General features: G+C 39.0%; 4 protein-coding genes and 1 long non-coding RNA gene across 6 annotated transcripts in view; 2 read left to right on the top strand and 3 right to left on the bottom strand.

The window, feature by feature from the left end:
- Positions 1–28736: 28736 nt before the first annotated feature.
- HSPA12A (heat shock protein family A (Hsp70) member 12A) lies at positions 28737–81704 on the top strand. Of its 2 annotated transcripts, XM_050335439.1 has the most exons (13): positions 28760–28897; positions 40138–40291; positions 42123–42208; positions 44190–44317; positions 50578–50764; positions 51671–51775; positions 53426–53542; positions 68833–69004; positions 71898–71984; positions 72554–72658; positions 73264–73522; positions 75156–75259; positions 76709–81704. In XM_050335439.1, the coding sequence occupies exons 2-13, from the start codon at positions 40276–40278 to the stop codon at positions 77341–77343; spliced, it is 2001 nt and encodes a 666-aa protein (XP_050191396.1). In that variant the 5' UTR covers positions 28760–28897; positions 40138–40275; the 3' UTR covers positions 77344–81704. The 2 variants fall into 2 exon arrangements, with proteins under 2 accessions (XP_050191386.1, XP_050191396.1); XM_050335429.1 differs by lacking the exon at positions 40138–40291 and having other exon boundaries at positions 28737–28897.
- A 1568-nt stretch (positions 81705–83272) lies between these two features.
- LOC126652079 (uncharacterized) lies at positions 83273–98073 on the top strand. Its single transcript, XR_007631869.1, has 5 exons — positions 83273–83512; positions 84570–84704; positions 87914–88056; positions 93461–93602; positions 97270–98073. It is a non-coding gene; the product is annotated as an uncharacterized LOC126652079 (long non-coding RNA).
- Positions 93121–106630, bottom strand: LOC126652071 (pancreatic triacylglycerol lipase-like). The gene is made up of 12 exons (XM_050338617.1): positions 106582–106630; positions 105670–105824; positions 105093–105218; positions 102794–102928; positions 101700–101808; positions 100483–100602; positions 100105–100224; positions 98544–98662; positions 97303–97432; positions 96227–96338; positions 94407–94574; positions 93121–93236 (listed from the first exon to the last, which is right to left on the bottom strand). The coding sequence occupies exons 1-12, from the start codon at positions 106628–106630 to the stop codon at positions 93173–93175; spliced, it is 1407 nt and encodes a 468-aa protein (XP_050194574.1). The 3' UTR covers positions 93121–93172.
- Positions 106631–109906: 3276 nt separating this feature from the next.
- LOC126653258 (pancreatic lipase-related protein 2-like) lies at positions 109907–121615 on the bottom strand. Its single transcript, XM_050340807.1, has 13 exons — positions 121571–121615; positions 120869–120917; positions 119897–120051; positions 118320–118445; positions 116690–116824; positions 114834–114942; positions 114122–114238; positions 113919–114041; positions 112942–113060; positions 112086–112215; positions 111700–111811; positions 110998–111165; positions 109907–109970 (listed from the first exon to the last, which is right to left on the bottom strand). Exons 1-13 carry the CDS (start codon positions 121613–121615, stop codon positions 109907–109909), a joined length of 1452 nt encoding a protein of 483 aa, XP_050196764.1.
- A 12545-nt stretch (positions 121616–134160) lies between these two features.
- Positions 134161–144179, bottom strand: part of LOC126653257 (pancreatic lipase-related protein 2-like) — a 15714-nt gene continuing 5695 nt past the window's right edge. Inside the window, 9 exon segments of the mRNA XM_050340806.1 lie at positions 134161–134247; positions 134249–134260; positions 134833–134898; positions 135664–135826; positions 137466–137577; positions 138940–139069; positions 140584–140699; positions 142888–143010; positions 143100–143219. Of these exon segments, the coding sequence (XP_050196763.1) occupies positions 134161–134247; positions 134249–134260; positions 134833–134898; positions 135664–135826; positions 137466–137577; positions 138940–139069; positions 140584–140699; positions 142888–143010; positions 143100–143219 (929 nt within the window).

Genomic DNA, 144179 nt, shown 5'->3' with positions numbered 1-144179 from the left:
ATAAAATTCATGCTCAAGCTGAGAATATCTGTTGCAGAAGTTTAGTTATTTCCTTTCTTTGTGACCAGCTAGTTCACGTGTGTATTGTTCTGAGGACTTCTTTCATTATTCTTATTGATTGTTGTAATTTTTCCATATTTTTTAACAGAGGAAGAATAAGCCCCTTTCTCAAAGTGTTTTGTATATGAATCTTCAAGAAAATTACGGCTGATTTACTTGGTCTGACCAACAGCAGGAAGAAAAACTGTGCGCAGATAGGAAGAATTCTGCTCCTGTTCAGAAATCTGCACTGATCAGATCCATTGCTCTTGCTGTCACAAGGTAGATCTGAATTCATACCTGCTTTAGACTACAGCTGTCACTTAGCAGTAGTCGTGACCTTGGAGATACAGTATGTGTCAGCAGTCCTTCCTGATCTTACTGACTTAGAGGAAGGTAATGCCAGTCACCGTCTTAGTAAGAGTCTTTTTAATTCTTCTGCAGTTTAGGGCAGGAGCAAACTGTGAGGCCTGACCACTGACCCACGAATCCAGTGAAGATTCACCCACTGACCTGCACTTAGCAGTGATTCAAGGCTTTAATGATTCTTTATTTTTCCACTCTTTTCATGTTTTCAATATTTTATTTCTATTTTCATATTGTATCACTAGAATCCATCTGTTAAAGCTAAATACAGTGACATGAGGTCTGAAAAGGTCAGGAGCAGAACAGATTTCTTTCTTCCAGATGGAAGCTTTAAAACAACAGGGAATAATTACTTATAAATGCAAGAATGGTCAGGTAACTGATCGGATTTTATCTGCCTGATCCTTGCATGATGCGAGTAGAAGATCGACCTGTCCCTGAACTCTCTTGGCAGCTTCACGGAATGACTTAAACGAGATCAGCTAAAACGATTATACTGGATGGGTTTTAATGATTAGTCAAACCAATTTATCAGCTTGTTTCTCATTGGTACTTTCATTCCACCACGATACACTGGCTGACTTCATGGACTGGCTGCATCTCGTTGATAAAACAGTTTAAAATTTTGGAGGTACAGCTTTTGAGTTTAATTGATAAGTCACTTCATAAAATACCTCTGCATGTGACATGCATGTTGTGATATATCAGCAGTAAGCAGTCATCGAGTTAACCTGCTGGAATTCTTGACTTCTTACGAGTGATTTTTTGGCAATGTTATGTTAAAATCTTAGAACACTAACACCAAAACAGGCCTTCCAGACCTTCTGAGCTCACAAAACTATCTGTTGTAGTAAAGACAGAATTAAATAGGGAAAGTCTGTAATAAAATGAGTCTAAACATTCCCACTCTGATTTTGAGTATCTGGAAAAATGAGAATGAAAAGCCCAGAGTGCTTTACTGTGTTCATCTAAACTTTAGGAGGTCTGTTGAGGAAAGAGGATATTCCAGCTGAACATAATAGAGCAAATTCCACAGTGATTAGAGACTGTGATGTCTAATTAATTAGCTTTTGTGGTAGTTAATTAAGTGGTCAAGAGTAGTATATGAGGCAATAAAGTCTGCTTCTAGCATTTAGCAGAGCTAAAGATTATTTAAAGGGTTCTGATAGTGATGTAATTCTATTGTACTTGAATAGAAACATATTCATTTATATGTTTTAAGACTTGTAATGTTTTTAATCATGAGAAAAACAGGTAAGCCCATGGAAAGATCTTGTAGTAAATATTTGGGCAAATTATTATCTGTAGACCCATCTAATAAATTATTCTCAGATGTTCGTCCCTAGGATTTAAAAATCTAATTCCCATCAGTAAAATGGGCAGGCAGGAAAAAAAAAAAAATTGCATCTTAAAAACAAAGATGGAATTTTCTGTTATTTTTAGTAGTTTCATGTTTTTAATATTTATCTATTTATTTAGTAACCAGGCTTATCTTTAGGATTGCTTCTGTGATTTCTGAATAAAAAATTCCAGCTTTTTTTTAGTGATTCCCCGATGTTTAACCAATAGAAGTTATCTCCAGGACTTTTGTAAGTTTGCTTGGGATATCATGTCAAATCCTTGAGAAAACTTTTAAAGTTCTTGCATATATGCAGTAAGCTGAAAACACTGAATATTACTGGTAACAATTTAGATGGCTCTGTTAACTATTCATGGATGACTAGCCACCCCTCGGATTTTATTTTTGTGGAATCACAGCGTGAACACCGAATAACTTACTGCAAGGGCCATCTTACTTGGCATCAGGACTGGCTACAGATAAACAATTCTGGCATCTAAGTTCAGTCTCCTGGTGATTAAAGGAAAAGAAGGACATTCTGACTTAGGTGTTCTTCATCCTTAAACCTCCTGAGGACAGCCAGGTCAGATACCTAAGGCCCCTGCTGTCTCTGGAAGGATCACTCCCATGCAGAACAGACTGCAGCAGTGTTTAGTGCCTTCCCGTTTGAACCCACGTGAAGTGTTGCCAGAACCACAGCCCACACGAGATGCTGTAATGTTGGAGTGTTTGACTGGGTTGCCCATCCAGTGGCACACTTGGGTCCTGCAGAGACAGAAGTGAGAGAGAAGAAAAAACAGGATGAGGTGAGTGGAAGGAGCAAAGCGAGTGTCCCTCATGCTGCAGTGAGTTGTGTGGAATGAGTAAGTGCTAATAGGTGATACCAACCCTGTGCCTTTTCCATACAAACACTTTCCCAAATATGTACGCCTTTTCCATTTCTATGTCCAATACAGAAACTACACAATGTTCCCTTTTCACTTATCTTTTTATTGAGACCTTCTGCAGCTTGTGGTAATAAATTTCTTTTCTTTCTTCTTTTTCTATTATTCACACTTAGAGGCTTGTAGTGTATCTCCAAACCTTTCTGATAGATTCCATAGAGAAGAAAATGGTTTGGGGAAAAAATCTTTGAATGTGTTTTTTGAAAAATATTAGGACTAAAGCTACCTTAAAACTCCCTGCAGGTTTAATGAGAGTGCCTGTTAAATTTTCTGGGTATGGAAGAATAATTTGCTAAACAAAATCCCTGCAATCATACCTTAGTTGCTTATCTTCTTTATCGTTTTAACTTAAGAATAAATGAAAAATTGATCTGTATGGTCACTGAAACATTAAATTGTCTTATCTGTCACTTGTTCAGCGTCGGCTTTTTAAAAGGGAAAACAACAATCACAATCAGTAGTTTCTCAGTGCCTAGAAGAAAATAGAAGCTATAAATGGACAGATGAATTATGTGCTTCCAGTGGTTTTCAAGGGAAGCATTTACTGAGGGAGAAAATTGTTTTAATCTTATAACAACTAAGGAGTGCAGAGTTTGTAAAAACATGGAACACCTACACATAAATTTAATTTTTGTTGCATAGGAACATATACAAAGTAGCTTTCACCAAAATGGCGGGGAAAGCTCTTTCATTGTTTGGTATGCTATTTTATATCTTTAACAAATCTCTGTGAAGCAGTCAGGGAAACCTAAACACAGCAAGTTATTTGAGTGTTCAATCTTGACAGTATCAAAAAAAACCCAAATCACGAATCTTTTTTTAAAATGGAAATAAAAATATAAAATTATGTGGAGTATATCTTTTCTTTCCATATTTTTAAATGGTGGAGGAAATGAATAAGAGGAAGCTAGAATCAATCTCAGACAAAGAGCAGCCTCTGCATTCTTTTCATTTCCTTGTCCCGTGTTTATTTCTAGATTTTGCTTAGGATTCACTGAAGCAAAATACAGAGTTACAAACCTGCCAGTAGGAGACATTCATCTCCTCTTTCATTGATTAATTACTCCTGGCCATTAGAGCACCCTTTTTCTCCTTTTTATTTTCTTGTCCATCTGTTTTACATTCAATAACAGAATGAAACAAAAAAAAATTGGGGAAGGAAAAATCAGAAACTTTCAAGAATGGAATTGTTTATTTTCTCTTGGCAAAACTGAGTAAATAAAGTACTGGATATAAAAATAAATTAATGAAATTAATGAAAACAGAAAGGTAATATCTGAATCCTTTGTCATGATGACAAGATAGTAAGAATCAGAATCTGATCCTTGAAATTTGGTTTTTAACTGCAAATCTAGAAGCCAGGTCAGGCTAAATAGAGATACCTTTTTATCACCATTCTAATGTACTGCCCATTGTTATAATGAGATTTTCTTATGGCTGCCTTTTGTGCAGGTGTGGTAGAACTGTTTACTAGGAATTCTGGGGGAGAGGGGAGAAGATTGTTGAGGACTGGAAGTCAGGCTGTTCCTTTGTTTTTACTTCCAACGTGTGCAGAGCTGGGAACACAAAGGCAACCTGATATTTAAAACACAAACTTTTGCACAAGGTGGCTTATCTGCCAAATGCTTCCAATGACATTTTCCTTTGTAAGTGAAAGCACGGGGATGCAATACTCAAAGCTGAGTAATGCATGGGAAATGTATGAGAAATGTAGATCCCATTCCTTCTTCCAGTGATGTTGAAATAGATGTGTAAGATCAACTAAGGGTAGGGCCCTGAGCAAAACTTAAGAAAGGAGAGGCGGCTTTGCTCTGGACAATTTAAGATTTCCTAAGCTCTTCTTGTACACATTACAACTTTATGTACAGACAAAAGGCTAAGCAAGTTTCCACCTGTTTCTGCTTTATTTTGGTGGAGCCGCATTGTGGAAGGTGTGTAAGACTCCACTAGTACAATAACTTTGAAGATAGAATCCAGTTTCTTGGGCTAGTGAAATAATTATAGCAAAAGCCATTTGTAGCTGGTGGTAGCACATTTAAGAGTATTTGTGTTGTTCCAAAGGCAGTAAGTGGAATATTATGGGTGAAAAGTGGCAAATAAACTCAAGAAGTTACGGAGCAGGAAAGCTGAAGTCCTTGGGTGAAAACTGCTAACTGGGGATTCAGACCCTGTGTGGAATTCTGACAGCTGCTTTTTACTCTTGAATGGCTGGATTCATTTGTCCACAGGAAAAAAAAAAGAAAGGTGAACAATATCTCCAGGGGATAATTTTTATTTCACTTTTATCAGAAATAGCATGACAATGCTACAGCTAGAGAGGAAAATGCTTAGATAAAGCAGATAAGACATTACATTCTGCAGAGCAGTATTGTCGATAAGCTCCTGTAGAAGGTTAAGCCTGGTGCTAACTAATGTCTCCTCTGAATACTCATACAGTTTTCTCACACACTGAGGGGGTTATTGATACACCCACCTGTCTTTGAAACATATTCTGAATTCTTGAAGTATTTGACTCTTAATTTTTATTCTTCTCTATATTACATTGCCACTGCTTACTACCTTATATGGTGGAGAGCAAACTTACACATCCCATCTAAAAGGCTTTTTACCACGAATTAGTATTTTTAAATTTTAAACAGAATGTCTGCTGGGGATTTATCCACTGTTAAATATAATAACATTATTATTTTAATTGTATTTGATTACTTGGGATAGAGTGGCCTGTATATTGTTTCTTATGTTTTTGGGGGGTTTTTTGTGTTTAGTTTTTTTTTTTTTTGGTGTGTTTGTGTTTGCAGCTCTAAATGAAATGAAATTTAAAAAAAAAAAAGCACAAGGAAGATTTTCCAGCCTAGCAGATGTTTAGGGTTCAGTACATAAAGAATAAATGCAAGTGTACATTACTAATTGAGAGTTAGGCAATGTAACAGGAATGACCAATCTTTAAGATCAGAAGTCTCCCTTCCATGTGAGGACTGTGATTTTCGAGTATGATGAAAGATTTGATGCCTTAATGAACAGATGCCTATGTTCCAACAAATATGACACCCTAAACTGCTTGTGGTTTTCAATGGAGATTCTGCCAAAGGGAATTCTGTCAAATAAATAAGATCCTAATGATTATAAAGATACGGTCTATCTAATTTTTTCCTTGACCTTATTTTACTGGCTTTTTGGGCTGTATTTTTGAGGAAAATTGTTAAATTCTGCTAAGTTATTATGCCTCTGTTTATGCAGTGCTATTCCTGGGTTTATGGAAATCTCACAGAGGATCATGTGCATCAGTGGAAGCCTTCTGTATCCATCAGTATGGAATAAATGGTACACAAGACCATGTGCAAGTTACCTGCATAAAGGTATTTCTCAGTTCTTGATCTTCCTTGTCACAGTATTAAAGGTGATGAAAAATCAGGCCAGAGAAAGAAATGTCAGGAATAAACAAAATTTTTGTTAACGTGCTTGTCGATGAAATACAGTGGGAAGGTTAACAATGAGAAGAATTAAACATGTGGAAGAATCTAGAAAATCAAAGTTTAGAACTGCAGCCTTGAGGCTTTAAATATGTCAGTCACTGGCCTTCTCTGCTGAGAGCAGCTAAAATGTTTACAGTGCTTTTTTTGGGTGGATGACATTTAAAACCTCAGCAATGAAATACTTGCCTTTTTCATTCTAAGTAACTGCATACAAACGCATATTTATGAAATGTAATTTTTGATTGCCACAAAGACTCATAAGTAGGCATAAATCAGTTCACAGGTGTTACCTTCACCATAACTACTTCTTTATTGCCTTTATATTCTGTAAATCAAGAAGTCAAAAAAAAACCAGAATGCATGTTGTTGTCTTTATGTTTCCAATAGCTGACCAATAATAGCATATAAGTGAAGCTGGGGTCAGCAAAAGGTTTCTTGTGGAAATAGTAGCCAGATCTCTGAGTTCTCATCATATCTCTTTCTCCTGCAGAAACTTCATGAGAAAGCTAAGCCTATGAATACAGTGTCTGGTCTTCAGACATGAGAGTCCATGTGCTGGGGCACAGGTTCCTGTACAAGGTTAGGTGATAAGCATATGTCCAGTCATTAAAGAGCTGAATCCTGAAGCACATAGGCTTAAAGAGAGCACGCCTTCTAGCAGGGCTGCTGGCAGCACTGGGTCCTGCTAAAGAGCACATTCCCCAGCTGCAGTGCCAGGACTGTGACCTTTCTTTTGCTCCTTGACCCACACACCAGATGCAGCTGGCCAGATAATCACAGAGCAGACTGACCACCTGCATCTGATGTGTGGGATCCAAAAGTGAGAGAGAAGCCACGGTACTGCCACGTAAAAATGTGCAATGCTGGCAGGGCCAGAGTGGGATACAAAAGAATGAGTCAGTGCATGAGGCTTGACAGGTCTGCTTTATAGCACAGCTGGGGATTCACCAGATCCCACAGCACAGGGAGCGGGAAGGGAAGTGCTCTGTGTGCTGCCAATTCACCCTCTTTGCAGAACAATCCTTAGAAGTCTGTTTCTGCATGCATAACTTACCAGCCTACCTAATGAGGTTTGCGCCGGGACCACCACTGCTAAGTTTGTCTTACAGATAGTGTGGAAAGCACTTTAGCTTAAGAAAACATGATTTTTAGCCTCCTCCCAGATTTTTAGCCTCTATTTATTTCATAGAGAGCTCTTGTTAAGCATTCAGGTTTTGAGTCAATGTCATCAAAGCTACATGTTTTGACAGGTTCTCTCCTGTGTGTGTGTATGGGGAAAGGTTCTTCATGTACGTCCTAAGTTGAGGGATATAATTTGAACAGAGAAAATTATGGTTCATAAAGTGCTCTTGTTAGGTGACATGACTATGCTTAGTCCACTGCAGGACAGGCTACACAGAGAAATGCATATTTCCATACAAATTACAGTATACTGCAGCCAAGAGATCAATTAGAATGTCTGCGACCAAGAACTCTCAAGTGTCTCCATTCACTCTGCCATTCAAAGGAGACAGAAATGCGTTCAATTGGTGTAAAGAATTTGAACTCTTTCAGGGAATGTGTGGAGACTGCCGCAAAGTGGCATTCCCTGTGGGGTGGGACTTGCAGATTCTGTGAGATCCAGCAGGGAATTTTAAGGGTTCTGTAACCTAACATTTTGTCTCCTGTTGAGAGAAAAATTGCAGAATCTGCTGAATATTGTGGAAAGAATATTGGTCAAATATAACTGACGATGCCAGCTCTCTCGTGTTGCAGCAGCCAACTTGATCGTGTCTAATCTGTGCTGTATTTTGTTTGAAAGGATCTCAAAGGATTTTGCAAGCTATGTTGCAGATACAACATGAGAGTGCCTGGTGTTGACAGGCAGGTCTTTTGGAATGAAACATCACAGGAATAAAAGGTCATACCTGTTTACCTATGTATAGTCACAGTTCACACTGTGAAAAATCGGGAAAATCAGGTTTAAAAAACCTTTAAAATTTAGCAGTTTATATTTTCAGAGTGGCAGAATATGATATTATCTACTCTTTTGATAAGTGTGTCAAGATATTCATTTGACCAGATGCTATCAAAAACTGTGTTTAGCAATTCAAAGTGCCTACCTTTCATCAAGATGAACTAAGATCCCTCCCTTTGACTGGAACTGTAAATTTAATTCTCACTCAAGTCAATGAAAAAGTTCCCATTAACTTCAGTAACACAGCAACAGAATGCATCCCAGCTTTCTCAGCTTTCATTCAATAGAAGTCCTTACCAAATGAAGAAACTTAATAGAATTTGAAAGTTAAAAACTTAAAAATACCTATAATAATAATTTCTGCATAATAGTTATATACAAGTCGAATAATATTATAGGCAATTTCTACTTTAAATAGTGCAGCATTCATATACATTATAATTTTCTTTAAATATACCATTCCTGTAGTATTTTTTTATTTTCTTCACTGAATAATTTGAAATATATTTGCTGTGTTTTACGCAAAAATGCTCCTCCCAGCAGTTAGTGAAGGTTTTTTTCCAAGGCTAGCTTCTCCCATTTAAAAATATTCTTTAACTGTAGGAAAGATGTTAAACTTAAAAGAGAACGTTAATTCAGAGGCAGGATTTTCTTCCTTCATGATTTTTAAAGGTTTCCCCAGACAAAGGATTGATAAAAGTCTCAGAAATTGTTGAGAAGGGCAGAGTTTGCAGGTGTTTCCTTTGGATCCAAATTTTCAGATGATCTTTTTATACTTTTCCTGTCCCAAAAGTTTAATAATATTTTAGGATGCCTCTTCTTGCTCATTCTGGTATCTGTTTACAAAAGAGCTATTCTTAATGATTGCACAACTTGCTGGGTGTCCAATTTTGAACAATCTTTGGCATAAAGGATATGAAAGCTCTTTTCTGGCAGGAACCGGCTCTGGTTCAATATTAAATATGGGTTTGAGGTGAGTTCAGACTAAAATTCTCAGAAGCAAATTGTTTAGCAGCTCAGACAATCAGCTGGGGTCAGAATCTTCACTTTTCACTGCAGACCTTTCATGCTGCAAAAAAATCTTAAAATCTTAGACGAGTTGTGAGATGATTTTCCTGAAGGAGTGCAGTGTGTGGTGGGCTGGGATACAGGGCATAGGAGCAGATGGGTGGTCAGAGCTCCCAGAGCCCAGGGAGCTCAGGGGCTTGGGTGGGCAGCCATCCCCCAGAGTTAAGGTGCGTAGTAACCCCTCAGATTTACCCAGGAGGTGGTGAATGCAGGGTGTATTAGCTTAGTGTACTCACCTGCCTCCTGTTACATGGATGTGGTGCATGCACTGCTGATTTTAGCCTGTTTTCAGTGCCCTGGAGCTTTGCCATCCCCTCCCCACGGCTGTCCGGGCTCGGCTCCAGGGACCCACTCACCATACAAAGCAACAGGACGCCCTCCTCTGGATTGCTGTGTCCAGTTGCATGTCCTTCCCACACCAAATGGAACATAAACATCAAAATAAGGGAGGTGGGAAGGATGAGGGTCTGTAAAAGACTTCTTTATAAACTGGATTTTCTGGAACATAATGGAAAATTATGTAGTACAGTCTATGTACAGTATATGGCATAACGTATTGACCAGTCTGGGGGATATTCCAGTTATCTGTCCTCCCAGTATGACAGCTGTAAATAAAGGGAAACTGAAAATATAAAGGTAATGAATCTGTGTATGTTTTATATACATAAAGTAATGCATATAGATGAGTTTTACAAGTTCGTGTATAGAAGTGCCAGAAACAAAGCAAATTTGATTTTTTATTAACTGTATATCAGAAAAATATTTTTTAATATGGTCCAGGATATAATGTATTTGCAAAAGTTATTGAGTCAGGAAGACCTTTTTTCATGGAGATACGATAACAAATATCTGTCGTGAGCTTTGAATGCTAAATAATTGGAATGAGCTTTGAATGCTATCTTCTCCAAGCAAGTTGTTTATTTGACAGTAACAACTTAGAGGTCCCTTAGAGGTGCTGCTGCAATCCTCGTGAATAAACATAAAGACAGCCTTTTAAAACAAGCTGTTGCTTGTTCACTGCGCAGTAACAGTTATGGGTGACAACCTGTGACAGCCTACCCTCTCAAAGTCATAGTCTTAAAAAGTACCACACCAGGGTGATACAGAACACCAGCAGTGGTCCTCAGGGCTCTATTCTATGGCCAGTTCTGTTCAATATATTCATCAATGATCTGGATGTAGAGGTGGAATCCACTGTGAGTAAGTTTCCTGATGATACCCAGCTGGGAAGAGCTGTTGACACTCTTGAGGGAAAAGATGCTTTGAAGAGGGATCTTGATAGCTTGGAGCATTGGGCAGTGATTAATAGGTTGAAATGTAACAAGTCCAAATCCTGTGTTCTGCACCTAGGATGGAGTAATGCCAGGCACAAGTATAAACTGGGAGAAGAGTGGGTAGAGAACAGCCCTGCAAAAAGGGATCTGGGAGTGTTGGTTCAGTATGAGCTGCAGCAGGTTCAGCATGAGTCAGCAGTGTGTCCTGGCAGCCCAGAGGGCAAACCCCTCCCTGGGGTGGATCAAACAGTACAACAGCTGATCAAAGGAGGGGGCAATCCTCCTATGTTCAGTGCTGGCATGACCTCACTGTGAATACTGTGCAGCTCTGGGCCCCACAGCCTAAGAGTGATGTGAAGAGCCCTGAATTTGTCCAGAGGAGGGAAACAAAGCTGGTGGATGGAATGGAAGGAATGTCCTTTCAGGAGGAGTGGGTAAGGATTCTGAGCTTGTCCAGTTTGGAGAAAGGAGTCTGAGGGACAAAACATTGTTCTGTGCAGCTTCCTGAGGAGGGGACAGAGAGAAGGAGGTGCTGAGCTCTTCTCCTTGGGATCCAGTAATAGGATGTGTGGTAGTTGTTGAAAGCTGCACCAGTTTTAGACTGGATATTAGGAAGCCTTTCTTTATGGAATGGGTGGTCAAACACTGGAACAAGCTTTCTAAGCAGGTGGTTGATGGTCCAAGCCTGCCAGTGTTTTAGAGGCATTTGGAAAATGTCCTTAATCCCGTGCTTTAACTTCTGGTCAGCCCTGAAGTGGTCAGGCAATCAGACTAGACGATTGTTGTATGCCCCTTCCAACTGAAATATTCTATTCTATTCTATTCTATTCTATTCTATTCTATTCTATTCTATTCTATTCTATTCTATTCTATTCTATTCTATTCTATTCTATTCTATTCCATTCCATTCCATTCCATCCCATCCCATCCCATCCCATCCCATCCCATCCCATCCCATCCCATCCCATCCTCCTAGATAAAGTGCTGCCTACAGCTGTTGACTTTCCTGGACAGCAATGACTTCCTAGCACTATGAGAGCAGATAAATTTTTTTTAAAGCAGGATTAGTTTTTAAAAGGATTATTCAAAGAACCCACACATTTTGTATTAATTGAAGTAAATGGAAGGATGCCAGTGGTCTGCCTTAGAAACAGTCCACTAATAAAGTAAAGCAAGTGAAATACAGTTCATTTTGAATAATGTTACTGTATATTTTTAGTTCTTCTACTCTGAACAGGAAATCAAATTATTTGTTCCCTTTAAAAAAACCCCAACTTTTAATAAATATCCTTCAAGCATGAAGTACATTATTAGCATAATAGAAATTAAAACTATGAAAGATCTGTAAAAACATCCCAGTATTCAATCACTTGCCGCTGATACCCTGAACCACACGATGGCAGTGTGTTGTTGGATAAAGACAAGGAGTCTCCTAAACTGGTCTGAAAACCAACTTCACAGCTTATTCTTTTACCTAGGGTTACAGAAACTTTTGTCTTATAGGCTCATCGAATAGGTCTTCTTGTCTTATAGGCATCGAATCCCAATTTTAGCTCAAGGAGGATTTTCTTGAGGATCTTTGAAAAACAACACAATCTTCTGTCCAATAAATCCTAGAGCATAAGAGTGACTTGAAAAAGTGACAGCTTTGTCTCAGTTTCAGTCTCCATGACCTTGTGAACAGTAGATCATCTTTGGATGCTAAATATAACTCCATGTTTCCACTCCTGCTGAAGCCATTTATTTAGTGAGAATTGGATTCGTCTTATAATTATGCACAGCAAAGAAGGATCACAATTCTAATGTGTTTTGTAAGAAGCACTACAGAATGGCCTTGGAAGGGTAACTTGCAAAAGTCTGGGTCGATGTGTGTGACTCCCTTTAAAAGTTGGGCACTCTGGTTTCATCAGTGGCCTCTCTTGACGTGGAGAAAGAGGCAGCAATTAACTCCCTGACAGATAAGGGGAAATGGACTGTCTGAGCGCTTGGAGTCTGATCTTTCCTCAGTGTCAATTAGTGGTAACTGCTAAACTGAATTTCTTGGAAGCTAAGATTTTGTACATGACCTTTTGCCTTGGTCATTAACTGCCCAGTCAAACACCTTCTGCATTGGTCTTGGTCGTTCCTTTAAAGCAAAAGAAAAGGAATGGGGGAGACTGATACTGCAAAATTGCTTTATCCAATTTATTTGTTTGGTCTAAAATATTCTTGTTGATACTCCACAGCATAGTTTTAAAAAAATTTCAAAACAAATTAAGCAAAATGTGTGACAGGGTTTTCAGTGGGAGACAGCTCATCCCTCCCTCTTCTCAAATTTGTTGAAACTCAATTTTCTTCCAATGAGCAGTAAAGGAGAGCCCCAGTGTGGTTTGATAGCAGAGTTCTGCTAGCTTAGAAGCAAAGCAAACTCCAGATTTAGGACTCCTTCCCTTCCCCTGAAGAGTTCTGAATGGAGAACTGTTACAGCTTAAGACCTGCTGAATCTTATTTATTACACCAAACGGTGAGAGGGGCTGTGTCTGAGGAAACCAAAATGGTCATTTTGGCTGAGATTTTAAAGGTGGGTAAAATGTTTGATCTTTATATTCTGTTGGCTTTTGTAGCCTAGCTTTCTTTAGGAGCTGTAGAAAAATCCCAGCTTTGTGGCTTTACAATTATGCTGCCACAGACATTAATTGAAGAACTTGCACAGGTGCAGCCAGTGTAAGCTCTATGTGCAGTGCCTTACAGTGAACACTGAGGGCTGATTTCCAGCCAGTGGGAGATTAGCTGTGCAGCAGACAAGGTCACCGAGTCCATGAGTTGCTTGGGCCATGCCTTTTCTTGAGAGTGCCTTAGGGACAGGCTGCAGCCTGGATGGGCAGTTGACAGCAGCCACCCACTTCTATCTCTGAATTATTTCCTAAGTCACATAATCTGTTCATAACATCAGATTTACAATTTTAAAATACTTTCTACTATTTAGTGTAAACATTACTTTTCCTCTTTCCATCCCATTACAGGTTTTTTAACAGTAAACAATTATTTCCCTCACTGCTGTGAGTCTGACCCCATATTCCTCAGATTATGCCAAAGGTGGGTAACACTGGCTACACCCACGTTGGTTAGCTGCTGCCTTCTGAAGGTAATTAAATATGTACTACCCAAGCACCTTAATGATTTTCACTCTTCTCTGAGTCCCCTCCAATTTCCCATTAGGCTTTGTTACAGTGATAAATATTAATAAAAAAGATATAATCCTGTTTCTCAATTTCCGAGTCATCTTAATGTAGCTCAAGACAAACCATAGTTATCACAAAGGGAACAGAAGGTCCAGCAAGAGATTAAAAGAGCAGCATGATTCTGAATAAGCTGTAAACTTTAAAAAAAAAAGAAACAGAAGGGCTGCTAAGAAACAAGTTAAGGAGCCAACTAGAGAAACACCAGTACTAATGTGTTTCTTAGCATTAAAATGACATTAAGAATTTTCAACAAGCTAAATCTAAGGGATAGTTAATAACATATGCAAACCATCTATGTGAGAAAAGTAAGGGCAAGGCATATTTAACTGATGATTCCAGCAATGATGTTTCCGCAGAGATTTTCCAAAAGAAGGTTAGAAGTTGGGGCTCATCTGTGCCTATGCTTTTGAAATCTTTTCTGTATGAAAAGACAACAGGGAACTGTCGATATATGTCTTAAATTATGTTTCTTTATGTGCCTGTTTATATGTTAGATACAAGAGATCTTTTGGGTCAGTTTTTCCCACTGATGTGCAGCTGGAGACTATTCAGTGACTACAGTTATTTGAGAATTCTTTGCTCTTTGACTGGTCAGAGTTTGCAGGTGAACCCCTTTCTGGTACATTTCTGAGCTGACATTAGTGCTCTAACCAGCAAGGTGAACAGTTTCAGTGACATGATGTATCTGTGTCCTTTTTTTTTTTTAATCCCCAAGATACTAGAGACTACTGGGGTGTGTAATTAGGACATCAGATTTGAATTACTATCAGAAGCAAGGAAACAATCAAGATTTAGCATAAGAAAGGACAAACACAATTAAATAAAAACTGTATGTCACAAGGTAACAATTCTATATTTTGTGGTAGCATTTCAATTTAAAGTTCTACTATATTTTGCCTTCTAGGACATGTCTGACTTCTTTGACATGTTTGCACTGCTAAACCTAATTCCAGTCTCCTGACACAGTTCCAACAGAGCTGTTGTACAATATTAAAAAGAGAAGAAGAGATGAATAATTAAAGTAAAAACTATATAATTTAAAATTTAAGCTAGTCAATAAAATCCAGAAATGAAGATGTCAGGGCAGCTGCCCATCTGTGAGATTGCTGCCTCTGAATCCTGGACACCTTTGGTTCACATGGCATGTTGTTCAGCTACTGCAACCGCCCAGTTAGATAGAGTGTGGGAACTCACTGTATTTGCTTGGACCTAAGTAAAGGTGACTCCTGTCTGCACAAAAGTAGAATCATAGAATCAGATGGGCTGGAAAGGACCTCTGAGATCATCAAGTCCAACCCTTGATCCAGTACTTCAGAAATACCTGGGACATTCTTCAGAAACAAAGACATTACTGGTATCATCCTTGATTTTGTTTACACACCTGAGCCTCTTTCTGTGCTAACTGGTGAGTGGCTGCCAAGTGTGACGGTGGTAAGTGTGCACTGCAGGGCAGATGATGGTCTCAGCACTTTACCAGCCGTCTTCTCTTTGGGAGTGTTCTGCTTCACCATTTGATATTTTTGTAGCATGTCTTTTCTTCAGTTTCTTGGATTACTTAGCATGTTCACAACTATTTGGGATTCCTTCTGATTAAAGACCTTTTGTAGATGTTGGATTTAAGTTTCTCTCTTCTGCCTTTGAACACTACCTGGTGAACCTAATCAGGCAGAGTTGTCTGTCAACAGAGATTTGTCCTACAGTTGGTTGGGAGTCCTATGGGTCCAAGCCCAATATTAAAAATCTCTTGTTATATGGAAAATATCTCTAAATCACTCGGAAAAAAAGCACTGTGAACCCTATTTGGCTTTTATACACCTTACATAACAGTATGAATTAAGTACAGTATTCCAGGTGAGAGTATCATGTTGAACACAGCACTGTATCTGAGATACAAATTTTTAATTTGGTTCTGTACTTCTTGACTTTTGCTTATTTCTTGATAGCTGCTGAATGTTGTACTTGCCAGTGACAGAAAGCTTTTTTGTGGGATTCATTTGGAATTTAGCAGTATGTACAGGATATTCAAATGATTCTTCCATAAGCTGCTTCGCATTTGTTTTCCTTGTGCACTGTTGTGACATTGTTGCTAATCTAAAATGTAATCTTTCTGCATTACCAGTTTCTGATTTTAGATATACATTACCTTTCACAGTGCTGTTGGTCTAAAGCACTGTCTTTGTGTTTCTGTAACACTGGAAATAGTACAATGAGCTGGCTTCAGATTTACACTGTTGGAATTGTAAGCAGAACTTGATTGATTTCCTCCATGACGTTAAGCTTGAATATCAGCTTGGCTGAAGGAAAAAGGTCACATCAAAGGACACTAATTAATCAGTTGGAACATTGCCATTTAGCTATGCAGAAAGCACTGGCTGTGTGTTTCTGCAGCTTCTGTCATAACACTTTTTTTTGGTATGTCGTATGCCATGCATGGAGATGCCTGACAGCAGATCCAGTGAGAATAACACTGAAAAGGCGGGAATATTTTTGTCAGTGATCAAGTTCTTATAGGTTTTGCAGAGACCAGTGAAAGAAACCTCTAGGCATCTTCATTTGTACCTGAAAAGGTAAACTAAGGATACAAATTTATTGTAAAATTCAGGCCTTGGGGCAAAGAGTCACTTTTTGTTGCTTTAGTGAAATGCAGGGGCACAATCTCAGACTTATGTTCTCTCAGATCAGTTTAGCTTTTCATTCAGATTTTTGTTTATCGTTCTTGCATTTAGGGTTTGTGTGTGATTTTGTTAATGTTTTTAAGATGTGTTCAGTTCATAGCCAATGTGTTGGCAATTGTGGGTTTGGATCTGGAGAGGCAAATCAAGAGGATGTTTATCCAAAAATGCTACTGATTCAGGTTTGCCGGTCAACTCAAAGACTATGTATGATTGTTTTGTAAGGAGCTGATTTCCATTTTGTTCTTGCCTGAGTATGTTTAACATCCATTGGCTTAAAAGAGGGTCATGCAAGGTTGTTGAGGGACAAAACAAGCACTGCACAAACAAAATAGATAATGAGAGTGGATTTCTGAAGATGATATTGTGCCATTCTGAAGACGTCCTTGGCTGTTCCAGAATGCTTAGATAGCAACAACCGCCAGGAATGCTTTTATCATCTGTGTTTGCCCAAGAGTCTGCAACCTTTCCTTTCAGAGGTTCGCCTTACACGGTTTTCTGTGCCTCTGTCACCTCCTGAGTAGATTAGTGTAGTACATGGTATCTTGAGTAACACGCTACAGTCATTGGCAACTTTGGCTGCTGTGGAAAGTGGTTGCTGTCTTATTTAAAGAGAATGATTCAAGTGTTCAAAGTCCTGAAGAATTTGTATTCTGCATGATTTTAAAGTCATCTGCCTGAATGACTTCTAACCGCAGAAGCTGATATAAGAGTACGCTGTAAGAGTACAGGCTTAGAGCTTCGTGTCCCTCCTTTCCCTACTTTGAACCTTGAGGGAGATGGATACGAGGAGTTAGGGAACTCTGAGCCAATGGGCATGTGTTTAACGTGCGCCTTTTGAGTTTTTTATTAGAGTGTAATATTTTTCTGTTTTCATAGATTTTCCTGCAGAAATTACTGATTTCAGTAGGAAGGAGCAAGGAACCTCTACTGGGGAAATTTGGCAAAGAATTTAATTTGGGCCTTTTTAGCAGGGTTTTCTAGGTTTGTAGGTTTGTGGGGGTGGAATGCCTGTTGATTTGTGGGAATGGCTATCAGGGAAGCAAGCAGGAAGTTGTGGCACACTTTTTGTCTTATACTGCAGAAGTACCTGCCTTAGGTCCCCCTTGGTTATTTGTTTAAATCCACATTTGGCTTCAGCTTTGCCTCGTTAGTCTATTTCATTTAGACCTATAAATTAAATCTGATACCTGCACAGTACTGGAGTGTGTATTTCAGATTATGTTACACTGGAGGATGGAGCAGTGGAGACAGCCTGGGAAGCAGTTGCCACAAACAAAGATACTGGGCAGAAATGCATCCCTCCATGGATTCATACTATTACACCTCTTTTCATATTCAAAGAAATGGGTGTCTCACATTGACACTAACAAACTCTTCTAAATTCTTAATAGATTTTGTGTTTTAGAGAGAGTTTAGGAGATCTTTACCTTAAAGATTTGAAATTTTTAATGCTTTCCAGACTGATTTGCTTGGGTTTGGTGTGTGTGTGTTTTTTGTAGTTTCTTTGGTGGGTTTTGTTGTTGTTGTTGTTGTTGAAGGTTGCGTGTGAGTCTTTGGTTGGTTGGTTGTTTTTTTTGTGGCAAGTGACATTAGTCACATGAAGATATTTAGAAGACCTCTTGCTGTGATAAAAAGAAATTCAGCTGGTGCAGGCCTAGACCTTAAAAGGTATTTGAACACTTCAGTCCCTGACACTGCCTGTCTCCAGTGAGCTTTGTAGTTACATGGAGTCCTCAGGTCCAGGATTCCCTCAAGCAAGTTATAGGGAAGAGTTAGGTAACCCAGAGCAGTCCCACATATGTCAGCTGTTTGGAGAGAAACTTTTCCTAGCCAAGACAGGAACTTCAAGAACTGTGATGAGACTAAGATGGTCTTTGAGGAAGCAGATGCTTCCATTGGGATTCCTAAATGCTTGTGGTTTTTCTTCTAGAATTAGGGTTGCGTCTAAATCGTCACCATGAGTGTGTGAACGAGAGACATAAAGGAAGTGGTAGATATGCCTGCAGAATGCTGGTATGTTCTCACTGTGATTTGGAAAGGTTCTGAACCTCCATATCTTGACTGCAAGAGAAAGTTCAAGTCTCTTTGTTAGAACATCAGAACACCTGTTTGAAAGCAGGGAAAGACAGGCATGTTTCTCTGCCACGTATACACATCTGGACAGCTAATCCCCTTTTTGGCTTAGGTATCTGAAAGGATCAGAAAGCAGTGGCAGTGAAAACACAGCAAGTCCTACATCCAAAATCCTGCTTCAGTTCCTGAGGCATCACCTGGAGCTGAAACTGCAATTTATTAGCTGTGAAAGAATATGAGCATCTGCCAGTTGGCAGTAACTCAGGTACCTACAGACTCAGAAATATGTTACAGTAGGACATTGGGAAAGCAGTGGACCCTGACTGGTGAACAAGGGAACCTAGAAAGAGACCAGTCCATCCCTCTTATTTAGTGCATCTGCTCAGCTGTACCAGTTTAGAAGGGCCAGCCACATATAAAAGACACATTACAAACAAGAGAGCCTGTAATGACAAGATTTAGCAGTGGATTGAAAGGAATAATGATTGCAAGTACTCATCTAAAATTGTATTTTTGTCTATAAACTTTACCACATTGATAGGAAATTATGGTATTTGTCCACTTAAAACTTGTTCACACATAACATACAAGATTTCAAATATAAGTACAACTGCTTCCCTTCATTGTCTGTGATATACCTGTATGTTTTCAGTCACTCAAAATCCTTGAAATTTCAAATGCCTGTAGGAAGACACAGTTTTAAGAGAAATACCTCAAGGCAAACCTAATTTTCTTTCCAGCAAAAATCTTTGTAATTGCTAACAGATTATAAAATCTTGCAAACACATGGGTACACAGAAACATCTATTACAGAGGAATACACTTGTGCCAGTAATGTTGTCAAAGGACCTAGAAATGGAGATCACTTTAGAGGTGGCTTTGAAAAGCATTTTTGCATGTATCTCCTGTGATTTTCACTAGGGATTAGGTGACTGTGAATTTGAAAATCAAGATAGGCATCCAGCTATATCTGAGTACTCTGAATGCTCTTTCTGATGTTCGGCAGCTGCATGTCAGAGAAAGCAGGAGTAAGTTAGGCTCTTTGAAAATCTAAAATTAACCATTCAGAATTAGTGAGTGCTTCTGAACTGTTGTTGTCCCCACTGTAAATACTGAGGGATACGGAACCCTCACAATTCCCATGCAGTGCTATGGAAAATGAGTTATGGATGCCTGTGAAAAAATTACTTTATAACCCCTTGTTTAAGTTACCTGAAGTACAAAATTGAGATGATGAGAACTGAGTATGTTGCTTTTGTATAGATTACATATTCAGCATTGAAAAGTTTGAATAAGGAAGGGTGACTATAAATAGTTATTCGTGGCAATATTGGGATTGCTTACATGTCCATTGTCTGCATGATCTGTTTATAACGGGGAATATAATTTTAAATTAACATCATTCCAAGCCCATTTATCTGCAGAAAGTACCCCTCAGATCTTGCATGGGTGAACAGGATAATGTATTTGATACAAGCACCCTATTTTCCCTGTAGCTATATACATCATTTCATGTCTTATTAACATAACCTATCTACAATGAAGTTTATAGGCTTTGACAGATAGTACCTCGGGTGAGAAAGAGGACGACAGAGAAAATTTCCTTTTACAAAGTCAGTCCTTCTAAATCTGTTTTCGGGCAGCTTGACACCAAAGACTATAAACATAGTCTGGAATCCGAAACCTTTTCTGCAATGACCTTGTTTTTGAAAATACTCTTCTTATCTCCTCATGCTTATTCTTCTCTCAGCCATCACTCCTTGCTATAAATTCCTCACCATGTGTTCCTTCTGTTTCTTGAGCAGTATCTCAATTTTTTTGTTTACTACCCATTTTTGTTTAAGTCATGCAATCTGAAGACCTACTTTATGCTAGTACCAGAATTATGTTAGTCAACCATTTGATTTGATACAGACTTATCGTCTCTGCTTGTTCCTTTTCCATTTCTTTGGAAGAAGGCTATTCCAGGAGGAGGACTTCTCCTGCATTGAGCACTGCATTAAATTATAATTTAATGGTGGTAGTTTTGTACATTTAAATTTAAAATTGCCCATTCTTTATAGTAATAAAAGAAGGCCACTACTTTCTAAATAATAGAGCAGTCATATGCAAGCTTAAGGCAAAGGACTGAAAATAAAAACTCAGCCAAAAATACAGTCCCTTGGAAGACAGATGTCAAATAGATTTGAAGAGTATTTTCACACATATTTCACTATTTATAAACATTGTCAAGCATTTCTTTCCATAAGAAATGTTGTGCTGCCATTCTAAACAAACCAAATGCAGTTTCCTGTGGTGATGATTTTTTTACCCTGCCCATATGACACACATTTTCTGCAGAATAGATTTAAAGAAGCCTCTACATTTACTTTCATTGCCCTGTGTTTCGAAGTCAGGAGATGTTGGGTGGACAAAGATCATCTGAGGTGTGACCGCAATAAACTCAGTGCATTTGCTCTGTTTGGGTTTCCAAATGTCCTTACTGAGATCTGCTGGTGTTGCAAGATTCTGAAAGCATTCCAGTCCCCTTTTCAGCATTTCTGTCTTTTGTTGTTGTTGTTGTCGTTGTTTTTTAAATCCAAACTCCTACTGGGGAGCAGCCTTCTTAAAACATTTGACTCCAGATTCTGTGACAGTCATTGCAGTGCTGTAGACAATCCCAGTTTCTGTGAAACAGCACAGGTGAATGAAGTGCTGGCTAAAGAATATCTATCTGTATTAGAAATATTGGCATATGTTACATGCTTTATTATACAGTTCCCAGACACCAAGGCAGCTATCACCTCACCTCAGTACTTTGGCACCTGGTTTAAAATTATTACAAGCAATGGGAGATTTTCCATTGTTTTGTCAAGACTTTGGATCCAGCTGAAAGGATCCAAAGGGTTTGCCATAATGTCTTAAATGCAAAAAGGCATGGAGTATTTTTGTGGTCAGTGAAAATCCTGGTTTTATAAGACACACATGCATACCCAGAATACTAAAATAATAATCTGTGTCTTTTTCTAAATGGTAATCTTCACCAAGAAATAAAACTCATATCTTCTATTGTAGTTAATGGGGTCAGTGTTATGTGATTCTTCTTTTGTCAATGAAAAAACAAATTAAGGTGATTTCATTATGTTTCTTCAAGGAATTAAGTCATCATCTTTCTGGTAGTTAAGTTTAAGAAAGTGGCAACATTTAAAGGATCATTAGTTTTTCTCCTGAGCAAATTCTTGGTTTATTGAATTACCAGATTTGAGCAGTTTAATAATAATTTAGGCTAAACACCTAGAGGAATGTCAACAACATCTTTTCTGCTGGCAAAGCTGACTAAAATAATAAATCTTTATTGAAAATACCACTAGCAAATCCAAGGGATGCAATAAGAGAAAGGATGTTTCTTGGATTGTATGTGCCAGTTTAAAGATTTTGGTGCAGTTTGTTGAATTTGAATTAGAATGGAAAAATAAAGGACTTCTCCAATACACAGTTTTATGCTTCATCAAAGCAAGATTTGAATCATGGTCTCTGATTAAAATTACATTTTAAGTCAGTAGAGCTCTGCTATCTTTTGTGTTCTCTTTTTATTATTGAATTCTGAAGTCAAAGACAAAATGTATTCATGTTTACATTTGTGTAAATACAGGAAATGGCTTATTTTTGCATCCATTTTTGGATAGCTGTTGTAATTAATTCAGAATTCATTTATAGAAGCTAAATACATTGCCTGTTTCAGTGATATGAATCTTCTAAGATGAACTGCTTTTCTTTAAAATAGTCGTGTCTTTGTTCCATGACTGTTGGATTGTTACTTATTATATAATTTTACTTCTTACTTACTTGCTACTCATGGTATTCCCTCAGCTTTTCAGGAATAATATGACTTATTGATTCATAGTCTTTATTTTAGCATACTATACTCCATGTTTAGAAATTGTAAAAAACTGGTATTGATGTCTTTCTTCAGAGAGATTTTAAAACAACTGATAGAATAGTATAATCATATGGATTTTGCATCCCTTTAGTGATTAGTGGGAAAAAAATTATCAGAGGGCTCACATAACCTGTGGTGAGATAAATTAGACATTGAGTGGAAAACTTCCTCTGTTCATTTGGGATATTCTGTACTTTCATTTATATGTGTGTGCCCTCATTAAAGATTCCAAAAATAGAGCATATGATATTAAAAAAGTAATGTACAGAGAGGAGTGGCACATCAAGATTTGGAGAAAATGTTGGCGATGCTCATAACACCATTAATTTCTGACATTTTAAGCAAAAGTAAATAAATGACTCACAGTGGTGACTGACTGATGATTTAGCCTTTTAATTTTTACAAATGTATTAGTTATTTGAATTTTCTCAAATGTTTTGTAAGGACATACTTCCACCAGTGGATTAATGCTAAAATATCTATTTCTACTATGTCTAGGAGCATATCTATTTTTCTTTCCTCTGTGTGATTTACTATGCTAATTCTAACCATGATCAGATAAATGGTACCATTTGATGTTCTAAATTTAAATTTCTATCAAATATTCTTTTTAAAAATAGTTATGCTCTGAAAAAGATCTAGCATCACTTATATTTGAGGATTTATGTTTCATGAGCATTTCAAAGACATATATATGCAAAACATCTTTTATAACAGTTTAGCCTTTTCTTTTTGGATAATATTCTTAGAAGTAATAATCAAATCATATAATGTTCATATATATGAAATGCTAAAGGTTGTAAAACCTATCAAAATATATTTGTAATGTTAAAATCATTTTCAGTATTCACCAGGCACTTCTTAAGAGGGTTAGAGGGGTTTTGCTTATTCTTTATTTCCCTTCAAAATGTAAACTGTCCCAGTCCTGCTGCATTGTTAAATGTCAGGCGGAAGTTGGAGGTAAGTGGAATTCATTAAGATTTACTCCGGTAAGTAATGAATTTGTCCAGCCTTATACAGATTCCTCTCTATGCTGGAAGCAGTTTCTTATAAAACCGATATTGTTATTTCTCATTTACTCTGAGTTTGCTCATCTGCATTTATTCAGTTAGCCTTTAAACTTCTTATATTCCTCTGTACATGTGTATCTCAGTGTAACCACTTCTAACCCCTAGAGATAGAGGGTGAGATGCATGACATATAATGTGCATCATAGTTTCCACTCTTCCAATTTATTCTGTACTAATCTGGAGGATCTGGGTAACATTTTAATTATATTTGGATATTCACCCCACAGTTTCTTAAATATTTTAGGGGAAAAAAAACCAAACAAACCCAAAACCATTAACCTGATATGTTCCTACAGGAAATACAAATGTCTGTTTCCTGTGAGTAATCAATCTGTGGAAATTGCATATAATACTAGTTTCAGATTTTCCCCTTAGACACAATTTGTTTTGAGTATCATGGCAATCATGTGTTGCTTATCTTTCAGTATTCTGTCTTTTCTTTCTAGTATTTAATTGGACCAGAGGAAGCTTCAGAAAGCAATTAGGTAGGAGTTTAGTAACTGTCATATGTTGTGTGGATTTCTGTGATGACATTTTTATCTATCACAGGTGCACAGTTAGAGAATGTACTCACTATGTATTCCTATGTCACTTACCTGCTAATTTTCTGACTCCTTTCTCCTTTACTTGGGCAAATTCAGTATTCTTGAGCTGGTACAGGATGATTTTAAGGGACAGAATTATAACTTGCTCTGCAAATAACAGCGCAATTTTGCTAATGCTATATAATTCAGTGAAGCAGTCTGCAAAGCACGGGTATGAGCAATAACACCTAAACATGCCACCTGGGGGGTACAGCGTGTTCTCTAGAGCAGAGGTCGTTTGAAAAAGGCAGGCAAAACTTTGCAGAATTTTGTCCTACCCAACTGTAGTTCCTTGTTTTTAGAGGTGGCTTGAGCCATTTGCCACATTTATTGACTTCACTGGGAGCCAACGTACTCATCACTTATTTGAGCAATGTGTATGTCCACAGGAACGATGGAATAAAATCAAGTTTATTGTTTGATGCATACAGAGCTTTGTTTCTTTAGAAATGATAAGAAATGTGTGTTGAAACAAGGCAGTATGGATGCACAATCTGGTTGATATTTTAAAAATGCCTTGACAGAATAGCATTTTTTACCATATATAGTTGGGTGCATATTTGGAGAATAACAGATGATGGTATGATCATGTTAAGTTATATAATACATCCGTTTCTTCTTGGGGTTTGTTTGTTTGTGGTTTGTGTTTCTTTGGCTTTGTTCTGCTTTTAAGACACCCAGAGTAGAGGAAGGGCAATGAATTTAAGGAGAAAAGGTGTTCAGGACATACAACATGAGTGGGAACTCTTTGGGACTGAATTTATGTTTTAATCCTGTGCACACAGCAGCTACACATTCCATTTTGATCCATGAGAAGACTCTAGAACATGTATATGATGGGAGTGCTGGACACACACAAACAGTGTAAGCAGTGCTGAGGGCTGTCATAATTGAAAGTACTCTCCAAATGAGTTAGTGTGTTGCCAGAGATTTGTGAGCACCAGAGCCACACTTCCACTGTCCCCAGTGCAGCAGTTTTGCTGAAAAACCATCCTGCTGTGAAATGCTGGAGAACTCTATGCCAGCAGTGTTCCCAGAGGGATACACTTTAAACAGATGCCAGGATATCAGGAATGAGAAATGTATAAAAGACAGGTGAAAATTATATAACCTGTTCCTTTTTAAGAAATCCTTCGTATTCCTATGTGCACAATAAGCTTCTTTATTGAAAGGCTGTGACAGTGATTAATAGTTTTTCATTCTTCTTATCTTTACAGAGACTTCTTGAGTATCAAAATAAAAGGCTGCTTTTAGGAAAGGGGAAGATAAAAACTGCATCTAGGATAACAGATTGCCAGTTGACTCCGTAATGAAAATAATTTTTAAGTTTTTTAGCACATGAACCAATAAGCAGAGCTGGAGAAGGTTAAGTGCTGTAAGCTGAAAAACTGTACAGCTGAAATGAAGGAGGAGACTGCAATAACAGTTATGCAGGGGACAAACAGAACCCGGGTATTGCATGTTTAACGATGCTCCAGAAACTACATAGGAGGAAACTTTGATTGTAAGAAACAATCTAGGAATTTTAATTGGGCAGTTAAACATAGTGCTTTATGAGGCATTCTTCATAATCTTGCATGCTGTCTCATAATCTTGCTGTCCAGACGCAAGGCATGCTTACCTGCTTTCTAATCTTTTGTTTTAAACGTGATGTAGTTTTTAAAGACACAACTCTCCCTGGTACCAGAATTGGGCTGCATATTGGGCTTCAGCGGTGCACTGTGATACTGTCTGTACATCGTACTGCCAAGTGCACTGAAAGCAATATTCAAATGCCTGTATTTCCTCCAGATCTCTGAGCCTCATGTTTCCAGCTCACTGATTCTCCGTGCTGCCCCATCAGTGCCTCACTTAGACCCTCAGACTCGTAAGTAAGAAGCACATAGCTCTTTTCACTGACTAGCCACAGTTTTCTGTAGCTCTCACAACGTGCTGGTATGGCCCTGAAAGGGCACTCTGGTGATCTTCAGTTCTCTCATGAAATTTTGATTGATGCTGATGGATAACACGTATGTGGTACCCCTGCTAAAATCAGAGCTAGGTTAGGCAGCTACTGCTCTTGTACTGTCAGTGTCTGCCATGTGTCTGAATCTGTTGTGTGATGAATTGAATGGTTTGAGGCTACAGCTTTCTGGGGATCACCTAGGCTGCAGATGCAAAATACAGTATATTAAATCACTTCTTGATTGTGCTCGAGGGGTGTTCAGTCCAAAGTAGATGGCTGAGAGGGAACTTAAAGCAGACATCTGCCCCAAGCTACTGCAGAAATCATGCTTTTCCCCATAGTCACAGTAGTACCACAATAACCGGGTTGGTGTTTGAGTTGAACACTGATGGGTGCCTCGGTTGCCTGATGGAATAACACTTTGATGTTTCAGGGTCAAAAAAAGGTTTTCTTTCTGCTACTACTTTCCTGTAGTGTACTAAGCTAGCTGATGTTACTTCACTGAGAAAGAAAAAAATTCTTTCCAGATCCACACTAAAATTGAATCTTGTGTATGGATAAAGCTGAGGTGTTTGTATGAACAGGTGTTCAGAGGATGTAGATGACTTCATTTATTCCATCTTTGTCAAAATCCATCCCTCCATTTTTACATTTTAGTCACTATTTTTAGACTTTTTTCTTTCATATGAAATGTAGGTTTTTTTCATTTCCAGGGGAGAGAGAGACGACAAGGTAAAACTAATGAAATATTTTATTTTTCTACAATTAATATTTATATAATTTTTATCTATATAAAACAAAACTAAATTTAAGGGGCCTTAGTTCTCAATTTTATATTTCAGATCGACAGTCTAATTTTATTTTAAATGCATCTCTTTTCAACATGGTTTTAAAAGGACCTATCATAAAAGGTCTTATTTCTGAAACTAGCTAGTCAGTCACATGCCTTCAAATATTCTCCTTCTGCATTATTCAAAACACCTACAGCTGAGTGTGTAACTTAGGCAACCTGGCCTGATATTGAATAATGCAGTCACTGCCGTGACATTCGGAAAGACGTCTGTACCCAGCAAATGCTATTTTTATGTGTGGTGTCTTGTTGCTTGAGGGATTGTGGAATTAGCCTGCATACAATATTTGTTTTTTCCACAAAGCATATTATTTGTGTATATGTTTATGTATTTCTTGATTGCTTCTTTTCTTTTCCTCTGTCTTAGTTAATCATCTCAATACATGTTTAAAGCCTACCATTAATTGCTATTGAAGCTTTTCATTTGAAGGAAAAGTTTCTGCTATTTAAGTCTCTTGTCAGGAAACCAAGTATTGGAGTTGTTTGGTTTCTTATTTCCGAGGCTGTTTAATGACAGTGTAAATATTCAGCCTGACTCAAAATAGGTAATTAAAGCCAACTCTTGGCCAGATGTTCCCCTTTGTTGCCTGGCGTGGAGCTGAGGGAAGAGCAGGAAGCGGCCATCCCAGTGCACGCTGTCCCACTGCACCGTGGGTGATCCCCATGTTACCAAGTGTCCCAGGGAACCTAAGCTTACAGCTGATGTGAACAGTGGAATGAGCTGCTGCTCCACGGTGCTCCTTCCCTCTCTCCTCCTCAACAGTGTAGAAAATCCCTTTGGGCTGCTGATTTTGGGAGGTGGAGAACTGAATTCAGCTTTTTCCCTGGATGAGACACTTTCAGGGAGAGGTAGTCTTTTTAGTGCGTACCAGGTGAAGGTCTTTGAGAGGAGTCAGATGTGCAGATGTGAAGGAGCTTAGTGCTTTAACTTTTGTGCCACACCTTCTGTCCTCAGAGGCAATAAAACTCACAGGGAACAGAGAAAACGCCATGAGAGCAAGAAACCAGGGACAGAGGGAGGTGCTGAGTAAGCACCTGCAGTGTCTGGCACTTTACTTCAAAATTCCCTAGTCTCCAGGGGTTTCCCAGGGATCCTGCCTTGTGTGAGCAACAGCTTTGGTGAGAGGACTTGGGAGAACTCTGGGTGGATTTTACACTGCAATGAATGTCAGTGACCTCCTGAGCCTAGGAATTATCAAGGTTCGGAGGTTGTGCTTGGAGTTAATGCCTTTATTTATTTCACGTGAATTGCTGGCAGTGCTTTCAAAATGTGACTGGCTGCTGAGGCTGGAAAGCAAAGGAGAAATAGATGATGAAGTATGGGAGGAAAACAGAACTCTTTCTCTGGCTCCAGGATTGTTCATGGGAGGATACCAGCCTTATTTTTATTCTTGTGTTTGTAATGGCCTCTTACATAGTTTGGAAAACTCTTAAACTTAATCACACAGCAGGTGTGTTTCTCTCCCATGTCCTGGAGACAATTAGCTAAAAATCACTGGAAACATCAGGTTCTGGCCTGATGACACTGCAGAACCACATGGAAGAGTTCACTCCAAAGAAAAATGAAAAGAATCCCGTGTTGTAAAAGTCACCCCATAATCCATGACGTCGGGGGACCTGTTAATGATGTCTGACTGTTCAGGTTACCTGTACCTACACACTCCTAACAACCCCACGACGAGCTGTCGGTGTAACCTTCGCAGGCATCCTCACGGCTCCGTCTCCCGCAGGATTCCAGCACCCTTTCCTGGCGCCGAGGGACGAGGGAGGGGCGAGGGAGAGGGGTCTCTTTCCATATCTGTCACCGTGGAGGGGTTTCTGCTTCAGCAGCCGTGAAATCCGCAGCTGTGGCCGGGCAGTCCCTCGGAGCCGCCCCCCGCCGGTCGCTTGTGCGGCTGCGGGCAGGGAGGGGCGGTGCAGCCCCGCAGCCGGCGCGGGAAGCCCGTCAGCGCCGAGCCGGGCGCGCAGCCCTCCCTGGCTCCGCACCGCCCGCAGGAAGGCGCAGCGGGGTGGGGACGGGAGGAAGGAGCGGAGCCTCCCCCGGGCTGGGCAGCGCAGCTCCGGCCCGTGCCATGTCGGAGACGGAGAGCGGAGCTGCAGGTAAGGGGGGAGCGGCGGCGCTGCCCGGCCCCGCTCCGCCGGCCCCGCCGCAATGCAGGAGCGCCGCAGCCCGGCGCGGCCCCGGCGGACCGGGGGAAGCGATCTGGAGCCGGAGGGAGCCCCGTGCGGGGGCGGGGAGACAGCGGACAATGTCCCGGCCCCGCCGGCCGGGCTGTGCCGCGCAGGCAGGGCAGGGCCGCCGGCCCTCGCTCCCCGGCCCGGGGGTGCCCCGCGGGCAGCGCCGGCTGTGGCAGCGGGGCGGGATGGGATGGGATGGGATGGATGGGATGGGAGGCTCCTTGCAGAGCGCACGCCGCGGAACGCCCCCCCCCCCCGCAGCCCCGCGGCTCATCCTCCATCCCGGGCCGTCCCCGGGGAGGCGGTGCAGCAGCGCGGGGGGGTCCAGGTGACAGAACAATGCGGCGGCACCGCCGGGGGGGGCGAGGCGGGCCGGGAGCTCTGCCCGGGGCGCTGCGGCGGGCGCGGCATCCCCGCCGGCTGGGCCTTTGTGGCTTCGTTTACCCCCGCCAGTCCGGGTGCCCCTTTGCCGAGGGAGAAGAGGGAGGGCTTAGAGAGGAGATCAGGGGCTGCTGCTGACATAGAGGCAGCACCCCGCTATAGCGAATAGCCTGGTGCACTGGAAGAGAAAGACCTGGCAGCTGGGTGGGAGAGACAGCGCTTTCTGGGCTGAGCGCCTGAGCATCCCGGCGCATCGTCGGGGACCGGGGAGCTCCCAGCGAGGTGTAGGGGTGGGGGAAGCCCCGAGCGGGGCGTTTTACCACGTTAGCGCGTCTGCACATCTCTGATTTTGCAAACTTTACACTGAGCTGAACCTTGTTTTGCACGAAACAAGGATTTTGTGGGTTTGGTCCGTTTGTGGTTACACTGTGCCTCATAAATATGACACAGCCTTTGCAGTACAGGAGTGGTCTCTCCTTGTGCGGAAAGGGAGGTGGGGGAGGGAAGAGGGTTCCTAGGGTACAAATGACATGGATGAATAACCCTGAGGGAAATGCAGATTCAGCCTGATTTCATTCGAGTTCTCCATCCCTTCTTCCTCACTGTATGCTGCAAAGGTTTGAGGAAACTGTAATGCTAAGCCAAAGGTGCTGGTAGCAATGTATGGGGAAACTTAAAAAGTTGGGTTTGATCAAAATAGTATTTGGGGAACATTTGGAATAACATAGCTTAATTTCAGTGCAAGTGGAGTACAAGAGTAATAAAGTATCCATTGGAAAAAAAGCCAAAAACCAACCAGACTACAATACTTAGAAACTATTTGAGTCTCCAAGATGATCTGCTCTACTGGCTTTTCTCTCTCTCCCTACCCCCACCTAAATGTTCTCTCAGTGCTTCCTAAGTAGAGTCTCTAATATCTGATTTAAAGTAACCTGTGACAATTTTCTAGCATGCAGCTGACAAAGGGAAGAACAGACTGATGGATTCATTTGTCTTTCAAATGACAGGGTATCGTGTGTTTTGTTTTCTGCCAGCTTGCAAGGTTAGTGCAGTGCAATAATGAAATGAAGTAATTTGTGACATAAGGAGAATCTGCACAGAAGGGATTTTGTTAGAAGACTGAAGACCAGTAGTAAAGCAATAATTTGTTATGTCAGAAATCTTTATGTTCTTTCCATGAACTGGAATGCTGAAGCTGTCAGAGGAAAAAAGGCTTCAGGGATAAAACGTGATTTGGTGCGTGTTTTATTGACAGTATCGATGCTGCAATCACTTACCGCAGCACAGTAGAATGCGTAAAGAAATACCTGTGTGTAACATAGCTGAGTGTTGCGTGCAGTGCCTGCTGATCGTCGTTACAGCTTCAGTTAGCACAGCACTGCGGTATCTGCAGCTTGGTTAGTGTGAGCCTGGGTGAAACTGGTCATGCCCAGGAGCTATTGCATGTAAAGCTTCTAATTATACTGACTTCTGTCATTCTAAAGCCGTTGGCTCATGATTGGGTAATGCTGGTTGAGCCAACAAGTTTTCCTTTATGACACCGTCACCCTGTGAGCTTTCAGTCTGAATGTTTAGTTCATTCCCAAGGGACAGCAGTTGGTGATCAACAGAGCTGCCCTGCTCTGTACCTGCAGAGTCTCCCCAACGCTTCAGTCAGCTGTGGTGAGGCCCCAAGAGGTCTCTTGTGTCCAGAGGCGTCTGTAGCTTATGTATTATGGTGTAAGTGGGCTTCATCCTAGCCCACAGGGCGTGACCAGGCTGTCAGTGAAATGCAGCTGTCACAGGTGCTGGAAGAGGTTGCTGCAGCCTCGGGTGTCGGCTCAAGTTAAAGCAGCCTCTGGGAGGCCAGTTCTGTGCAGGAAGACCAGGATGCTGCCTCAGCTATAAAAGACCTGATCCCTGCATGTACATGTCAAGATTTAGGATATGTTTTCCTCTCTAACTGTGTCCCTGGTGGTTGGGGTTATATGGGACTTGACTGGTGTCTTATCTTGTGCTCTTTTCTGCCAAATAGTTCTTTATTTCATTAGAGTTGATGTGACCTGCCATGCCAACTTCTCCTACTGTCATTGGAGTGCTGTTGAAATTTTTTTGGCCCCTCCTGGATGTCATATCTGCTGTTGCAAACTCCTTTTTGCTGTCCTCTGCTATGATTTTGCCTATTCTATCTTTAAATGCACAGAGCAACTTTTCCTTTCTTAAAAATGTTCTTTCTATGTTAAAACCATAGAATTAAAGGATCCCATAATGTCAGTTTTCTGTACCTGAATAGGTTCTGCCGTTTGACGATGGGACGGATGGGATTTCACAAGTATTTGACTTCAAAAAGCACAACATTTATGGTTTTAGAAACTTCTTCCTGTGGCTATGCCTCTAGACATTGTGAAGAAGCAAATGGGCTTTTTTGGATATTTAAAAAACCTGTGCTGACTCTTAGTAAATGATAAGGGAAGATGAAAGGAATGAAAAACAATGCACGCAAACAATGCTACTTTCTGTTAGAAGAATGAGAACAGTCATGACCTTAATTTGGTTGAAGCAACGTGACCTTTTGGGGGAGTTTGCATCTATTCCTTTTTTTATTTTCTCTAAGTAAAGTAAATTTTGGTAATTTCCATATGCAGCTTTAGCGAAATCTTCAGAATATTCTGTCTATCCATAAATTACTTCAGTTCTTACTTATTCATCTTCTGTATGGCACTTGACCCTTTCCTGTTAAAAAGCCTTGGGTAGTGGAAAACAGAAATGGGTGAAACTCCAGGTTGCATCAGTATTGTACATGCCTTTTCAACTGTATGGTGAATGAGAGAATTACCAGGAGGACTTGGAATCTGTTCCAGGAACAAGCTCTGAAGTCCATCGGTCATGATTGTAAATGGTACACTTGCTTCACAGATGTTTTACTGAAGAGTGTGCAGCTGTTTGGTGCTGTAAGGTCACAGGTGTTGGTGTTGAGCTGAGGGAATGCTGCTGCCAAGTACAAACCTCAGTGATCTGAAATGCCTGTGACATATCTGCAGGCTTCATCTTCACTGTGACAAGTGTCGTGGCTCCTGGGTCATTAAATTGAAACTGCCTTTTCTCAGTGACCAGGCAAATTTTTGATCTTAAAAGAACATTCCATAGCTCTCATTACTCAAAAATATCTCAGCTCTGGCTCATATGCTGTACTTTTAAGAGTCACAGTGATATGCATTTAAAAATAAACAAATGCAAGTTTTAACTATTGCCATAACTGCTGTTAAAACAGTGACTTTGCAGTGTTTTAAAATTAGTACAGCAGTGGTTAGCTGTGTAAGTAATCAGTATTAAAACAGGAAATTCCTTCAAAGGCTGTCTCAGGGGGATTTGAGAAAGGTTTTCATGTAAATGAAAAGGAAAATGCAGTCAGTTCTAATAAGTAAGCAAATAAATAAATGAAAACACTCTGAATATGAAGGCCAACATTCAGCCTATAAGGCCTTTGTTCTTCACTAAGGACTTGACAAAATGCCCTTACTCAGGACTGCATTGGGGTGTGTCAAGGACATCAGAGAGTGGCTTAGTGAGCTGTGTTGGTGTGCCCTGCCATCAGCACCTTGCGGTCTGCTCCTGGGCCACAGTCACTGGGTACTTGCTGGCCCAAAGCAGGGCCTCTGTCAGGATTGATTTGCAGGTCTCTGGGTGGATCAGTTCTAAAGGCATCTGAATTTGCAAGAACAGGAGACCTGGAGAAGGTTTTTCTTTTAGCTGTTTCTTCTGTCAGTAGTTCTGAGTCAGTCCCTGAGTCAATAATCTCAGACTGTACTCTGCAGATGCAGTTTCTGAGGAACATTGAGAGGGATTTCTAGTAATTGTTATCAGTTGGAGTCCAGAAGAGTGTGTATTATGTGAATGTAGTTCCATAATAGCCATTGCATGTCATCTGAGGAGGTAATCCACTTCCTATCTATGAAGAAAATCTGTTTCTGTTGTGGGAACCCGCCCAACTGGCATTAGTTTCCTTGGGGAAGAGAGCAGAGATAAATTATTCTCCCTGTGCTACTTTCTTATCCCATAAGGATATCTGGAAATGCTGCTTCAATTTGTTTGTTTCTGGATATGTTTCATGTTCTAAGTGTAGTTCAGGACCAGTGTCTAGGATTGAAGCAGTTTCTCTCCAAGGGTTTTGCAGTCCTAAGCACTCTGTGTCCCCCTGTCCTGACACAACCTTTCCTTGCGAGGTTCCATGTGTTTGTATCCACACTTTCTCTTTTTCCTGTTCCCTGTGAGGTTGCAAGAGGGAATATTCGGGTGTCTCTTTCCTCATTACAAGGTTTGGGATGTTTATCTTTGTCAAGAGACTATAGAAACACTAAAATAACTGTCATTTAGTACATCCTTGTTTCTTCCTTCTCGTTGTTTGGGAAAGGTGACCATTTGGTCTTGTGGATTTCATCATTGTTTGAGGACTCTCAATGCTTTCTTCACATTTAAAGATCAAAGTAATTGAGGTTAGACTAGGCTGACTAGACCCATTCCCTGGTGCCAAACAGATACAACAAATTTAACATCTTTTTCTCAAGTTTCCATGGATACCTGAGTAGAGCACACGCTGTAATCAGAACGGCAGGGCATGCCATTTACAAAAGCTTTCAGTATTGTCGTTATGGAAGTGCTGCACTCAAAAATCAACCTTTTGTAGTAGCTTTCTTGCTGAATCAACTATGGCCCTGTTATGGTTTTAGCCGCAGGAACTCCTTTGAAGGTTGTGCCATTGGCTTGTCACCATGACAGTGTCACTTTGCAATTGGTTTTCTGGCTGGTCAGTGCTGGTCTCTGTGTGATCTGTGTGCACAGTCGTGGCAGCTCAGAGCGGTAGAAGTGGCACTTCAGTATAAACCTGATGGGTGCTAGTATAAAAAGCTCTGGAAATGGATTTTGGTTGGTGACTGCATGACTTTATGACCTACTCTACAAATAGTAATCATGTATTTTCTTCTTCGCTCATATTTTCCATGAAGCTTTCTTCTAAGCCTGGTAGCTGATGTGTTCTCAAGACTACCAAATAAAAAGAATAAATAAATGCAAACTTACTTTTGATACAGCAATGAGATGTCACTCAAGCTAAATCAGCAGACTATGGTTTCACAGATGACTTTGCTAATGACTTGTCAAATGTGATACAGTTTTTTTCAGTTTAACCACAACTAAAATTCTTTTATTTTCCCATGTTTGAAAAAACTGGGTTCAATAGCCTTGAAGAATATGAAGGGATTTATATATAGCATCACTCATGCTGACTACTGTAAGTAATGGCTATTCTAGTCGCCTGTTCTTTTAACCCTGCCCACCACTATTTTTTTTTTCTTTTCTGTGAATTGGTGAGAGAGGTTTGTTTTTTCTTGTCAGGACTCTACAAATGTATGAATCATTATTTAGCATTCCTGAAGATTGTTAAAATGAAAACAGACATTTTCAAGTATTTTTTCCAATTTATGTTTTAAGAAAAAGGTATCACTGCATTCTTCCAGCTTGATGCAATGCAAGATACTTTGTCAATCTCGGAATGCTTGAAAACTAAATAAACTTTTTGCCTTCTAAGTAAACAAATGCCCCCAAAAGTGTAATTTTTCCTTTGTGCTCTGGAAATGCTGAACAGTGATTCGTGTTCAGTCTTTGAATAATATTTCCTTGAATATCTTGATCTAGAAGGTAAATCCAGGATTATGTTCTTTTTGGGATACATTTGCATCTTGAGATGCTTCTTAAGTAGAGATTTGCAGTAAACCAGGGTTTGATAACTCTGGAATATTTTGATCATGCATTTTAAAAAGAGAAAACAATGAATTAGCCCACTCTCATGTGGGAAATCATGTTTTGTCAAAGGGAGTGATTAATATCACTAGAGTTCTGTTTTATGAGTATGGTCCTGGGAATTAGAGCATAATCTTATTAGTGCCATTCCTGATAACCTTGCAGTGAACCAAGAGGAGGAGGCAGATGATGACAGACATCATGATGAAGGAGAAGCAGCAGGAAACTTTTTCTAGGAAGTATACAGAATTCTATACATCTGTGTTTTGCTTTCTGTTCCTTATGTGTTTCTGGAAGCAACAATGGAGGAGATGAGAGATACAGGAAAGCAGTGCTTGCACTGAGAGAAATAGTACAAGGAAGACTGAAGAAAGCAAGTTCAGAGAAGAGCTTGGTGGAGGAACAGCAGATTAGTGTGTATTAAAGGTATCTGTGGAATATTTAGGAAGATCCTGGAGAATTCTCTTCTACCGCTCTGATTGCCAAATCTGTTATTAACCTACCTTTATCACAATGTGTAGCCTGCTCTTTGTAACTTGTGAACCAGGATCAGTTTTGTCTCTCCTGGTAGTAGTAGAGGGGTGTGGAAGAGCTGGAGTCAAGAAAGAGAGGGATCACCACAAGGCAGCACTGGTGAGTTCCCCAAAGCCCAGGAGCTGGGGTGTGGGCAGGTTTTGAGGAAGCTGGAATCTCATTAGGACTGGGAAGGAAAAGGGAGCTGGCTGATCACAAAAGCTGGAAAGCTCTCAGGTCATTCAAGGTGGAACTGGATTTAAGACTTTACATTGTAGATGGTGAAAGGGTTTAAGGCAGCTGAAGGGCAGACTTAGCTATTGGTAAGGACCTGTCTGAGGCACTACATACCCAGCATGCACAGGAGTGTGATCACTGGTTTAGTCCAGCTTAACAAACACTAGTGAGGTCAAATCAAATGTTAGGTAAAATAGTTCAGCCTACACCCTGTCAAAAAAAAGGGGAAGGAACATAACCCATGTGACATTTTCAGAAAGTTATTGTGAGTTCTTATGTGTTTCTTTCATCTTAATTTAAGTTCACAGAAAATAGGTAGTGTCTTTTGCTTTCCCTTTGCCAGTGAGGTGCAGGAAAATGAATATAGTCCACAGAGTGATTGTTAAAAAACAACTTGTTTTTTAATTCTCTTAACAATAATGGTAAATACTTGACTTAAAAAGCTTGATAGCATAGTGAAAAAGTAATTTCTCTAGTCAAACCGTAATCATGTTGGGAGACAGTATAAAAGCATAAATGGAAAAGGTCAAAGTTGTAATGAAAAACATGTCTTATTCTTAGAATTTTATCCAAAGAATCGGGAGAATATATTTTTTTTTTACTTAGGAAATTACTGTACTCTAATTGGTATCAGTGTAATGAATACCAGCTCTTTAGGGGACCAGATATTATGAAAGGGTATCAGGAAACTTGGATTTGTATCAGAGATTAGCTATGGCCGTATTCATGGAATAGAAGTGTATCACAGTCTTCCAGCAAACCAGCTGGATGCCTATTGGCATTTTAAAACAAAGGACTCTGATTCCATTGATGGCAATAACAGTGGTGCCATTGGATTCAGTAGAAACAGAAGGTTCTTACTTCTGATATGAAATACGGGATCTTTTTATTATGCGTAAGAATGTTTTAAGTGTTTTTATTTTTTTTTTTATTTGCTTCTCTCCATCTCTTTTTTTTGTTGTTCTTTTAAGTATTTTCAAAGGCCATCTCTGTGTTTATAGTAAAATGCTCTAGGTTGTCATGTTACGTTTGGAAGCTCTGACATTTTGTGCTTAATGCAAAGCAAAATCTCAGCAATAGGAAAAGCTGAATAAGGTTTTCTTCATCAGTGCAGCAGTTGCCAGCTAGTAGCAATATGGTAAACCCTTCTTTTCCTCTTGGTGCAAACATCATTAGAAAGCTTTGCTTGTGTCAAAATTATTTGGATGCTCAAAGAGATGTACAATCTTTTGAATGAAAAACAATGGTATCGTTCCATTCTTTTATTGCCTGCTGACTTCTCTATAACCATAGGTTGAGCAGTCATTTTTCTGAAAACAGGTTGAAACTGTTGTCTTGAAACTGATTATCTGGGACTGTAGTGGTCTGTGTTTTTGTGGGTTGGTTTGTTTGTTTGTTTGTTTTTGTTTGTTTTGGGGGTTTTTGTTTGGGTTTTTGTTGTTTGGTTTTTGTTTGGTTTTGGTGGGTTTTTTGTTTGTTTTTTTAGTGTTTACTAAAACTCATTTATCCAGTCCTGAATAGGAATGTGTGGCAGGGGCTTCCAAATATTCAGACTGGTAGTTTTCCAGCTGCCACTAACTGATCTTTCTAGTTAAGAAATGAGCTTGGTCCTGCTCTCTGGATCTATTAGAAAATCAGATTCAGCTAAACATGCAATCAGTGAACTATTCACATTGCATCAACTAAGTTTTTATAAATGTTCTGGGCTTTGCTTCTGCTCTGCATTCTGTGACACTTAAAGGTTAATCCTTTATTGCATTTTGTTCAAATCTACAATGTAGCTGATCATTTACTGAAGAACAGAAAAAGCTAAACTGATTAACCTATTACAGGAAACCACAGAAAGTAAACTCTTGCATGGGTTTAGATGAAAAGAAGGAATAATTTAAATTAAATCTACCAAACCAGCAATTGGAGCTAATGTGATAATGGATATGATTGATTATTAATACAGTATTTGCTGATCTCATAATTTCAACAATTCTGTAATTGTTTAGGAGTTTGCAAATCAGATAGGACCCTCTGAATGTTAAAAAAAAGTCTGAAATGGGAATCTTCTCTGTTTTCCCTTCTGCTTCTGTTCACCTTGAAAATTCACAAGGTGTTATTTGGCAATTGCTTAGGTTAGGACTAGTGTCAGAAATTGTAGAGATGTGCTCAAAGTTATTCTGTAGATGTTTAGTGAAATTACCCAAGCTCCTGATATAGACAGTCAATATTCATATCATAAGTAAATGTAAGAATTTTTATTCAAGAAGTTTGCATTGTATTTAGAAAAGATTATTTTCAATACCGGTGTAAGCGTTCTAAGAGTTACTTTAATTTGAATTCAAGATCAGATTCCTCCATTTAATTTGGTGTGCAAATTGGCAAGGATTAAATGTTTATTTAATGCATATTGTTTAGCTATATGTTCCTTTCATAACATGCAGTTTGACACAGACAGAGATCCTTAGTAAACGTGTGAGATAAAGCTGGAACTTGAGCTGTGTGAAACATCACTTGATTATGTTTTTTCATCACAGAAGCCTTAATAAGTTATTCTGCATTTAAGAACTGTTCCAAATACCATGATACTATCCAGGACAGGCTAGGCATCCTTTTTCTGTTTCATGATTGCAAATCGGGTTCCTTGCAACCCTTTTCCCATTCGCTGGCTTGGAACAGATGATTTTGTTTCCTTCAGACAACCAATCACAGTGCTTTCGAGATAAGAGATTCTTAAATATCCTGGAATATCCATACATTTACTGCTCTTCAGAACACAGCTGTAAAACCTGGTGGCACATGCACTTTTTTTTTCCCCAAGGAAACACTAACTCAACAAAATATGAAAGCTCCCGCATGGGCAAATATATTTTAGCACCTTGCAGTTTAGATAGTGTAGAGAGTATGATGTTACAAATTTCCTAATTTCACTTACTTCTAACAACTGTTTCACTGCGTGGTGAGAAGAAGTCTTGACATTGAATTCAGGGCAATGGGCTTGCAAGCCATTTTCTCTTTGTGCCAACCACTCTGATAAAACACATCTTAACTTTCCAGTATTCCGAACTACACTTATTCATTTATTATCTCTCTGAGAATGTCAGAGCAGAGTGAGAATATCACAATTATGGCTTCCCCAGTTATTGCACATGATTAGTTAGTCATGAAATCAGTTTGGACATCTGCTTTTGCCCACATGATAACAACTCTGTAAAGCCACTCTAACAGTACCTTTGGGTTAAAATTGTACTGTGCTACTTCAGATATTGGAACATTGCCTTCCATGATTTTCCTTGCTTGATCCATCTCTAGGCTGGTGGCACGTAGGATGCATTGTAGGATTATTTTATTTAGGATGGTTTTTGCAGGAGCAGCACTGAACACAGTGCAGAATGGTTATGGGTTTGGAAGGGTTTTTCTCCTCTCTTCTGAAAATACTGGTAAATCACCAAGAGCTTAACCTTCCAGCAGAGTTGAATAGTCGATGAAAATTAGAAAAAAGTTAGCCCTTCCACAATTCCAGCCTTTTATGTGTACATTTTCAAGAGCATTTTGAAACTGAAATGGACAATATATTTCAAAGATTTTTGATGAAAGTATCCAGGTCCATTTTCTGTTTTAAACATTATTTTTTGTGGATCTCTAAACCAGACCTCTTATCTCTGATTAACATTTTTGGACGTGTTAACAAATATTTTTCCACTTAGGAATACAGTGAGTGTCCTTGTATACTTTTTACAGCTCTAGATCATCACAAGTTAAGTAAATAAATTCTTGATAGAACACCACCTAAATTCGCAGTTTCATTGGATGGATATGAATATTGCTCTGGTTATTTAATCACTGCTCTGTGAAATACAAAAAATTGTGTATACTGTCACATAGGATTTTCAGAGTTACCTGTAAAGCTATAAATATCTTCTCAAGGTACACCCAGGCTGATAACTGAAGACAGGATGGAAAATACATCATGGAATGGTTTGGGTTGGAAAGGATCATAAAGATCATCTAGTTATAGCCCCTCTGCCATGGGCAGGGAATCCTTCCACTATCCCAGATTGCTCCAAACCCTGTCCAACCTGGCCCTGTACTCTTCCAGGGATGGCGCAGCCACAACTTCTCTGGGCAGCCTGTGCCAGTGTGTCTTCACCTTAGGAAAGAATTTCTTCCTAATGTCTGGTGGAAATCCCTCTTTCAGAATAAAACCTTTGTTCTTTGTCCTATCACTACATGCCCTTATAAAATGTCTCTCTCTGACTTTTTTGTAGGCCCCCTTTAGGTACTGGAAGGTGCTCTAAGGTCTCCCTAGAGCCCTCTCTCTCAACCTGTCTCCATAGCAGAGGTGCTCCAGCCCTCTGAGGATCTTTGTGGCCTCCTCTGGACCTGCTCCAGCACAACCCTGAAACATGAGTGCGGAAACAGGTAACCAAAAGAATTAGTGACAGGGAGAAACACTGCAAGCACACAGATAGTGATTTGATGTCTGCATTTCTGGTCTTCAAAGTCAGCATCCTTATCAGGGGAAAAGTGCCAACTTCCAAAGATGCTGAGTCAGTACTGTGATGTCCTGGTCTGCTCGGGAAGTACTGGTTCAGGTCCAGTATTCCACTGGAATGACAGCAAGATGCAAAGAATATATATTGTGACCTATTCCTTTATTTTTTTTCTGTGCTGAAATACTGTTCTTCAATTCTAAAGAAAATGATATGTTGATGGTACAATAATTAATATTTTGAGAACAGGAAGAAATGGCACAAAGGAGGCTCATAACAGCATCTGTTCTGAAGATATCTTAATGAACCAAGCAGACACATTTGGCTTGTCACATTTGGCCTGTGACTTTTTGTACTTCACTGCAAGAGGAGTAACAATATACATTCCTAGAGAATTGTGTAGGAAATACAAATATTCTGCTTCGGGAAATGCTTCTGAAAACCAGGCTGAACATGCATGTTATAACTTAAAGAAATAAATGGTATTATAAGAGCGACATTAGGATTTTGAGGAACATTTTTTTTTCCCCCTGTGGGCAGATTATCCTGTAGTTGCCCACTGCAGGGTTTTTGAATTTTCCCTGGGAAACATCACATATTTGATCACCAGGAACAACAGGATTCTTCACTAAATGATTCTAAGGTCTTTGGGAGTAGCGTCTGTGTCATCTTGGAATAAAGCTCTGACTTGCCAGTCACGTTTAGGAATTACATGCTATGCATAAGTGTGTGATATATCTAAATAGGTAATAAAAATACATTGAAATGTATTATTTAATATTTATTATGATTATTAATCTTCTGAGACCTATTACATCATTCTGCTTTACATCTCATTACCTTGTATTCCACAGAAGAGAATTCAGTAAACTCAAGGCTTATATTTGGGGACAGAGGGGTATGAGCATGGACAGAGTGTGTGGTACCATTTCTACCATTTTGATAAACTGTTGCCTTCTTCATAAAAGAACATATATATAAATCCATCTAACACCTCCGTACTTAATTGTTTTAATAAGCTGTTTCCTTTTCTATCATCAATGGTGTAAATACAAGCAATGCATTACGATATTTGTCACTCATTTGGTCTGTTCCTTTAAATGAAGTTTTAGTGTTGTATGCTGGGTAGAAATATTTCTTTGATGACTTGTTAATAATACTTTCCTTTTTCCCATCTGGATTCTGTCCTGCAGTACTATTAACAGCTGCAAGATGTTTCAGTGCAGAGAGTGTATTGAAGAATAAAAACAGAGACAGTATTGGGAAAGTTTCAGAATAAAGGCTCGGGGTGGACTTTTGCAACTTAATTGCAACTTACTCTTCCTGCTTTGTCCAATTGCTGTCAACTGCTCTTTTTCTCTTAAAAGGAGTCTATCTTTTTTGATCTCACAACTTGTGTTTAGTTTCTGCATTCATGCATTTACATCTTGGGCCATTAATGTGAGTATGTAGTGTTTGAGATGCTTGTATCAACTATGATTTGTGAATTTATTTAGGAAGAATTTTTAAATTGTATATGACAATGTAAGAGGGAAAAGAATGGAAGTTAGTCATGAAGGTCAGACAAATATTTTAAAACTGAAACACTAGCTGTGTCTTAGCATGTTGTAAGGGCAAAATATGTATTTTGCCATATGGATGGCAACTGTGGAATTTGCTTTCTTTTTTAGCAGATTTGTTACAATTGGACAACAGTATAGCTGTTTGGAAAGCATATCCTACTCATTCTGCTTACTGACACAGTGTTTGTTTCCTTTCAGATGCAGTTTCCACATCTGCTTACTCATCACCAGCCAAAAGCTTGGGAGACCCTGGAATAACTCCACTGTCTCCTTCACATATTGTGGTAAGAAGTGCACTCTTAACATATACTGTGTGTTGACGTTACTTTCTCTTGCCTGTTTAGTGGGACATAATTTCTTCAGAAAACTGTCACTTTCTCACATAGTGATCCCCTTTATGCTATCCATAGGATTAAGTGAAATTTTGGTCGCACTAGGGTTGGTGACAGAGCTCCCATTCATTTAATTTCATTGTGGTCCTGGTGTTGATGTTTTGTACTTGCTGCATGCTTTTGTATCAAACACAGGGGCTTCTTGATCCTCAGGGTTCCCAAGTTCTGCCCCTATCTTTATCACTGATTTATATAGGCAGACCCTGAAAACTCTCATTTAGAAAAAAGCAGAAGGATATATATGATACTCAACAGTGAAGTCCAAATTCCTAGAGAAAAGAATCTTATCCTATAGATATATACATCTAGAGAGAGAAGCTCAAAATAGAACTGGTTTCATTTCTTAAGGAAAACAGCAACTTCTGTAAGCATTTAGAAGCAAGCAAATGTCCCCTAAAGGTTGTGTGTTTTAATCTCTGGCACATTGTGCTGATTTTGTTGATGAAATCCTGTTAAGTCTCATGTGTTTTTAAGATCATCTGTATGATTTGTAACACAGGAAATGCACAGTCAGACTTCTGCCTTAGCTTTCTGAATCAAGTTCAGAGTTGTGCATGAACCATCTTGAGGATTTCCAGTGTTCTCATAATTTTTTGCTTTTATTCTCTTATTTCTCTATATATTCTAGAACTTGCCATTTTACTTCTGTCATCCTGATTAATTTACATCCTATTTCAGTTACATTTGCTCCTTAAACTCTTTGAGGAAGACATATAAAGAGCATACTGTCCTAGTTGAAAAGCTTTATCAGGAGAATCCAAACAAATCTTTCACGATTTGAGACTGAAACTTATTACTCTTGTTTCTCCCTTTTAAATAACAGGCCTATGGGATATCTTGGCAAAAGTAGGGGCACAGTAGAAATGTGCTGAAAGTAGTAGGCATGAAACTAATGGAGATATGTGGGGAATACGGTGGAACACTGCTCACAGAGTGAGAACGTTTGGCAGTTCCTCTGTAAAAGATAACGACAGTGGCTTCAGTTCTCTTGCCTTGCTAAGTTGTTCATGCTTTAACCCCCATCAGCATGTGGAGAGTAGTTCTTTGATGTTTTTTACTTACTCCTCCTTTATACAGGGTTTAAGTTAGGCAACACCCTCCTGTGGAACAGTACAACTTCTTGTTTATTTACACCATGCTTTATATTAAATCATTATGATTTGAGCCATAATCCTTCCAGCTCTTCTAGTTAGCATTGCTACATTGCCCTTGAGTGTGCTTTTCAGGGATTGCAGGATTACAGGTAAAAGGCAGGAAGGAGGCTTCATTCAAATTCACCATAAGCAGCCAAACAGCTTTCCATGTTGTAGCACAGGCAGGGGGAAAGAATGCATGTAGTGCTTACAAAGTAAGTGTTATGTAAATTCTTCATAAATAAATAATTTTCATGGGATGCAAAGCTTATTGCTGAATTTTGGGTTGTTGTGTCTCTGTTATTTTTAAATAGTAATAGTACCTCATGTTCAAGGTTATCACATAGTTAACTCCTAAAACCACCAAATAAGTCCCAAGTACATCACATGGATGGAAATAAACATATTCTTCAGTTGATCAATTTAAGAAAAAAACCCCAAAAAACAAAAGGACCCCAAAACCACAAGTTTTACAATATAGGATAAGAAGTATTTAAAAAATTAGTATGAAGGAAACTCTTGATCAGAAGGTTATATGTAAAAGGCTCTAGCAAATATGTTGAGTCATTGAATTTCCACTTCCATTGGAATGTGCAGCTTTTTGGTGTCAGCTTTGGTCACAAATGCAACTGTAGGGAAGCTTTTATTTTATATGCATGTCACAGAGAGCAAGAATACTGACGAGTCACAGTAATTCTGATCAGTTACTCAGTGTCTGTTTTGCTTCTGCTGTTTAACAGAAGGACTCTGATGCAGATGATGCTGTAGAACAGTTATTTCTTGTTGTTGTGGCTATTGATTTTGGCACAACATCCAGTGGCTACGCCTACAGCTTCACCAAGGAACCAGAATGTATTCATGTAATGAGGTAAGGGCTGCAATGCAGCATTTAGTTTTGGATTGTGATAACATGGGGTGTCTGCAGTAGCCATAGGTATTTTCTGCAGGAACCTGAAGTGTCTAGATCTGTCTAGAGATAGTGTGAATATTTCTCATGATTATAACTTTTTGTTGCATCTTAATGTATTCTATTTTGCTTTAGTAGTCAGTGGAACCATATCCTCTCTTATTTTGCTGAGTTTACAAGATGACACAAGTGAGAGGAGGGATCAGTGAGTATACAGAATTTTTCAGGGAGCAGAGTTAATTATTAGGTCAGGATACCCTTATCTTGAGATACTGAGAGAAACTACACTTTTACTAAGGGTCATGGCATTTCCCAGGAGTTGCCTATCCCCTGGAATCATGCTTGTGTACAACACTAAGTTACTTTCACCCAGAAACTGGTAGTTTGTTTGACTGGAGCTTTGTAGCGCTAAATTTGAATCCAGTCTGTGGTAATGAACTAGTGATACTGGGAAATAAGCAATCAAAAGGCATGAATGTGAAAATGAAGGTTTAATGTGAAACCTGTTCTGCTTTATATGTATGTAAGGGACAGACTTCAGATGCTTTAAAGTAGGGGGGAGTTGTTTGGTTTTTTTTTTTTAATTAAATTAACGCAATATAAATCAATACGATTGCAAATACAAAATCTATTACAGAAGCTATCTGGAAGGTGTGCCCTGCAAACCATTGTTACACTATTTTATAGTCTTTTTATTAAAAACCTATACAATTCTTATTGAAGTATATTTAAAATTACTGTGTTGTAATAAGACCAAGACAACTTCAGACATCAAGTATGTATGAAAAGCTCAGTCATAGAAACAATGCTGCTGTTACAGCAGTAGTTAATGTTCTGTAATACTGAGAACAAAAGGTCAGAAAGACTAATTTGCAGCAGTCCAGTGTGATATACTGCAATTTTTTTAAGCAAAGATACTGGCTGAATGCAGCTCCCTTAATCTCAGCAGACAGTATTGATTGTGCAGTCAACCTGCACAGTTGGTTTGTGTATGGTTGCAAAATGTTTCTAGTGCAACTGAGGGATTTGAAATACTGTCTAAGGGGAGGTAAATTTCTCAATGGTATTATGCCATCCAGCTGCAAACCACTTGCAGTAGGGACAGCTAATGCTTTCGAGGGCTTTTATGCGTTTCAACCCTCTGGTGTTCCCCGACCAGCACAGGAAGATGGCACGAGGCTGGAAGTCAAAGAACAGGCCGTGTGTTACTGTCTCAGAAAGGTTACAGGGTTGTCAAGCTGAAACCCAAGTTTATCGGTTCTTATTCTCTTTCAACAGCAGTAATTAATTAAAGTTCTCAAAGAAGTTGGATGCAATGAGGGAAGACATCTCCGAAGCTGTACCTGAGCAAGCCTAAAGTGTATATTCTGTGTTGTTTCTATAGTCCCTGTGGAGCTTTTACTATGTGAAATCACTGCCATTTCTGGGGAAGTCCTTTAAGTGCTTTGGACTGAAAATTTTACCTTAGGACCTGATTTTAACGTTGAGTTCACATTACAGACTAGATTCTTCTTCCAGGGTACAGGCATCCTGCGATCGATGGTTGGGATGTTGAAATCTAGGTGCTTTGTGCTCAGCTGAGAATATATTCCTAATCTTAATTGACTTTACTACTTATGGTTCAAAACATGGTATTTTCTTCCTAACACAATAATGGTAGCATGATTGTGATTTCAGAACTGTGTAGTTATTGTACGAGATACTGATATTGAAAGAAATTAAATAAACTACTTCATGATTTTCAACCAGAAGAGAGGAATATTTGGCAGGGGGGTGAATGTATTAGTATTTCCAATAGGTATTTCAAACAACGGAAAATATTTTAATACCAAGAATTATTTCAGTTTTTTTTTAATAAATAAATATGGCTGGCAGGGAGGAATTTTGGGGAAGATATAACTGACTTACCAAATAATGTATGTAATGTTTTTATATATATTTATATATAAATACTCATGAAATAATGAAATTCAATTAAAATAATGGTTTATTTATCAAAATAAGTCTTCAGTAGTTCAGAAGGTATTAAGAGGTTCAAACTCTGTATATAATGAGGCTTACATGTAGGATAATTTATAAATATTTCAGGAGAGTAAATGTAACTTCCCACCCACACTCGAGAATGTTTATGTTAAAATAAAGCATACCACTGATGCATGGTCCTCTGTGCTTCCTAACGTTTTTTCCACCTTTCCCTCCTTAGTGTTGATCCTTTCCAGATACTTAGATTTCTGACTGCCTTTTAACAAAGCTGCTTTTCTGTAAATGTCTCAGGGAAGGATAAGATGGGTTTATTTAGAAGGTTCTACTTTGGAAAAGAGTGAACATAAGGGGCTTTAGCAGTAAGTTTGAGTGTAGTGTCAGCAGCACCATGATTCTAGTCCTGTAATTAGTAGGCAATTAAAGTCATGTTTTTGTGTATGTTTATTTGCTGTGATGTCCAGTACTAAAACAAAAATGAGTTTATAAGTGTTGACCTGACAAAGTTCTTTAAGCATATACTTACCTTTAAATGTATGAGTAGCCTCACTCATGTCAGCATGTGTTTGGAGTTGGGTGTGTTTTTTGATGAACAATGAATGTCTTCACTTGGCTTGCAAACCATTGGTTACTGTTTTATCAGTGTTAGGTACAACTTCACACGTGACAACTCTTGTAATTTCCCCCCAGCTTCTCTTAAAGGTAGTTGTGGTTAACTTCAGATTCTTGTTGCAGATTAGGAGTATGTGTTATGCGCTGTACCTTGACATTGTGAGTAAATGCAATGAACAACCTGGCCAGGAATTCATCACTTCAGTAGACAGGGCAGTGCCAAGGCCATAATGAAAGTTTGCTGCTGTAGAAGGAGTTATTAATGTCTCATTTGGAGGGAATACACGAGCTAGTACACAGTTTTGAAAAACTCCTAGTGATTTATATGCCATTATATGAAGTTACAAATGTTTTGGCTACTGGTTAAATATCAACAAACTGAATGTGAATATTTCACAAATGGAGAAAAATAAATGGAAAAATGCGTGTGGTTGTGAAACAAATTGCAGCCTTTCTTTGGAAGGAGGGAGATAGTCGTCTCTTTTCAGTGTAACTTCCACCTTCAGGTTTTATCTTTTCTTTCTCTTCCCTGGCTTGTAGTTATCGGGAGACACACACTTGCCTTTCTTCTGCATAAACATTCCTAGTGGCATTTATCTGCATTTTGATGATTGCAGTCTTTCATTTCCTTGACTGTTTTGCTGCAGCTCTGGATCAAATTCTCATCACTCTGCACAGATCACTCTTTGGTCTGTCTTTTAGCCAGACTGAAGTGTAAGGAAGGACATTTCTCTAACCTTAGTATAACCTGGTGGCCCTTTCCTCACTAACTTTCTTCATCTCTATTTTCACTTCTAATACACAGTTAAGATGTTGTGTGGATATAAACAGGTCTGTGCTGTTTGTATCACTGTTGGCGTAATCCATCTATATCAGCCTAGAAACGCATATGTCTGCATTTGGGCAAAAATCTACCTTGATTCTGTCTGAATAGCTTTTTTAACTCTGATTCTGCTCTGAGAAAATATCCCCCATATGCATTTAGAGCAATTCTGGCTTGTATAGGTTTATGCTTTTAATAGGTGTTTTATTTTTGTTTTTCTTAAGAGCGTTATTATTATTATTTTACCTGTTTTGGTGCCAAGAAAGAAAACTGCAAATGAAGGTGTTGCAGTCCGAGCTCTACTGACTAGAAGCCCCCACTAACTGGAGTGAGGCCAGAGCTCCACCTGAGAAGATTGCTGCAGCCAGGGCTTGCCATTTATGTACCTTTGCTGCTGCTTCTCTCTAGAAGAGTGTCGCATGGCAATATTTTTAAGTCTCTGATTACAAATGGTTGTCATATTTCGCTTTCTCTTTCCTTATTGCCCTTTCTGTGACTGAACAATAATACAGACTAAGCAATTATCATGTCTAGTTTTCATCAGAAGCTCATCAGGAAGTGAGCATCCAATTCTCTGGGCGGCTTTGAAAATTTCAGCCTGTAACATTGAACATAAATTTATCTTCATTTAAACCGCACCTTAAGCTTACTTATTCCGGAAAGAGAAGATGTGCCTGGCTGTAATGAAAAACAAAGAAGTATTGTTGTTAACCACAGCCTATTTATGGCATTTCCCACCAGTGACTCAGAATGAATCATTAATGAATCCAAGAGAAAATGATATCAGTCTGTCTCCTCTCTGCTTGCAGCGGGTGTGTGGGATTTAACAATCTGGTGAAATAGCAGTGTTTTCTGTTCATAGGTTGTGAGATCCCAGCTTCTTCACGTTGGAACCACATGTTTGCTGTAACACCTACTCAAAGATTTTGGAGTTGACCAAGTGCATTTCTAGCAGCAGGTTAGAGAGAAATGACCTGGAGCAAAGCCCTTGCCAGCTGCTCATAGCTCGGGGGCTGAGTAGTGGAACTAGGGAGGTTTAGGAAAGTTTTTTCAAGTTGATGAAGATGGAAATCATTCCACTCCTCATCATACTGTTTCTGCTTTCAGAGCAGTGGAATTGTGCTCTACACTGAATAAAGTTCAGACATGTTATTCTCTGCTGTCGCTGCTGCTTGTGCAAAAAGGGGCAGATTTTGCTCTGTTGGATCCAGCTGAATGGTCTGAAGGGTTCCCAGCACTTTACAAGATCCTGGTCCTTGTTACTTTGCCAAGTGTCAACCCCTTGGATTGCAGTTTTCCATGTCAGTTTTCTGCCTTGGTCTGGGGGTCAGTTTATTTTCAATGGATTCAACTGTTTTTGAGAGTGAAATGGAAATCATTTTTCTGCATAATCTGCCTATGTCACATAAACAACTACCATAGAGCAAGGCAGCCCTTTTGTGCTTCAGAATAAGGACTTTGGAAGGAGTATATTCTGAAAGTGCTTTTTGCTATCTTTAGAAAAAAGCAATCGACGTGTAGTTTAATAATGAATGCAGTTGCCTGTGTGATCTTAACTTGGCTCCTGTTTGAGCTGTGTTATGATTATGTCTGAGAGCATAAACAGATTTTCTACTGATGCCTTTTTAAGAAAATCTTTTCTGGTAAATGTTTGTTTCTCATACTGAACGTACTTGTATGTGGTGGGGGAGGAACAGTCATGTGAGTTTCTTGTTCTTCCATTCTGCCTTGGGTTGTTTTGTGATGGGAAGTGAGGAGAAGACAGGAATGCTTACAGCTGTCTCTGAGACGACTTTCTTACTGTCTGACCTTATTGTCCTGCCAAGCCCCCCTGCAATTCCTGCTGCTGCTGCTCCCATATTTGAGGTTCTTTTTTATTTTCTTATCTATTCTGTGAAACAAGCTTTGGGTTACATTTGCCTTACTACTTTTATGTCTCTTGGGTATCCTCAAAGATACCTTCACAAACTTGATAAGAGAGGGTAGAAAGGTAAGAGGATAGATTCACGAGTAGTGACAGAAATATTTTGGTACCTTTAAGATACTTGGGGGGTATGCTTAATTTTTGACAGATTAAAACTTTTACAGCGTTTGGGGCATTTAAAACACAAAATTCATCAACTTCAGGTGAGTAGAGAGTGCAATGCAGAGAGGTCAACATCTGCAGGCGTGTCTTCAGAGTTTCAGGTGTACAGGAAATGAGGCACATGGTCAGATGGTATTTGAACTGGCTCACCTTGTTTCAGAGAGTATTCTGTGACAGAAACAGAGATTTGATCAACTTCTCCATAGTGGTGTGCAGATGGCTTGAGCAGGTCCCTAATTCTGAATGGGAAAAATATGCCATACAAGTAAGCATTCATGGAACCTGATAAGAAATTGGATAGCCCAAATTTGCGTTTTTATTGGTTGTGTTCCTGGATAGTTGCCTTTTCTTTTCTGTACAATTTTTATTACATTTGTATGCTTAATTAGAAAATTTTAGTACAAAACTGTTTCCTTTTTAATTGTGTATGTCTTCAGGGAATCTGTATTCTTTTCTGAGTACGATTATGTCCTTAAGAATTAAACAGCTAACCACAAAATGTATTGAATTACTTGAAATGAAGATTGCAGTCCTTTTTTCTTAGGTGGAAATAAATCCATTTGGTTTTGGTATTGCAGGGTTTGAAATTAGTATCTTTGGAGGGAAAAGCAGTCTCTGAAATTTGCCACCACATTGTTTTTCTTGTGCTGCACTTGTTTCTTTTCTGCTACTCCAAACTTGAGCATCACTTACTGAAGCTGTTTCTCATTTTTTGATTAGACGATGGGAAGGTGGAGATCCAGGTGTATCCAACCAGAAGACACCAACCACTATCCTCCTAACTCCAGAAAGAAAGTTTCATAGTTTTGGCTATGCAGCAAGAGATTTCTACCATGACTTGGATCCCACTGAATCGAAGCACTGGTTGTATTTTGAAAAGTTTAAGATGAAACTACATACCACTGGTGTAAGTAATAACCAAGTAGCATTTGCTACTCACATTATTTTCCTCTGAACAATACAAGATCCTCAGATCTAGTCAAGAATTGTCAACTCAGATTGTCAACTAGATGTGAAGCAGCTCCATTTCTAAGTTTAGAGAGTAAACTGAGCAAATGGAACTCTTAGTTGAACATGATTCATTTTGCTTCTCACTGCATTTGGCAACTGTATTTTGCCAGCCTTCTTTCTAAATCTTAGAAGTTCAGTATCTGCTTTGCTTAGATCTGCATGACCTAATTTTTCTGGGTGAAATTCATAGCTGTCTGGGGAGTCTGCATGAGTTGGTTTGTTCTGTAAATCTAGTCAGCAGAAATGGAATGTAAGAGCCATACTGAGTTCTAGCGCAGAAGAGCAAATTCACCCAGAATTTGTTGCCAGAACTGCAAGTGCAAATCATACTGTTAATTTGACGTTATTCCTATTGATTATATTTTTGTCTTTAATCCATTCTAGAGTTTTGGGAATCAGCCAGTACTTTCTCTGGTGAGGTGTTTTCTCGTTTCATGTGATGGTGGGAAGCCAAAAATCTGTGCTTTTAGCTCTTAACTTGGCTTAAATTTCTTGCATATGCAGCTTTGTTGCAATTAATTACAGATACACTTATTGCAATTATTTAATATTTAATACACATTTCTCTCTCTGCCTGCAGTTATCTGTAGACATGGTAAGTGTTTAAAAACAATGTCTAAAATAAGCAGCAATATGTCATGCTCCAGGAAATTCAAGTGATGAGTTAAGTCCTCTTCAGAACAATTTTTTCACTTTTTCCTAACCAGGTGGATAATGAGGATTCGCTTTCTTCAAACGATGGGAATAAATTTCATGTTTACCTTTTTCTTCTAGTAACTTCCTGTTATTTTCTTTCATGTAGAATCTTACCATGGAGACAGACCTGACAGCTTCAAATGGCAAAAAAGTCAAAGCACTTGAGATATTTGCTTATGCTCTGCAATTCTTTAAGGAACAGGCGTTAAAGGTGGGGTAATACTTCCTTATCAAGATCTTCTGTATTTAGAACTGGTATAAATATGAGCTTAACACTTTTAACCTTGCCAAATTTTGACCTCAGTAGTATTTGATGTAAACAAAGCAAGGCAGGTGTAAAAACCCTGGGCAAGCTATGGACTCGAGAAGCTCACAGAAGTCTGAAGTATTATTTTCAATTTTCCATTTGTAATGTTGCAATACTTGTTTCTTTTAATGTTCTACTTGGATCACAAGATTGTTTATTGTGTTTTCTGGTGAAACACGTGGCCCCCAGTAAACTGGTTTTGAGATTTAAAACCTCAGGTAAACAGTCAATTGTGAATTAAGTAAACATTGGCTTCAAACGTGCCACTATAATATCAATGTAAGCATAGCAGTTCCTGGGTCAAGTCAGAATATTCATCCCAGCAAACGTTGTTTATAATAGCCTTGTTGCTAAAAGCTAACCTACCTTTTTGAATGGGTTTAATTTATTTTCTCTGAGGTCTCAGTCTCTTCTTTATGGCTGCAGAGAAACAATCCTACCACTACAATTCAAATGCCTCATCGTTTCAAAGACTTTTTAAAGTATTTTGTAGTTGATTGTGGAGTCACAATGACTCTGAAGCTGTGCACAGAGTGGGGAAATTCTTAGCAAATGTATATGTGGTGGGGTACAATCCCATATATTTACTGTGCTGCCTGTTCAAGGCTACATCCTTTCCTGATGTTAGTAACTAAATCCCTGGCATTTGTGAATAAATCCTGCAACTAATTAGACAAGCAGTGTAAGTGAGCTGTTACTTTGGACTATAATCTGTCCGTTTCTGGTGCTGTGTGCAGTATAAAGGTACTACTTTTCCAACATAGCTTAACTAACACAACACCTCAGCACATACAGAAACATTCTTTTATATTCTAAAGGCCTGTTGTTCACCTTTCTGAACCTTTCTATGTTTGGATGGAGATTTAGATAGGACATATGGTAATAACATTTTACTTGGAACCTTTCCCAAAACATGTCAGTATATCATCTAATTTTCAAATGCAGTACAGACTTCCCTCTTTTTAAGGGAAAAAAAAAAAGGACAGTAAAAGTACTAAAATAGTCTTGAATGTTTGCTTAAAGCAAAATTTTGAAGTAATTTTTTTAAAGGGGGGTTAACTATAACCTCCCCTTCGTAACTGCGTTGTAAAACTTTGATTTAAAGGTAAGTGGTGTATAAAGAAGTAATTGAAAAATCCAGTTTGTAAAACATAATGATCATCAGTGATACTTGGAATATTTTTTCTGTCTATTAATCAAGATGTAAGTGTGAATTCTTCAAGCTAACAGCAAATACCACACTGCAACTAGGAATGTATATAAATGTTCTGTAATACTCTGTACATTGCTGCTTTTGCAAAAACCACATTTTCTACTTCATGTTAGCAGTAAACTTTTCTATAGACCTCCTTGAGAAAGCTTCAACCCTAATCACACTTTTTGGCACAGTAAAGCATTCTTGACAGGTTGGAAGTAATGCTGACTCGTAGCATTGATGGAAAAGGAAGAAAATTGAAAAGAAAGAGTTACTGTTACTGGAACCAGCAGAAAATAGAATTCTCTTATAAAGTAGACCTATCATTTTGCATTCACCTCTATTTTCCTTTTATTTAGGAGCTCAGTGACCAGGGAGGCTCGGACTTTGAAAACACTGAAGTAAGATGGGTTATTACAGTGCCTGCTATTTGGAAACAGCCTGCAAAGCAGTTTATGAGACAAGCTGCCTACAAGGTAATATTACAGGCTGAATGTAGAAATGCCCCTTTAAAGCCCTAGTTGGTAGGCTAAATGATTAACTGTATTTGGGACAATTAGCTCTAGTATAAACTGTATAAATAACAGTTTAGAAACATTGAAAGAGGAGTTAAACTCTATCAAGCAGTAGATTAAGTTATATGTATTCACCTCTTAACTGCCTTTTTCTTTCTATTTACTTTTATATGTTCATGATCCTCACTGTAGGCTGATATTTTAGTCGTCCTGAACAATATATTTGAGCTGAATTCAGTGCACATGGAACAGATGCAGTTTTGAAACCCAAGGGAAAGTTGATTTTAAAATACTGGACGCAGTTTTGTTTTGTTAACTTTCTTTAGGTCATCACAGACTTTTAAAGTAAAAAAGAAAAAAAAAAGAGAGGGAAAGCAAAGAGCCTCCTTGGTGGGACTTTTTTTCCAGTTCCCGTTTTCCCACAGTAGGAATGAAAGGACTCTGAACTGGATAGTCTGGATAGAAAATTACATTCAAATGTTATTTTCATCAGTAAGGGGTTTATCTGCATTTAACTCTTTTTCCCCCAACCATCCCCCTGATATATCCACTTTCCATGTGCATGTCCTTTATTTCAGTTTTGGTTTGTGCCTTTAAGACACGAGATGTGCATTTTCATCAGCATATTCATTTTCAGTTTGGGGTTTTGTTTTGTTTTGGGGGTTTTGTTTTTGTTTGTTTCTTTTTGTTTGGGGTTTTGTTTTGGGGGTTTTTTGTTTGTTTTTTTTGTTTTGGTTTGGTTTTTGCTTTGGTTTTTTTCAATTCTTGGTCAGAGACTTGCATAACGCATTGGCAGCATCTGTGTGATGCACAGTTTGTAAAATATCTATCAGTTCATGAGTAATTTGCAGAGTGGTCCTGGGATGCACCTAGATTTTTCTAACTCTATTTCTATTTCTAATGTTGAGCAACGTTTTTCTTAACAGTCTGTATTGTGGGATTGCTAATGCTAGTACCAGAAGCAAAACACTCTTAAAGTTCTGATGGAAGGACACGGTTGTAGGTAAATCTGAAACACTAGAGACCCATTCATTATTCTGTATATTGTTGTCTGCCTGCTGTCTGTGTGCATGTGTGCTCGTGAAGTGGCAGCTGTGTAAGGAGCAGGGCAGGGTAATGTAGATCTCTTGGCATTTCTCATTTGTGGCACAATGGAATGTTGTTAATTAGTGTCTGTGTCTGTGGTTGTGTCTGTGATTGTGTACTATTATGGGCAAGCTTGATAAATAGCAAGGACTACCAAGGCTTTGAACTCGGGGTGTGTGATCAGCTGCAGGAGAATAAGAGTTTAGGGAAATAATTGATGTTAACTTGACACACGGTTGATTGTTTTTCAAGTAGCGGGATGAAGAAACAAACGCAGAAAACTGAGAATTCTGCATTGCCATTCAGTCTTTCAGATTCCTCTTGGTGGATCCAACACATTCCTCAAACCAGTATGTACAGATGGATCAGAAGTTGCAGCTCTTGTTGCTAGCTATTGGAAGATGCAAGCGTCTTGAAAATGAGCATTTTTGTTGTAAGAGTGATTGACACATCATGTAGAGAAAAGTGTGAAAAGTCAGTGGTAGAAACCCTCTTACTGGAAACACACTGCAGTACAACCAATAGTCTAAGCTGAGAGTTAACTAGTGGGAAATGTTAATGAGCTGTGAAAATCTGCCGAGTAATCTGGGTCAAGTGAGGTAGCTCTAAGAGAGCAAAAGCACTAAGGGCTTCAGTCACTGATTCACAACGTAAAGCCCAGCCTTTCTGGAATGGTTAAGTACTTGTCTAGGCAAAGCTTGTGGAATTAATCAAGTAGGATAAGAAGTGTTGGAGATCTGCTCCTGTGCTCAACATCTATCAGCTTTTGAACAGCCCACAATCTCAGTGCACCTCTGACGTCCCCTCATCTCCGTTTTGCCTTAAACAAAACATTGCTTACCTGGAACTCTTTAATCTGCACAAGGGCTCCTGCATAGTCCCCTTCCAGCTGCTGTGCTGCTTTCTCATCGAATGAATAATCTGGGTGTTCCCTTCAGCTCACAGTTCTTCCTCTCTGTTCCCATCCAGCCTATCCAAATCCTGCTAATTCTGTCTGCATGACAGCTTTTCCTGTCTGTTCATGCTGCTGAGCTTTCATCCAAGCTGTCAGTGATTTTGCATCTTGGTTACTCCAACATTGTTTCTTTGGCTTTTGGCAGCTGTGACGTGGTCTGGTTTGTATCTCTTCAGAATATTGCCGCTAAAGACTTCTGTAGCCTCGCATTTGACAGGGAATCAACCCACATTTGACTCCATCTGTGTCATCTCAGGCATAAGCTGCATGTCCTGGACATGAGTATCTGTATTGCTTATTCATTTTCCTCTCCTGAAGCCCTTTCTAAAATGCTGGTTTTTTCATGCCTACAAAAACTTGACTGTGATTAGTCTACTTATATGGGAAAACTACTTCTCATTGCTTCTTGCTGTTAGTCTGCCTGCCCTGTCTATATTCATCTATTGTGCTTTGTGTATCCTTAACTCTTTTTGTACCTGAGTTATTATTACCTCTTTGAAGCAGGTATTCATTTTTCTCATTTATCTTGCTTTCTGGGGCCTCCTGAGGGACTAAGTCTGGTAGGATGTAGAAAGTTGCATGTCTTCACGGTTTGCTTTGCAGAATCAAAATTGCTTTGTTCCTAAACAACAGGCACTTTTTCCTGTCCCTCGTGCTTAATTTCTGTGTGTCCAGAGATGGTTCTAAAGCTGTGTGACACTTGATAGGGTCTGGTCACAATTGGAGAGAGCTTTGTGGCAAGAGCAGAGTGTCAACTCTGTAGGACCCACTTGGGCTTAAATTTCCTTTCCCAAAACATGTCTGCTGGGATTAGTGTGTGCTGCATCAGTTTTTGTTACATCCTGAGTAAAGATTCTGAGGATTCTTAGTCAGGTTTGCCGTTGTCCTCACCACTAAAATAGAAGGCATCATAAATAGCATTAACTTTTTTTGTTTCTGTGTCCCAGTTGTTCTGTTTCAAATTCTTTGCTTTGGTGTAGTTCTGTCAGAAGTGCTGTATTTGCTAGTATTAGAAAAAAGTCCATTCTCATGAAGAACTCACATTGTGACTAATAAATTCAAATTGCTGATATTTTTTCTTATTTAGAAGTCCTTGTCAGCGTGGTCCAGTTGGAAAGCATGTGGGAGGACTCCACCCTGTTCATGTGGATGGGACCTGCCCTTATTGCTGTCTTTGCAAAGGATGCTAAATGCAACTACCTGCATGGGGCTTGAGGTTTAGACCCCAAAATGAAAGAATGGCTTAGGTCTAGAGGCAAACCACTTCTGCTCTTGAGCATGGCCTGGTAGTTACAGCCTCATCAAAATTACATGTGAACTTGGATCCCACCTCTGTGTTACCTGAGGTCCTACTGACATAAGAAAATTCATTGTTTTGTTAGTTTGTACTACTGATGACAAAAACCTCCACCACTGTGTCCACTAATAGAGAGATGAAACTTTAAAAGTAGTCAGGAACATTTGTATAGAAACCCATTAAATCTAGGTAGGCATGAATAGTTGGTTCAGTATGAGCAGCACTTTTAGCCCCTTATCCAAGTGGGATTCAGGCACTGCAGGTTGTGTATTAGAGGAACACAGGATCCAATACTCTTGGCAGGTTGTTTCTTTTTAGTAAAGACATTCCTCCAGCTCATCTTTCAATACACATTCCTTGGACCCAGTAAGTGCAGAGCAGAATCTGCAGGCTGGAATTCTTTGAACATGCTAATAGGAATAAAGCTTTAAGGAAGAGTTTGGAGTGTGATAGGAATATGGGAATGCAGAAGCTATAAAATAAGGAAGTAAACCATGGCATAACAAATGCACTCAGAGCAGAGTGAAGGAAAGGGAAGGATGTTGCCTTTTCATAAACTTGCCCAAAATACTCTGTAAGCTTGCAAACATCATTCATTTGGGCTACTTCGAGACATTGAGAGTTTTTTTCTTTTTAATATGAACTGTTGATTTTGAAATGGAGTTCTAGAGCCCTAATAAATCTAAAGTAGATTTATCTTTCAGTTACAAATAGCAAATGAAATCATTTGCATGGTAAGCTTGTATAAAGAAGAAGAGAGGTAGTCTAAGTTATAGGCTTAAGTATATGAGCCTGAAATTCCAGAGGCTTTCTTTAACCAGCTCTTATGCTAGATGTTTATGATTGTTTTCGTATCTGTTTTGTCATGGAATGTGCATGATGGGAATTACTTAACACATTGTGTTGGGGTTCACATTACATTACATTGATCAGTAGTATCTTGCTCTGTAGAAACCTTCGAAGAAAAACAAATTTGCTGAAAGATTGATGGGACGGCACCTAAAATTTCTTGCTGATAAAAACATGATGTGAAGTATGTTTGATTTTCAAAAAGATGACTACAAAGACTTAACCAGACTCTAATCTGTGAAGCTGAGCTACACCTACTTCTTCATAAGTCTGTTCTTCGGTACAGAAAACACATGCAACTGAAATTTATTTGTGTAGGGACAGTGTGAGGCTTCTCCTATAAACCACATACAAAGGTGTAAGCAGCACTAGGAAGCTGGTGATTTTTTTTTAAATAGTACTTTTTAATGAGACAGATAAGGCAGAGGTGTGTTAATACATCAACTGCCTTGGTTATTTGTAGCTTCTGGGGGATCTCTTAAGTCTGTGTTTTCACTTTTGTGATATTAAGATCCTTTTAATCATAAGGATTAAAATGTTTATTGAGTGATGTGTTAGGGAGGATTCTGCATCTTGTAGCTGTGTTTAATTAGGAAGGGATAACTAATTGAGGGGTGGAGATTTACAGAGCAGGAAATGTGTACTGATTGGCCTCTGCTTACACGTTTTGGTTACTCAGACAGGTTCACGTGAAAGCAGAGGCAGCTGACAAAGCCATCTGCTAATTTAGTCCTCTATATTTCTATTTGTCCAACTCTGTCACTTGTTGCCACAGGTTGCAACATTTGGAGGTTTTCTCTTTCTTTTGCTATGCACGTAAAATAAAAGGTTTTCATAGCATTCTGTCACAGTGCATCTGTGCTTGTCTTCTAAAGCTTGGAAGCACATTTCACAGGATCTTAGAAATTGCCTGAGAGGTCACTGAAGCCAACAGAAATAACCAAAAATTAGATTCTTCATTCTGCTTGGTGGAAAGAGTGTCTAGATGGGGTTTACCAACCAAAAGAAGGAAATGATGGTCTGCAGGGATGTAAACTACAATCACTAGGGAATGACAGAAATCCACATGGAAATGTTAATTAATGTGGACAAGATCTAAAAGTAGTGTGTTTGATTATTTTAATTAGTTCACAGAAAGGACAATGGTGAAGGATAATAGATAGGTCTAAAAGACATCTTAGATGCCAGTATTAAGTTACAGAGAAAAGAAATACAAGCTGAAATTGGAACTGTAGTGGAAAATATTAAGGCAAAATCAGAAAGCCCAAGATACAGCATAAGATGCAACAAACAGAAAATAGCAAGCATGTAGTTTTCTCTGTGAAAGTCCATTCAGTCAGGCCACTTGTGCCTTTTTAATATAATCAGCCTGAGCCACATGGACCTACAGGGAGGATATTTCAAAATAAAGAAAAGGAGAGAGCCTGACACACTAGAAATGTGAAACTAGACTTAAATAGGAAGAGTCAGGCTTTACTGTTGAGATAACTGATGCATGCCCATGGTACAAAAAAGCATTTCTAGAATATTATAACATGAAAAATTGAAAAGCTTATGAGAATTTAATGGCTTCATTTTTCTAATGCACGCTACTCATGAAACTTGCAAGTAATGCTCTCCTGCACCTTGGGGGATATAATGTAATGCAGCAAAAAATTCTTGGTAATGCCACTTGGAGCTAAGCTTTCATTTGCGGCACAAATGCGATCTGTGGCAACAATCCCTTGGGAATGAGCTGCAGCAACATCACCTTAGTGAAATATGAACTGAATGCCACTGTGGTCCCATCAACTTGTCAAAAACATAACCTCCACCTTACCACGTTATCATTCAGCAATATGTGACTCAGCTTTAGTAATGCTAATTTGGATTTATTTGTGTTCCCACTACCTGAGAAACAAATGGGGGAACGAAAGGGCAGAGGCACAACAAAACAAGAAATTTGGAGGTTTTTTTTTTTTGCAGAGAAAAACGTTGGTAATTTCATAGTCTTGTGGTTGTTCTTACCTAATAAAGGATCCAAGATGCTTCTCCCTAGAAAAACTGTCTCTATTTCTGGGGTTACTTCTGAGACCAAACCATGATAGACTAGATCTGGTGTTTCTAGGTAAGGTCTGCTGTAACTATTGATATTCTTTTATATCTTGCAAATACAAGAAATCCTTTTCTCTCTCATGATGACCCAGAAATCTAGTGCCTTGCCTGTGTGTAACAAGAAATTATCTTTCTTGTAGGCAATTCACAAAAGCTTTTTCGAGAAATAAGCACAGATAAACTGCAGAACCTTCTAGAAATAAGCACCTGAAATATATTCAGGTATATCTTTCCTTATGCTCCACTTTACTTCATAAGGGGGAAAAAAAAAAAAGTTTTATAGGTTTAAAAAAGGAAATTATAATACAAAATCCAGAAGACCTGACAAGTATACAGTCTTGAATAATTCCAAGTTCAGATTAAGGTAAAAGAATAGATTATAAAAATAATCTATAAAGTATAGAAATGCTCAGGTAAAACAATCTGTTCTGTAAGCTGGGTAATAGCAACACCAGGAAAAATAATTTTTTTTTTTTTTCAATGAAGGTTATGTTAAAATTGTAAACTCAACTTGTGCATCCTTGATACATTAAAGTAATTGTTTTCAATATGTTGCATCAATTTTTAAAGTGACTGGTGGCTGATTTTAAGGTTAAAGGACTGCTTAGAGCTGTTGTGCTCTATATGTTTTCAGATTAAAAAGAATGTGCTGTGACAAATGTTTTCTTTTGATCCCAAGACACTTAAACAAAAGTTCTAATTGCAATCCATACAGAAACCTGTGAGGAGGACCTGAATAGCTGCAGGCTTGTAACAGAGACTGGTACTGCTGTCATACTGTCAGACACAATGGGCTCCCTCTCACTGATACACTCAAGGATTTGACATGAAAGTCATAAAGACAAGGGTTGAGAAAGCTTGTAGGTCTTTGGCCTTTGGGAAGGATTTCTGATCTTTCTCAGTGTAGAATACCTGCAACATTTTAGAACCATGGAAGCATTAAGTGGAAGTGCTTGTTGGAGGTTATCTAGTCTGCCCTTCCACCTGAAGCAGGGTTATTGCCAACACCAGCTCAGCAGTGGCTTTGTTTAGCCAAGTTTTAAAAATCTCCAAGGACAGAGAGGCCTGTCTGAGCAGCTGTTCTGGTGCTGCAGCACCTTTTAGTAAAAAGGTTTGTAATACCCAATTTGAACTATAAGAGCTGCAGTATGGGGCTCTTGCCCCTCATTGTACCTCCTGGCGAGACTAAGAGAAGCTGTGTTCTGCTGCCTTTGTAACTACCCTTCAGATAGCTGCAGGCAGCTATTAGACTGCTCCTTGGCCACCAAGACTTTCCCCCACCATAAACCTAATTTTAATTATAAATAAAATGCTAATCTAAACCTCTTGCTCCTTCAACATACACTTTCCATGCACAACTCTGAAATGGGGAGTAGTGTTACTATTAACTGGAATTAATTTATATGTTGTCTGGTGATGTTCACCAAACCAGCGATACAGGTGCAAATATGAGGCACCTTATTATTGTCTATCCTGATTACCTGCAGGTTAGAAGATTTCACCTAAAAACTCCCTTCACAGGAGTTCACAGCTTGTGAGTTCTATTTGAAGTTGGAGCAGCAGTAAGTTCAGGCTAGGTGAAGACTGTGGGAAGGTTGTGAATTTTCTGTGAGTTAGTTACTTTGTACAAGCTTCTGGTATGGGCAAGCCCTGGGAATTCAGGAAGCACTGCAAATCCTACTCTCTGGTATTTTAAAAGCAGGGAAATAGTGTATAAATATATAGTAGCAATATCTACATCCTCATGGCAGAAGGGAAGATATCTGCAGTCTCAAAAGAGAGGTCTCAGGATAATCCCAAAATCCTAAGGCCAGTTTAAACGCTGATTTTTACACTGGGGTTCATCCTTTTATGTCTTTCATGTTACTTAATCATTCATGCTTGTGCAAAGCAAACAAATGAACTATTACAGGGATCTCTTAACTTTTGTGTCCCCTCCCTTAAAATGGTGGCTTTTCCACTTTTCATCTTCCATAGCTTATATACCCCATATCTGCAAAATGAAGTTACTTCTGTTTAACCATAGCCTGAGACTTCATTTATGCTTTCTCAAGCAGTTTTCTCACAGAGAGATGAGTATCTTTGTCTTGTCACTTAATTGTACAGAAGGAGAAACTGACACTGAAGGAATTCTGCAGCTGTGGTAATTATCCACTATTTTCACACTTGTGAAATGCAAAGTATGAGTGGCACCTGATCAGACTAGGATCTGTGCCACAAGCCTAATTTTAACTCATCCAGCAATAATAGTGTGAAAATGTTTGCCTCTATCTATATCTATTATGTATATGCATGTATGTGTAGAAAATGTTGTGTAAGAGAAAGCCAAATGCTCTTGGTTCTGTAAAGCAGAACATGCCTCTATGACATTGTAAATGTCAGATCTTTGCGGTATCACCACCCAAACACGGTGTTGACTGGATTAAAAAAAAAAAAAAAAAAAGTTAGTGTTCAGTTTTTCATCTAGGCTCTTAAATCTGGAGGATAAATTTTTGAGAGGAGGGGAGCACCCAGCTGCTCTTCTTCCTGCCTTTGGCAAACCCAGCCTCTTTGCTGTGGTTACTAAGAGGAATCTTTGAAATTCCTGTTTATTTTGTGGCTGTTCAGCAATTTTAAGCATCTGTCTTTGAACAGATAAGTGGACAGAGATAGCTGGGCTGTCTGACCTCACTGTGTTCTATTTATTCACAATATTTACTGTACTGCAGCACTCTTCATTACTCCATAGTCTAAAGGCAAAGCATTGGTGTATGTGATGGTGTAGTGATTTTCAAACATTCTTTGTGAAGGCCTCTCAAGGCTGAAGATCTAGCAAAACTGCATGCACTGTGCTTTTCCTGCAGTTTTGTGATATCCACTCGCCCCACTCCCGGCCAACTCAGCTCCCCCTCGTGCGCCTCTTTGGGATAGTGCTGAGTCTTTTCCCATGTTGCTCATCTTTCCTGGCGTGCTCTGCCTCTGTAATTAGATCTCAGTTGTTTATTTGTGACATCCCAGTTTGATGGCACAGAACGAGAGAAACTGCTTGCTAGGGAAAAAGGAGGAGGATTAGAGGAGCTCACTTACCAAGGCACTAAGTGGATGGTGTTAACCATGAATCCCTTCACACAATGAAGTGATTAGTTTAAACAGTGTCAGTTGCACAAGGCACTTCATTTCCAACCACTCTTTCGCCTTGCATTCGTTCAGATGAACGCCGTGCTTGCTTCATGCCATCTGCACGGTGCTTAATTTGCAATCATGCCTTTCCTATTGTTACTAATTACAATAAATGTCTTGGAAAATAGCAAAATGTTGATGTTAATTCTCAACTTCTGTTGTTTTGGCTGAATGATATTGTCCTGCCAAGCTTCATTTCCTAATGAACCACGTTATCTTTATGAAGCTATTTCATGGGATCCAATGTTTAAATTTTATTTCACAAATGTGAAATAATTATTTATTAAATTTTATTTCACAAATGTGGCTTTAGTGGTAAAACACATTTGAAAGGTTCTTTCTACCAACCAGAAGAATGGATCGTTGCACTTACCTGGTCTGCAGTGTTGCTTCTGAAGTGACTAAAGTAATGGGTTGGTGAAGGTGAAAAATTGTGAAAGAAGAGTTGGGACCCAGGGCTGTGGTGGAGCTGTGATGTAGCTGTCCCTGCAGCTTCTGCATGTACTGTGTGTCACATTGGAAATGGAAGCTTGCTGTTTGGCCAAGGGTAGCATTTGGCTGGGACACTGAGCTGGAGTTCTGGGGTTATGGAGGGATTTGCTGCCTTATCATGGGTTCCTGTGCAAAGTTAGAGAAGACTCCTTTGTCTCTGTGCCTTGTTTTTCAACCGTGTAATGAGGGTGATTCTTTTGTACATGTTTATCTATTTATTCTATTTATGCTTAATTTTTACCTCTAGAAATGTCCTCTTAATTGTGAATACAGTGCCTACAGCCCTGAGGCAGTACTGAATTAGGTCTTAGATGACTACAAAATATATTAAAGCAGGAAATTAGAATTCATCCCATCAGTTCTTTCAGTCAGCTTTATAACTGAAAGAAACAGGTGCGCTCCAAGTAAGGCATGTCCCTTCTGTTACAAATCAGTGGTCAGGCTTTTTTTTTTTCTTTCCTTTACAAAGATATGTGATGTATCTCTCTGAAAAAAAACTCTTAAGTAGTTTGAAAGAGACGTAAAAGGAAATGTGTACCTTGTCAATGATGGTGTATTTCCTAACATACCGTTTCTTTTGAGGACACTGTGGTGTGATAAATAAAGCCTGATAGAATAACAGCATTCCTGCCTGGCTGTGGAGGACTAAGCTAAATGCTGATTACAGCAGCTTTTAGAGATGGGACCTTTTCATTTAGGCCTACCTGATGGCTTTCACTGCCTTTTAAAGAGGTTCAGACGACGTAGAATATTCTACTATAATGCTGTCTCTAAGGTTATATATGGGGCAGTATTAAAAAAATATAAAGAACATTGCTTTTCTTTGCTGTGCATGTGAGGCTGGGTTTTAAAAGGAGATTTTTAAATCTTTAAATCTGTAGTAATGATGATTCTGCATATGGAATGAGTGAAAATTGTTTAGTTCTCTGGAAGTGCTCAGATTGCTAATACGGAGCTTTGGTTCAGACCTGAGTATTTGCTAATGATGAATTAGGCTAGCACTCAGCAGCTGATGCTGTTCACAGAATCAGGAATGTTTTGTGGTCAGCTGTGGCTCTCCTGGTTGCACATCTGTGGCTATAAAAAAAAAGCTAGTGAGCCAAGTTGAGAATTCACCTACATCTGGATGGTAAAGTTACTAATGCTCCAGTACATGAGACTTTGAAGCACTTTGAGGTTTGTTCTCAATCATGAATCTTGACAAATGGACAGCAATGCACTGGCATGAGCTTACAGACCTGTTTTACTGGAGTGAGTGAAAATATGGGAGTTCTCTTGTCAAAAAATGGAATCCTAGTCCTCAGGCATAGGAACAAAGTTGAATTTTAGCGTAGTTCTCTTTATAGCGTCCTTTGCTTCTTCCAGGTATATAAATGCAGCCATATCCTGCAAATAAATTAATTTTTAAGAATTTTTTTATAATTCCATGATGAATTTTCCACTTTTGTGGTTTTGGAGGAGTGGCTGCTTCCTTCGTGTCTCATAAGTGATCACTGGGTTTATACTGGTAGTAAGTATTGTGGTAGAAGGAAAATCTTCTTAGCAGGCTAAAGTCAAGACACTGCACTATTATAAAGTCTGCTATAATCTGCCCTAGGCAAAAAACAAATTACTGCATCTGTCCCACTGCCAGAATGATCTGTAGAATGTTGAATATCAAGACATTGTTTAGGTCTGTCCTGTTCAGGCCTGTTACCTTGGGAATTTTTGTTCTTAATTACAGTAGTACTTGGGCAGCATGGAGTGAGGCAGATAGAAAGCAGAAAGTGTAAAACACAGCAGATTCCCAAATGTCTACAATTAATATTTTTAACAAATGCATCACTGTTTCTTTGTGTTGCCGCCTGCTGTTTTCCCTCCTCTTTCTCTGCATGCTCAATATTTTTCTCCCATCTGTCCCTTGCTCCTTGGCTGTAATGATAGGACAGATGTACTGCCTCCTAAGTCTTCATCTTAGAGCTTGTATTAAAACAACCTCATTGCTCCATTCCTCCCTAGCATTATGTGTGTGTTCATGTTTCTTTGTCATCTCCCCTTCCTGCATTCTCTCTGTGCTGTGTATGGGTATATATATTAACGGTAATGTGCTGTCTCTCATGGTCTAAGTAGAACTACGACATACATTAGGTGTGAAATATTGATTGCTATATATACATGTACATGTATGTATATACTTATATATAAATATGTAGGTGTGTATGTATATATGTGTATGTGTACATATAAAAACGTGTTGGTTGGCTTGTACCTTTCACTGTAGAAGATTCTTTGTATGGTTTCTATGATGTGAAATAACACATTCTTCATTGTAACTGCCCCTTCAAAGTCTGTAAGAAAAGCTTTTAAGTGAAAAAGCTCTACATATTCTTCATGAGATTCTGTTAGGATCAGCTGTGCTTTGAACTGTTAAAAATTGCCATTTCTGTTGAATGTTTTCCTCAGGAGATATTTTGGGTATGTTAAAATAATGGCTAGAGAGAAAAAGTAGCAAGAATAGCATCTGCTGTACTTGGAGGGTCTGCAACACAGATCTGAGTTCATCCGCTGCAGGTCACCGCCTTCCTCTCCTGACTTGCAGGCTGCAATGTGAAAAGGTCGTGGTACAGACCTGCTGGAGGAGGGAGGAAGCAAATGTTATTGTTAATGGTTTACTGTTTTCTCTTAGCAGAAGCAACCCTGGAAGTTTGTACCAAAATTCCCCCTAGAACAGATGATTTTGCAGTTAATGCAATCTTCCTACTCACCCCCATTGCCCCCCCCACCTCGAGTTAGGAAATACCAGTGCATTCCCTGTGTGTGCAACTCAGGTCTTGTCACCTCTTGCAAATGATCTATGTTCTGACCATTGAATTTTAATATCCTGAGCAACAAACTGTTTTTTCCCTAGTGCAATTTTGTCTTCAGCGCATAGGTTAGACTGAGACTAAGAATTGATTTATCTGTGCTGCTGACACATGCCCAGTACATGGAGCAGGCTGACCGCTCTTAAGTTCATCCATGTTGCTAGGGATTGAAAAAACCTGCTTGCTGCTCAGATTCAGAGCTCTCACAAAACAGGATAATGGATTTAATATAAGTGAAAAGTGCAGCAGGGCAGTAAGGAGCTATTTGTTCTTCAAGCCCTTTTTGGGTAGAGCAACAAATGCTGGCCTTGGAATTTCAGCAAAATTCAGGTTAGACTTTTAGCAAAACTCTCCAAAGGCAGAGACAGTAAAGGGCTGAGATAATCTATGTGCAGAGACCATACATTTTTGGAATTCTTTAGCAGATTAGATAGATGTCTGTCAAGGACCAAGTATTGATCTGTATTTCAAATATTGCTCTGTCCAATGCAACAAATCAAAGCTTCCTGTGTAGAAAAGCTCAAGTGGGGGTAAGTGATGTTGAAGTGAGCTGGTGTGAAACCAGCTCTGCTTGTGCCTACTACATCCAGACTGGTTGGAGAAAAGATTGGGTTTATACTAACGCACGATGCAAGAACTTCATCCCCGGTACAGTTCCAGAGCTTTATCTGAGCCTGTGTCTGCCAACATGCTCACATGCAAGTGCTGTGATGGCAGGAGGCTTTTGCTTGGACCTGTGTGTGATTGATAGTCTTTTTATACACTTTAGAGTTGCTCTGGCTGTTGTGGACCTGTATTTTCCAAAGTTTGATAGTTTGGTTGGAAACATGTACTATTTTTTCAATATGTGTTACAACACAGCTGGTAAGGTTTGATATTCTGTGGTATTTGCACAGTATTTTTCTCCCCAGACATTTGTACTTATTTCAGATCATGCTGATCAGGCCAGTGGATGTAACTAAAGCAGAAGGTTTTCCCCAACAGCAGTAAAAGGTGTAAAGTGACCACAGTCCCAATCATGAGGTGTGCTTTTAAAATAATGAGCAACCATGTTTAGTTTAACTCTCACTTTTTTATTTTGAATTTTATTTGTGGTTGTTTTGCTTTTTTAATTCGCAACAGTGTGGAAGATGCTTTCTGTAAGAATCTATTTATCATGTTTCAGAAGATGGAGAGGGTAAAATGAGTCAGTAAATGTGAAGGACAATTTTGTGTCTCCAAGTCTTACTCTGGTGTTGCTTTTAAACCAGCTTTACTTTGAGTTTCTAGCTGCAGGTGTAAATTAGCCAACGATTCCTACAGCCCCACAACGTAGCTGTATGAAAAAAACCAAATTGTAGCCCAGGTCTGCAGTCTTTCCATGTGAGTTTGCCTTCTTTTGGGGATGCTCTGGAGACACCACAATGTACCTGTATGAATTGAAAGGCTGGAAGACTGAGTGTGGAAGCAGAAACATGTTCATTTTGTTCTGTATTTGCTATCATACTTTAGTACTCGGGCACTTAACTGAAAAATAATAGCAGGTAAACCAAAAGTTGGGCAGAAAGAGCTGAAATGTATTTTCTGTTTTAACATAAAATTGTACTGTAGGCAGAAGTACAGAGGAAAAGAAATGAAAACACAGTTTTGTCAACTGTTGTTTGAATATTTTTCTCCAAGCCCAGCTCTAAGAGTGCACTATGTGGTTACATAAGAACTTGTGGCTTCCTGAAAATCTATGTGTCTGAAGGCTGAAAATCCAGAAAGAAAATAGAAAGAATGGCAAATGTTTATTTTATAATGTGGGATTATTTTTAGGCTTGTTCTCATTACATTTTAGGGAACCTGCCCTGTTGTATTTTGTGTCCTTGAATAAACTGAGCATTTTGAAGATCTTATGAAAGTGAATGTGCTTAAAAGCAATGGATTTTGAAATAGAAAAGGTTGGTTGTAAGTCAGAAGGTGCATTACTGACAAAGCATATTGTATATTGCTGTACAGTTAAACAGTGCAGGAACTTCATTTCGGCAAGGACTATGAATATCTGGGGCATAAAGAAAGGCATACTTAAAATACTGTTGTGAGGAGGAGAGGCCAAAGGTACTCTTTCGTGTCTTAAAAGAGGCTGGGGCCCCTTTTAGCAGGCAAATTGACAGGTTAATGAGGAGCTCAGGTTTTAGGCCATTCATTACAGGTTTCAAAATGATTTCCTTCGTTTCTCCACCTGTCACGTACACAACTGCTTGGTTAGACACTTAGCATGGTAAGTGCATGCATTCTTCCCTGTGACAGCCTGTGAAGTTGTGCTGTACATTGTGGGCAGGACAATTCCCAGATCCAGACCTTTACCACTGGCAACAGCTCCTTTTTGGGTTTGAACTCAAGGGGTGACCTAAACTGAGACCGTGAGCTGGGGAGAACCTTGTTCAAGAGCTGAAAGGGTCTGCTAAGGCTGCGGGACTTCCCACCCCACTTCTCTGATGATTCTCTCTCTCAGGCAGGAATGGCATCTCCTGAAAATCCCGAGCAGTTGATCATTGCCCTGGAACCTGAGGCTGCCTCTATCTACTGCCGAAAGCTCCGCCTGCACCAGATGATAGACCTGAGCAGTAGGGCACCTGTCAATGGCTACAGCCCGAGTGACACTATTGGAACTGGATTTACACAGGGTACTGCTGTTAATTCACTTCTTGAATTCTTACACATAAGTGTACTTTGTGCGTGAGGGCTGTTTTCTTACTCTTTCTTGTTTTTTTTCTCTTGAAATGTTTCAGGCTCTCAGTTTGCTTTTATAAACTGTTTTGCTGTTTGCTGTAGTTAGACTAGTTTAGACATTGATCTAGCAGACATCACAGAATGGTTTGGATTGGAAAGGACTTTAAAAATTGTTTAGTTCAATCCCCGTACCATGGGCAGGGACACCTTCCACTATCCCAGGTTGCTCAGAGCCGCATCCAGCCTTGCCTCGGACACTTGTAGGGATGGGGCATCCATAGCTTCTCTGGACAACCTGTGCCAGGGCCTCCCCACCCTCACAGGAAAGAATTTCTTCCTTGAATTTTAGCATGCAGGCAGCTTCCTTGCTTTGCCTTTTTTTCAGATGTTGTGGCAGTCTTTTAGTATTTTCACAGCAGTATTTATCTGCCTTAATTTAAGTCAGTACTTCACGCTGGATCGTTTTTTAAATTTAATTTGTTGGAAAGAGTTATGTGTTTTGATTAGCTCCATTATTGAAGCAGTGTTAAATAACTGGATCTTCAATGAAACTATTAGTTTTGGCAGATGCTTTTTGATGTCATCTTTATGAAATACCATTAATGACTTTCAACACAGTGGAACACGTGGTATTGGAATATAGCAATTAATTTATCTGCTTGTAGAAGGCCAATGAGATAGGGCACTTCTGATTTATATACTTGGGATCTGTTGCTAGTGTCAGTGTTTGAAGACTGACTTACAATGGGGGACAGGGCTTAGACCACAGTGTAAGTCACTTACCAAAAGATCCTTCATCACCAGAGTTTTTTGAGTTTGGTATCCTGCTGAAGTTGGAGGGAAGTAGGAGAGGAAAAAAAAAATCAACAGCAGTAAGAGTTGATTGCTGCATAATGCACATATTTGGCATCCCTGTGCACTGTAACAATTGCCCTGATATTAACGGTAGTGTGATAGTCTGTCCCAGCACAAATTTCTCAGAAGAATCTGTATTTTATCACATTCGCTAGGTCAAAACAGTAGAGGCAGATGGAAGATTAGGCTAGTGAAGCTATTCCTGCACTTACCAGAGCATTTTTTTCTTTCAGTTAGCAGAATCACTACATCATTCTCTCAAATCCACGCCTCTCCTTGCCAGCTCTTGTCAGATGTGTTCAGTGTTTGGAGGCCCACGCAGAGTACAGGACACAATCTGTTTCCAGGATACAGTCCCTTCAGGGGCCCCTCAGCTTCTGTCCCCCACATTCATGTCCTGAACCATTCCAGTTTCATGTGATTCTACGTTAACTCACTTTCAGACAACACAGGGATTTGCCTCTGGGAAAATAATAGAAGAAAATAATTTCTCTAGATAAGGTTTTGAAGCTGGGCAGAATCTGTCAGATCATGGATTTGTGCTAATGGGCTTTTTCTTGGATGGGGTTAACACTCTCCTTCTTGACTTTGTATGGTAAAAGCTATTGGAGATGAGAAAGGTTTCATGTCAAAATTAATGAAAACAAAGTTTGGAGTGAATTAATTTTGGGATAGAATTAAAATTTCATAAAGGCATGGCAGGCACCCAAGACAAGCTGAGAACAGATTAAGGAGAAAAAACCCTTAACTATAAACAGAGAGAATTACTCCAAGGAACATATTATTGCTGTGAAGTCAAAACAAAAATTTTACTGTTCATAGTAGCCAGGATAAACTTACTTCAGTTGTAGTTAAAGACTGGCTCTTGCATTCACTTCTAGCCCACAGGATTGAAAGAAAGGGCTGCCCTTGAATTTTGTGGGCTCTGTGTCAGGCCTTTCCTTGGACCTAGTGCTTGTTCTATCCTGGAATGCTTCATCATGTGAGCTCACATCGTGCTGTCAAGTCAGTGCAGGGAGGCTGGTGTGGCTTGTCTGCTTCGTGGGGTCTTTATGGGAAGGGGACAGGAGCAGGTGGAACTGCTGGTCTGTTTTCTGGTGATAGGCACTGTAGAAACTGGAAGCAAAATGCATTCTGGATTCGCATGCTGATATTTTCAGAAGGAATTTTCACACATGACTGGATGCCTCTTCTCTGTAGTGTTTTATGAAATGCCTCTGAAGGTGAGTGAAGGATAAACAGAGAATGTGGGGGGTTTTGATCATTTAGTTGTAGAGGTTGATTTAGAAGCATAAGGCAAAGGTTCTCACTACTCTGCTTTCTCTTCACAGACTGTTCTGCATCTCTTAAATGTCTAAGTAGCAATTAAGTCTTGTAAGTTAACTGATTGCTATAAAAGTATGGCTAGATTACTCTGAATTTTTAATTGGTATATATTTTAAATATTATGAGTGTTAGACCTGGTGATCATTGTGTCCTTAAGAAGTTACTAATGTGAGCAGTAGTGCTTTGGCTGCAGAGGCAGACTGATATCCTGATATTCCAAAAGGCAGTGGACTGGGGCTACTGCTGACAGAGGCTGTGATGAGCCAGTCCCCCCCCACCCCACTGCCAGCCTACCCCATGCCAGCCATGCAATCCAGAATATATTAAAAAGCCCCAAGTCAGACCTGTTTATAACTTTCTTATTAGGTTATTAGTATATATTATTTGTTTATATTATTTGTATTAGTTAATTAGTATATATTAACATATATATAATATATATATATTAATATCAAGGAAGATCAGTGTGGCTGAAAAACATTTTTTCTTCTTCCTAGGAGTGATATTCTAATGTTCCTGATTCCAGTGCAGTAATTTTTGTTCATCTGTTTTGTTAAGAAGTGATACATACAGACCTGTCAGCCTGCTTGCATAACCCTGCAATTTATGATACCCACTTCTTCATGCTTTCCTATACTCAATAATTTATTCTCTGTCAACCCCTAGCTAAGGAACACGTGCGTCATAAACGACAGAGTCGTACCTTTATGGTGGAAAACGTCATAGGAGAGATCTGGTCTGAACTGGAGGAAGGTAGTGTCCTTTCTTGAATAAGCATTGCTTTCACTGGTTTTACGTTGCAGGCAAAAATTGTGTTTCTCACAAATGTGCTGAGCACTGCATTGTTCTCACTGTGATTATAAATAGGAAAAGAAAAAAACCACAGGTTCGTGTGCTGCTCTTAGTAACACTGAACTGCAATTCCATATGCTCTAGCAAAATACAGTTTATTAAGGAGATGGTAGAAAACCATCCAGGTTTTAAAATGCATGCAGAATATTTTCCTCAGAATAGGCCTTTAAATATGCCTTTTAAATAGTGTTAATTTAGTAGCCGACTAGAATGTACATAGCAGCACGAGCAGTCCCACTAATTACTTTACAGCTGTGCTAAATCAATAGCTTTTGACAGCTGACTTTTATATTTGTTATCAGTCATTGCATTATATTTACTAGTAAAGATCAAGTCTTCAACATAGGCATTCTGGCTTTCTGTAGGTCATTGTCTCTCATGGTGTTAATGCCCCTGAGCAGCTCTCATTGCAGTGTGCTGGGTAGTAGGACTAATGTAAATACCATTGCCCTCTCCCTTTGGCAAACCAGGGGACCGTTACATCGTTGTTGACAGTGGAGGAGGCACAGTGGATATGACTGTCCATCAGATCAGGCTCCCTGAAGGACACCTGAAGGAGCTGTACAAAGCAACAGGTAATGTCACTTCCATTGCTTGCTTTATGTCATTATATGGTATATTACATATTTTTTTAATATTTTGACTTGTCAGTGAAGGAAATGTATGCCTTTATTACATTTTACTAACAGTTCTCCCTGAAATAAGACCAGCATTCAAAATTAGTATAACCCAGCTGCTGGTCAGCAGACGTGGATGAACCACTTAATGCATCTGATGCTTTTGAATGGCAAATCTCACACTGGTAAGATGATCTCAGGAAACAACTGTAGCAATAAACAACCTAGTAAAAGCAAATGGGAGAATGTATGCAGGCTACTCTTAAATACAAGTCCAACCTACACCTCCTCATGTGAGGGTAAGAAGGCAGTTTGCTTCTAATAAAAATGTTTCTGACTTATAGTGTTAGCTTTACTTTGGCTATGATGATAGAGGAGCAGAAGTGAGGCAAAGGTAAGAGCATGTTATGTATTAGACCAGCTGTTACATTCAGGAAAGACACCTCTTTCTGTAGGCCTTCTCCCTTGAAAGTCCTAATAGTGTTGCTCTGATATGTCTGTGGTCAAGTAGAAGTGTAATAAGCAGTCCAGAATATTAAAACTGTGCTTTGTTTGTGGTACAGGTGGGCCATATGGTTCTCTAGGTGTGGACTATGAATTTGAAAAGCTCCTGTGTAAAATATTTGGAGAAGATTTTATTGAGCAATTTAAGATCAAGCGTCCTGCAGCCTGGGTGGATCTGATGATAGCATTTGAGTCCCGTAAACGGGCAGCAGCTCCAGACAGGACCAACCCACTAAATATCACTCTGCCCTTCTCCTTCATTGATTATTACAAGAAGTTTCGAGGCCACAGCGTAGAACATGCCTTGAGGAAAAGCAAGTAAGTAGACAATTGAAACCAAATAGATGCAGAATTAATTACTGGTAGCAAAGACAAATAATTCAAATATCCTACTTACATATAGCCTGAAAGATAATAGCGTAAAAATGTAATGTAAGGATGAGAAAATGGGATTGCTTCCATTGCAGTTTCTAGAACGAAAAGTTGTGATCAATCTCTTGCAAAAGCTTTTCTGTACAAGACTTGGACTTGTCAGGTATTGCTTTGTATGACTTTAGTTAGGCCACCACTGCATCACTTTCTTGACTTTGACTGTGCATTGTGAGTCCCTTTCATGTTAATTCGGAGCATCAGATCAAAGTCAGAATTTGGTTGCCTAAAAGTTAATTACATAGAACCTTAATTTTTATCAGCCTAGAACAAATCCAAGATCGTGAGATGTGTAAATATGTTCATGGCTTTAGGACAGTTACTAGCAGTATCAGATCACTGGTGAAAACATGTACTACTGCATACAGCTCTGCAAGGGGAAAGCATTCTTCTTTTGAAGTCATGGCAGGCTTTTACCTCTTCTAGTATTTTACCAGTTAGATAATTTGCTCGACAAGTAGGGAGACATAATCCCCTCCAGAGATTTTAATTCATGATTTTCAGTATCAAGAAGTCACCCTAAATTACAAGATTGTGGGCTGCTATAGAAAAGGAAGTGAGAAGAAAGTAGAAATGGGCATTCTGCATCTTTTGAAATTATGTACTACAGGAAACCTGGAGATAATGGCATAAAAGAGAGCGAACAAAAGAACCTGTGAATCCAGGGCAGAATGCTTGAGAGCTGAGAGGGAGCTTAGTTTTTGTGGGTTGCTTCCAACTCAGCATATTTGGTGATTCTGTGAATGTAGTATGCATATAACTTTCAAAAGTTATTGGTAAATGTACTGTAAGCCTAAAGGACTTGAAATCCAGCTAAGAGTCACTTTCTAAATGAGCCTGAGGTTCTGAAATCATTAAAATTTCCCCCTCACAAGACCATCTCTGTTTTATTAATAGTCTTAATGGTGAATCTTATAGGGAATGCTAAAAGTTCCCTTCAAATGAAATGAAATACATTGGATAACAGAATAGAAAGATTATAAAGGTTGACATATAGTGTGCATTAGTGAAAGGGAGATTACTGACTTATACAGATGTGTCTCAGTGATGGAATAACCTAATGCCCGTATTCACTTAATAGATGTTATGCCTCATTAAAAATGTTGTGCCCTCTTCTGCCTCCTGAGGCTTCCAAATTTGCTTGTTTTCCTTGTGTGTTTCCAGTGGCTTTGGCTTGCTACTGCCATAGATGTTGCCCTTCTGGGGATGAATCAGTGCTGTTTCAAATGAGCGAGCCCCAGGTTGACTGCCAGCTGTTTCAGGAAGCAGTTGAGCATTGTTAATGCTGCAAAAGGCAATCAGGCAAAGAAAACAACAATTAGACAAGGAAACTAATAATTCTATCTTGAAATTTTACATTGCTGCGGTTGGTATGGGACTAGGGTGAAGTGGAGCACTTTCTTACAAGCAAAATGCATACAGATCCTGTAAACCCACTCCTTTATGTATTTAGTGTGTCTGATGATTGTTTTACAACTCAGCTGTAACATTTTAATGTTTTTTCCTAACCGTTCTTTTCCAGTGTGGACTTCGTGAAGTGGTCTTCCCAGGGAATGCTGAGGATGAGCCCAGATGCAATGAATGCTCTTTTCAAACCTACAATTGACCAGATTGTTCAGCACCTCAGTACGTATCTGTGTGTAATTCCACTTGCTGGCTTTGTTGAAACAGCAGTTTTTCTTTGCTGTTTCAAAGCAGTAACTGTAATAAAGTCAAACAACCTTCGTAGTGTGTACCAGTTGTGGGCGAGGAATTTAGTTCTGAAACTTGTAGTTGTCTACAAATGAGTTAGGAAAATGATGAGAGGGAGGGACATCTCCTGAACACATACTCCTGCTTAGTTCTAGTAGTAGTTACTGAGTGTGATTCAGTCCTGTTACTGCCTAAGCTTCAATTATTCTATACTTCCAGGGCTGCAAACATTCACAAGATTAAAATGCACCAAGAAACCCAGATCCTGCTTTTCTTTTTCCTGTTTCAAGCAGCAACTTAATAATGCCAGAGGTGTTCACTAATTTCTGCTTTTTCTTGCTATTGAGACCTCCAGTTCATTTCTTCCCAGTGGAAGGACATTTTTGTTCATGAACCTCCAAATCACTGACATCTCTTAAATGTAAATAGTAAATGATGCATCATGGTAAAAGTACTTCCAGGCATGGCTTAAACAGCACTGAATTTATTTATCCAGTAATGGAAAGTGATGTGGGCTTATTGGGAAAATGATTAAGATCTTTGTGGTGGAAGATTGGATTTGTGTCAAGTAGAGTATAATGAATGTACTGAGCAAAGTGTTTCTGTTCTACACATTAAAAAGCACTAGCTGAATCATATTTGGAATGGAATATCTATCGTTGCTCACTACATGTGAGGGATTATTAGGTAAACTACAGAGGTCAGAACTTATATGTGAACAGGGAGGGAGAGGCCTAGAATTACACCAGTTGTGCCATGTAACTCAGTCGTGCTGCCTCAATCATTTTAACTAAGGGTGAACCTACAACTGAACTGCATGATATTCCTGAAAGTAGGGAATATGACTTCTAGCTAAGAGGGAACATCTGTAAAAATGTAAGGAGGTATAACTTCACAGATGGTATTTATTGTGGTTAAGATGTCAGGGTCAGAAATAATAAGTGAACTTAAAATGGGGTGACTTATCTGAAATGTAGTAATGAGTGTGGGAATCAGTTGGGTTTGAGAATGTCTTGCTGATACCTGAAGTGGCAAGATGATGTCTGTTTCCCTATTACCAATAATGTGACTGGCAGGATTTTGTTGCAAGATATGTATGTCTCCCTTTACTGGTAGAAGATAAATAAAAATTCTGGTTTAAAGGCAATTTCAGAAATATTGTATGCTTTGCAGTAAGTGAATTCATAGTGAAATAGAGTATAGTAGAGACTCCAGAAGTGGGAGTAGTGAATGCTGAGAGTGGCAGTGTGGGCATAGATGTGGCGCTTTCAGATCTTGTGCATGTGCATGAAACATTCAGTGCGCTCAGACATTAGGATTTGCATTAGCATTGCCTTGTCACAGTGTATTTTCCCTTATTGAATGGGCTCTGTTTCTGTTCAGGTGAAGTGTTCGACAAGCCAGAAGTGACCAACGTCAAATTTCTGTTCCTGGTGGGTGGCTTTGCCGAATCCCCCTTACTCCAACAAGCTGTGCAGAGTGCTTTTGGTTCAAGATGTCGAGTCATCATTCCTCAGGATGTAGGTCTCACCATCCTCAAAGGAGCTGTTCTCTTTGGCCTAGACCCTGCGGTCATCAAAGTGCGGCGTTCGCCGCTCACCTATGGCGTTGGTGTGCTCAACCGGTTCGTGGAAGGGAAGCACCCACCAGAGAAGCTTCTAGTCAAAGATGGCACACGCTGGTGCACTGATGTCTTTGACAAATTTATCTCAGCCGACCAATCTGTAGCGCTTGGGGAAACTGTGACACGCAGTTACACACCTGCCAAACCTTCCCAGCTGGTAATAGTGATCAATATCTATAGCTCAGAACAAGACAACGTTAGCTTCATCACTGAATCTGGCGTGAAGAAGTGTGGCACCCTTCGCCTGGATCTCACGGGAACTGACGCTTCAGTGCCAAACCGGCGGGAGATCAAAACACTGATGCAGTTTGGGGACACTGAAATCAAAGCCATGGCCATTGATGTTGCGACCTCTAAAAGTGTCAAAGTTGGTATTGATTTCTTAAACTACTAATGGTCCTTTTCCCCACCACAGCCTGTTTGTGAGACTGATCTTCCAGTATTCCATTTTTTGACTTTCATATATCATGTAGTCAAGTTGAATTTCAGCAGGCTATGTGAGAACAGCTAGTACTAAGGTGGGGTAATGTCGTGTTTGTACCCTTTGGCGACCAAAGGCTCCATTTTCAAAGACCCTTACAAAGTTTTGGGAGCTAAAGTCCAGAGGTAGTAAAAGTTCCCAAATTACTCAAGCATGCATAAAGATCTACCTTTATTAAGTAAACACTGATTATTCTTGGGTCTCGAAGGCTAGTTAAAAATATATAAAATTATAATCTCTTTGCCTTGTTGTTGTTCTTCTTCTTCCTCCTCAGAAAAAGTTACTAACCCACATGGTTGTTGTAGGGGGTGTATTTGTGTGGAATATCTGTTTAAATAGCACCATCCTCTGGCAGTGGGAACAAATTAGTAGTATTCTTTTGACTTTACCCGGTGCTTTTGAAATTTAAAGTGTTGAAAATTAATGACTCAAAGAAATGGGAAAAGAAAATCCTCAGAAATCCTTAAAATTACATTTAGGAAGCAGATATATATATATCTCAGAACCTAATATTGATTGCTCCAGTTTGAAAACAAGGCCTTTATTGTCAAAGCTCTCAGAACAAACTGTTAGATTAATTAGCGAGCATTGCCCTCATTATACTTCAGAAGACTATTAAGAGCAAAGCTGTTTCCCATTTGGGTCTTTTAAACTTATTTTTATTAGTTTCCATCTGAAACCACGGAATCACATAACAGTTGAACAGGACATCCATTGACTGTCTGATGCGACCTCTCAGCTCTAAGCAGTATCAGCCAGAATAGGTTGCTTTCTTCAGTTCTGAATATCTCCAGAATGGAGATGCCTAAACTTCATTTGACAACCCTCACTGCAAAAAAGCTTCTTCTTTTGTTTGAAAGGAATATCTGGGGTCTGAATTCGTGAACATTGCCTCTTACACTGGATACCTCTGATAAGTCTGACTGTGTCTTCTTTCCTGTCTGCTGTCAGGCATTTCTACATGTTGCTAAAATTCCCTGAGCCTTCTTGAACCTAACAGCCCCAGCTCTCTCAGCCTCTCCTCACATGGAAGATACCCCAATCCCCTCAGCATCTTCCTGGCCCTTTGCTGCTCTCAGTCCAGTATGTCCACATCTCTTTTGCACTGGGAAGCACAGAACCAGACCCAGTTCTCCAGCTGTGGTCTCACCAGGGCTGAATAAGGGGGAATAATCACGTTCCTTGACCTGCTGACAGGGCTGTTCCCTGTACAGCCCAGGAGGCTGTTGGCATTCTTTGTTGCAAGGGCACGTTGCTGACTCACACTCAGCCTTGTGTCTGCCAAGACCCCGAGGTCTTTTACTGCCACCAAGCTGCTTCTGAGTCCACAGCATATCCTGGTGTATTGGATTATTCCTCCTTCTTCAAGGGATTATTTTTTTTTCCTGTTAATTCTTGTATTGAGATTTGGAAGTACAGCTAGATGATGGCTGTCCAGGAACATTTAAGTGACTTAAAAGAGAGAAGACCATTCAGATTAAAAGTACCATAATATATTTTATGTAGCAGACATTTAAATGGAGTAAAATATATTTCTGTGTTGAGTTGAATGGCCAATAAAGTGGAAGGCAGAAGCCAATATAATGAAACTACAAACAGCATTAAATAAAGCTACGTGGCTTTACATGTCTGTGAGCACAGAACTCTAACACAGGGTAAATGCAATGATGGTCATGGCAGCATCTTGTTTTTCAAATAACAACTTTCTGGAAACATTTTCTTAAGCATGTTCATCTGCAATATTTCTTTTACAACTCAAATAGTTCTTATTTTGCAAAATGCTACGGGTGGAAAACTTCTGAAACCTACATTCTGTATCTGCCATGAACTGACAACTACAGATTCAAATTCAAATCCCACGCCAAATTACCAGATTGGTGCCACCAATCATCCTAAAATGCTTACACTTTCAGAGCATTTATACAGAGCTGCCCAATTACCTGCTGGAATTCATTATGTTTTTGAAACTTTGAAAAATGTTGTTATTAATGAAAACCTTCCTTTCTAATAAGTGGAATATGAGTTAAATCCATTACTGACACTATTGGGAGATTAAAGCTTAATCAATAATTTCACTAATTTATGTTCCACTCCTGCACTTAAGCTTTCTGTGTTTATCCTGCAGTTTTGCCACAGAACTGATCCACTGCATTTTGCCATTGAATTTTCTGTGTCTCCTGCAGAATTCCCTAGTTGAATGGGAAATGTGTTCTGCGTTCAGCTTTAAAATATATATATAAATAAAGGACTAAGGAGAATGCTAAGTCATAGTATCCAGCTGGATACTTTCTGTAATTACAAAGTGTGCTTGCTAGCAGTCGATTTCCTGCTGCCTGCTAAATGCTTTAAAAGCTAAATACTGGGATTTTTTTGTGTGTTGCTTTCCATGGTTTACAAACAAGAGAAACTTTAAGATGAGTTATGAACAATATAATTTTATGTATATACAATATTTAAATATTGTACAGACTCTTTCTTTCTACAGTGCTATTTTCTTGTATAAAAACGCTCTTTGCCTCTGTTGATTTCATTCAGCTGTTAATTTTAAATAACATAGTTTCTCAATCAGCTTCTGTAATTATAGGCTTTTAAAGATGGTAAGATATGAAATGTAAAAAGCTGATCTTACAATAATAGGAAAGAATAGATGGTGTGTCAGAGAATACAACATTCTTCCTGCAGTGCAAGTCATGCCAGTTAAACGCATTGCACAGATGCACTAGTATGATGCTGGGGTTTTCATTTCTTCATTTCAGATGGTGGCCATTCTTTCTCCAGCAGTTTATCATAATAATGGATGAATCCTCCTGTAAAACCAAGTTTAAAATTAGTTTATATGATCTGGATATACAGCTTCTTCACTAGGTTTTTGGGTTTTCTCTAGTTAAAAAACAAACAACCAAAAACAACCGCAAACAAGAAACTACTTTCCAAAGTCAGGCAGCACTCATTATTGCAGCTGCAGGTAAGACCCAGTCTCTCTTTACCACTTCCACCTACCAAAAGACAAAAATCTTTAAAACAGGCTTTGGTGTCTTTGCATGCAGTGTTAAATTGAGTTGGTCCAGTTCTGCACAGATTTGTTTTCAGTGGCCTTAACACAGAATTTGATCTACTAAATGGCTGCCATACCCTCCTCTCCCCTATGACAAGGAGGTGACCTGCAAGATTAGGTGACCCATGATTTTTGTGCTGTTTTCAGCTGTCTGCAGGGAATGCTGCTGGTAGTTCCTGCAGCTCTTCTGAAGCACAGTTCCCTGTACAGCAGTGATTCTCTGCCCTTTGTATTCACTTTTTGTAAGATTCCATTTGGATCCAAGCAGGGGCTTTTTGCTGAAATTACTGCAGCTGTAAAATGTAGTTTGCATATTTTTGCACTTCCTCCTTCAGTCTGATGAGAGCACTATCAAGCTTACCTTTGCAGAGCACTGAACTACTGGACAAACTCCCATCTATCCTTGTTGCCCTCTTTAAGAATGGAAAATTAGCTTGTCTTCCTAAGAAATTAGAATTTTAAGTAGAATATTATGCTGTGGTCTGTAGACTAAAACCCAGTTAAACAACTTTACATTCTAAGAGGCATGTGGATGCCCATTTTGATAAAGGATGGTAGGCTGTAAAATTAATGTGGAATTTACTAGGAAATGCGTAAATTTTAGAATTGTAGTTCTGATACTTTTGCAGGAGGGTCCCTGCACAGCATTTTTTTTGTAGGGGTTGCATATGACATTATGCAACTTAATGTTGGAAAGACAAGGCCTGCTACCCATAGGGAAGGCAGGGATCTTGGCTTAAGTTTTGCTCTGAGCAGCAACTTGCAAGTTTAGGTCCAACTTACTGAACTCTAGGTTAAAGTTTAGCAGCTAATTGTGATGGAATGATTAATTGTGTTAGAATATGATAAATGTGCAGTGATGGTTAGGACAGTTTACATTGGTATGAATATACCAATATTTATATACAGGAGTTTTAATGCATTATTATGAGAAGGCTAATTATATATTGCAGACATTTAATTGCCAAGATAAGCTGCATATTTATGGTATGAAGTGGCTTAAGCGGATGAATAGTATAAAAGTTGTTGGGCATAATGTCACAGTACTCACCTGCTTGAAATAAACTATATTATAAAACCAACCATTGTGGTCTTGTTCACCTCTGTGCAAGATAAATTCAGATTTCACTGATGTTTGGAGCTGTTCACAACTTGTCTGGATTGTATCTTGAGTGTTCTCGTGTCTTCAATCATGTCAAATAAAATACCTTAAAATTAATTTTTCTTTTTGGGTGTCACTATTTTTATGAAAATGGCTATAAAAAGGAATGTAATTCATTATAAAGGTTCACTTGTGTACTCCATTCACTGCTGGTGATCATTCAGCTTCCATCAAAGGCAGTGTAGCTCTGAGTAGGGTGTCTGTTGGAGTTATGACAGACTGACTTTGGGCAATACCAAAAGCAGATCGGGTATCTTCTGGAGTACTGCCCTCAGCCAGAAAATCAAATATAAAATTTGATATATCAAAGAGAATGGTAATCTTTAGGTTTTGTATTATTAAAAGCTGGTTTATTCTTAAAATTGTATTATCGGGCCAATAACTGGGTATATTTGCATGAGAATGTGTCTCCTTATAGATCTGGAAATGTTTAGTAAGGTCCAGCTAGACTGGAAAAAACCTTGCATAACAATTTGTGCAATATTACATTTTTCTGCTAACAGTTGTAGGCTACGTCCCTCTAAAATTCAGCTCTGTTGTCACTGGCTATAGAGAGGATTCAGGGGCTTATGTGACCTTATGTACAATGCAGCTCAGATGCAGAGTGAACTGAAATGTGCAGCAGCCACTACACCCCAACTTCCTCCTGTTTGCTGCAATGAAGATGTTTTACAAGTGCTTTGTTATTATAATTATAAACACCATCCTAATATGTGAGGTACTGTATTTAACTTGTAATGAACTTGATTTCAGCTAAACATTCAATTAATGTTACCAGTACAATGGGAAATATAATTACAGTCTTCAGAGACACGTTGAGAACCAAATTTTGCTTTCAGCGTTCATGCACATTGCTGAAGTTTCCAGCGGAGTTCCACGTATGTGCATTCAGAATTTGGTCCTTTCACTGGACTTCTCTAAATCTCTTGGTTTTCTCATATGAGTGTGTTTATATTTAAAGGTATGGCCCTATCTTGATAGGAGGGATTATGTATAAATTGTTGGTTCTATAAAATCACATAAGCTCTTACTGAAATTTGCAGATGTTATATTCATGTGAATAGCTGTGGAATAAAACAATTTATAAAATAACCTCCCTGACAGCAGCGTCCAACTTCTCTCAGTTTCCAAATAGCTACATTAAGCACCATCCAGACATCTGTCTTAAAGACAATGAATGCAGAGTTCCTTTACTCAGTGTAAAAGCTACATTATTTTCAAGAGATGCAACCTGGATAAATTGGTGAGAGTGCAGATGCTTTGTGTAACTGGGATTCAGGCCTGTTATTTGCCAATTTCATTAGGTACTGATATTGGAAAGCTTGTACTTAATTTTTTTTTTTTTTTGATAATTTCTGTTTTATTAGTTCTCATTCGTGCCTTGCTGTGTTCTAACACAGGGAAACATTTTCGTGGTGGAACTGATGAGAGTCACAGGAAGTTATTGTGCTTTTTGCTTTCAAATTAGAGACCTGAATGTGGGTATTCAAACAAAGCAAGAAATTTCACTGTAACCTGTGCAGTTCACAGAGGCAAAGATCAGTTTCTTGCAACAAAAACTCTCCATCCTTATGCCACATATTAAGTCAAATTAACTGCAAACATTTTTCTGCAAACCAAGAAATTCTGTATTGGCTTTAGTTAACATACAATTGCGTGGATGCTGGCTATAATTTTAAACTAATACCTATTTTCTGATTTTTCAGAGACTATAATTAGGGAAAAGGTTACTAGACACCATATCCCAGGACCTCTGGCTTTGTACCCACAGCAGAAGTTACTGAACTTGGACTACCAAGGGATGGCAAAGAAATGAAGAAGTTGGTAAATTGCAGCCACTGTGATCCTTCTGTCGGTGTCCACAGGTGAGCTGACACAAGCATGGAGAAACAAAAAATACAGTATGAGCTTACTCTGGGGATATTGTGTGCTGCAGCAGAGCCAAGACATAAAAGGAGGACAACACCCTCCTGAGTGTAAGGAAACCAAAAGAACCGGCTTGTAAGCAGGATTTTGAATGGCTAGGACAAATGCATTGGTGTGCTCTGGCAGTAACAAGATCAGGGAAGGTTTCAAAACAGAAAGAAGTGATGAGATTGAGAGCTGTGAATGCAGAGTTCATTAAACCATAGTAATCTAAGGAGTTAGAAAGGTGAGTCTCCCTTTTCTAAGGGCAACAAGGAGTGTTTCCTTCCCTTTGAGGAATAAGCTCCGCACCTCTAGTGGGAACTTCCGTCTGCCATCAGCTGATAAGAGCAGACACCAGACTGAACATATCCTCTTCCTTTGCAGTACAAAGAGCAATCTCAGTGCTTGATGCTTCCCACACACAAACACCCTGCATGCCGTGCCTGTGTATTTGCTAACATACACAAGGTTGCAGTTAAAGCACTGCAGTTCAATGTGTTGTTCAGAGGTTTTGCTTTTCATCTAGTGACAATCATAATAGATTTATTTTCTCAGCCCGTGTCACCCCACCAACACTTTACCTAGATGACAACTGACTCCTAAAAATGAGTGGAGTTGAAATAAGTTAAATGTTAGCAGAGCAGAATCCAGCAAAGATGCTGGTCCTGGATGTTATATGCAGGAGTTCTTGCATATAAGTGTGGTTTTCCACAAACAACATTACAACATCCTTCTTGAGATAATTTTCTCCCTGTGTTCCTTGTGTGAGCAGGGGTCCTGAATGGCAGTACTGTCCGTAGCATGTTGGGAACACACAGCTAGCTGCCTTGAACCTGGAAAAGTCCTTAGTTGTAGAACTCAGTGGTCAGGAGGATAGATATTTTGTCAACTCAGGATAACAAGGTCAGTGTTTCAGTTTGGTATTTGTGTAAGGCAGTTGAAGTTCAGGTAATGAGATTAAGGGTGTTCCAAAAAGTGTTTGAATAATATTGTAGCTCTTTTATTTTGTCTTAGGGGTGAAACACATGCGATTGAAGATCAAAAAGTGCCACACACTTAGCAAGAACGCTAAAGAACTGAGGAGATGTTGAGAAACCACACCAATCACATCCCACGGAAGCATTTTTCATTTCTATCCTTCAGAGTCAGGTAGTATATAGTGTATAGTATATATATTTTCCCCCTTTTTCTTTTCTCTCTCTGTGCAGATACATCCAGTATTTTTACTGACTACAGCTGCAGCTCTGTCAAAGCATCACAGATCCATATAGCTGGAAAGGACCTCAGGCATCAATCATATATCACTGTCCTGCTGCAGAATAGTATTAGTTCTGCCTAAGCTACTCACAACTTTTATTTAGTCTGATTTTAAACCTTCTAACCCTGCAATGGCTCTGCCTGCTTGGGCAGTTGACTTGTGTTTCACAGTCCTCATCTATCTAAAATCTTACATAACGTCAGCTTTGACTCTCTCTGGCTGTCCTACCCCTAGAGAACATGGGGACATTTCATCCCATTCCTGCTTTGACATCTTTTGACATATCTGAAGACTCATTTCATGAATGCCCTAATTCTTTAATTAAACCCCAGGTCTTTCAATCACATTTTATAGACCTGTTATCTTTTTTTTTTATGGCTCTGTTGGCAGTGGATGCTGATTTCTTGTAGTTAGGCATCTTATTGCTGGAAGTAGATTTGGAAACTGATGCCAAAGTTATTCTGTGTGCACACACGTGAAAGGCTTGTGTTGGGTACATCCCACTACAAAACAACCCTGGTGAAGCATCAACAAACAATGAAACGTGATATGGGTAGTTGAGACACATTGTGGTTTTGACTTTTGCAAACAATGATTAAAGGCCTTGTGTGCAAAGTGAAGGGTGCATTTGAATCTTAGGAGCTTGTTACAGCAGTTAATATTGTGTTAACTGGATGTGTTTTTGATAAATTACACCTATGAGGTAACCACAAATCATGGTTATGAAACAGACTACACGTTTTGCACTCACTTTACTTTTAGAATTTGCATGGTTAAAGCATTTTCCTTGAACTCCTATACTGGGGAGGTTTTGATAAACTACTTATGCCTTGCTGACCTGAAATGTGTTAAGCTATATGAAAAATGCTGCAATGAAAAACTTCAGAGTGTGAGAAATCTGTATCTTCATGAATGACTTGTTGGGAAAGCTTAGGCAGGCTAGACTGAGCTTTTTACTCTGAATTTAAAATGCAAGAAAATACTCCAACCACAGAAAATGGGGCTCCACTTTGAGGTTAAAGGCTAATTTAATCCAGTAGTCACCCCTACTTTTGGCTAGGTGTCAACACCTCTGGTCTCCCTTACACTCTCCCTGTCATTAAAATCTCTGGCATCTTCTATGTGGCTGTTATGGAACATCATGTCCTTTGGAAAATGAAGATCTAAATGAAGAGTGTTGGAAGACAGTGCTTTAGACTCTGTCACTTAATAGTTGTTACTTTACTCAAAATTGATGAGTGTGGAAGAATCTCATGACCTCTTGGTAGATTCCCAGTGTTGTAGCACTTACAACTGTATGACTGGTGTGATGCCAACAGTGAATGATGTATCCCTTTCTTCTCTGCTTAACCAAGAGAGAAAGCAGAATTTCTGTGAACAAGAAAACAGTTCAGTGTAGTGCAAACTCTGCATACAAGATTTGTTTCATCTGCCCTATTCTACTCCTCCCAAGGTGTAATTAAGCATTTTTCATGCTGTCTCCATACCCAAAATCCCTCACACGAACAAAGCTTATGGAATTGGTATGAGCATCTTGGCATGCCCAGACAGCCCTAAAATGCCTGGTAGATGTGAATTGTCTGAGGATGCAGTCCTGGCTGGGAGTGAGGGAACAGCTGGACCTGTTCTGGATACCAAAGCAAAGCAAAAACAACTGGTGAAACTCCTCAAATTTACTGAACCTTCAGGGGGCTTTTTGTGTGTTAAGTTATATTCATCTTCCCAGAGTACTATTAGCATATTCACCTACATTGAAATAATTCATTTCCTTGTTATATGCCAGCTCTTAATTTTTTGCTCTTTCAGAATTATTGAAATTTGTGACAAGAGGTAGTGATATGAGGAAATGCTTGGTTTCTGGTTTATTAATCAATTCCATAATATCTCATTCTTCACAAATGCTTTATTTAATAGCACCAATTTCTGCTTTCAGGTCTTGACTTCCCTGATAAGCATTTAAGTTTCAGAATTTTTTAAAATCTTTTAACCTTTATCCCTCTGATTTTTTTTTTCTCAGCCTATAATTTATTATACAGTCTCCTGTCAGAGGAGGAGGTAGACTAGGTGATTTTTACTGTATTGCAAATTATAATTATTATCGTTATTTGCATTAGTAATGGATTCATTCTTATCACTGAAAACAATTCCATTATCCAATCAGACAGTTATCTTCACACTGTCTGTGATCGTATCTTTTCATTAGGCACCTCTTTCTCTGGGGGTCAAAAGGAGAATTATTCTTTAGTTCAGTCACTTTTCTCTTCACTCTTAACATTTTCCTTGTTTAAAAAAAAGTTTTTAATCCCCAACAAGGGTCTGTTGCAACAGAAATATGCTCCTTTCTGCTGCTGTGCTGCCATGCCTTCTGACCCTGCAAAGGATGGCACAGTGGTGCCAGGAGCTGCCCTTCAATGCCCCCTCTGTCACAGGCACCTGAAGAGGGTTTGTAATGCAGGGTTAGTGGGAGGGACTAATTTTCATGACCCAGCAAAGATATTTTAATGCCTTTTGGAATTAAGACAAAGGCTTGAGGATCTACATCTCTCTTAAATGAAGGGCAGAAGCCTTCTTTCCCAAATCCTCTCCGTGTTCTGTGGGAGATGGCCAGTTTGGAGAGGGATAATTGCAGAATGAGGGTGCAGAGGGAGCAAACACAGTCTCCTCACTGACTTCCCACTAAATGTACTGTGCCTCTCCAGGGGTATAAAATGGACATAGGCACTGATTTCCAAACTGCAAGCAAATGGGAGCGGAGAAAGATTGGAGAGAGATGTGAGGTCAGGCCACAGGTGCCCCTGAGGAACTGAGAGCACCTTGGTGAGAGCTGCAGATGGTGGGCAACCTCTTTCACACTTCTCTCCTGATGACTTTTGAGTAAGGAATTAAGGCCAGTGCAGGAAAGGTTGTCAGCCTAAACCAAGAGTTTGTTTTATTTATTGTTAAGCAGTTCCTGTGGAAGCTTCTGTAGTTTGACTCAGGCTGTGGCCAGCAAACAGAGTGCTTTGTGTTGGGAGAAGGAGGGATGGCCTCTGTTCTTCTATCACCTCAGGCAGGAACATACACATTCTTACTTTGTGTTTTTGCATTCCATGTAATGAAGGTGATGACTATATTCCTCCTTAATGAAGACCCTCTTCTAAGCAAGAAATGGTACCACTCTCAAGGCGGGCCTCACTCTCCAAAAAAGATATTCAGGACTCCCAGAGGAATCCAACCTATGGAACTTCACACCCCAAAACTGAGGTACCCAAGCCACCAGTAATGTTCGTTACTGTTATTTTTCATGAGAGCAAGACTTAGGTTATAAAAATTATATGAAAAAATGTAATAATATAAATTATTATGTGAAGAAGTGGATTACTGTAGAGGTTTAGATCCCCTTTTTTTTCCCCTTCACCTCCCTAATTGGTGAGATGTGAAGCCATTGTCTCCTCAATGCAATTAAAGATAAGATTTTTCATAGGATGTGTGCCACAACAATAATTCCATGGGTCACAGCACAAAGAGGGACTTGAATGCAACTTTTGTCTTTGGGTCTCACATAATATATGTCTTCAAGGTGCCAGCAAGTGTAGTAGCCACTCAAATGTTATTGTGTAATTGAATACTACATTTAGACATAATTTAAAGAGTACTTTGCTTCTTGCTTCTGTTTGTATATAGGCACAGTTTAGAAGTAAGTGTCATGTAGATCACTATAAGTATTTTTTCATTCAGGGCTGTGGAAGATCACATCAACCCTCTCCTTTCTTCCTCTGCCCTCTGCTGAAGCCTCCTGTTTTGAACAATTAAGAAAGGGGATACACCTTACACTTTTCTTGTCTTCAGATTTGAGGGGGTTTGCAGAGCTAAAAAAATAAGTACCTGAACTTACATAATTTCTTTGGCAAAAACAGTATTTTTTTCAAGTAAATATCTCTTTTGTCAAAGAGATTTTCCCAGTTTGTATCAGTAACAAGATGTTAACAAATTTAACCTTGTTTTTCACAGTTAAATACAATCATACATAGTATATATTTCTGAAGTATGAGGGCAAAATACCTTAGGATTTACACTCAAATTAAGGCAAGACTAGCCTTCAAGGTATAACATCATAAAATTCTTATTTGCAACCTCTGAGGATGCATCCCAGGAAGTATGGAATTAAATACAAGTACATTGCACTGTCAGCTATGACTGGGTGATGAAAGCTTTAATATGACGAACTAGATCAAAAAACCCCTCAAGAGATTTAGTAAGGAGAATTCATCAATGCCAAATTAAGATACGCTCAAATATTTCTTGAAAGATAGAACCTCATTATCCTACTGATTTATGGAGAAAAGTAATGACTGTGGACAGCATTGTCTAAAGACAACAATGAGCTCTGGTATATCTCAGTAATAATTAGAGTCGCATGAAATCTTCAATTTATTTTTTCTTATTATTCTCAGATTATTTGTAATATAGGAGAAAAATGCATTGCACGTGGTAATCTCAAATGTAATGAAAATACATGGCCCAAGTTGTTCCCATATTTAAAATTCTGATTGCAACACTGCCCACCAACAAAATAATAGTAATTTCTGGCAGGAATTATAAAACCTAAAGCATTTTTCAGCAAATTACTCACTCCATATCCACAATTATAGCCCATTTGTTTTCTTATGCTGATAACAAAAGATACATTTTGAGATCCTCGCTGTGCTACTCTTCCTTTAATAAATAAAGTGAGCTTTTCAAAAGCTACAAAATGATGCAGATAAAAATCAAAACATTCCTACATTTAAAGATTCAATCAAAGACTTGCCATGAATGGTGTGATATTAAAGTTTAAAAAAATAATCAATTTAGTGTGTATTTTTGAACAGGATTTGTCACAAATAGCATTCCCAATAGATAAGAATGATTATATGGTAAAGAGAGTAATTTATATATCTCCAACGTTCTGCTTTTGTCACCAACATCGTTAAGGAATTTGACACATTTGCAGGAGAACAATATATGTCAACTGAAATATATACCAATTAGCCGTAAATGGGACACTGAAATGAATGATGCATGTGCATGCTATACTTACAAGTAATAATATGTGGTTTAAAGTCGCTCGCGTTTTCAAACAAGAATTCTTTTTATGTTGTCATTTAAAATATCTAATATTTCAAAAGGTCAGGAATAAATAGCACCATTAGCATTAAAAGCTAGCTAAAGGGAAAGTAATTTGTTGTTCATTTAACATTGCATTTTATGTAACAGCTTTGTAAAGTGTTGGGGGGGAGATTTTGCTCTGCTAAAACAAGATGACGGTAGCTCCAGTTCGTTATTAAAAGGAGAGTTTTATTATGCTATTGTCAACTTTAATGTCTTGATTCTGTTAGGTGTTTGTTAAAATTACATGGGTTGCTGAAGGGGCTATGGCAAAGGATAATGCCAAGAATGTCGTAACTGTCAAAACAATTGTGTAGGCAAGAATCTGCTTATACCAAGGTAATGGAACAAAAGACAAAGGAGAAACTCTTCTGCAGTGTTAGGAAGTTAATAACCCTGTTGAGGTTTCCTCAGCAGGAGATACTGATATCAGGAAACCAGAGTCTGGAAGAGACAAATAGTGAAGGCAGAAGGAAATAGGAGATGTCATTGGGGTGTGAGGTATATGAAAACCCAGCATCAGATGCTCTCGTGTCTGTGGCTATGTGTTAACCTGCCATTGTTCCTCTCCCTGGAGAGGGTATGTGTGTTCTTCCAAGAACTGGATGATACGAAGGAAATGTGCTGTGTCTGGATCCTCTTCTTCCTGCCCAACTGCAGCCATGTAGAGTCAAGAAAGGCTTTGAAGGAACAATGCAGAGCTGGACTTAGCATAGCCTGGTGCAGGACAAACAATTCATATCCTTGAATTTATTAAGCCTGAGTGTATTATTCTACCACTATAAGGCTGACCACACATGGAAAAAACTGGAGCCAAAATAAGTGTCAGCTTATAAGCATCCTCCTGGACAGCGCAGGCCAGGAAGGAAACACACAAAGAGAACTCTGCTCTGTGCTTGCAGCACTTGCTGCTGCCATGAGGAGCTGCATGGGGAGACAAGCAATGCAAGAAGGGGAATAATCAAGTAATATCATCAGTGTAAGAAACACATGCTGTTTCCTCTTGAAGGAAGTTGGACAAGAAATTGACTTAGCATTTTAATATCCCACACATCTATGACAACAGAGCAAGGGGAGTCTCCTTTAGCATTTCGTATATATATAGATACCATATTAGCCTACCTAGGGTAAGGTTTCAGGGACTTGGAGATCCTGCAGATCAAAATTTGCTCCTGAGGGAGCAAAATTGGGTAGAATCATAGAATAGTTAGGATTGGAATTGACCTTTAAAGGTCATCTAGTCCACCCCTCCTCCCCGCCCCTGAAATGAGCAGGTACAGCTTCAACTAGACCAAGGTGCTCAGAGCCCTGTCCAGCTTGGCTTTGAATGTTTCCAGTGATGGGGCATCTACCACCTCTAAGGCCAACCTGTGCCAGTGTTTTACCATTCTTATAATAAAAACCTTCTTCCTTTTATCTATTCTAAACCAATTAGCACCTTGTAATCTGGGCAAGAGGCACAAGTGCAATTTAGAAAGTTTTTAAACATGAAAGCAATCTTGCACATCTCTGACTAAAACTGAAATTGCTGGAGGATATTATCTTCAGTTTTGTAAAAGCAAGGCACAGTTTGGCTTTTACATAAGGAACTTACTCCAGCTCAGAGCATGCCCACGGATGCTGATGATGGTACCTTTTCTATTCCTTACAGCCCTCATCTCCCTCCAAGAGCTGGCAGAGTGCACTGAATAAAACAGAAACACTATTTTTTTTCTATATTAGAAGAGTAGTGCTCCAACACATAATAAATTAGTTTCAACCTCCACCACTGCCCAGTGAATCTAAAGCCTTGCTGGGAGGTTGATGTCCTTTAGGACAAGATGTTCTGGGGGAGGGGAGGTCAACCAGAAAGGCAGAAAGACCAGAGTACCCCAGTCTGGGGAACCTGAGGAGAAACTGCAGGAAAGGGCCCCAGGACTGTGAGGTCTGTGTAGTGGTAGATCTCCATCAGTTCTGTGGGGATTTTTCTGTGAGGATGGACTTCTGAAAGCAGAGGCAATCCAGCTGGCTTCTCCAGCAGCAGGCTGAGGGAGCTGAGACAGGATTACACAGGGTCAGAAATGACTTTGTGAACTCTTCACACTCGAGCTGAATCTATTTATCAAAAAGCATGGAAAGAACCGATTCTCTCCCTGCATTACCTGTTTTGATCGCATCATCCAGAAATTTTGTTCAAGACCCTACTGAGGGTCAGTATAAGGGATTTCAGGATACTTTGGAGATTGTTATGATTATAAGCATTTCAGTGAAACTTCACTAACATTTGAAATTTTCTATGCAGATTTCTCAAAATTATTCTGTTTAGGTCGTATAAATCCTAGAATAGCTTGAGTTGGAAGGGACCTTGAAGACCATCTAGTTCCAGCCCACCTGCCATGGGCAGGGACACCTTTCACTAGGCAAGGTTGCTCAAAGCCTCATCCAGCCTGGTCTTGAACATTTCCAGGGGTGGAGCATGGTATGAGCTCAGTTCAGCATTAACGCCCCAAAACACATTCCCAATTCTCCATTATGTTGACTGTTCCATCTCTCACAGATAATTAAAATTAAACTTCTGTCCTCATTTTGTAACCACTCACCCTCCCCTCCTATCCCTCTTTCATCTTCATCTCATGCTAATTCTGGGCTTAGCCTTCAGTTTGACTAAGAACATCCTTAATCCACTGCTCCTACTCACAAGCAGATCTGCTTTCTTTTGGTACTGCCCAGGAGCCACTATGCAGATTCTGTTACCTGCCCCCTTTCCTCCCCTGGTTTGAAATTATTTCAAAACATGCTGAAAGCAGGGGAATACTTCAACAGGCTTTGGCTCATTCTCTCCTAAACCTATTCAAAAAATTCTGTCTAAAGAGAGAGATCCACAGATAGAGATATCCACAGATTTAACCTCTGCCTCCCAAACCAGCAAAAAAAAAAAAAAAAAAAAAAAAACTCACCACCAAAAAAAACCAAACAAAAAAAACCAAACCCACCCCCAAAAAATCTCAAACAAAACAACAACAAAAAACCTAACCAACCACCACCACCAAAAAATCTCAAACAAAACAACAACAAAAAACCTAACCAACCACCACCACCAAAAAACCCCAAACCCAAACAAAACAAACAAAAAAACCCAAACAAACAAACAAAAGTACCCCCACATATCACCAGTGTTACAATTGCAGACTCCAATGTTTTCTGCATGAGTAGCTTTTATTGGTAGCAAGGGTTTGGGCATCCTTATGTGCTGTTAGCAAGAAGTAAGAGTTTGAAGAACATCCTCTCTCACTATTTCGGACCCACAGAAACGGTATCTGAAGAAGAAATAAATGCAAGCACCTTGAGTTGTCAACATTTCTTGAGATTATACAAGTGGATTTGTTTTAATATAAGTCAACCTGATTTGTCATTTGACACAAGTGGACAGAACAAACTTTGACCATCTAGGTTTGAAATACTGCTACTGGGGAAGGCATTGATAGACTGTGTCCATTCTGCTTTACTGCCTGCCTTCCTTTAATTTTAGTTTCTTTTACAGTTTTTGTGTAGATGACCACAATTACTTGTACAGAGGCCATGATTCAGTAGAAAAGTGAGTTCTCTTCTACAGGAATACACTTCATCAGTGATGTGCTTTGGTGAATAGAGACTAAAACTGGACCTAGAACCTCTGCTTTAAGGTAAGTTAAAGTGATGTCATAATCACTTCCCTTTGCATGAAATTGTTTTCATCTCCCATGCTATCTTTTAAGTGATGGAATTTCAACTGTGCATCTGTATATGGGTCTAAAACTTATGCTGTACCTCCTGTTCTAGATATCAAATCATGGGGTGGATAAAATAAAATAACTAAACAAGCAAATGAGAGACTTAATTATTAAAAATCCAGGAAAAAACTGGATCAGTAAATCCTACCTCTATAATCTGAACATCCAAGCCATATTCATGAAGTCTAGAACAATCACTTTTAACCTCTTTACCTCAATTTTATATATATAGGCTTTAAGTGCAGGCTCTAAGTATTAGTCCCCATTGGAAGGGTAGGCTTATTGTCACCATCCCCTTTTACCAATCATGACCTCAAGGATCATCCATATCAATAGAATACTTCTGCTGGTCCTAGCTGACTGTGAATCTGACACAAAAATAAGCAGTTCTTGTGGAGCTTGGCAACAGTGATGCTGACAATCCAACCAGCACTAATTTTTCTCACTCAAAGAGTTATACAGGAGGCTTGCTCTTCTAAAGCCTGGAAAGATTTTAGGTTTTTCTTTCAAGCTATTTAAGGTCAAGGGTTGAAGTAGTAGTAATTGAACTATGGATGCACAGTGTCTTGAAAGGAAGGAAATAAAAGATTTTCTTGAGGGTCATTTTCTTTTAATGCTTTAAAGAGCTTTTGTTGTGAAAAGGCTTTCACTCCACTTATAATTTTGTCACCTGTCTTCTCAAGTAACTTTTGAGATTTTCACAATGGCTATACTTACTGTGTTCCATTTTGTCCAGATTCTACTGTGATAGTTGAAGCTCCTAATTTAGGTAAAGTTGGATTAATCCAGTTGTTGTTCCAAAGAAATTTAACCTTTGTAACTTTTCCAACATTAACTTCTGCATCAATGTAGGCTGTGTAAGTGTTGTCTGGTTTGAGGGTTCCCCTGTGAAAAATAACATTTTATGGATGTTAGGCATGCCGGCATTTGCTATTAATTACCAGTCCTCTCATTGGCTTGGCTGTGGTATCAAATGAGTAGAGAGTTAGCAAAGAGACAATGTTTATCATATAATATGGTAAAAACATTGCTGCCAATTTTTCAACTTAATTCATCCCAAATCAGTGTTTTTCAGAGGCAGGTGGGCCTGAAATACTGCAGTCATACCTCACAGTGAGGACCCAGTTAAAGGACAATCCCTATGGAGGTGTAGAGCTCGCTCCCTGTTGCTTATGTTTTTTTGGGGGAAGGGGTTTTTTTGCATATAAATGAAATTTTCATTTAATGTTAGTTAATTTATATGATACAGATGTTGGGTTTGTTTGGGATGGGCAGAAGGTTTATCTACTAGCTGCTCAGCCTGGCTCTTTAGCAGAGATTCCCACACCATGGCCAAGTAACGTGCCCATCTGCTCCTGGGTAACCCTGGTTTATAATCTGACTACTTGCTTCATATTGCACCAACAGAGCAAATTCTAACTGACAGCAGTTTGAGACTGGTAATGGCTTCAGCTACTACATCTCACTGAACATTAGTCAGTACTTCTCCAATCCTTTTCTTTGCTCTCTCTCAGTCCTACACTCTATTTTCTTAAATTTACCCCTGTGTATGAAGTCAGGAGGCATTTGAATGAGTCACCCAGAAGAAACCTCTACAGTATTATCAAGCTTCATGAGAAAGGCAGGACTTTCATTCCTCCCCCTAGCTTTGCACTCACTTATTCATCTGCCTTCAGGTGTTTACTCCCCTCCACAATAAAGGGCTTATGGTAGTGGAAGTAATGAGAGACAGGACAAAATCCATCTGCCTTTTTGTTTCCCTGCTGGATCCACAGTGGTGCCTGGTAGGATACAGCAAGTTTTGCTGGAGAAAAAAAGAAGTTCACATCCAGCAACTGTATTGAAACAGGTCCTACAAAGCTAGAGAGGGCTGGAGTGCATCCTGTACTGCCGGATCTGCAAGACTCATCTCAGGTGAATGCACGGATGCATGTGAACTGGGATCAGCTCATAGCCAACGCCTTCTGCTGGTGTGAGGATGTGAAGTTCTTGGAAAATGGAAGTGACATAGTTATAAGTAAACAAAGCAAAAAAATTAAACCCAAACCTCACATCAAAATGCGTTCTCCGTATTTTTCATAATTTCAAACATTTTAGTTGAAATAAACAAGAAAAATGCAAATAAACAAAACCACAAGAGGCAAGGAAGCAGCTTTAGTGTAAGCAGGAAAGATAGGAGCAACAAAAAGTAGGTTTTTTGTGCAGTAAGTCATATGGTAACTTTAGCTATAAGCAGCTGTGGCAACGACATTTTACAAGCCTGTGAAAGAGAAAAAGATCAGAACTCTGCTAGTGCAGGTCCAGCAAGCCCTTTGTGGAACAGCAAGTAAGCGACACCAAATTCTGACATTTTAAAATCCTGCATTCTAACCTTTTCCCTTCAAGTGTAAACCCAGAGTGAGTGAACTATTGCTACATTTACATCAGAGGTAGAATTTGATCACTAAAAAAAGATCAATTTGAACAGAATTTTCAATTAAAATATTAATTAAATGCTCTAGAAGAGAAGTTTCTTTTCTATTGAATTATTAACTTACTTGGTGATCTGGTACTGCTTTGTGTTCCCATCACTGCCATACAGGGCAACATTGACATATCCTTTTACTTTACTCTTTCCAGAGAGGGTCACAGTTACTTTGTACCTCCAAACTACATGGAAGAAATACAGTAAGTTAGGTTCTACCCAGGGAGAAAAAGTCTCTAAAATATCAAATGCTGGCGTTTTGTCTATCTGTACACAGTAGTTGAAAGCAGAAGATAAAAAACACCAGCGAGTCAGATATGTCATTATGTCCTAATGAGATCAACATCAGAAATGGTAGACATTTGTGTTACTTTCTGGAAAAGGAAGAAGGGAAAATCGGTCCCTAACATAGTAAACACAATATAGATCTGAGCATTTTGAAGGATTTCATACACAGTGACATTGGAAAGAAGGACGTGTGCTAAATCAATACAGAATCTAAGCAGTGTAAAAGAATCCTGAAGCTCAAGGAAAATAATTTTTGTGGGTGGGTGATTTCTTTTAGTGTGCAATAAGCAAAAGCAGCTCAAGAAGACTTGCTTTGTGTTTACAAAGGAGAAGGAAGAACTGTATTTTGAGAGTTGACATTTAGGATAACTAAGGCTGTAAATGAGGTCTTTTGGTCCATCCAGTTCTGAAACCAGGCCAGCTGTGATCAGCTTGCTCTTGGCCTTTGCCAAATGGAGTTTTAAACATCTCCAAAGGCAGAGATTTCCCACCTTCTCTGGACCTCTCTTCCTGCATTTAGCCACTGTCACTGTGACTGTGATTTTCATACTACTTAATAAGAAATTCCCTTGCTGCAACTTGTCTGCTTTGCCTATCCTTCCTTCTCCTTGAACGTTGTAATACAATCCACTAAACCTGTCCGTGACCTTCACTAGACTATGTAGTTTGCCAACAACTTTCTTGTACTGGAGGGCCCCAAAGTGGGCAGTAGTGTTGGAGCAAAATAGGAAAAAGCATGAAGAACTGAAGAGCCCTTGTACTATGTTGAGATTTGTTCATCTGTTAAAATTGATTGTAAAGTAGGTAAATTAAATTTTTTTTTACAAGAATTAGATAACAAAGGAAGGAATCAAAACTCACGAGGAAAATCCCTGGCCTCTCCAGTATTCAGGTAAAGCTTGATGAAGTCCTTTGTAAATTTCCCTTTGAATTTATCTGCATAGTGACCCATATTTGGGCATCCTTCTTGCGGGCATGGAAAACATTTTCCCTAGTGAAAACAAATATATCTATTAATAACATTGTCCAGCCAGCCAAGAACAAAAAATTAGTCACAGGATGTATTTTTAATATACCCCACCTAACTGGCCCTGTATCACAGCAACAGATTTCAAGTAACCCTTTCTACGACTTAAGAAAGATCATGTGAGCTAGCCAGCTTTCTCAAGTGCTCTGATTTTTCAGGGCTCTGTGTTGCTTCTTGGGCCATTTAGCTCAATCCAGACACATCAGTGCCAATCTTGAGAAGTCTTGAACTGGAGCAGGGAGAAGAGGTGTCCTTTCCAGCAACTGATGAGAAAGAAAGGTGTCTCTTTATAGCTTCAGGTTGGGTCAAGAAAGGCTTTGTCTTGGAAACAAACCTCGATTTTGTCGTGAAAGCAGCTTTCTAGTGTGGTGACAGAAGCAGGTGGTCACCTTCTCCCAAAGCAATCTGAGAAGTGTAATCTCTGTCACCTGCTAGAACGTGTAAAGGTCGATCTAAACACTATGCAAGTTTATACCTCTGTCTGTGCTACTTGTAGGGTATGATGAGCCTGTCACCTTCCTGCTACTCTTAGGCTGTAATTCTTTGTCTCCAAGTCTGGGACAGGGAAGGGCTTCCTGACCTTGTCCGTCAAGCATTGCTTTGTCCCTGGAGCCATCTTCAGTCACCAAAGGGCTATAGGTTATCACATATTATTTTACTTCTTGTTCTAAACCCAAGAAACTTAAGCTGTGTTTGAAAGCTTACCTGCTACAGTGTGGGATCACAGTTCTTGCAGCTTGATAGATACATTTGGCCACTGCAAGGACAGCCTGTTCTCTTTACTTCTTTCCAATTTGATGCAGAAGAGCAGGCCTGGGGAAGCCACACAGGCTCCAGTAGTACTTCAGGGCTGCCATATCAGCGCAAAACCAAGTACGCCCCTGTTCTGTTACTGCCTTCTACTTTTACCCATGTCATCTGCACAAGCTGTAATACTTTTGGACATCTGACACCTACTTCTCTTACAGATACATTCATTGGGTGCAAGCTAGCATAAATAAATTGAATTTCAGATGCATAGATAAGAGCCACTATTTTCAATAAGGTGCATCCTGAAGCTCTGAGAGATACTTACTGATTGAAAAAGATCATATGAAGCACAAGGATATCCTAAAAAGCCATTAGGGTAGATGATACTGTCCGAGTAATACTTGTAACTCCGCAAATGATTGCAAGCCACAAAGTCCCGGGTTCCTGTGAAGAGATGCTTCCAGGTTAGTTCTTCCTTTCTGTTACCGTTCTAGGAAAGATACCAGGACAGCCCTTGCCATTTGATTGGGATGCATCATTCCTCCTCAAAAGCCTTAACACAGTTCTTGGAGCATCAAACATAAAGTTGGAAACTTACTTTTGGTGAATTGATGCCCTAAGGAATATCACTGACTCAACAGGTATAAAATGCAAACTTGAAATGCTTTGTGGAGACTGTGCAGCTCAGCGCAGTCCTTGCCCCCCCAAACCCACTTATTCGTGCAATGTGACCGAGTTTAACAATAGAAATGAGAACTGCATGAAGCATGTCTTTTGTAGGCAACAGTTGCATTACCATAACAAAAGAAAACCAAAAGAAAAGTATTTAACAGTGAACTTCCTAAGGCAATGTTGATTTGCCCCAGCTGAGGACTTCAAAACAAAATTATTATTATTTGGGGGGTGCTTAAGAAAGGAGACTGCTAAGATTAAAATAACGAATATATTTTTCTTTGTGTTGCCTTTATTTTCCTATCTTTAGGTTAAAAAGAAGATCATATACAATGCAGGTATCTCTTTGTGCTTTCATTCCCCACTATTAATAACAAGTTTACTCCATAAAAAAAAAAAAAAAAAAGAGAGAAAGAGAAGTAATGCCACCAGCTGCATTTAATAAAAGCTAGAGTAAAAGGCTAGTTATCACAAATCAGTTCATGGATTCCCAGAGTTTAAGATATTTGCAGTAGTGTAAGAAAGAGCTCAGATAATATACTGAAAAATCTCCACAGCAGAAATCTTCCAGGTTTTTTTTGTGGTTTGTTTTTTTTTTTTTTTAACATGCAATTTAAGTAGATAAACACAGAACCTTTGTAATAACTCAGAGATTTTATTAGAGCCATATAAAACAACAAAGAACAGTGTATTTGAGCAGCTGCATGCCAATCGTTTCTTAGCTGGCTAGAAGTAGACACAATGACATCACTTCAGTGGAACTCAGATTGTAATCAGTAACTTAAAAAAGAATTAAATCAGTTATTCTATCTCAGAAGAAGAATTGCAGCTGAAGATACATTAACAGGAGTAGCTGTGAACATCATTGCCCTACTCCACCAGTGTGCTGCTGAGCAACTAGACACAAAGTGCAATGTGTGCTACAGGCCTTTCTAAATTTTTTTGGCATGGTTCCAGTAACTTCTGTTTCTGCTATTAGATACTTTAGAGGAGATATATTTTGCAGAGGCAAACCCTTTGTCTTGTTTATTTTTTAATCAGCTCTGAAAAACTGTGTGTTTTGAGCCTATTTATAGTTTTGCTGTGCTCTGCAGCTGCCATTGCCAGTGGACACACCAAGAGCTAATGAAAAATACCTGAGTTAGAGAAAGTTAAGTGGCTAAACCGTGACAGGTGATATACCCATGATGTTATAATGTAATCAACATGCTTACCTTCCCAGATGCCATCAAGATCTACAATCTGTGAGACAGGGTTCTTCCCACACCCTGGCATTTGCTCGCCTCCATTTGGATAAAAGTCGATATGTCCTATTGCTGGGGTTATGCCAAAACCTGAAGGATTTAAAATGTTGGTAAGCATGCTTTAAATTAACATTGTCTCATACCTATAGCTGCTGGCTTCAAGTTTGTTTGTGCGTGGTGTTTTAGGAGCTGTTAGTGACCAGTATGGTGTATTTGTTCTGTGTCTGTGACTTAGCACAACAGTCTTAATGAACAATTAGAATACTTAAGTGCTATAGGGCGTAAATTCAGTACATATTTCAGACAAATACATAATTCAGTATTAATACAGTAGAGCTGAATGCTCACCTAAGTTGGGGATTGTGGGAGCTGAGTCCGTGTGAATAATGTCAACAAAGTCTGCATCAGATTTATCCAGTCTGACTTCAGTTGGAGTGCCTTGAAAATAAGGTTGAGCAGGGTCCAATCCTGAATGAAAAAGACTAGTGTTATGTATAGATAAAGAGAAGTAGATGTAAAGGTATTTTACGTAACACTGATTGGTGATATGTAATGATTATCACATATACAGTTGCTTAGGGTTCCTCATATCTAAGTAATATAGGCATTAATGAAATGATGATGTGTGCTTTCTCCTACCAAGTGGCTTTTCTTCCAGGAATTCAAAAGGGTTACCTTTGTGAAACCTGTTAAATTTTTCTCATTTATATATTTACATCAATATGGAATCCCAACCCTTGGAAATATATATATATTTTTTTTTTTAATTTAATTGAACTTCCCTTTAATAATGTTGCTCAATCTGAGGTTGCTGTGTCTGCATCCCATATAACTGGTTTCTAAAGCACCTTGCTTGAGAGTACTCAAAGAGGAATTTCAGCTGATAGCACCCCATATGCTTGAAGGTGTTGAAACCTGCCTGCCTACTTCTGGCTCCAGTCAGATTTTGGGAAAATCATCTGGTTTTGAAATGATGATCTTTGCTTTTGAGCCCAGCAGAAAATAGAATTAATTTGCTTCCCAAATTGCTGCAGCAATTTCAGGAGCTTGCAAAGTCTTGTAAATTGCAGTTTTTGCCAACTTATACTTGCATCTCTTCTTGTCCCTGGGCAACACATTAGGGTTTACTTTTAAACTGACTTTTGTAGACTATTAGTCCAAGGTTCGTCAAGCCTGAAATCCCTGACAAAAAGTAACCAATTGAAAAGGGTTGTGTTAATAATATCCAAAATTACCTTTTATAAAAGGTCACTCTGCTTAACGCACAACACCCTTGGTGCTGCCTGTGTGATGAATAAGGAGATCAAACCTGTAGCTTTAACCTCTGGAAGGGTTGAACATGTTAGAAAATTTCCTTTGCTGTGTAACACATGTGCAAGCAAAATATTCATCCTGCTGACTGTTTTCCCACGCTTATCGGGGCACTGCTCCTTGGTGTACTATGAGAAGAGGCTGAGTTCTATTATAGTATTTAAATTACCTTGAGTATCCTGCAACCCATGGATAAAACCAGAAGAGAAAATGAGCAGCAATGTTTTGTTTGGTGGCTGAAGTCACTGACTTACCAGTTATTCTTCCAATCCCCGGCCTCCTCCTGCCAGCCTCACCAGCAGCATGTGCTCCAAGGCTGTGCCCAATTATGTGGACATCAGCCGGAGAGTATCCGTATTCATTCTGGGAAAACAGCAATAAAGAAAAATTGCTACATCTGTTTTCATCAGCAACAAGGAAGACTAAAAAGGGGTTGGAAAAACTAGTTCTAATTTGACAGCTGACTCCTCTTCTATAACGAACTCTTACAGGATTTCAGCATCTGTTTGCCAGTTATTTATGTCCAATACATAGATTTTTCAAAACTCCTTATTCAGGTGCTCCCCACCTTTAGAGGCTGTTATAACTCTAGACAGTTCTGTCCAGAGAGGCTCTGTATCTGTTTCACATTCTACACCTGTTAAGATTCACAGAATGCTTATCTGGCTTGCAAGAATCAGCCAGGGAGGAACTCCTGCACATGGCAGGTTGGGCACCATGTGCAGCTGGAGGAGAACATGAGAGGAGAGATGCCTTCAGCCTTTTTGGACAGTAACTCAGTAGCTGCAATGGAGATGTAGAGAGTGAGACGTGGGTCAGAGCACCCCTAGACCCAGCGTGCTCTCTCTTTTCAGTAATTTACAGTTATTTTTTGGGAAATGTGTGTTGAAAGCAATTAGAATAAAAGAAGGCTTCACACCAAGCATCACTTCCATGTGAAGCTGCCTACAAAAGTGGGCATGTGGAACCTCCTGTAGAGTTGGGTACTGTACATTGTGGCTTTCCCTGGTGGGTCCTACTTGTCCCCAGCCACTGTTGCTCCCTGAGAGCAGTTGTCCTCCAGCCTCTGCTGACTGGCAGCTTATTTTCTGGCATTTTTATGAGCTCCTTAGTAGGCTTAGGTAGGTTCTGTCTCCATGACGAAGCAGTTTGCTGTGTTCATTATTTCTGCCTGGCTTTACTGTGGGAATGTCTTGTGGAACTTCCTAGGTTGTCTAGAACAGTTCTTTAAAGAAAAGGTCTGCTTTCAGCACAACTGAAATGATCGTGGAGTAGAAGACAACATTTTATGCTGCCTACATCCACATTCATGTTCTAGTACCATATTTCTTTCAAAGAAGGCTCTTACCATAAGAACATCTACAAAATAAGCGATTTCAGCACCAACAACACGGATGTTGTTCGATGCCTGGGTGTACTGACATCTTGCACCTCTCTTCCAGTTTACACAGATGCAGTTCACATCTTCCACAGTAAGCATCCTCTGTTTTGGAAAACAAGAGTAAAACCCATGGTAAATACAATATGGAATCGATTCATGTTGCTCATTACAGCTTAACTCATAAATTTTGTGTGAACTTGTGTAAGAACCTTTTAAGAACTAAACCTGTAGTATGTGGTGTGGTCATGCCTGCTCACAGTGGGGTGTGTGCTCACACAAGGCTGAAATAGGGTGATGTGCTGTAGAAATGCCTTTGCCACAATCATTTCAAATGCCTATAGAAATATTTTTTACGGAAGGGAAAACAATATCAATAGTGATACTTTTAATTTTTATTTTCAATCAAAATTTGTATGTAACACTAAGAGCTCTACTTATGTACTGATTCACTTCAGTGATTTAAAAATACTTCTTTAATTAAAATTGAATTGGAACTTATATTTTTGATTATAAAAATCAACAGTCTTTTTCTGATGGAGATTTTTAAAAAAGAGACTGTGTTTTTATATGAGGGTACATAAACTGATGGTGTCTCTGAATATCCAGATTTATGACTGGAATATATATATATATATATGCAGGCAGATACCTTACTGTCTGCCACAGAACAAGCAGCTTTACTGTTCTCCAGTGAGCTGGATTGTTGGGCTACAAATATTTTGCTTTAGAAGCTTAAGTATATTTATTCTTCTTTGCTTTATGTTCAGGCATTATAAAGCATCCAAAACCAGTTACAACTGGCAAGGGATAAAAAAGGTAATAGAAGTGTCTGTGAACATGTTAGAGGTTGTAAAAATCAATGTGCAGATAGGATTATTGCTTAATGGGAAGGAAAGTAAGTATCAGATACACATAGGAGGGTTGATGTATTCACAATCCCATTTGCTCCACTCTTCCTTAAAAGATTCACTGAGACCAATTTTTTTTTACTAAATATAAATAAATTGGAGTGTTGTGATAAAACATAGACTACCATCGTGGGAAAAAAAAATTAAGGATTTATCTCAAACCTCTACATCCTTGTGAAAATTGATCAAACAGATTCAAGGCACTATCTGAAGAAAATTGTGAGCTGTCTCATTGATTGTGAAGTTCTAGGAAAAACCTTCTATTTTAAGAGTGGAAAGGGGAAGAGAGAAAAGTATAAAAACATCAATATGCTTCTAATACTGTAAACAGATAATTAACTAACAAATCCAACAATCATTTCTCAGTTTTCATAAAGTGATAATCCACATAGTTGGGTTTTTTTTTCAAGAGAAAGTGACAAATTTAATCTCTTTTTACCTAGTGTCAAAGAAAAGCAGGCAATGGGGATGCAGTAAGTGTGAAATGCCTTGATTTAAGTTTCACATTTTTTCTCATAGTGATCTCACAAGTAAAATAGGAACACATAATTTTAAAAATTTGTAGTTATGTTAATAGTTTTTTGAAAAACGTTATCATCAAAGGGCCATCAAGTGGTATTTTGCTCTGTGCTGTATGATTAGTAGCTTTTATTAGCTGTAGCTGCCACATAAGCATGTTTGAAGGACTTCAGAAAACCACAAGCTGGATTTGCACTTTGTATGGGGACAGGGTTAAGAAATAATTTGTGGAATTAGCAGAAAAATCAATAAAGCAGAGTGCTTTACTACATTCAGTGTTCATAGTAAGTGTTAGATTGAAGGCTTTGTTTGAAATGCTCCCCTTGAGGTCTCTTCTGGATATGCATTTCCACAGCTTTATTGCTTCTGGTAATGGCCAGCCCAAACAGCCCCTGAGCCTCCAACGCCCACACGGCAGCCCAGGCCTTTGTGATAGACTTTCCACATCTAGAAACCTGTTCTTTCTCGGGAGAAATAGGATTCAGTAGCTCTGAGTCTGCAGTTATTTCTGGAATTATCCTAGGTCCTAAGCAGTATCTTGCTCCAGGGTTTGTGTTGTTTTTACCAAGAAAAAGGACACTTATGGAATCAAATCCTGTTGTCACTTACTTCAGTAAAGAACAGAACCTTATATGGATTTTACCTCATGCTTTTTCTCAAGGTGCAAAGCTACATATTTAAGTTGATAACAATTTGAAAATGTCATTTTTTTCCTCCTGCCTTATCACTTCAAATATCATGAGAAAAATTGGTTAGAAACAGAGAAATCAAACAATTTATAGGAATGTGTTTATGAATGCAAAGTAAGGAACTTCACAAGGTCAGGAGGTGGTACATACCTTGCACATGTCTGACAGCCAGTTTTCTTCTCCATTGTCTACAAATCCATGTACAATAAATCTGGTCATCTTGCTTGCATTAAAATTTGAGTTCTCAATTGTTGGCTTGTCAACTGCAGAGACCTCCTACATGAATGTAGATATTAAATTAATGTAGGTAATAAATTAATAAACCTTTAAATTTGCTTTCTGTAAATAGTTTTTCCAAATTGCAAAGACCTGAACTATGGTTATCTGTATAGGTGCTTAAAAGTTATGCAATGTTAAACTCATCTGCAAGCATTCACATGACTATAGTCTAAGGTCTGTATTTTATTCAAACAAGCTTTGACACATATCTTTGAGCAGACACGACTTTACTTTTCAAGTGTTTTCATTTTATCTGTTGGAAAAAAAAAACCCCAAAGATGCTCAGTTTCCAAGTACTTCTCAATAGGGACTCTGCCGAGGAGCTGGAATAGGTTGTCTCTTGAATAAAGTGGAATTTTTAACACTTTTCAGGAACACAGCTGGAGCCTGTGTTTATTTACAATTTTTACATGTGATTTACTAATGTTTAAACTACAACAGTTCTTACTTGAAAGTCAGTAGGATTTTCTCTTGTGTACAGGAGGAAGTGAATGTCTATACTTTCTGGTTTCCAGGGTAACTTATAGACTGGTCTTTCTGTAGTTCCAGACCATGGCACATCATCTGTGAAGCATCCAAGCCTTTCATAGCAAACTTCTTTGCCTGTAGCATTAAGATCAGATCAATAATACGTGAATGAGCAGAGAAGAGGAGCAGTTAGTCAGAACTCACAGCATCACTTTTCTGGGAGTCTCTTGGTTCCTTTTTACAGAAAGCAAAGACCAGAAGTTGCCCCCTTCCTAGATCTTTAGAGGCTACAGTTTGCCCTAAGGAAAGAAGCCACCCTGTTGCTCATCAAGTAAGTCTTCAGCAGAGTTCCTCTGTGGTATCCTGTCTCAAACCTTGGGTATCTTTCCCCGGCTGTTGCTTGTCCTAAAGCAAACACAGATGGAGAGTTTCTCATAATACCAAGCCAAGGTATTGCAAATAATCAGCAATAAATTGAGACTGTGCTGAACAGCTGACTGCACACGAGATTCTGTCATACTACACAAGCCAGTGTCTTCTGCTGAATATAAAATGATATCCTCATTAGACTGCCTCCACTCCCTGTCCCTGGCTTTTTCTCCATTTCCATCACTGAGAGGAGTACAAGAAATAATTCCCTAGGCATGGTAGAACAATAGCTTTGTTCTGACATGGGAAACATCAGCATTTCTTGCTCATTCCTAGGGTAGAATTTCTGGAGTGGAGAAGAGGAAAGACAACATGCACATGCACTCATCTCACCATTCTTGTATGGGAAAGTGAGCCATCTAACCTCAATCAGGAAGCCTTAAAACACCATGTTGTAGAATAATACCTCACAAAGTATAGCAGCATAGAAAGGCAATATAAATACTAACACCTAAATGCTTACCTTCTGTTGCGCTGAGGAGAAATAGGGCCAGTATCCAAATTCCAAGCATCTGGAACAGTAGAAAAAGGAAGTAGAAAAAGAAGCAGGTAGGATTTGCTAACCCACTTGATTAGCAATCGCACATAGCTTTCTGATGCTGAATTTTCTCAAGGTGAACAGGGTGCTGTGTCTGTCTTCTCTGCAGTATCTATGACTGCTGTGTATGCAAGACAAGCATGAGTCAGCTTTGTGTTTGCTTGCTTCACTAGAGATTGGGGGATCATAAATATACTAAAGCATAGCTTAAATCCAGAGGGGTTTTTGTCCTGTTGAGGCTGCATTTTGTTTTTTTCTAATTAGACGTAGAGGAGCTACTTTAGAATTATCGTGAGGAGTAGCATAATGCGGGCTGCAATTCCCCTTTATACTGTGGTGTCGTGAGAAGTCAAAAACCTGCCAAAGTAAAAGAAAAAAACCCAAATCTGAACTACTTACCATGCAGCCTCAAAGGTCCATGTAGTAATGTGCAAACTTTGCAAGTACTTTTTATACTCTGCTTTATCCTTGGAAATGTTCCTAGAAAGATAGGGATATTTATTTCAGATTACAACTCAGCTGAAAAGCAACTTTAATGATTGGTTTCTCTGAAAACTCCAAAACCTGCGGATATAGATTTCTTGAATTAGTGTGCTGGAGCCCAGAATAGGATTGAAGCTCCAGAGGTAGGATAATTCCTAGGCAGCAACGCATCAGGAGCGGGACATCAAAGAGAATTATATGTATCTGTTTGTCTTGTCTTGGCTGGGAAGGCCTTTATTTTTAGTGTTGTGTAGTTGGGACTACTGGGGAGCTACTGGGAGAGTTAATAGGGAGCCATACTGGTTTTTTGTCTCCTTCCTTGCCCTGCGTCAAGTGACTTCAGACGGGGAATGCTCCTGTGTTTCTGGGTCTTTTATGCTCCATTCCTGACATATCAGCTCGATTTGTCAAACTCAATTTGCAAAACTTGTTAATGTTTGGTTGGTATATTCTTTTCATAGTGAAAGAGCCTGATCTTCTCCTAGTATCCCTTTAATTTCTTTGTTGAAATGAGTAAGTGTAGAAGGACAGTTATCCGATCTTTGGATCCGTTCTATACTACCTGTGTAACCCAAGTTTTGAGAAAGCCCTTCTCTGAGGGATGAACTGAGAGCAAACACAGTGGAAAACTGTACAAATAACACAAAATTCCCACACACACTGGGACATGGCTGGTTTATATAGGAATGCTACAGAGCTCAGTAGGTTGTTCTATTAGATACATCAACTAAAAGGTGATATATAGCCTGTAGAAATGAACAGGACTAGGTCTGGGAACCCCCTGGACCTGTTTATTTTTAGGAGAAGGCTGTAAGTGAACTCAGGAAGAAATGAGATCTAAGCTAACTCCACTTAGAAAGCTTTGTCAGCTTGGCTATGCTTTGTGGCTTTATGACCATATATGTTTGCAGAGCTGATGTTCCCTAATCTCCACCCCTGGGAATGACCAAATGGATACCAGCTGTGTGTATAGGTGTTACACTGCTATCACCTGTGCTAGTGGAATTAAGTTTTTTAAACAGTAGTGAAATTTTATTTTTTACTAAAATATCACCTTTGCTACTGATTTAGAGCTTAGTGCTCCCATCTTTAATTGGAGTAGCATTTTAGTTTGTAAATATGTTCATATCAGTGATACAGGAGAATCAGTACATGACTTAGTGCACTGACAAGTTTTAACACTTGTTCAAAATGAGAGGGGAACAGTCTTTCCCATTTAATTTAAGAGCTGGTGGAAAAGATTTGAGTTGGGATTTCATCAGAGCTAGTCTGCTGCTCTTATTCAACATTGTAATAATACACGTCAAACAGCATAAATAGGATTTCAGCTCCTTCTGGAAGAATGGGCAGGACTGGGATGCATGTCCCTCTGTCTGATGCAGGCTGCTCTTTGCCTGGAGGAGCTCTTCGGGTCCTTGGGGCCTCACAGTCAGAAGCTTTGGAAGAAGGATGGCGTTTGAAAAAGAAAGCAATAAATTAAGGCATAGCTATGTTTATGCAATCCTGAAGAAGCTGTGGTCTGGAATAGGAAGTATACAGAGGAAAGGACTGGATTTGTGGAGTTGCAGGCTGCTCTGGCTCTCTCCTGGGACACAGCATGGTGCTTCCCAGCATTGTGCACGTTTTCCTCGCCATGTGTCAAGTCTCCAGGAGACTTGCAGTACTTGGGGCTGCAGGTTTGTCTGACTGAACCTCAGACTTGAGGCTTTAGTCAGGGATATAATATAGGTTTTTTAGGGGGTTTTGTTTGTTTGTTTGGGATTTTGTTTATTTTTAATATTTCATTCATATGTTTATACTCAGAAATATCTTATTATGGTATTTCTATCCCTATTTCTAAGAAGTTTATATGCCTAAGTACTTGTACATCATTTGTCAAACATGGGGAAATGAGAGTGAATAAATTATTAACTCTTTCTTCCTGTTCATTAACTTGGAATTTGGGTTTTATACTTTGAAAAATATCCACTGCCTCGGTTTCTTAAAGCTCCAGGAGCTTTGTTTTCAGAGCAGTAATGTTCATTTAAATGGGAACAGTCAATGCGAGGTTTTGCAAAGCCCTGGAGTTACTCAGTGTTTCTCTGTGGGACTGTCAGCGGGCACAGCAAAGGCTCGTGTCCAAAACTGCACAGCAGCCGGGAGCTGGGCGTCAGTGGTTACCTTCTGCCCTGGTGGGGAGCGCTTCGCTTTTACTATCTGTTGCTTCCATGCATGTGCTGGGTACAAAGGACTGTGCTGACCTGCTGCAGGAACGTCCTGGTCTTGTTCTGCTCCTGCCTCATCCCAGAGTGTCTTCTGAGGACAGTGTTCTTGTGTGGGGCTGGAAACCTTTGAGCAGCAGCAGAGGCTGCAGAGAGGGGGTGTTTAGGACCATTCTCAGCCTCAGGGGTATTCTGAGGACACGTGCTACCTTGAGAGTGTTTAATGATTTGCCAGGTTTTCTATCTATCAGTGTGGTGGGACTCAGGTCTTTTCTTGGGGCACTGGCAGAGCAAGACTGTGCAGTGTCATAAGTGGATTTTAGCATGTGTGATTTCTAGTTTCTCCCATAGTTACAAGCACAATGAACTTGTTTCAAACATGAAAAACATTGGCAAGTGTGTTTGCAAAGAACTGGGAAAAAAAAAAAAAAACCAACAAAGGAAGCAACGGACTATTTTTTTTCATTTATTTTTTTTAAACTTTGCTTTAGTTGCCTTATGTACTAACATTTCCATGCACAGGGCTGAGGGTTTGCTCAGCTGCTGTATACAGAACTTGGTGACCTCTAGCAAGGTGTAAGTAACTGGGGAACTCCGTATGCCACAGTTCCATGGCCACAATAAGTTGACCTGAGAAGAAAAAATATCTTGAATCAAGATTTATTTATCTATTTTCACCCAATGAAAAATGAAAGGGCGTCAGCTGTCACCTTGAGGGTTATTAGTTAACTCATAATCCCACTTAAGCCTTCCTAAATGCCTGTTGTACAGAGTATTAGCATCTGCATATTAACAGTACCAAGGTGAATGTCCTTCTTTCAGGGACCAGCTGTAAAATTTAAGTTTTAATATATTAATAAAATTAATCTCTAGATTCACAAATATAGAACTCTAGATAAAAGTCAGAAAGGTGGGTTGTTAAGCTCCCTTTATTTAGGCTTTGTGTTAACTAGATTGCCTCAAAGTTCTGCAGCTTTTTGGGTTTTAGGAGCTCATACTCAAAGGGATTTCATCAGCCTCTCACAATAATCCATGACAATGCCAAACTATAGTTTTTCTCCTAATATCTAACCAATATTTCTTCTCTTGTGAAATACATTAATTAAATCTTGACCTAAACTCAGTGGATATTTGGAATAGTTGATGGTGACCCTTTACAGATGGCTTAGGCCTATGTTTCTGTCCTCCTCTAGAGGTTTTTCTTTATTGAGGAACACACTTCCTTCAGCTGCTCTAAAGTTTTCTAAATCTTTTGCTGTTTTTCCAAACTGCATCTATGTGCATTTTTTCCTGAAGTATACTCTCCAAACGTGAAAATGACCCCACTTCTGGTTACAGTCTTACCCCAGTTATTCCCAATAGAATAAATACTTCTTGGATCTTCTATATAATAATTCTGATAATGCACTTGGGAATGAGGTTTGCTTTATCTTGGTTTGTAATTGTAAATTATTGTACATTATTCACTGCTGTATTCTATTCCAAACAATTATTCCCTGGTGCCTACTCAAACATTTGATTTTCTGTCCAAAGTGTAACAACTTGTCCTTGTAATTACTGAAGTTCACATTGTTGAATGCAAACCACGTGTCCAATTCAAGACCATTTTTCAATCTTGCATCCCATCCCTTCTGACATGTAAAAAGGATATACTTACCTCTGTCCATCCTTTCCGTGCACTATATTGACTGTTTCTGCTCCTAGTCTTGTCCAGAGCAGAGAAAATATGGCTTTATTCCAGAGAAACTCAATTTTTGTAGTATTTTTGGGGTTAATTTCAACATCAAGATATTTTGTGTAGACTTCATCTTGAGTGAGGTCTCCACTAGAAACAGAATGAAGACAGCAACGTTAAGTTTGACAGTTCAGAGATTACTGAATCAAATTACATTCTTCACAAATTTTCAGGTTTTCCCTTTGTTAGAACAGAAATTTGCATTTTTATTGTTCTTTAACTGGACACAGGACCAGGGCTCTGGGGTGTTATGCTCCTGAACAAGGAGAGGATGAAAACTAGTACTGAACACTTGAACAGGGGCCTGTGGCAGGAGACCACAGGGAGATGACAAGAGTGAAACTAGAGCTGTCGCCCATGCCTGTGTGTGTCAGGTTTGCAGGTATCACTGCAGAGAGAGCTGCAGGTGAGCTGGAGCTCAGAAATACAGAGCTGATGGAAATAGAAGTGCCTTCGATTTCCTTTTCACAACCATCCATCTGCCCTCATGGTTCTTACTTCTGATGTTAAGGAGAATGTTTGCAATGCAGGATAAATGTTCACACTGCTTAAATATGTGGAAAATATGTATACCAATTAGGTTAGGAGCATTAAATGCTATAGAGAAATATTAATTTAACTTACTTGGCAATTTCATATTCTTTCGTGTGCCCCTCTGTGTCATGGAAAACTAGGTTTATGTCTCCCCTTGTTTTCTTTACACCGGACAGTTTTATAAATATTTTTTGTCTCCAAGCTGCGTAAATAAAAGCAAAAATAAATCTAGATTCTTATTGCTATGAGCGATTTAAAAATGCTAGTATACCAGGAAGTTATTTTTTTCCTAACTAACTGGAATTCATTCCTCTTAAGAAATGGAAGACTTCTGAGCTTGAATTTTGATAACTAATGTAGCATTTTTTGTCAGAGGTATTAGCAGTTGTTCATAGAAGCAACACAGGTGCATGGCTGTAAGTCACATTAATGCTTTTCAAACAGCTGGACAACTGTAACAAACCTTCTCCACTCACCAGCAAAAGGTTCATCTGCTGCTGTATTTAAAAAATACTTTTGGTTTTCCCTCTTCAATTTCTCAGGGAATCTGTCAGCGTAGTGCCCCATCATTGGACATCCCTCGGGCGGACATGGGAAACAGTCTCCCTAGGGAAAAGAAGAGCATCAGTTAATGAGTCTTTTTTCATCCTAGCTCTGATGAAATTAAGGCTCAAGATGCTGTTCTGATCTTGCAAAGCTGTGGCAGTGCTGTATATTGTCCCAATTTATCACCAAAACCTGATAAACTTGTTTTAGATAATGGCTCCTGCACCCAGGAGGGTGTAGAATGACCAGATTTGATATCTGTGTATGATAATGGTCTGAAATTCATTAGTTCAAATATTTTTCAGTTGGGTTCTAGTTCAAAATATAAGCTAATTTTACCCTCCTAGTGGAAGAGAACTTGCCCACATTCACATTGCAATATCATATGGGAGAAAATAAATAGAGCATCATTCATAAGTGCACTAATTTAGGTGCTCTAATCTGTGTCCAATTAGAGGACAATCAAGGATTCTGGAGGCTCCAAATGTCTCTTCTTCCAGACAGGAATTAGTAGGATAGATATATTTAACCTATGTACCCTTTGCATAAAGGTTTGGGGTGATAATTCCATGGGGTTTAATCTTTTTCCCACATTTTTGTTGACATCATCTATGCTTCAGGATTCATTTTCAAGAGTGGAATAGCTTATGGGAACTACTGTGTGCTGTGCTTCCTCCTACCCAACCACACCATGGGACAGCAGCCACCAGCATCGAAGTGGTGCCTGGCCCAGAGTCCTGGGTTATTTTCTTTACCCCTCACACAGTCCTGAGCTGATATACTTACTTCCTCAAAGGATTTGTACGTTTCACAGGGATATGCAAGGTATCCGGTGGGATAGAGGATACTTTCAAAATAATACTCGTGGCTGCGTGAGTGATGGCACCCCCCAAAGATTGTAGCATCTGTTGGAAAAAAGCTTATGATCATGAGTGAAACAGCCTCCTGTTATCTTGTATAGGAGTTGCACTTGTCTCACCATGGAAACAGCTGACACATAGAATGGAACAGCAGCGTAGTCTTGTATTCTTTTGTCTGAATTTGCACATTTCTGTGTTTTATCTGGAGAATTGTGTGCCATTACCTCAAGATTTCAAGAGAGATGGGTTGGTCTGCCATGATGTAACAGTCCCCTCTAAGAATACACTCACACACACACACACATATATATATATATTTGAGATGTCACAGCAAGATGATGACATTTTTAAAGGCTTAATAGAACATGGAAAATCCAGCATTCTTCTGCCAACCTGTCCAAAGCTTCTGAAATCAGAGAAGTTTCAGGGAGAGAGTTGAGGCATATACAGTCCCTGCAAAGGCTGAGTACTCTTGCCTAATTCATGCCTTGTAAGTGCTGGATGCTCTTTATAGCACCTGGAAGATGCGGCAAGAAACCAGAGGTGGTGGTGTCAGGCTGATGATTTGGTCACAACACTGGCCTAACCCAACCTGGAAAACCTCCTACTGGGGTTGTTGGACCTACCCACTCCCTGTTTCCTGCTTTTTTGGGATCTACATCTAATTTCAAATTACAGAAACAAAGCTCAGGCATGAATGATACCTCCTTTCCCTGCAGCGTTCTCTGTGGAGCACTGTTCCGTTCCAGCCTTTATTTCTTATTTCCTTTTTAAATTAGAAGTAAATAGGCAAAAAGAAAGTTTGTTTTGCTGTTTTCTCTCAAAGAGGCAATTATTTTCACAGTTCATGTTTCAGAATTGAGCAAAAATAAAGTACTATGTATGTTGGAAATGTATGTTTACCTGCAATGATAGCTTCAAAATCGCTTTGCTTCATCTCTGGAATTAAATCAGTGCATCCAGGCATCACAGTTCCTCCATTTGGGTAGAAGTCCAGGTGCCCAGTGGTGTTATACATTCCAAGCCCTAAGATGTGCATGTGATGGTGTCAGTGTCTCACTTAGATGCTGCTTTCTGCAAGTACTTACTTACACATGAACACTTACCTGCAGCAGGAAAGTGAGCAGCATTACTGTGAATAACATCAACAAAGTTTGCGTCTGAAGGATCCAGTCTCACCTCAGGAGGAGTACCTTCAAAATAGGGCCCAGCTGGGTCTAAACCTAAAAACCCACAACATTTATTAGTTGAGGGAGGGAGAGAAGTGTTGCACATGTTAATATTTCTTTTGCTCACTTATGGCATGAGGTGTTCAGTTATTGTACAAGGCATGTTCAGTAATGATGTGAATTATAAGCTAAACTGTAAAAAATATGCAGTAGTATGCTTTTGTGAGCCTTTTTGAAAACCTATTCCAACAGGAGTAAAATATTTTTTTCAATAGATTATATAATGGCATATTATCAGTATGAAGGAGGCATTTCATTACCTGTGAGCTTATTACTGTCCTGTAAAGCTTTACAAACAAGTATAACTAAGGATTCTTGCTGCTTTGTCTTTGGGTGGGGCTTGATGTAACTCAGTGAATGATGGTAATGTTACAAACTTGTTAGCTATGTTTGTCCTTCTACTAAAGTCTTCCTCTAAAGAGTTCTTAACCTAAATAGAGAGAGAAGCTGTAATAATTTTCCTTGTTTCTGAGAGGCATAAAGTTTGAATACTGTTATGACACTTGATTCCAGTCTACAGACCAGTGTGTTGCAAGTTTCTTTCCTTTAGACATGTGCTGTTAGCTCTGCATCTCGGTGAACAGCCTACCTGTTATCCGTCCGATGCCTCGGATCCTTCTTCCCGCTTCTCCTGCAGTATGTGCTCCCAGACTGTGGCCAATTAAATGGATTTCGTAAGGGGAGTATCCGAACATTTTCTGATCATTAAAGTGGTGGTGGTGGGAGATAAGAACACAGGCTTTGAATAACAAGCAAAGAAGGTGTCTGGCATTATGGGCCTGTGGGAACATCTAGACTGACTTTCTGCATAGCAGACAGGGTGTGGGTCCCTTGAGTTAATTATCATTTAAATTACACTAAGAATTGATAGAAAAATGATCCAATCTGGAATTTTAAATGCATAGTGATTAAGGATTCACTGCTGTAGTGTTGGCATATGCTTCCCATATTCCACTACCCTTGCTGACAAAAATACAAACCTTATTTGGATCAGTGTCTCATGTCATCTTCCATAACAATGGTCTTGTTTTTTTTCTTTATGTACTCTATCATGAAGCTATTTTTTATCACATATCTATTCTCCACATGCCCACTTAGAATATGTGATCATATCACTGAATAATATTTTCATTGACAAGCTCAGTTGGGGTGATATTCTCCTCTTTACCAAGTGTCACCTGTACAAGACCTGCACTGCTGAGATACTGCAGGTGCTTTTGAAGGTTAAAAGGGAGATTAATCAGTCTGTAGGCTGTACAAAGGGGATAGATTTCATTCAGGGATTTGATGAGTTTTGTAACTATTGGAACCAATAAGTTTGCTAATTGCTTGAGGCTTTTAATTAAGTTTTGTTTCGCAATATATATACCAGAATAAAAGTAGATCAGCAGTATTGGCATGTCTGCCCTTACTGTTAGATGGCAGATTCCTCTGAATACATTTTACTGCAGTGCTTCTGTTTCCGATGCAGTTTAACCTCTCCTGTAGTCAAACTCTAAAAGTTTGTAAAGCAGGGAAAACAAAAGAAAGTCTAAGCACCACCTGTGCATTTTTATAAGGGAAGAAAGGGAGGCCTAGACTGCAAATGGTGCAGCAATAGAGATAGTAAATGAGAAACTGAATCCATCTTCAAATGACCTGGGATTTATGCATAAAGCTCCAGGAGCAAATGTGTGAGGCTAGATATGCGTTTCCTAAGTAGGAACAGTTGATTGTACCCCAGAAGAATCTATAAAAGTGTTCTTTGATTCTCAGGTGCTGCAATTTTGGCACTTCGCTTTGTGGGCTCTGAATTCTTTCTCACAGCACTTTAAAATGAGCACCTCCTGACCAGGATCAATCCATAGCCAGGCAGGTTTCTGATTTTTAGCTGCTCCAAGTACTCATGAGTCTTTCTGAAATCAGTGGAAAATGCTGATACACAAATTTTGTAAGTGAGCGGTTTTGTGCTCTGTTTATAAATGTGAACACCTGCCTTCAGGAACATGAAGTTCAAAACTAGAAGGCAACTCGACAGTTTATTGTGCTTGTAGACTGCAAATATGGCACTATCAAGTGATCCAGCTCCTGCTCATTTTGGTGGTGCTAAGCTGAGATCTTGATGTATTTCTAGCACACGTGTATAATGCTTGCAGAACTTACAAGCTTAACCTGCCTCCTTTCCGTGGAAAGCCTCCTTGTCCGTATCATCGTGTGGAAACGTCGCCACCTACTGGTCCCTAATTAGTTGGCACATCTTCTCGGCCACATTAGCTTAATTTGCGTCTTTTGTAACTGCGAGAAGTCCTGACAGGGCTGACAATTCGTGTAATTAGCTGGATCTCTGCTGCGTGCGCTGTACAGCTCTGCCTGACCGTACTAGACAAGGTTCACACCCAAAGCAGCAGTGTCATAACCCCCCTATAGCCACTGAGGAATTGCAAGAGGTGAAGAGGGTTCTTTTACCTGTAAAGTTGTTATGAAATAAGCAACCTCAGCCCCAATCACCCGGATGTTGTTCACTGCATTGACGTAGGTGCCTTTTGCACCTTCTTTCCAATCCACAGCAATGCAGTTGATGTTTGCCACTTCCAGCAACAGCTGATGTGGGAACACACAAAGTAATTTAAGGAAACAAGTAACAATGACAGATTAAACTTAAATCAGAAAAAGCATTAAAAGGTAACATAATAAAGAAATATCTCATTCTCTATGAAATGGGACTATCACTGTAGCCCATACTAAGCTCAAACACAAATCTTTTTACTAGACAGGATATATTATTCCAGAAAGTATCAATTATGAAAACTGTAATAAAAATATTTTACTTTATACACCATTTTTATGCATATTTGAAATAATTAGGAAAAGCCATACAACTGCACAGTTTTTTCTATGTGCAGTATGTGACTTTCTTTGAGGGAGCTTAACTGAATTGTATAGGAAGTAGACTTATTTATTAAATGCCTTTAAAACTGAGAAAGTCATGTCAGACTGAAAAGATGTGGACTAGAGCAGAAAGGTTCTATTTCAGCAAAGAAAGCTAATTCATTGATTACTTCAGTACTTGGCATGGCTTTACAGAGATCAGTGCTTTTTCCAGTGGAAAAATCATGTCTTAGTCTGCAGTTATAGTTTTCTGTAATTAAAGCTCACTTAAGGCTGAGATTGAATAAGAACTGGAAACAAAAATTATTTTATGTAAAACAGCTAAGGGTGAATGACAAGGAAAAACAGAAGCTTGAAATCATAGTACATCCTGGACTCTCTCCTTTCCTGTAGGGACCATAAGTTTGTAGCGTGGAAAGGCCGAAAGAAATGCTGTTTCTTTTAAACTGAGTAAAAATTGGAAATTTAGTATTCTAGATTAAAAGTTTTCGTAGATTTATGAACAAAAGTAATGCTGCAGATCTGTGACTTAATATTCGGTGGTGTCTTTTTCTAGCTTGTCCTTTTCCCTACCGGTATGAAGGAAGCAGCAACTAGAGTAGATCTTGCTTATCTACCAGAGCCAAGGTACACTCTGCTGGTTTTGTGAGAGCATCCGTATTTCATGTTTGAAATATTTTTTTTCACTGAACTCTGTAATTAAACAAAAAGCAAAAAGTTTGATGGTGGTGCTTTGGTTGTGCTTGGTTGGTTGGTTGGGTTTTTGTTTGTTTTAAAAACTGAATAGTGGTGAACCAGGATAGTATTTATAGACTGAAACTTGAGCTTTACAACTCATGAAGGCCTCTTGACTGAAGGATGGGTCAGTTGCTGTTAATGGGAGCAGCAGTGAATTGGAGGGTCTAAACCAATATTCTGACATGGGTGTAGAAGTTGGCGACACCTGTGTTCACCTTATTGCTTTTATCTGATCTGTAGGGTTTGGGAATGGAAACTCTCTAGAGAAACATCATCTCAGAGATGGCCAAGAAGCCTTGCCTTTGCTGCATCTTCCCAAGTGGGAACATTTTGGTTTTTGTGAAATTTAATTCTTGGTTCATATCTTCTACTACCTAATGAACTGCAAAATGGCAGGTGAATATTAGTGCCTGAAGGATAGTGACAAAGCTACTAGTGCTGATGGAAATCAGAGGATACTGTCTCATACCAAGCACATTTCTACCACCCAGCCTGTTTTTCCAGTGCTGCCAAATCCATGAATGATGAAGGAGGTTTTCCTATGTGAAGAAAAAGATGAGTTTTGGATAGTTGAGCAGTTTATCGCCGAGATCGCCTGTTTTTAAAAAAAAAAAAAAAAAAAATTATCTATTCATATTTTCAAACATTTAAAAAGTTAGGTCATCCCCTCTGCAGGACTGAATTAACTCCTTCGAATGGACAAATGTCTGTGATTTTTGGAACTCAGGGACCCTTGTTTCCAAGGAGTTGTTCCCACGTGGTTTTTGCTGCTTAATGCAGGAAGAACCCCCTTTAATGGAATATGAAGCAATCTAAAAGGGCCACAATGTCGCATGGTGTCTGTTGGCTTGACTTTGGCAAGTTTCTCCAGGGTGCAGCCACCAGCTCCACAATTCCTGCTTCAGCTTGTCCCTTTACTGGCCTGACCTCTGGCTTCAGTGTGCTGCTTTGCATCCAAGCAGCATCCTGTTTGGTCACTAGCTACTCCAGAAAGGCTGGAAGAACTTCATGCAAGAACTGCATGAAGTAGGGCTGAAACTGGTCTTCGCACATTGGTGCAAGATACTTAATTATATATTTTTCTTTGAGAATGATATCTGACTATATGTATTGTTTTCAAACAAATACAGGGGCTGTGATGTGAGCTCAAAGAGTTTGGGTGTGGATGGGCTGTGCCCTAGATCATAGATACACTTCAGTTTAATGTCTGGGAGGTAGTGCAAGAAGTATTTTGGTTTATGTTATCAGCAACAGAGCTACTGAGTAATTTGCTGCGCGTATCTCGTGTGCTCACACGTCCCTGCTCTGCAGATCGTAGAAGTTTGTTGTGTGTTCTCATCCTTACATCATTAGAGTCTCAGTGTGGCAACCAGGATTGCTGTAAGCAAGGATGTCTGCAAGGGCAGTGGTGGCATCATAGCTCTTGATGGAACGTAGTTCAGGGGAATGCCAAACGTCCCTGTACAGCTCAGGGAACACTAGGTTAGGGGGTCTGAAAGGAATTTAGCAGTTTCATAAGCATTTAATGAAGCCATGTGATCCCAGCTACTGATGTTCCAGGTTCCTCCATATTGCTCTGCTCAGTATTTCAGGGCATAAGCAACTTGAGTAATTCTGCTTTTAGAGTGCAGAGAGACAGGTGAGAATGTAAAATCACTCAAATTTCAAGGTGGACTGCAGGTTTAGAAATTGCATAAAATCAGTCACCTTCAGACTTTTATTTTTAAAAGTCACTGTAGCTTCTAGCTCAACTCCCCTTTGAGTCAGCAGTATTTGCTCTCCTATCTGATACTCAGAAGCCTATTTATTTTAATGAGGTTGCAATGTTCCTCAGGGACCTAAATACATGCAAAAGGGAGTCTGCCATAGCCTCTAACATTGTGCAGGAAAATACCAGGAAACTTTTTACACCAAAGTACATTCATTACTATACCTTCAAACTACCTTCTTATTTTGACTTGTTTGCCTACAGTGACTGGCATAGACTTTGTAACAAGCTAACATTTCTAGGTTTAGTCAGTTTTTTATGTTAAAAATAAATGTCACCTGTGAGTTATTTCCTGTATCTCTGGTGTAGAGAGTAAAGCTGATGTTCATATGTTCTGGAGAATCAGGCAAACCTGTCAGAAGTCTCCCTGGTACCCCAGACCAGGGTGGGTCATCTGTAAAACACCCAAGCCTGGGGTAGCAAACTTCTTTACCTAGAGAAAAAGAAATAACTTGTTTGTATGTCCGATTCCCTTATGCTTGGTGATGTATTTGGGACTACAGTCTGAAGAGCAGAAAACTAAGTATTTGATTTTAGGATTAATTTTGAAACTCATTTCCTGAAGTTTGTTCTTGTTTCCTTCATGCATTTTGTCCAAAATGGGTAACACAAGGGGAGCAAAATAATTTGAGGATAAAGCAAGTAAAGACCCAAACCCAATTTTGACACCATTTTCTAGGCTTGTAAAGTATTAGTTCAGTTTCTTTTTGAAAACAGACTTTTAAGAAATGCTTGTTTGAATTGCTTCTGCATGGTTTCTACTCCAAAGCATTGTGTGTCTGCTCACAGGAATGAAGCATATCTAGCCAGTAACCTTGTACTGTGAATGATATGAACATTTCCTTTAAAATAGCATTTTTTTTCTAGATCAAATGGGTCTCATGCTCACTTATCCTTAACTTTCATGTTTTAGTGCTGTTGTGCTAAGCACCCTGTTGCTGATCAGTTCTTTGTACACAACAGTAACATAAGGAGCTTGTGCATTGGCTTGACAGAAGTAGGACACGTGACACTGAATTTCTCTGTGGATTTTCAGCACAGTTATGTCTCTTGTGTTCTTAATAATAACTTGTAAACAAAGCAAAGCCTTTTAGCATTAGTTCTATGAACAGTAATGGATGTTGTCATACAATGACCCGCAAATCATACTACAATTGCAGTGTAAAGGAAAATAACAGTCATCATATCCTATATATCATTTCGTATTAATTCACTTTCTAGTGGTAGTTTTTAAAGATATAATATCTCACCTGCTACTGTGCCAAGGAGATAAAATGCAATAATCCACATTCCAACCACCTAAAGCAAATTGAATACACAGGTTAAGCGCTTTGCTTTGAGTGATTTGTCCTTTTAAAAGGAGTGTAATACAAATAGAAATGCAAAGCCCTGCACCTGAAGAGGAATAACCTCACACACTGGTCTCTACACAGTGGGAACCCATCAGCCAGAAAGAAGCTTTGCAGAAAGAGGCCTGAGGCTCCTGGTGGGCACCAACTGACCACAAGCCAACAACATGTCCAACAACACCCTTTACTGTCCTGGGCTGCTTTAGGAGCAGTGTTGCCAGCAGGATGTGGGAAGTGATCCTTCCTTACCACTCAGTTTTGCTGTTCACTGCATTTCTTGTACAGACAATACTACATGCAGATTGCTGAGGCAATTAACCAGAACTTAAGGTCCTGATTTCCATCCAACTGTGAAGAGAAAGGTCAGAGGTGTAGTACAACACAGGCAGGTAGACCTGTAACTTGTTAAAATCTGCACACTTGGCAGCTTAGTCTCCTCACTACATGAAAGACATTGAGGTGCTGGAGTGATTCCAGAGAAGAGAACGAAGCTGGTGAAGTGGCTGGAGCACGACTCCTATGAGGAGAGGCTAAGGGAGCTGGAGGTTGTTTAGCCTGGAGAAAAGGAGGCTCAGGGGGGACCTTATCACTCCATCCAACTACCTGAAAGGAGGTTGTAGCCAGCTGGGGGTCAGGCTCTTCTCCCATGCAACCAGAGACAGGACAGGGTGAAATGGACTCAAATTGTACGAGGGGAGGTTTAGATAGGATGTTGGGGAAAATTTCTTTACAGAAAGGGCTGTCAACAGGAACAGGATGCCCAGAGAATTGGTGGAGTCACCATCCCTGCAGGGATTTAAAAGATGTGTATATGTGGCACTTAGGGACATGATTTAGTGGTGGACTTGGCAGTGTTAGCTTAAGGATTGAAGATAATGATCTTAAAGGTTTTTTCCATCTGAAACAATTATATGATTCTGTCTTCAAGCTCTTTGGGCTACTTCCAGGGCTGTTTTTATTTATGCACTTTCATATGCCTGACTTTACATAGATTCTTTTCCTCTACACTCCTTTATTTGTCTTTTCAAGGGCAGGAGTTCCATTTATTTCACCTTTCTCCCCTCCCATTTGCCTCATTCATGGTTCTCAAATTCCTCTTCTTCTAGGTGTTTCCTATGGCGTCTTCCTCCTACTTTCAACATACCACTTTTATTTTAAACCAAAAATTTGAGCTGTCACTCTTGGCCACTGGGAAAGCTCATTAGAAATATTAAGAAAAAATGGTAAATGTAGTAGTTATAATCTTGCTGTGTGGGCAACATTCTCCAAGGGATATTTCTACAGATATGAGAAATCTAGAAAAACAGTGCCCCAAAGCTGCTTGACACTACAAAATACTCTCGGAAACAAAGAAGAAACAATTCAGAATTTTACAGAATTTGTCCTTGAAATTTCTGTGACAAATGGCAGACAAGAGGTATATCTGGTCCACCTATGTACTTGGTTTTGGTGGAAGTTGGATTACTTGGTTGTAAAACATGGTTTCCTAACAAAGACAAATGGGATAGGTCAGAGAGTGTGTATCAGCACTCTCTAAAAAACTCTGAAGTCTCTATTTGGAAATAGCTTGTTTATATATTAGGGCAGAGAAGTGAGGATAAATATCTAAGCAGTGAGCAGGAGGTGCAGAGTGCCAAGCTGAGAGGAATTATGAAATTTCCTTGGAAATACAGTTCTGATCCCAATTCTAATTTATCCATTGATATAGTAAACAGAGAAGAAAACAATCTGCTCAAGGAGAGTAGAAATCAGAGAGGAATTCTGACAGTAAGGAGAGAAAGGATCAGGAGTTATTCAAAGCTGCTGGTGAAGGACAAGAACAGAAAACTGTTCACCAAAAGGAGCAGCTCCCTTCAGCTGGAATATCTACCAAGCACTCCCCAGCACCATGATGAGAACCAGATGACAGTGTACCAAAATGACAGAGGATGCAGGACATCAACGGAATTGCAGAGCTCAGGAGAATATGTTTATATTTTATGGACAGCCTTCATACTCAGGAGATGTATAGTCCATGCTGGGAACTACTGCAGGAAGGATAATATAATTTAGTTTCAGACCTAAAATCTAAAATGCAAGTAATGATTTTAAAAAATGAGGGAGATTGTTGACAAATAAGGTGATCAGTAGTTTCTTTTGGAGGATCTTCTTTTGAAGGCAGAAAATTGAAATGGACACATAGCTAGGTTAGTAAAGGAATTAGCAGAAATGTTACTATTAATGTATATAATTTGGATAGAAGACAATTTTTTACTAGGAAGCCTTTTTATATTGATCTATGTTAATGACAAAAAGATTGTAAAGATGTCAAAAAATTATGTCTTTGTAAGAAGAGTTCAGGCAGCATGTAACCTGAAAATTCTTTCACTGGGCATTTAAGAGGCGTTGTGCTGAACAAGAGGAACTGGAATTACTTGTTTAGGAATGTGATCTCAGCCTAGGCAGTATTGCTGGCAAGAGGCTGCTGAACACTTCGCTCAGTTAATATATTCAATGGACAGAAGACATGCACTTCTGAAGCAAAACCAGCACTAAACATTTCTAAATTGCTTTTCAACTCAGGAAAAAAAAAAATTGTAAATATTGATAGACTGACATGCTATTGTATAAAAGTTACACTGGAGTGGTGGTTGTCCTTCACAGTAGGCCACCAAGTTACCTTCAGGACACTGTTGCTCAGTCTGTGATTCATGGGCCACTAGTGCATGGCTTGTGAGATGTGAGAAATTCTGTATAATGACTGTCAACAGTGTACTTTTAAGTCCCACACATGTACCCACACACCTTCCTTAGGACATGCACACAAGCAGACACACGGAGTCTATTAAAGAGAAACAAGCCCAAATCTCAGTTTTCATAATCAGTATTTTAACCTACTAATTTCACTACAATAAATAGGTTTTTAAAAAATTTTGAACAAAATTTATTATTTATCAAATTGCTAAGAATTTTACTCACCATTCTCTTATAACCCTTGTTATTTCCTTCTCTGGTGAGCAGTACCAGGATACAAAATGGCCACTATTTTCTTTAATGAAACTTGGTTAGCTTTATGCTGAAAAAAACTTATAGAAAAGAGATTAAAAACCTGTGGGTAACTTGGTAAAGTGGAAGAAAACAAGAGGACAAAAAAAGGGAAATATTGATAACTGAGAAATATTGGCTAGGAGTCACACAAATTTCGTAAGGAAGATATCAGTGCCAACATGTACACTCATTAGAATTAAGTTATGAATTAAGGATAAATATTTCATGCATGGAAGAATTAAAAAGATGCAATTTTTTTTTGTCTCTTCTTGCCAAAACCAGCTGATATTCACACCAGAAAAAAAACAAGTATTCATGGTGACACTCTGTCCAGACAATAATTCTAAATCTGCTGTAGAACAGCTGCTGAAACTAAATATTCTAAAATCATTGACTTCAGTAACTCATAGCTGAGATCCCTAAAAAAAAAAAAGGCTACCAAAAAAAAACTATTGACAATTTTTTTCTAAGATTTGTAAAAAAATTCCAGATACATGATTTGAAGAAAACTAATATAATAACAGGTTAAAAAAAAAAAAAAGTAGGATGAATGACCTGAGAAATATTAAACCTGAGGAGTTTCAGTCCAGTGTCAGCCTGAGGCAGAAAAATGAAACTCTCCACAGGATACTCAGTCATTAGAGAAAAACTGTAAAAAAGTGTTAAAAGATTAAGTTGTGTAATTGAATTGAGGTACATGACACGGTAAACTGACAGTCTTATAAGAACAACATTTCAAGTCTCATGATACTTGGATTTTGAAAAGGTCTCCTCTGCCACTTGATATTTTGATTAAGGAAGTAAAATTATATACATGCAGCACTACAACAGTTAAGCAGATTAAAATTAAATGCATGGATTAAGTAGATTAAAAATTGAGTAATTATTGCATTTAAGGCTACAGTTGAAAGAACTAGATAGCAGCTCCTGGATTTGCAAATACAGTTCTTTCTATTGTGTTCCATCATATCGTATCAAATCAATCATATCATATATCAATAGTATCTCATGATCAAGCTATGATCATGATTTTTAACTTTTTAACTTAATTTTTTTACCCTATATTTAGTCACTGCTCATGCTGGATCATCAGTGATCAAGGTTTTAGAAAAGGAATTAATTCCTTGCAGTGGCATTACACTGTATGTCAGCTTTCAGTACCTGGTATTGCTGGACATGAGCTCATACTGAAAAAATACTAACATCCTGATTAAGGGTTAGTAAAAAAAGGTACAGGTTATGAGTGTTGAATTAATTTTTGTTGGTGGTGAAAATAAATGCTGTCACACTGTATATCATACTTGGTTCACAGAGGTGAACATTTGAGAAAGCTACAACTGAAAAGGCCTTTGAAGTCTTGCTAACGTATTACTAGTGACTTTTGAAGCATTGTTTGAAGGGAATTTGTTAGTCTTTGTTTCCACACATACAGTTGGGAAAATACTGTTTTCAGTATACATATTGTATTCAATATATAGATGGAACTATTTTTTAAGGAGCACAGAGGTTTCATTGGTGCTGCATGCACATTTCAACAGGCATATTGAAAAAACAGAGAAGACTAAAACAAAGTCTTCTTGCATCATCATGAGAATAGCAAAGAAGTGGAAAGAGGACTTTTTAGTTTAGGGGTGCAAGGGCTCAGAGTGTAAATGTTTTTTCCCCAGCCATACAACCTGAGACCACAAGAGGAGCTGTGATAGTTAGCCAAGCAGCAGTGGTGGAACAAGTAGCCATGGAAAAATGAAATCCAATGTGTTTTCCTGAAATAGCCACAAAGGTGGACGCACTGGGCAAAACATAGCTGGTTTTAATATGGAGTTTTATCTAATTTCCTGTGACAGTGAGAAGTGGCATGGACGAGGGAGTGGACAGTGCCTTCCACTTCCTTGTCATGTGTTTCAAGGAGGCAAAATGGGAAGTTACTGTCTCACCTCAGCAGTCTATGCTGAGGTAGGAAACAGCCTTTGTTTATATCATACAGTGCAAAGCAAGCAGCGTTAGAGCAGAAACAGCCCCTTCAGTGCTGGCTCACTTTCATCTGTTACCAAGGCTAAGCATGGCACCTGCTGTCCCTTTCATCTTATGCTGTCTTCCCAATTTTCAGGTCTGGTTTTCCCCATTCAGTACTGAAATTTAAGTTCTTCACCTTCTGCCAGGTCTTTTTGATTTATTAATTTTTTTTCAATTTTTTCTTGCCTTACCACTCCAATAGTACTTCCTCTATTTCCTGCACCAGCACTGTCCTTAAACAAAGAACATTTTTGCAGTTCTGTCTTTCCACTCTTTTATTTTAGCCTTTTCAATTTTTCAGTAGTATGGCTCAGAGCTCAGTTAAAAGTGTAAAGGCAACACAAGGAAGAAGAACCCATCCAGAATGTAGCATATAAGCCTTGGGTATAGAAGTTGCAGGTTAAATTTCATATTCTCTCAGCAAATTCTTGTAAGGCTTCGACCCTGAGCATTTAGAGAATGCTTGCTAATTGCACACCCAAGTATTGAACGTCACTCAAAATGGTAAAAGAAACTAAGGGAAAAAAATCTACTATAGTACCTTTCGGCCTCATTAAGGAGATCATGTACGTATTTACCCATATGCAAATGCCCGAGAGTAAAATATGATTTTGGGGGTTGTTTTCTTGGAATGTAATTTTGTTGTTCATCTTGTTCTATAGATGTATACAAAGAACACTATCTTTCCTAGGCACAACCCCTGCTCAGGCACACTATTTGTCCAGACTATCAAATACAGAAAACTGGTGTGCACAGCACTGAGCAAAATGCTGGTGATATGGTGTACTAATTCAAGTAGCAGAGCAATTTGCATTGTTAAAAGACCTAATTTAACTTCCAGCTCCTCCCCATGAATAGACCAGAGTAAAGTCCTGATTCTGGATGAAGGCTCTTTGGCTCTGCTTCAATACAAATAAGGATAAATAAGTAAAAGAGCATCTTGGCATTAGCCAGTCTCCTTTCCTGCTTGCTCATCAGCTTGTAGGTACAATGAAGTTCTCCAGGAGGCAACTGGTCTTAACAAATTTAACTTTAGAGAAATCAATTTTGTAACAGATCAAAGATGTTCAGAACCTTTTGTAGATTTTCTTCCTTCAAACCACTCAATATGAGTGGCAAGGCAGGGCTCACACAGGTTGTCTGGTCTGGGTAGTAGAGTTTTCTGAGTGTCAACTGACCTCTTAAACTGAATCTAAAACTGTGGACTAGGGCATTGACCTGAATGACTCAGAATAGGGATGCAAATTATATTCTTGAGGCATTTAATGTGGGAAGTGCTCCAATAAAAGGTTAGTAAGTATTTTGGATGGTGCTGTAATGTTTATACTTTTCAGGTTTTTAGGTCAGTTTCTTAGAAATGGTGAACAATCTAAAGAAACTGTAGGGTAATAAAATAGTAAGTCCTTGTCTTCTTACTGTTCAGTATTTGCTTATATTTCCTAAATAATAGGGTTCTCACCTTGACCTTATACTGGTATTCATACATTCAAATTTACATAGAAAATTATGCTAATTAAATCCTAGTGCAAGCATCATAAAAAACCAAAACAAACCAACAAAAAACATGATTCAGTTTTGGAAAGTGGCAGTGCCAATTCTGAGTAACTATAGGGAGCTTTCAGCTGACTTGTAGGTACCACCTGGCCACTAGTCTGTCTTTCCAGGATGATCTCCACTGTTTGTCTTCATGATTAGGCTGCTTTTAAATTTAGTCAGTGCCAAGACCAGGCCTTTTGCCATTTCTGCAGTGCAGACTAACCCTTGCCAATGACTAGTTCAAGTCTCTGTGTACAGTAGTCTAACACAAAAAGGTCTCCTTTTCAATATCCTTCCACATAACAGCTCTATAATTCTTCCTCATTTCCATTCTCCCTTCAAATTTGCAGTGCTCCTAAGAATGTTTAAATATGTAGCCTATTTTATCCTCCTTTTTCATAACTGCTGTTATTTGTCTTCTCATGCATTTTACCTTAAAAATAAAAAAAAGTCCAGATACCATCTGGAAATACTGTCATTTTGTTCTTCCTTTAAAAACATAGGAATATATTCAGTCTTAAATTACCTTAGCCCCACTGAATCCACCCCATTTTCCTAGCTGCACTATGTTATCACAGCCCAGAAATTCTCATCCCCTACTGGGATTTCCTGGAATTGAAAAGTTTTAAGCCTTGCAGCTGCTGCCAAGGTCTCTGTCTTCTCAGGATCACTCTGAGTTCTGCTGTTTGCTTTTTGCATGTTGACTCAGACCAGACCATTCAGCCTGTCAGTTCTTACAGTCCTCCAGCCCCAAGCAGCAGTTAGTATAGACACTTGCCCCCAAACCCCACCAGTTTTTCAGCCACTTACCACTCTGAATGCAGAAAGGGTTGCTTCTTTGCAGGCTCCGTTCAGTCTGCTCCCTGTCCAATCCTGATTGTTACTGGCCCTTTTCAGTTGGAATCAGTCCCACAACAATAGGTGCAGACCTGCCCACACAGCCTCTGATTATAGGCTTGGTGTGGGTGAGTGAGAACCTTGCTGCTGGATTTAACAGATGTTACCATTTCTTGGCCTTGGTCATATCTAATTCATCAAAATTTTCAGCTCTTGAAGTTTTGTTAGTTTGAAGAAAAGCAAGACGAGTCCATTTGAGCCGTCAGAGGGGTTATTGTACATAATATTCGTAACAGTCATGAAATGCTTTCCTGAGTTACCTGGTTATTGTAAGCTCATGTTACAGGTAATGGACTGACCCACCTCTGCTGGGGAGTTCAGAACAGGAGCTTAATTTCCTTGCTCTGTGTCCCCCTCTAGAAGCCACCAGCTATCTGTTTGATCAATGTCTGATGTACATGCCTTGTTAAAATAAAGTCTTGTACATTTTCATATAATCAAACCTGCTTATTAATTTTTAAACTTTTTTTTATAATTTCTTTTAGAAAGATGGGAGTAAGGAAAAATAGTCTTACAACTTAATGGCAATATAGGTATATGAGCATTTAATAGCTTTTTCTAGTCTTTGGCTTCCCACTACCATTTTGACTAATGATAAGGCCATGTGGGATTCACAAATTATGTATCTCTGTACCAAGCTTTCTTATCACCTGGCATGCTCTGAATATAACTGACATATGGTTACAATATTGTGATCCACTTAGATGAGAGAAATCACAGCCACTTTTCTTCAGAATTGTTTCAGGAGAAGGATAGGATAATGATAATGACATCATTTATCTTTTCATGACTTGTCCATCATGTAAATCTCTGATTATCTTCTGTGCTCTGGAGGCTGTGAGTCACAGCTATGTCAGAACCCAGTTCTTTCAGCACCTGGGCAAGACCTCAAGTCCCTACACTGCTATCTACAGGATGGGTGCTGCCACAATCACCTGCTCAGGCAACTGTCCAGGAGTGACTGTCATCCTTATACAAGGAGTGATTCAAGTGCCTGAGGGTAGGAAGTAACTTGGGCTGAATCTGTGGTTCACACAGGGAGTCAATTTGTGGTCTTGAGATATGTGCATTGCCTGAAAGAAGATATAATTTCAGAAATAACACCTTGTTCTTGTTGGTAAAGTGGTGCAAGACAGTGCCATATACAAAGACAGTCATCAGAAAGAAGTTTCAGAGGAATGTGGAGGGAGCAGTGGCTGGTAAGGTACTGGATCTCTTGTTTAATTGCTGCCTACACTGAAGACATGTATGTAATTTCAGATAAGACAGAACTAAAAAAAAATTTATCAACACACTGGTCTGGGTTCACTGACTGGAAGATGGAAATTCAGCAGCAGTTGTGGCACACGTATCTCCTCAGAACACTGTAGCTCATTAGACAAGTCTGGGGAGAAATGAGTTTGGGGAGCCAGAGAAAAGAGATAAGGAATATAATGTGCCTACATGTGCCCCATTTGTCAGAATTCTGGCACGTGAGTTAAATGGAAAGCAGCCAGTGAAACTGGTGCCTCTATTTATTATGAAACATCTTCAGAAACTGATGGACATCTTTGTGTGGCAGTCAGATCCCTTTTAAATATTTTTAGGGGACCAGGATTGATGGATATGCTCAAATATTTTGCTGTTCTTTCCACAGAATTAGTCTTTGTGTGTCAGTGCTGAAACAGTGCCACTGAGTTTCAATGACAGTGTATTTCAGAGGGAATAACACAGTTGTGCAGATTAAATTAATGTAGGCCAGCATGACAAGCCAGAATTAACAATAAAAATAATCTCTAACCTGTGTTATAGGGTTTTGATGTCTAGCTCCTTTTAGGAATGGTCCATTTTTCTGGGCCCATTTTCATGTCTTAAGAGGAGCAATGGGTTTTTTTGAGCAGGAAGAAAAGTCTGGCAGTTTCCTCTGACAATATGCAAGTGAACCCATCCAGTGGTTGAGAATTATCAAAGACATAAATGCATTTTGGTAGTAGTGGCCTTCGCATAGGTGCGACAAAGAGAATCAAAACACTCACTGAGAATCATGTTCTCCAAAGAAATCTCAGAAACTGTGTTTCAAGTGCAGCAGTACATAAATTCCTGAGGCTTTCACAGAAAGACAAGTGTATAAAATTGTAAACCCAACATTTTTCTCTCTCATTTCAATTTTAGATTGAAGATGGTTAATGAATTTCTTACCTTGGGTGGAGGTCATCTGGAAGCAGCTTTGTGTATTCCATCCCCTTGAGAATTGTTAATATGTATAGACAAAGACCACTCAGCTCCTTGGAGGATCTTACCTGTATTTTCTGAGTGGCAGAGCCATGAATAAAAGACTCTCTCTTGATATTTCTATTGTCTAACTGCAATGTTTTCCTCACTAGTCAGTGAAGAAATTTTATACTGAATAGAGACAGAACCAATTTGCCTTGTGTATCCTTTCCAGTATCACACAACAGTAAAAAAGGGAATATTTACAATCTTCCATAATACATACTGATTGTTAATTAAATCAGTCAAAGTAAGCAAAGATAATGTTAACTATTGGTTTGTAAGCTGGAGACTTATGGAGTAGATGATGAAAGTAACAAAAGGCAGAGAGGAGTCAGTAAGGACAGCCAGACGTTCTTTACAAGTAATGGGCAGAATTAAAGGGAAGAGGGTGAAGTTCATTATTCTAAATGCTTTATGTCCTATTAATGTTAGGATATTAACTCATTTGAAAGAATCAGGTGAAATAAAAGGCACTAACTGTAGATTTGCCTTGGAAATTGAAAGGCAAATGCAAATCATGAATGTGTAGATGGATAAAAGCACGGCTCTGAGAAGCTCTGCACAGCCTAGGGCTCAGAACAAAGCTAGTAATCTAGGACTCCGGACATCTGCATTTGGCCCTAAGCTTTTCTGGCGTCACAAGAAAGGAAAAAATTTTGGGATGGACGGGAGACTGACACCACTGCCAGCCTGCATTTTCACATATTGTTTATGCTTCCGGTGTTGCAAGGCACTCGCCCTATCCAGCCCCGTGGTGGTGAGGAGGGGAGGGAGGTGTGTGTTCCTGCAGCACAGCAACGTGGGCGTGCTCTGTTTGTGCAAGGGCTGGGGATGATGCATGTTCTCTCTGCAAGTTTTTCTACCCTTACTAGTTACAGAGCAGATTACTGGCTCTGTTTTATCTTGGAAATATGCCATAAAAATAGATGTGCGCATGCTATCAGCTTCTGCTTCCTAAGTATTGGAGACAGAATAACTTATAGCAGTTTGGAATCTATTTGAAATTACAAAGTCCCTGATACCATGTTATGATGAAAGAAGAATAAGAGAGCCAAAAGTTTTGTAGTGAGCCCCTTAAGATGGATTTGCTGATAGGTCCGTGATAGACCAATTCTTTACTCTCCCAATGGCAACTCCAACTCCAGTCAGCTTTGGTTTTGGAAGATTACTCAAATGTTGGACATGCACGAAGTTCTTTTGTTTTGCTTGTGTCCCAGGAGCCTGACAAACATGACTGTTAGAGCCAGGAGTTACACAAGAATACCTTGACTACACTAAAGTCTCAGCAAAATTCCTTTCCTAAGTTTTTATTTTACTTTCTATAAACAGACACATACTTGAGAATGGGAGCCTGCTGTAGGAAAAATCAATAAGTTGCACTAACCGAATGGAGTTGGAACTGTAGGTAAATAATTCTGCTATAAAAATATCGAGGAGGAAATGGAAGAGAAGGGAGTGAGGAGACGTCCCTGCAAGAATGGAACTGGGAAAACAGACTTAATCCTAGGCCATGTGATCTTATGCGTGAGGTGGTACATCTCACTTGACATTTTAAAGATGCAATTTAAATTACTCTGAAAGTTGGCCAACCCTGTTGTAAAGACATGAAAGAATTACCTGTTCCAGGTTAGTCAAAGGCAGATTGTCTGATGAAATATCAAACACTTGCATTTTTTTTAGTGGCTTATTAATACAAAGTAATAGTATCCAAAGATTTCATACAAGTAACATTAATAAATGAATTCTAATTTTAAAATACAGAAAGAAACAAGGAAGAAGACTATTTGCTACCAGCAACATACAGCTGATGTCAATGTGGGTTTTTTTCACCTTTAGCTCACAAAAATAAATCTCTTGCTTTGTCTAAAAATATATTAGCAAAGAAATGCAGTGTTAATGTCAACTATACCAAAGAATAAAAATGAAGTCAAGAAATAGCATATCACAAAAATGAAAACAGGACAACACAATGGGAAGAAATTAATGCAATATTTTATTTTTAGATGAAATTATTGGGTGAGAAAATGCATATTTTTAAGTGGTCTAATTATCTGTACCACACCTATAGCACAAGTCATCAGCCCATATGAACTGTCATGTTTTGTCAGAATGTTGTTGAAATCAATAGTTTAAAAATAAACAAATTGAAACTTGTATCTGGAAATGAGTTATTATTCATAAAAATATCAAATTGGTTTTTAGAACTGCAAAAGTAGCACAGTCAAGTATGGAGACAGGAGGGGATGGGCTTTAGGAAATTCTTGAGTTCAAGGGGACATTGCTTCTGCTCTGTGAGAAGCGATGCCCTACATGGCACTGATCACACTCCTGTCTCATGTTATTAAATCCAGTTCTTGGCCCTGCTGAACAATTTTTTGCGATCCTGAGGGAAATATTTACATTTATTTTGCTTCAGTTCCTGACTATAAGAAAGGCAAAACAAGTCTTTCTTTTTCCCCTCTCCGAGTCTCTTTAACTTGTGCAATTGTGGGGCAGAAAACCACACGTGATTTACAGAGGATGTTAAAGATGTTGTAATTACTGGCTGCAGGTATTTCCCAACTGTGTATGAATACAAAATGTTTTGTTTGTCTCCAGGGGAGCATAGAAGAGGGGAGTCCCTTCTTGCTCAAGAAGGGCATCTTGCCAAGGGGTAAAGAAGCATGAATTTCCTGCTGGAGACAATTTCTGAATCCTACCCTGCTCACCTGGAGATGGTAAGGGCACAGAAGCAGTGAGTCTGAGAAGGCAGACAGCTGATTTGTCAAATGTTCTAAGCAAGCTCCTTCAGCAAACTTCACAGAAGGTGACAGGGTTCTGACATCTCAAAATTATTGCTGCATAATTTGAAACACACTTGTTCATCACTAACATTTAGCCTTGGGTGACACATCGTCAATACCTTTTGGTAAACCCCACTGGAAGTATTCTGGAATGTTGTTGTTACGATGGGACAGAACACAGTTGCCCAACATAATTGATAGACATAATTTCTGCACCCAAATGACAAATCTTACATCAGATGTAAAAATTAGTTGAATGTCTTAGGGTAATTAAAAACTCAAAGAATTTTTGTGGGTAGCTTGTGTTGAAACAAAAACAACCTTAGCTTATTTTGGCTGATGCTGATAACTCTGGCTACTCTGGTTTTGTTAATCAGTATAGTCAAAATGCTGACAAATTTGGAGTGGCAATGCTAATGCAAATAATGTAGCTCAAGCCTGAGTTAAGCATCTTCACAAAGGCAAAGTACGGGTGTAAACTTCAGCTTCACTGGTAAAAAAAAATAGTTACATATTGAAGACTGCCAGAAAATTCAAGTTCCTCGATAGTACAAATCAGTTTTGAGAGCATGCCAGCTGACCCAGCGTTCAGCAGAGCTCTCATGAATGAGTTTTTCTCCAGGAAAGGGCAACAATCAAATATTTTGCTGTACCTTAAGCTATCCTGCTCGATGCATGGGAAATTTAATAGTAGAGTTCCTCTGTACAACTTGATACATAATTCCAGCTCCTAAGCAGTCTTTTGGATGTGTTGCTAAAATACAGTTTAAAAGTGTTCCTCAGGGAGGCAGGACATGTCAGATAACATCATTCAAACTCTGCTTATTTTTATATTTAAAATAATTCCACAAACTCCTTACTTGAAGACATAATCTTGCTTGAAGACATAGAAGCAATTAGATGCTTCTAAAAGCATGCAAGTATCTTTTTCCTGAACGAGTAAGTATACACTTTTAATTAATTTTATCTATCTATGCTTCTTTTTTCTCCCCCTAATTTTTTTTTTTTTAATTGCTTCTTTTTGGGTGCTCTTCCTAAGATGATAGGGTTTCAAATGGGAACTGGTAAGGTCTCTTTTTTCCTGTTTTATTATTTTTCCCTTTCACTGTGAAGTGCTTATACTTACTAGTAAGACACATGTTAGCTGTTATTGTAATTACAAATCAAAGGAGTGTAACTTGCCTGTATAGAGAAAAGCTGACAACACTGTCTTGGAAATAGAGCTCATGTAATGGGCTAGACAAACTTTTCAGAATCTACCAAGGGAACCTTGTTAATCGTTTGCTGCTGACTGAAATGTCCTCTTCCAGATGGTGAGTGTTGCCACAGTGGACAACCACGGCATTCCTGGCTCACCCTCAGCAAACTGCCAGGGCTTGCCACATGCTTGGCTGCACGGTCCCACACCCACAGAACACAGACCTGCCAAGGGGGGGAAGAGTTTAAGGAAATATTTGTCAGTACAATGGCCATTTTCTTAGCAGTAGCCTAACAGAATCAATAGAAATCCTCTTCCCTTCATGTCAGGCAAAGCATGAGTTCCAGTAGACTGAGAACATAAAATGTGTGTTATGAAATTATTTTTTTTTTAAAGAATTACTAATTAGTGACTAATTATTAATTTTTAGAATGTGTTTGCCTTTATACCCACACTCCATTAGCATTTTAATTTGGGACAGGAGTGTGTTTTTGAAGGGAATTGCTCATTGTGTTCATGTGACAGAGTGGTGTGGATGCATCAGCTGAGATAGTTTTGGTTAAAACTAAACAAGAGGTGTGCTGCAAAAGTGTGTCTAATGTCCTGCAGATGCCAGTGGGTGCCAGGTTGGAGTCAGCGGAGGGTACCCTGCCCAGGCAAGTATGGTGTCGTACTCTGCAGAGGTGTTTCTGGTGTGCTCTGTCAATAGAGATGTAGGCACATGAAACTGTAATTTAGAAGAAAAACTCCTACATTTCTTACCAGTGCAGGGCTACCGCTCCCCTCTGAATTTCAGATTTGATATCTCTGATTTTTGGAAAGTTTTGCTTTAAGGAACACAATACCATGCAAAGGTGTTTGGTCTTTTTTTCCTTTTCCTTTTTTTTTTCCCCCCCCTTTTTTTTTTTCTTGGCTGGTTGGTTGTCATTCCCCTCCCTCCCCACCTGTATCCCTCCTCACCCACAGATCATTAGGTTGTGTATTTACCTATTTCCATTTTCCCCAGATATTATTGTGACTTCTTCAGCTCCCATGCAACCCCTGTTTATATGACCCAGATGCTTTTTCCAGAGAAACTCAACTTTTGAAATGTCCCCAGAAATTTCTGTATCAATATAGTTCAAGTATGTGTTGCCTGGTTGGAAAGTTCCCCTGCCAAAATAAAAGCACAGAAGTGATGCTCAGTGTTCTACACAAATGAGGGGGAAAAAACTACTACAGTACAGGCAGTAAGGAAGATGAGCTGTGGGATGCTTCAGCTGAGCTTTGAATACTAGTGTTAAAATTTTATTTCTTTTTTTTATAGAGTTACAAATCAGGGAAGTCAGGCAAAATTTTAGCTTAAGGCATGTTCTTAGAGTATGTGTTCCTTGGGGAACATACAGAACTGTTGATGCAAAACCAGATCACACAGATCTGAATCTTCCAACTCTAGCAGTAGCAGATCATGTCTCGGGTCCAGAAACATCAAATGCTGACCTCTCTGCTGACTAGTCATGCAAGCCATGTAGCACATATATACATATATATATATATATGTATTCATAATGCACTTTTCACTTAATCCTTTTTGTAAGAATTAGAAAAGAATGTATCCTTGAAATTTTGGTTGATTTCTTCCTCCACATCAGTATTGCAATTTTTTGGCTTCCCTGAAGCTATTATCGTGGTGCTGAGTCTACCTCATCTCTCCCAAAATTATTTATCCTGAATAGCTGGAGGAAGTTCTGAGGACTAAATGTAATTTTTTCCCCCTTTGGCTGAAGTCTGGAGTAAAGATAGCAGCTAGGCAAATTGGTGAAGGACACAAAGTCTCATTATTAATCTTACCTGAAAAAGCACAGGAAACAACATTCCTGCTTACATAGGGAGATGATCGTGATAGCTACTCAGAGGGACCTATATATGTATGCAAATTACAAAGCTGTTTGAATTCCTGTGCCTTTCAGGATGTAAACACTATATTAGTTAGCACATCCTTTGTCAGTATTGCCATGGTTTATTCTGTAAGTTATTTTTTGAAAATAAGATTCCTTTTTCACATAAATCCAAGTCAAAAAGTTCGGTCAGTGTTTCTGGCTTTGCTCTCAACCACGAAGAAAATTGAAAATTACAGTTTAAATTTGTGCCTTCTGTGGTATCACTGTTCACTATAACAGAACACATATTACATTAACCTAGAAATTATCTGTAAGTGTATTGTTGCAGTTGTGTATTTATAACCAAAAATACTCCTGGTAGAGACCAGTAAGGAGGCTGTTTCAAGCACAGAGGAGGTTGGTTTTACAATTTTAAACTATGTTCCTGCCCAGAGTCTGTTTATTGAGATTTAAATTCACATTTACTGGAAAAATCCAGGTGGAGTGGACAGGAATCCATATTCCAGCACAGTTCATAAGAAAGCTGCAATTCTCTTACTCAAATACTCCCTAGAGGAGGGGGTAATTAAATGACTGTACATCACACAGCTCTTTGTCTTCTCAGAGAACACTGTATCATGTTTGAGTCCAGAAGTAGCCACAGAGCTTTTTGCTCTTGCCCAATTAGCGATGTTAATTAGCCAATTACCATCAATCTCAGAAAACAAAAGAAAATATAGAGCAAGAGAGACCAGCAGACAGATTTTTACCACAATCTGTAGCACAGGGAACTTCAACCACTTACCAGCTACTTTTATTACTAGTGTAAATCGCAGACACAATAGAACAAGATGAGGCATGTAAAAATAGCTATATATATATATGCAATTTGACAACAAAGAGCCTTTTTTCAACAGTCATATTAAACTTACTTGTCAATTGTATATTTTTTCCTGATCCCATTAGTTCCAGTCAAGGCGACATCTATATTTCCCTTCGTGATTTCTGTTGCACATACTTTGACGTGTATCTCTTTTCTCCAGCCTTTGAAAGCAAAATCAAATGGATCATGGTTGTAAGGAAATTTCTTTCTTAATGAAAAAATTTCTTGCACGTTTCAGTGTCTTTCAGAGAAAGGAAAGGATTGCAAAAATGTGCCTATAAGCAAAAAAAAATGTTGTTTTTTTTTTTTTTTAAGGAAAATGTTCCATGTGATTCTGGTAGTTTCAATTTTCTTGACAGTGGCCTAAAATCACTGGTCTAGTCCTTGCCATCCTCCTGAATATGCTGGGTATTTAATCTGTCATGGTCAATGCTGTACTTTTCTCTTCCCCTTGGCCTCACTGGTAATTTTGTAATTTCTTACATTTATCAGCAATTTGAGGGGTTGCATCAGTAGCATGTTAACTTTCAGCTATGCAGTGAGGCCCACTGGACTGCTGTGTTAAAGACATAATAAACAAAACGTTCTGTTTTCCTAGGATGATTCTGAGTGTTTAGGGGTTTTCTTATACCTGTCACATCCCAAAAGCTTTCAGGAGATCGTATCATCACCCATGTCTGTCTAAGGCAGAAGAAGGGCCTTCGATGCAATAGTACATATTGATTTCAAGCAACCTAGGTTGGAAAGTTTTTTTATACTGGCTTTAATTCAGACTATTCAAAGAAGAATCCCTTCACCCAATCATAAGGTTATAGTTGTCTTTCAGGCTATAATTACTATAAACTCAACAGCTTGCAAATGTTGAAATCACTGTATTCATTCAGACTGCTTCTCTATAGTCCAACTTTTTTACTTTTTGCTCTTAGGAAGGTGTAATATAAGATTTTTTTTGTTCTTATTTTTGCTTTTATATTTTGGTGTCTAGTGAGTAAAAACCTCAAAGACCCTCTCTCATTTATTGCCCTTGAACTTGATCACCTGGGATGAATTACAATTTATTTATTAATTTTCTTATTTCCCAGTTCCATGTTTGCTTCTACATTAATCCCAATTAAACCTGTACTTCTTATTACTCCCTGACATTTTGACCTGATGAGCTTCATGAAATTATTTTGAAATTTTAATAAACTTTTGTCAATAAAAAAATTGTAACAGTTTCCTATTTGAAATTATGCACTTCCAGCATAGCATTCCTCCCACCTTTAGCTGTACAGAATTTCTAAGCTATGATGTAATAACCAAGTTTAACTGAAAGGTGAGCATCATTCGATATATTTCCACAATTATCTCAGCTTTCCCAAATAATGCTGGTACTGCATGTTCCTAACATACCTGAAATTCTAGATGTGTTAGTTAATGGCTGCCACTCATTAACTCCAGCAGCTCTCTGCAGATGTGTAAGGTTCTTTTTCACACATAATTAATTACCACTTTAGAATACACCACCCAAAACGAGCACTTACGAGCATAAGGAGAGGAGGCCCCTGTGTTTAAATAAACTTTTTGTTGTTCTTTTTCAGTTTTATGTAAAAACTTATCAGCGTAATGACCCATCAGTGGGCATCCTTCCTTTGGACATGGGAAGCAGTATCCCTGGAGGGAAAATAACAGTGTGCATTACAAGACATTTTCTGGTTTAATCTCACTTCTTAAAGCTTAAGAAATTAGCATATTTCAGCTTTTTCCCAGCCTTTTTTTGGAAAAAGTACTTGCTTCTCAGTTCAGATCATATATTCAATATTTATTAGTTTGGTGGAAAAAGAAGCTGAGATGGTCAGCCAGGTAATTTTATCTGGTTTGAAATAAGAGAGGCTGAAAATCTGGCCTAATTCCTTGTGGTTTTGCAGGGACCATAAGTAAATACCTTAACGCACGTTGTGCCTTACTATTGGAGCTGTAAAATACAGGTTATCTTTCACAGGGTCCATTGAAAGGTTTTCTGCTAGTGACAGGATGGTTAACCATATTTCAAAGGAGGTCAGGCTGGATATCTCACTCTTACAGTAAAAAAATTTAAGTTCAGGAATACTGAACTTAGACTCTCACTTTGGAATTCGTTCTGTCTGCTCTACAGCCTTTATTCCCATGCAGAGCCTCAATGAAATTAACCTATTAGAAAGATCAGACAATCAGATCAAGAGCTTGACATCCATTAAAAAAAAAAAAGAAGAAAGAAAAAACCATGAAAGCAGATTATTGCAGTTGGGAAAAATAGCATTTTTATATTTACATTGTTTAGTTTTGATATATGGGAGGTTCTGTTGGAACTGGTATTTGTGAATCTTTAGCTATTTGTGCATTTGATGACTAAAAAGCTAAATGATCATCATCACTTGTCTATTATGAAATGGAAAAAACCCATTTCCCTCACATTACTAAATTGCACAGGGTTGAGTTTTTCAAGTCCTGAATTACATCAAACTTTCAAGTTATGTGGCAACATTGATATAAACATTAACAACATTTTTTGCCTTATTGTAATCCGTCCTTTGGGAGTAGATGGAAATAAATCAGACACGTCTTCCTTCTTGGCCAGTGCTCAGTTGCATTGCCAGAAGCAGTTCAATAAAGCCCAATTACATCAGATATGAAACACCAGGACATTATGCTGCCTTCTTTCTTGCACTGCCTGAGAGCAGTGTAAGCAATGCTGTGCTGGATAAATATCCCCCATGCCCTACATATTGTGGGTGTTTATTTTTGATACAGTTAAGCTTTTCTGAAATCCAGGGGCTGTCCTTTTCATGATGGGCTCCGTCAGGTTTAGATGGACTTCCTTGAGCCAGAGGGGCCTTTACTGCTGAGCTACCCAACAGGTGAGCCCAGCCAACTTTTCCCATTACCCTCTTACTCACCTCTTCATCTAACCCTTTGTAATGGGTTTAGGTGTTTATATTTCATGTCCTTTTTTATTCTAGATATTTTTTTTAAGTTTGCTGCTTTTAAATTTGCCTGGTGTTGAGTGTGGTCTGAATGAAGGTGGTCAGTAATTCTGCACAGCCATGCCCTGTATCCCATGATCCTGAACGTAGAAGTTGTTCCAGAAATTACTAAGAGAAGAAAGGTAGGGCTATAACTCCTCAGATAAATATAAACCTGATCCTTACCAATACAAAATCTCGGTATGTTTCACACTGATACCCGACAAATCCATCTGGAGTGATAATACTCTCAGCATAATACCAGAGACTTCTTTTATGCCCACATCCAATAGCTCTATATGCTGGGGAAAAAAAAAACCAAACAAAACGTGAAAAACAATTAAAGCTATTCACTGACATAAAGTCCAAGCCAAAGCAAGATTTGTTGGTTACTTTTTCTCAAAAACATTTGCACAAATAGTGACATCTCAGGTTAAAAAAAATAAAAAGGGATAATTAAAGGACATAAAGGGCGAATTATTTGGTTTTAGAGTAAAAAAATGTATTTATGCTTTTTTCAATGGGGAAGAGGTAGATTCTACCAGAGGTGGAGATGCACCAACCTGGACCTGGTGCAGCCTCCTGTCCTGTATGTGGGCTCAACTACTTTTAGTTTAGCATGAGAAACAAGGAGGATTTAGGAGAATTTCCTTCTGATACTTCGAAGACTGAAAGAATTCATAGCTTAGGTTTTTTAAGGCAAACAGTAGTTACTATGAAGTAGTTTTCATTTGCTTACAGTTATTACAATGCGCTATTTTGTAAAACCACATTTTCCACTAATTTCTAGAATTAAAGGTAATTGTAGTAATTATTTTAAATTTAGTAGTTTTCAGTGTTTTTAACATCTAGAAAATCTGTAGTAATTTAACAGAGATTCTGTGAAATTCTCTGAAAAGCCAAATGTATGGCAGTGTGTTCTTGATTTTGTCAGAACTATTTTAAACAATCACATTTTCCCATTGGAGTGAAATTTATAAGCAGGCAGTAAGAAAAGAAGAAAATGCTGTTTGGGTTATATTTACAGGTCCCTTGTAAAAAGTGTTGTATTCCTTGACTCTGAAGTCTCTCCTTCATCAAAACACAATATACTAAAGTTAGGTTGGTTGTATAAAAGTAGGCCCTATTCTGCTTCAGCGTGTGGGGAGGGCTCACCTAATCACAGGGGGAAGTCTTGGAGGCACTGAAGTAATTTCCTTTGCATAAGGAAAGAAAAAAAAACCACATCAAACCTCCTCTGAAAAGTACTTGTATGTTTTTCTTGATAATAATCTGCATTGTCAAGGCTGCCTGCGTATGTTTTCTTCATAGCTCCTTCTTTAATTCGTAAGGGTTTATGCTTTAAACTTTAAAACCCTCAGCTCTTACAGTTGGCTTAACTTGTGTTAGTGCCAAATTCACTTAATAGGGAGAGCTATACTCTCCCTACTGCATTAAAAACTGTAGAAAAAAAATTAGTAAATATTATTTCTAAAGCACTTCACACATAAAAGCACTACATAAATGTTATTATTACCAAACAGAACAGAGATACACAATGCAAGGTTTAACCAAGAGGAAGAAGTTAAGGCTGTCTCTATTTTTATGATCTGCATGAACAACCAATTCTATCTCCTCGTGTTCAATAGAGCTGTTTCTCCTTCATGACAAGCCATTGCAAACAGTCTTGTGAAATGTATCTTGAAAATATTTATTTGTGCTGAAAACTCAGACATTTTTATGCAGTTCAATTGGAAAGTGTTTTGGTTCCAAATGACTGTGCACAGATAGCTGTCAGTTCTTTTTGTTACTAAGTTTTCAATCAGTTCTAAGACAGAGCATTTTTGAAAGCCAATTATTTAACTAGTGGTAGGGATTTCAAAACATTTAGCTGTGAGTAACAGATGTTCTCATTTCTGTAGGTTAGGATCAGAGGACAGGATTTTGTGGAACTATGGTACTGGATCCCAGGGTAATTCTGATTAGCCGCCCACCTTTCTTTGAAGAACATGAATTACTAATGGAAGAGGCATTTTATCATCTTTTATATTTCTAACCTTGGGCAGTTCCCTTTGAAGATACTAAAGCTTAATGGCATGGATGAGTCCCAGTAACATTGGGAGTGATGTCTTTCAAGGGAGAAGGGAAGCTCAGATTTTATAATACTCATTTTTGGATTAACCTTAAATGAAATTTTACCAGTCCTTCATGTGTGGAATTCCCACTGAGGTCAGTCTGTCAGCACAGTGGCAGGCTCTTAAAAAGCTTGTGATGAACAATTTTTTGTTCTTTAACTGAAGTTTCCATCTGGAATTTGCCTTGGTTAGTATAAAAGAAAATTTGAGGGTGTTTCAGAGGCAGCCTTAAATGTTCCATTTTTGAGCACTGTCTCCCCCCCCCCAAATCTGAGCTACATAAATAACATATACATTCAAAAGGCTTTACCTTATCCTAGTCTTTATTTCTAACTGTATCTTCCAATGAGATATTACTTCTTTAAAATACATTTACCTCTCATAAGGTCATTGACATTCCGAGTTGCAGGAGGTACATGAAGCTGGTAGCATCCTGGCATCTTCTTCCCACCATTTGGGTAAAAATCCAGGTGGCCACAAGTCTGAAGAATCCCTGGAGCTGAAATGCACAATGAGTCCAGGCCGGTCACTCTCAGGTACACTGTGGCCAACCTATGTGTCCATGTCAGCCTTTAGGTGAAAACTTACCAAAGTCAAAGAAAAGATGACCAGCATGAGTATGAATTATATCAACAAATTTTGCATCTGAAGGATCCAGCCTAACCATTGTGGGAGTATATTGGAAAAGAGGCCCAGCTGGATCCAAACCTAAAGGAATGGAGATACATCTGATTGAGTAAATAATACTATATGTATATGATCACATACAGGGTGTGTATACTATATGTCATTACATTCCTGCCTTTACTCCACATGGAAAAATGCATTTTGTGGTTCACAGCCAGTAAAACAGTAGAGTTTTAATAAAGAAGGGACTGAAGACATTGCAGCACAGTATGATGGCTGCTTGGCTTACTTTTGGGGAAAAATGTTATACGAAGAGGTTTGTTGGGTTTTGACTTTGGGTTTTTTTGGATGTTAGCAAAAATATGAAATCTTGATATGTTACTCTGAGCATGTATATTTGTTTAAGAAATTTTATTTCGCCACAAATCCAAAAGGTCTTAGTTGAAAATGGTAGCCCTTCAGTGTCAGTGAGGTTCCCTCGGAGATAAAGAAAATGCATCTCTAATCCCAGTTTCCCTGAACTGCTTAGGTGAACTGCTTATTGTGTTCATGGCTTAGACAAACCAATGTCTGTGCAGAGAAAAGAACTGCCTGGAGGAGAAGGAAAGCAGAAAATGGTGAGTCTTTTAAAAAAGCTATGTGTGAGTGTGTCAGGATGCTGTGTCTCTGTGTGTGTGGCTATGTGACCAACAGCTTTCTCCATTTTCAGGGTGTCTGTGGCTATTTACCGTCTTATCCTGGTGGGATTTTATACCATCTTATCTAGGGGTTTTAACTTTTCATTTCAGATTTTGAAACTCCTGAACTGCTGAAAAGTCATGTTAGAGTGGGTTTTTAAAACCAAATATGACAATGCGTTGCTAGTGTTTTATAGGTCTGTTATTCCACATACAATACAACATTCTCTTCCTATTCTCATAATCATTACAAATCATTATCTAGTGCTCCCTGGGAGTAGCACGTCTGGGTAGCACATCTTTTTTCCCTGTGACCTGTGAAAAGTGACCTCTACTTAGACCCAATCAAGATAGTTAAGCCCTT

This window comes from Myiozetetes cayanensis, unplaced genomic scaffold (assembly GCF_022539395.1).
Source record: "Myiozetetes cayanensis isolate MyiCay16 unplaced genomic scaffold, myiCay2020 scf10, whole genome shotgun sequence".
NCBI classification, from domain to species: domain Eukaryota; kingdom Metazoa; phylum Chordata; class Aves; order Passeriformes; family Tyrannidae; genus Myiozetetes; species Myiozetetes cayanensis.
The sequence above is the reverse complement of the archived record's forward strand: the minus strand, read 5'-3'. Positions and strand labels throughout refer to the sequence as shown.

Coding starts and splice junctions, on each gene's coding strand:
- HSPA12A (XM_050335429.1), top strand. CDS start 28,870: ATGTCGGAGACGGAGAGCGGAGCTGCAG. Junction 44,318..50,577: donor GAATGTATTCATGTAATGAG/GTAAGGGCTGCA, acceptor TTTTTTGATTAG/ACGATGGGAAGGTGGAGATC. Junction 71,985..72,553: donor CTGGTCTGAACTGGAGGAAG/GTAGTGTCCTTT, acceptor TTGGCAAACCAG/GGGACCGTTACATCGTTGTT.
- LOC126652071 (XM_050338617.1), bottom strand. CDS start 106,630: ATGCTTGGAATTTGGATACTGGCCCTATTTCTCCTCAGCGCAACAGAA. Junction 100,225..100,482: donor TCCCACAATCCCCAACTTAG/GTGAGCATTCAG, acceptor TAAATCCTTCAG/GTTTTGGCATAACCCCAGCA. Junction 97,433..98,543: donor CATATGATCTTTTTCAATCA/GTAAGTATCTCT, acceptor TGTTTTCACTAG/GGAAAATGTTTTCCATGCCC.
- LOC126653258 (XM_050340807.1), bottom strand. CDS start 121,615: ATGGGAGAAGAGCCTGACCCCCAGCTGGCTACAACCTCCTTTCAG. Junction 120,052..120,868: donor TCTCCTTGGCACAGTAGCAG/GTGAGATATTAT, acceptor CTTTTTCTCTAG/GTAAAGAAGTTTGCTACCCC. Junction 112,216..112,941: donor CGTACAAATCCTTTGAGGAA/GTAAGTATATCA, acceptor TCTTTTCCCTAG/GGAGACTGTTTCCCATGTCC.